We start from the raw sequence: 144179 nt of genomic DNA on the forward strand, positions 1-144179 counted from the left end.
ATTTTTGACTCCACAAGTGCTTCCCTGATGGTCCCACAGGCTAGCACAGGCGACACATGGAGCTGGTGAGGTGAGGAGGAGATTGCCAAGGGGACTCCCAGCTGCTGGTCGGTGCCCAAGCAGCCCCGGGGCTGCTGTGCCCTTCCATGCCACCGCTGCGGGCATCAGGAGGGACTAGCCATGGGTCACGATTTTTGCACATGATAAAGCAGCACTGCCAAGGGGCACTGGGGCCCCAGAGTGGGTCCCACCAATGGATGCCCAGCACAGCACGACACCAGAGCTGCTCCTGGGGCAGGCCCCGAAATGACGTTCCCCTCCCCAGCGATCTGGGGGTGAGTCCGTGCGTCCAAAAAAAAAAAAATCCCTTCTACTTAGGACTTTAAGTGCATTTTTCACACGGGAAAAAATCTTGCTGCTGGTGAAGGATCCAAGGAGAAAGCCAACATGTGCCGGGCAGAGGCTGCCAAGTGCTGGGAAGTGTTTGCTCTAACGAGGTGTATGAAATTCCTCTCGAAAACCAAAATGAAGCCGGCCTGCGGTAGCTGGTTTGGGTCTGAACCAGTCAAGTGGATGATGAGGCAAGGACGACTTACACGCCCAGGGGCTATGTAATAAAATAAAAGCTTTCAAATGCAGCCCAGTTCCTGCGAGCGCATCTTCCCTTTTTCTCCATACAGCCTCAATCCCTGTGCTCAGGTCAAGATTCGTACCTGGAAAAGCCTAAGTTTGAGCTGGCCTGGCCACAGCCGGTGGTCACAGGGGGATAAGAGACCATCTTCCCCAGGCACAGATGGGCAGCACGCTCTGGAACCAAACTCTTCACCTTCAAACCCTTCTTTTGCCGCCTCGGGTGAATGAATTTCTCATTCATTCTTCTTATTATTATTATTCTTTCTTATTCTTATGGTTTTTCTTATTTTCTTGTTCCTATTGCAATTCCAGTTCCTATTCTTATGGTTTTTCTTATTCCTATTCTCATTTCTAATCTTATTCTTTCTTATTCCTCTTCCTCTATCTCTGCCTTTGCCTCTACTATTGCTATTACTGTTCCCACTCCCATTCCTATTACATCACTATTGCAATTAGCGTCATTGTCACCATCACAGGCTGGAGCCACCCTTCGGACCGAAATCGGACTGTGCTGGGTGCTGCACAAACAGAGCATGTCCATGACCCCCATCCCGGAGCCTTCACAGTTTCCAGGAAAAGTTTCCAGGGAAAAGCAGAGCAGGATGCGGCAGGGACAACCATCTCCCACGCTGCTCCGCCACACGGGCAGACCCCTTGCTGCCGGCTGGCTTTGCCCACCAGTTGGCTCGTGGCCACCGGGGACCATCTCTGGGGACCTGTTGATGGTGGATGGGGACGGGGACGAGGGAAGCTGGTGGCACAGCCCCAGGCAGGGTCGGGTGAGGCTGCGGGGCCCCGCGGGCAGGAGAAGAGCCAGCGCGCACACAGCCATGTGGGGAACACGATAAGGAGCTCGGGGCATCCGAAAGGAAAGGCTCATCCAGCTAAAAAAAGCCCTGTGGAGGGGGAGAGGCGTGATTTAACGCCTAAGTGAAAGGGCTCTGACTTCTGCGCCAGCTTTAGGCTCGGGGAACTCGTACAACAACGTCATTTTAAACGCAGAGGCAAGTCGAGCTGGTGTGCAGATAATAATAATAATATAAAAATTATAAAATATTATTTACAGCTTGAGACGTGCTTTTGGGCCACCGCAAATGGCCCCAATGTGCAAGGCGCTGTACAAACATCTAAATGAGGGCAGCCCCTTCTCCTGGCTGTTCAATTGTAAAACTAAACAGGGAAATGTGGGGAAACGGTGGCACATGAGGACCTGGGCTTTCCCTGCCTGCTTCTGGCAGCGTTGGGTCAGAAAAAGATGTGGGAAGCAGCAGGATGAGAGGGAAGGAGGAGAGGCAGGGTGGGATGAGTGCTGCGAGGAGGAGCCTGCCAGCCCACGGCAGCAGCACGGGGGAGCAGAGTGGGGGACGAGGACACCTCCTGCGGAAGAGCAGGGCATGGATGGGGATGTGTCCCCGTGGAGAAGCAGGGCATGGATGGAGCGGTATCCCTGCAGATGAGCAGGGAACAGCTGGAGATGTGTCCCCACAGAGGAGCAGGGTGTGGATGAGGACATGTCCCTTTGGAGGAGGAGGGCATGGAGGGGGACAGCCCCCACAGCCCCCTCTGCTCACCCCTCTACCCACCGAGGGAGCAGACGGGTTCCCGCTGCCCCCAGCATCGTGCCCACCCACCCCAGACCTGGGTTTGTGCAGGCGGTGGCTTCAGCTTGCTAACCTGCTTCAGCCCCAAACCTGGCTGGGGCCAAAGCCATGGTCCATGGCTCCCTGCAGGCACGGGACGAGCGTGTCCATATGTCCTTCTCCATAGGGTCACCAGGGCCCACCACTGCTTTGATGGGCTTGGGGCATAAACAGCACCAGAACAAAGACATGGTGGCCACCCATCCCCCAGCAAGAGCAGAAACCCCCTGAATTTGGTGCCTGGCCTGCTTGTTTCTGGGTGTGCTATGAATTTGGGTGGAATTCATCCCCTGAGCAGCAATTTTTTTTTTTTTGCGCACCAAATTGCAATGAGTTTCCAAGAGCGAGCCTACTAGAAAGAGTCTTCTTAACAATACTCTGAACAACCGGGCCAAGGGAGGGGACCTCCGTCTCCCTGTGTCCCGTGACACCCTTTTCCCTCCTGGTGCTTCCTCCTGGTGGGATTTCTCCTGCCTGTGTTGATCAAGTCCCAAGCCGGGAACTGCTGGGGGGCTGTTGGCTGCCTCTGCGGTCCCGTGTCCTCGCCCCAAGCCCAGCTGTCCCACGGGAAGCTTCGCATGCCTGGAGGGTCACCGGCTGCCAGCCCCACTTCTGCAGGGGCCTGAGGGCGCTCACAGGGCACAAGGGCACCAGGAGGGCTGTGAGCAGGGAGTCCAGGCCACCAAACAGCCAGAGAAGCCACCACGATGGCCAGGCGTGGGTATGACCTCCTAGGAGAGGTGATGGCACTGCTGTCCCCCAGCTTTTAGCTTGCTGATAGCTCCATCGCCACCTCTCCCAGTGGGACCTGGGAAAACACAAGCTCCCGTCCAGCACTGAGCTTTGCCGCAGGTCCTCAGCCCCTCACAAGATGGGGGGTTGATGTGGACCTGGGTCTCATCTCTCATCGCTGCCCTGCTTCGTGTCAAAGCGGAGGGTGCTGGCAAAGGGCTGAGGTCTGGGCTGCGGCAGGGCCATGCAGGGTTACTCCGGAAAATATGCACGCTGATATTTTATTCATCTAAAGTTGAAGTGGTCGGTATGAAAGAAAATAGCTTGTGGTCTTTCATACCTCGAGTCAATGAATTCCTGGGCCTTTTATAGCTCAGGAATGCCAGGCGCTCTCGGTTGGTTTTACAAGGCTGCGAAGCTGCGGCTTAAGGTCTGGATGAGCATTAATCACGGCGAGGACGATGACAGCTGCTCCTGTTTTACCCGGCTTTCAGGGGGGTATCACACTTCTGCACATTGCGCCCTGTTTTCCCCGTTGGCTTCGGTCTGCAGAGAGGGGGGTTTATTACCTTCAGGCTTGTGGGCCCACCAGTTTCGGTGCTGGGATTCAAGGGGGGGTCCATGCCCAGCACACCGCTGCAGCACCAGCACTGGAGGCAGCTCAGCACCGACCTTGGGCTCGTCCCTGCGCTTCGCTTTTCCCCTCGGGCTGTCATTTGAACAGCACTCTGCATGGTGGGAGCAAGGAGGTGCGTTTCCCAAATTTCCATGATCTCTGTAATAAGAGCTACAGACCTGTAAGAAGACGGGGTTTGGGGTCCACGGGCAGTCGGTCTCTCCAGCCCCCACCCTTGCAGGCTGACGGCCGGGAAGTGCAGCCCGGGACGGACCCTACTGGGTACCACTGACCCACCAGGGCTCTCCCACCCTCACGCTGTGTGTTTTCTGGGTGAGATGCTCATCTGCCACAGGGTACCCAAAAACCTGGCTAAGGGTGGTCCAGGAACACGGCGGGATGCTCGGACCCAGCCTGGTTTGTTGGGTTCCATCCAGACCTCAGAGTGCGGGTTCCCAGTGGCAGCATCCTTCCTGCTGGCGAGGGACAGCTGCACTTTGCACGTGTTTCACTGCAGCGTGCCGTGAGTCCAGCTCCGAGAGGTATTCAGTGATGTGAGACGTCACAGCTTTTCCCCAAGAACGCACCCCGCCACTCTTTGTATGTTTGTTCCTACAACGTAGGGAAGAGAAAGCCCCGAATATGGCAACAAAGCAGAGCAGAAGAGACGTCAGGGCTGTATATAGTACACTGAATCCCTGTGCATCCTGAAAAGGTCTCACCATTTTGGGTGGGACTTGACTTTTGAATGCCTCTAGATGGCAATTTTGTTAATATTTTTAGCTCTTCTGAGCTCTCTCCGTGTATGTGGTAAGTAAGCAGACCACTGTCCAGTACTTACTTTTGGGAACATGCAGTAATCAGGGATTTTAACATTTAAACAGACTGACTCCGGAAGTTTGCTTCTTTGCATACTTTTTCCTGAGGTTAATACGCAAAATGTACTTAAGCTGGAGACCGCATTACAGTGATGTTCTTGCTTTTTGGCTGGAGCATCCATGCTGAAGACACAACCCAAAAATGGGATAAAACCCCTCCTTGTTATACTTGAACACAGCTGGCCATGAGGCTTTCCCCACCCGAATACTGGTTTTGCCTCTGTTAGTCTCTTTTCTTCCACGGCCTTGAAAAACCAAGCTGAGCCCCAAATCTGACTGTCAAATCTTGACTCAAGCAAGCCGAAAAGCCAGAATCTAAGCAATCACCAAATTTCTGCTCAGGGCATTAAAAACACTTCCAGCTGCCATGTCTCGAAGGTGGAGTAATCAGATGGGTCAGGCTGACCTGTGCTCGCGGGGGCAACACGAAGTGCCGGGAAGTGGGTGAAGAAAATCGCTGCTTGAGTTTCTGCAAAAGCTTCGGGTCTTTGCTGACACGGTCCTGCCCGGAGCAGGTTGTTTTTTCAGCGCACATGAGGATTTGGGAAGAGGAGGCTGGGACTGGCGGAGGGGAGCCCACAGGGGAGAGATGCCCTTAGTGGCTTTCATGCCTTTCATGCCTGCAGCTCCCTGGGACCTGATTCAGGAATTTTCTAACAGACACTTTCAAGAGCATGTGAGAGCCTGCTGAGCAAACCTCCCTTACTCAAGGCCAGACACTTGGGTAACTTTTGCTCCCCTCCCCCAGTTTATTTCAGTTGCATAAGCAATCATCCATGCAATACTTCCAGCGGGCCAGAGCATTCCCCTTGCCCGCACAACAGCTTGAAATGGGATATGATCTTTATGCCTTAACGAGGACGTTACAGTAATTCAAAAACACCTAGACCCACAAGGTATTTAGGTATCTCACTCACACTGATCCAACACCTCTCAAGTAAAGAAGGCCCAGACCCTCAAGAATAATAAAAAAATATCATTGGGAGTGCTATTCTTAATGGGAATGTAGGGCTAAAGATCTTGAGATCTTCACCAAAGCGTCCCATTAACTTTCCATCCTTGTTTCCTTCAGGTGAAGGAGATCTCGCTACGATCCTACTCTTCTTGCTTGGCAAAGCTCTTGGTTTGATCCTCTGCTTTGCAGACCCACTGATTTCGTGCCCACATCCACCTACCAATGGCACCTGCTGTGGGGCTTTTCATTAACAGCTATGAAAAACAGAGGAGACACAGCCTTCAAGTCCCCGAGTATCACTTAGTCCTAGCATGTTGTGTGCAAAGCTTAGAGAATGGTTTAAAAGTCCCTTCTTCTCGGGGACTGAATATATTCACACTGGAAAAGTGAGAAAAGAAACATGTTTATACATTTATTATATACAATATTAAGGCACGAGTTTAAACAGCAAAGAATAAGAAATCTTTGGCTGACCAACAATATCAATATTTGCTGTGGGTGACACATAACGCTCTTCATTTTCCCCCCTATGTACAAATAACACTCTGGCTGTACAACGCTGTACACCAACTTCTCTATACAACCAACGGCAATAAAAAATGACAGTATTTTACAACTACTTACCAACGTCACCTGGAATGGCTACAGCACAGTTTCCCAAAACACAAAAACAGTTCAAAGAGCTGGGAAAACCAGTACAAATGGAGTTGCGCCGCTCTGCTGAGAGGGGCTGATTTATGGCAGTAGTGCTCCATGCAAGTCCTGCTAGTGCTCGGGCTGGGGGGAGACCCGCTGGTCCCCCAGACCTTCCCTCCAGGAAAACTAACATCTCTTGAGTTCAACATAATTGAGAAGAATGAATCTTTGAGTTTCTTTGAGCTGAGACTTCAAAAGCAAACAAGAGTTGCCTACACTGTAGTCTCTAACAACGGTTTCCTATATGTGACCATGAATCTGGGGCAGCATCGATTGTAAATGCACCTTGGGATACCAGAACCTGGAGGGACTGTGGTCTCCACAAGGAGGAGGAGGAGGAGGAGTGCTGTGCTCTAGCTGACTTGGAGAAGCTGAGCTGAACCACGACCAAACATAACTGAAAGCCACATCACGCACGCAGATTCAACACTGTTTCTGCTGGACGCCTAGCTGTCTGCCTATACACAAATTATTAAATAGTTTCATTTAAAAAAAAAAAAAATACAGCTGGTAATAAAATGCTTAGGGACTTCCAAGCACCTGGGTATCCTTATTTCTTGGAGAAAAATGATGAAACGAAATATTCACCATGGTTTTACTTGTATTCCCTTGCTTTGTCTTCCTCCTGCCCCGCTCCAACCACAAACACTTGAGGAAAGGCCACGGAGGTGGGTCAGCGCCGCTGCCACGCACGGGGCCAGCTCTTATGCAAACACTTACAACCTTTAAATTAACTTTAGAGAAAAAAATAAAATTATTTGACAAGGCATATATTAAAGCTGCATAACATCTTCCAAGGGTTTTGCACATTTGGTTTCACAACGCAAAGCTGCTAATACTCGAAACACACAGATCGCTTGCCCGCACGACGTACTCACCGCTACTTTGTTTAACAAGTGCAAAAATCAGAAAGAGGGTGACATCGACATATGTCTAATTCTATGTACACGCAAAAATAAGTGCATAGATTTAACATAGCAATTTTGTTTTTTTTTAAGAAAAGGTATAAGCCAGGCAGTATTGAGCACAGGGCTCTGGCCCCTGAAGGCTTTGAGATTGCAAAGACTTCAGTTTTCAGTGAAAGCAGAGTTTAAAGTGCCTGATGTTTTCACAATCAAGGACTCCCAATTTGATACCTACAGGAAGGGGTGACCTTGAATCAGCTCTGGGCACACGATTACTTCCAGCACCCATCACTTTTCCACTCTAGGCAGCTTCACATAAAATCCCATCACCCTTTTTCCCCACAGCCAAGTTCTTCCTAATATCATTACAGCACACCACAAGGTTCAGAAACCGCAAAGCCTATACAAAAATACCTCAAAGAAGAAAATTTCCCAAACATCATGTGCAATGCACGAAGCAAGTAGTACGCCATGATTAACGCAGCTGGTGAGTTGGCTTTCTTACAGACAGCCACCACCTCTTACAGAAATCAGGGACTAAGCTGAAAATGAGAAATGTTCCACTCTGGGTAAAACCAGGTGCAAAGAAACTGCAGCTCAGCACAGAAAACAGATGATGCTCACGCTTTGCTTTGCAGTTAAACCCTTCCCGCCCTGATCCTACACCCCTTAATGCCCAGTCTCACCTGCTTGAACGGCAGGTTTGTACGCTCAAGGAAGGTAGGATTTGGCTGTAGGTATTGAAAATAAGGAGAAATCCTGTTCTTATCACAAACACACTGATTCTTCTACTACTACGAACCAGTAGGCAGTTAGAGGCATCTTCTGATCTCATATGCAGACCCAGCTTAACTCCACTGGAAAAGCCCCCACGCAACCCCCCTCTCAGTGAACTTCTGCACTGCACAGCCCTTCGGGGAGCTGCCGGAATCCTCCCTCAACCTTCCCTCCTGAAACCTTCCCATCCTTACAAAAGGGATTGCTTCAGCAGGGTCCTACTCCCCCCCCGCCCCGGCCCTCTACTTTCATCCTCCATGGGAATTACAGCCAACAACTGCTCCTACCAAAAAAACAAGTCTCGGCAAGGTCTGAGGTTGCGAGACACGAATATTTGCATTGTAAATCCAGCTCCAAGAGCAACACTTGTCCAGCCAGGAAAGAGGCACCTGACCTGCCTGCCCAGGAAAACCACACCACACCACTTCAAACAAATACTTACAAGAACCTGCCATGTACATCTATGGACCAATTGTTCACCGAAATTCAGCAGTGAATACTTTTGAGAAATGAATTGATACTGAGGAAGATGCAAGTTTTTCCTGGGTTATTCAGAAACTCCCTCTGGCCTCAAAAGAGCTGGGATTTTGCTCCGTGTCCCAGCTGCAGAAAGGCAGGAAAACAAAGCAGCACCGTGCACCCAGTCTGTAACTTTGCAACCTTCTCTTTAGACCAGAAAATGCAGTTTCCTTTCCCCTCAACGATCCCCTTCTCACTCCACCTTCTGTTTTCAACACCCTTTTCTGCTCAGAAAATCACAGACGTTCGTTTCATCGCTCCTCTTCAGCGCTCCTGGCTTCTTGCCTGGTCCAAAGTCGCAACATATCAGACTCAAGCTTCGGTTTGGGCACAAACTTTCTCTATCTTTCTTCAAACTCTCAGGGTTAGTTTTTAAGGTTGGCACACCGAGGACCGTCTTGGACCCGGCTGTACACAAAACCCCAGAGATGCTGTCCTCTGCTCAGATGAGGACTTCCATCATGTCCGTATCTGGAAACTCGGGCTTGTGGAACAAGCTGCTCACTCTGCCTTTGCTGTCAGGCAGCTTCCCATGGCTTGAGTTCTCTGCAATGAGGAGAAGGGAAAGTTGGTCTTCAGCTCAAATTCAACAGCAAATTGTTCCATGCAAATATAAAACAATTTTTTTGGGTAGTGATGGAGCACATCTTAACTGTATGTCCTACATACTGAAAGCCAGATTTGATCAGGAGGCTGAGAACGTGTAATGCTGAATTCCCTGCACTTTGACAGGTATGTTGGTATGCACAGACCCTAAGGGCAGGCACAAAGATGGTATTTAAGAGTCACGGACCAAAGTAACTCTTTTGCTGTGGCCCTAGAGAGAAACAGGCATTTGTGAAAGGTCTACATCACTTTACCAAGTTATTACTTGTCATCTGATCCAGATCCACGGTAGCTCCCTGCAGGCATACTCCTATTCTGCATCAGGTACAAAATTTAGTTTAAAACATCATGGAGGCAGCACAAAAATAATCAGGTAAGTGGTTTAATCTAAAATGTATTACTTTGCCAGTGGGATGGGCTAAGAGAATGTACATGGCCAATTACCACAATGTATGATAGATGTTGTTAGATGTTTATCTTCATCACCATAGTTCTCAACAGTCAAATTCAGGGAGAAGAAGGACTCTGATTTCTTACAAGCAGGAAAAGCTTAAAAAGCTAAATTTTAAGAGTACCTGGAAACAAATTCCAACCTGGCTTGCCCAAAACACAGTAATCCAGAGTTTCAAGAAGAATCAGTGATACTGAGCCCTACTAATGATACATGGCATGTTTTTAGAGAGAAGGCTTGCTTTTGAGACAAAATTAATGTGTAGGAAACTGGATTTTTCAAAATAATATATGTAAAATAAATGTCTCCCTTGCTAGTGTTGCGACCAGCAGTTTGCACCTTTCGAAAATAATTAAAATTGTATTTCTTTACACACACACATACACCCCAAATCTCCACTTTCTCCTTACTATTTCCCCCCAGATTTCCTTTAAAAATAAGGGAGAAAATGGTGCCTTTGCTAACCATGGTTTAAGTTGAAAAAAATGGAAGGGTCTGAGTATGTGAGCAGGTGTTAAGCGTTTTCAAGGTGTGCAACTCTGTAATTTTATCTTTGGTAGCATGAATAATTGCTTTTGTTGGAAACTCTGCCCACCGCAGGCAAGTGGAGCTTTACAGAAGCTGCGGAGGATCAAGCTCTGCAAAGCCAGACCAGGCAGTGCTGGAAAGTTCTCTCCCTATGACTTCAGTTTCCCTGAAGAAACCTCCCCATCACCTTACAAATTGTGAAGCCGTCACCCGGCTCCACCAATACTGGGGTGTCTCTGGGGAACTGCTGACATCCCTAGGGATGCCAGCGTTTCACACTCATGCGGGGATCCAGCAGAGCTCACCCAGTTTCTCACTGGCCACTCGTGTCCCTGGGGGCCGTGGGGCCGGGCTGTGTGACGGGGTGGTAGCCAGCCGTCCACGGCCAGGGAAGGAGGCAGTAGCAGGCCAGAAGAGCTCAGCGCTTTTGTCCGTCTGGGTGCTGCTGTCTTTGCTGCCTGTCTTCACGTGGGAGGCTGCTGGTGGCAGGACAGGCATGCAGGACAAGGAGGGCAGCGGAGGAGGCAGTGAGGGGCTCGATGGGTGGTCGTGGTGCTCCTTCCCCAAAAGCAGCCCTGAAACACATGAAGGTCAGTCACATCCCAGCTCGAAACTAAGTGCTGTCCCCCTCATGTCACCCCAGAGCTACAAGGTGCTGGTCTGGATATGTCTCCAGCCCTTTAGCTTAGCTTAGTTTTTCCCCTTGACACTGCCTGTTGCTCTTCTGACATCCGCATGGTACTTTCCAACCAAAACAGCCTTTTGGGAGCAGCTGCCCTTTCCTGCATCCCCTTCTGCACCCCCATCCCTGTGGTACCTACCCCTGGTGTGGACTCGCACACCTCTGCAGCCCTTGTCCTGTGCAGCCCCACACCACAGTCCTGCACTCATTTTCCCATTTAGCTGCCACATCGCATCATCCACTCCTATCCAAAGGGATGTTCACCCCCTTGTTTAACTTTAACCAGGATTTTTTTCTAACCCAAATTTGTTATTTACTCCCACAAAATTGCAAACATCATCTGCATGTGTCTGGGAGGATTTCCCCCAACTATGGCATTCTACAATCAGTACAGAACAATTAAGATGATTAAAAATATAAGTAAGATACAATGCAAGGTTAAAAAAATGACTAATTTTTGACTTCAGCACAAGGACTAATGTTATTCTCATGGAAAGTGCTCTGGAAACAAGCCATCGAGGCAACGTGCACCATGTCCAGGGCACTTTTGCGAAGCTCAAGCAGAAGGATTAGGACGAAGTGATGGATGAGCCAAAGCTTAACCAAAAAATGAGCCCACCTATGCTTCCCTTCCAGATCTTCTCTTCTTTCTTCTCCTCAGCTATCTGGTTGCTGGTGAGTGAGGTCTGGCGTGAATGCGTGCCCGTAGCAGCAGCAATGGAGGGGACGGACCGAGCTGGTCGCAGGCTGGCGCTGTCGGCTTTCCCAGGGTCCTTCCGTGACCGTTGCTGAAGCACCTTGATCATGGCATCCTTCTCAATTATTTTGGCATGGAGATTCTTTATTCTGCCAAAACATGAATGCTCTGCTTACAGGAATGGAAGAAGAGTTTATACAGGCAGCTCTCCCCGCCCTGAGACAGCAGGATGGGTCCCTGGGTACATGCCCTGCTGCTCTGTCCCCTCCGGTTTTGAGTGACTCAGACAAGGCAGCTCCACCAGTTCCTCTGAGGATAACCATGCACTTTGAAACAGCGAGCATTTCTGGCTATCAAGACAAAACTGGGAACTCTTTTCTGCAAGGTTAACTGAACCCATCTAGCGCTGCGGCTTTACCAACCCAGCAGGAGCAATGAGGGCAGTATCCTGACTGAGACGTGGATTGCTACCTTCACCAGAATGCCAACACACAGGCAATTTACACCCCTGTAATACATCGGGGCCAAATCTGGAAACCCTCCCTCAGTAGGCTGAATTAACCCCACAATTTGGGTCTGCTGTCAGCTGGAGCAAAGACCTGCTGAAGAGAGCAGAAAGGTTCCCTTTGGTTTCTCTAATGGCTGGGCTGGGCTCTTGCTTCTCCTCACCGCTGCAGAAACAACGAGCACGCAGTGTGCAGAGCCGAGCAAAGCTTGCTACTTCTCTCATACAGACCCCAAAGACTCTCAAATCACAAAAAAACAGGATAATCTGAGACTTTTCTCCAGGAATGATTAACACCAAATCATACCGAAAGACTACAAAACCACATTTGAATGAACCAAACTGTACATGTACAATGTAAGAGCCAGATGACTATAGCTTGAATATGATGTACAATATATAGTCCAATGCAGCTGCATTTTGTGAAACAATGAAAGCTAAAATGCTGCATCTGGAAAACCTATACGTACAAGGGAGAAAGCTAGTTACTTCTGTTGGCATTAGTTTTCATAATCAGATGTCTAATTTGCAACGAAAACACAAGATCCTAATCTATCTTTAATGAAGCCAAGGGCAAAACTCCACTGCTTCACTGGATGCAGGATTAGCTTGCATCTGTGAGTGGAAAACAAAAAACAAACCCAGCAAAACCAACCATTGATACTTTCCACAAGCAACAAATACACCTTTTTATAAAAGTGTCTGCAGACCGGTGTTTTTGTCAGGAAGCCAATACTGAAGAACAGATTTTAAATATTTTTTCAGTAAAAACCTAGAGGAATACACAAACTTTCTCAAGGGATTTTTACTCATCAAAAGGCCACTTTTCACCAGGAAAAAAAGCCTGGATTAAAACTACTGTTCAGATCTAATGCTTTTTGAACTAATGGGCCACATATCCACTTGCGTGCTGAAAATAGAGAAGTATCTGCAACAATGAACGTTACTCTTGCTGACTGTCTGTGTCCCAAAAAGTTTATTTTATATCTTCTACTACTTGTAAATGCCTCTTTTATAGCGGTGCTTGTGGCGCTAAGTTTTGCAGGTTTGTTCCTAAATGCCAGTGTGACCATCGCACAACTTGGATGTAGGAAACTTAGTGTGTCTAGAAAGCAGTAAGCAGGCAAGGAGCGAAGAGCGAGGCAAAGGCAAGCCCTTGCGTTGCTCATTATGTAGGAGTGGGATTACAACTTCAGCTTTTATGACCTTGTTTCCAGAGGGAGATTTTCACCGAGATTAAACAAGCATTCAGCTTCCTCGCATGGCAACCTACTTTTAACAATGGAACAGCCTCTGTTTTGTAAGAAGGTAGCTTTTAGCACAGAGACGGTTTAACAGGAAGGTAGGGAGGAAGTTATCTAACAACAGCAACTCTTTAATCCCTGTTTTACTCCTGAAGAGCAAAACTAAGTCAAAGTGAAGCTAAGCCCATCCTTTCTAGGCACGCGTGAAGGAACCGAAGAAGATCATTCTGGTTTATCTGAACCCAGCCCAAACACGACGGCCCCTTACGTGTACTCCATGTCCTGGCAGCGCCGGTTGGCTTGCACGATCTCCTCCTCCTCCTGCCAGCCCCGCACTTCTAGCGCGCTCTCGCTGTAGCTGCCGTTGCGTGAGTGGCTCGGGGCCGAGGTGTCCCTGGCAAAGCGGTTAGACATGGTCAGTCGGGCTCCTGAGACCACAAGGGTGGCTTTCGCAAGTGAGATTGGCACTTGCAAAGAAAACCCCAAACCCACATCTCAAGAGCAAGCTAGTGATGGTTGCCTGTCAAGTGGATGGCTATCTGGCATTGGGTCATCTTGCTGTGGGCTACTCTTGGCTTAGGTTTAGTCATCAACGCTATTAATTAACTGGCTGATACAACAGAGAGCTCATTGTAATCGTGGGTGACCCCCACAGGCCTAACAACCATCCTGAAGGACACGGTCCAACACCAGAGGGACTCACTCACTGGGAAAATGGTCCCAAGCCAACAAGACTACATCAGGGAGATAGTCCCAAGTCAACAAGACCATATCTCAAACAAGAAACGAAACTGTACACTTTGGAAGGTGAAAAACAGCACATGAATCACTGCCTAGACTGAAGTGCAAAAGAAAAGGACCGTCCTGAGTCATGCACTTCACCGCATTTCAAAGGGAAATTTCATTTTAGGATGTTTTCAGGGGATTTGGCTTCTAAAGAAACTGGGGCAAGAAGTTAATTAGCCCGTTCTCCTGATTGCTGGGAAGCCTCACTGCAGTGCCTTCTGTGCTTTTGGGCACCACGCTTTGACACAGACAAACTGGAGACAGTCCAGACAAATGCAACGGGAATGGGAAAGGGCTTATACTGGGACATGTAAGGAATGGCTGAAGGAAGGAAGTCAGTTCAGGACAGGGAAGATACAACAAGCGATATCTATCTTCCAATATTTACAAGGCTGTTACAACATTGAGAGTGATCTGCTGTTCATCAGGTACACCTGAGAAGGGCAAGAAGCCGTTGAGGTAATTTGCAGTAAAGAGGTTTAGCTTAGCTATCAGGAGAACCTTTTTGATTTGAAGCTTAATGAAGTGGTGAATCGGGGGACTTAGGCCACAAAATTTCCCTCGTTACAAGTTTTTAAAACTAGGTTAAAAACCACGTTGCAGAGCATGGGATGGATGCAGCCATATACCAATAGTCCCCGCTTGCTCGATCGGTGTGGTGGGGAGGAGTTGCCTTACCTAAGCTGTGCAATTTGGCAGCCCGAGACTTTGCCGTTGAGGCCATTGCTTGAGTCTGGTGCCTGGATTTGATAAACTTTTGGACCTGGTCAGAAGGGTAAATCCTGTCTGGACTGACTATTATATCTCACTGTCATGACACCATGGAGAAGTGCCTTAACCCTGGCGGCGCGACTCAGAAGGGAAAGGCAAGCAAAATCCAGCCTTAAGAAAATATCTATTCCTTATTATTCCCCCATGCTTTCCATGGTGGAGAGAGCTGCCTGCTTGCACCAGAGCCATCTTACCTCTCCGTTGCAGCTGTGGCCGCCGCATTCATGGCAAAGTGCCTGATTGTACTCTCCTCCAGGTACTTCTGCTCCCACTTGGTCATGTCAGCTTCCAGGGCCAGGATCCTCTCCTCCTTCTCCCGCACCAGCTCCATCAGGGCTGGGGCATTATGCTCCGGGAGGCTGCTCGCCTGGTAGCTGCCCTGCCTCTGTTGGTGCAAACAGTGACAGATATTCACCCTCTGCCAAGTAGGGGAGCTGCTGACCCTTTTTTCCCCACTTTCCTAAGCACGCAAAGACATCCCCATGTCTTTTGACAGGGGCAGGTGGAACCCCCAGGCTAAACCCCGTAGACTGCAGGAGGACAGGCAGGTTGACCGTGTATGCAACCCCACCACACTTCTCCGGACCATGTTGACAGAAGCAGGGATTCGGCTGTTCCCTGGATGTGCAGGGAATTCATGGGATACCCCAAGCCAAGGGAAAAGGCAGGAAAAAAAGCTGGTAGAGAAAAGAAGCAATGAAGCTTTAGAAGATATTGCTCTTGCTGGGACTTCATCACACAGCTGGGCAGTGCTCGGTATGGACAGGCCATTATTACCAGAGGGTTTACATAAAAAAGCAGAAAAAAAAGTGACATGTAGCCTAGCTAAATGTAACCTATTTAAAACAGCAGCTCGGAAAATACCCTGGATGTGGATTTCTGCCTGTCTCTTTTGGCACATTAGTTCTCATGTGCCTTCAGCAGATGCTTTCTGTGGCGCAGCAGGTAACTTTCTGACCGGAGGGGCAGAAGACGCCCAGGCACTGAGGGGTGGCTCCCAGGAGATGCTGACAAGCAGCAATGGGTGCATAACCCTCTGCATCTACACTGTGAGGAAAGCACTTACCCAGGCAGGATTTATCCCACCCAGTTACAGGCACTTAATTAAAGCACTTAAGCAGCACGGGTAGCTGCCTCGAGCTCCTTTCACTGCTGGTGGAAAGCGGAGGTGGATGGAGATCCAGCCCTTGGCTCAGGGGAGGTTGGGTGGGATGAGCCCACGCTGGGGAGAGAGGCACAAAGCTCTGGGAGAAGTCAGTAAAAGTAAATGAATTTTTTTTTCCAATTAAAAATGCAAGAGATTTGTCACACTCCACAGTGCACAGGACTGTGTTAAAGGGGAAACCATGTCTCCGGAGCACCGGCTTGTCATCCATGCTACACCATGAACTTCCACCAGCAAAGCGGTTCCCTGGCACAGTACCAGCACACCGGAGCAAGGGCTGCAGCAACCATTTCCATTTTCCAAACCACATTTCCTCCTTCTAGACACTTATCTCCTGCTTAGGAGAAACTAGAGATACCAGGAGAGGGCTGCAGCCTTTGCCTTTGGTGCGGTAATGACACGTTTGGAAGCTGCTTTCTGGAAATGCAATATGGAGCAGCCCTTAGGAGCAACAGCTGCGACTCTGTTCCTGCAATAATCAGCGCCTACACTTCAAATATTGTCAAACCACTGGCAGAAAGGTAATATTTTGGAAGGAAGGTCCTGGTCTGTAAATGGCATCTTGGGACGTCACAGATACCTGTCATCTTCTCAGTCAAAACCACTGACAGCCCTGCACGCTCAGCCTGCAGCGCTAAGTCAAAGGCAGGTTTTTTTGTCCAAGCTCGTGCATCAGTGATAATGAAGATCTGCCATTTGGACTTGGTTACCAAGAAGCCAGGAACAGAAGAGATTCTGGCTCGCTGCCTCCTTCTGCTGACTCTGGTAAAAAGGAGAAAAAAGCTCTTTTTTTCTCTGTGATGAGAAAATATTTCAGTAGACAACTCAGAGAGGACAGCTCTAAAGTAAAAAGTAAAAAGTAAAAAGTAAAAAGTAAAAAGTAAAGTAAAAAGTAAAAAGTAAAAAGGGTTGCATCTCATAAAACAAGAAGTATAAATAATAATAATAAAAAATACCCCAAAGTCTCCCCTCAAAGCTGAGAGGTGAGGTGTGAAGTCAGAGTATCTTTCTCCTTAAAACTTGACAGAGGGAACTGGTGCAGGCATTTGAGAATATGGCAACCCAAAATGCAGTTGCTGATTACAGTGACAAAAAAAAATATTAAAAATGAAGCAATCTGTAAGTTACAGAGGAATTTTCTGCTAAAACGAGCAGACGTAGCCTGAACTCCCAAGACAAGGACTTTGTCGACAGTCCATCCCATTTACTTAATATATTGATTTGTCCCTATTTTCCAGCCCAGAGAACAAAACCTTTTCTAGTTCTAGAATTCACTTGAATTTCAATTGTATTTTCTCAAATGTTCTCTCATTTACAGCAGCATTAGCATGCCATACCCCACGTAATTTCTTTTTTAAAGGAGAGCAGACTAAGGGGCAACTGAGAAGAGCTACTGGAAGAAGACAGGAACAGCAAGCCCATGGGGGACAGGGCAAGAAAGAAATAACGTGCTTATACAGCAGCAAGGAAGAGCGGAGACGGCTGGGAAGGGTCTCCAGGGAGCAGCAGTGACAGTGATGCTGTTGGAGGGGTGCTGGGGAACCTGCCCTGCCCTGCCCTAGGGGTGCTGGTGAGAAGATGCTCTCAGGTCTGGCCACCAAGCGGGGGTTTGATACACTTCGTACGTCTGCTCGCTCCCCTCTGAAGGCAATCCCTGCGTATTTGGCACTTGGTGCCAGCTGTAGCCTGGAAATCCTCCCTGCAACCTCCTCATGGTTTTTTTTTTTTTTTTTTCCCTTTTCACAGATGACTGGACTTTGAGACTTAGGGATGGAGGAGGAATAACAAAGGAACAACTGTGCATAAAATACGAGCATAACACTATCCCTCTAAGAACACAGGGCTGCCAAAAAACAAGGGGACGCACACAGAAATGCAAACCTACATTTCTAGACCATTATGGACTGGACTGATATTTAAATAATTTATTGTCTGAAGATGACACCATTTGTCTCCAGATCTGTCATGGATAGAGTTTTCTGTGAAACAACCGTACCAGCTTTGCCCAGAATAAATACGGCCCAACCTCTTTCTCCCACCAAATCCCACACCATCCACGTTGCTTTTTCAATGCAAGATCAGCCCAAGTCTGTGGGCTAAATCTCATGCCTACGCGTACCACACCTTTTCTCTCCTCCATCGGTGTGGAGCTGATCTTACACAATCTGTGATTGCTGGAGAGATGTGGAAGGATGTTCTCCCCTGGCAGGTGTGGGGCCACCTGGTGTGGGTGAGACTGGTGTGGGCAGGGGAGTCAGGACCTCCCAGCCCCGCAGCAGGCAGGGCTCGGCTGTGCCCAGCATCCCCACTGCAGAGCTCCCCCATCCTCCGCTGAAAATCAGGAGTTAGAATCATAGAGTGGTTTGGGTTGGAAGAGACCTTCAAAGATCATCTAAGTCCCACCCCCTTGTTGGGGGGAGGACATCTTCGGCCGAACCAGGTGGCTCAAAGCCCTGTCCAACCTCATCTTGAACACTTCTAACGATGGGGCATCTACAACCCCATCCAAGGGAAAGGCTTAGTTGGAAGGCCCAATGACTGAACCCAAAAGCAAGGTGGCACCTGGCAGGACTGCAAGCGACCGTCCCTCTTTAAAAGCAATGCCGAAGGCCCCGTGCTGCGGTCCTGCACAGACCGTCCCATTCTCACCTGCTGCATCCGCAGCGAGTCCAGCTCCCGTTCCAGGCGTGTGCGCAGCCGCCGCTCCATCTGCTCCCTCTTCTCGCAGGCCGCCTGCAGCTGGGTCAGCGCCTGCTGCAGCTTCTCCACCTTCTCCACGTAGGCCTGCTTCCTGCGCAGCTGTGGGGGACAGGGGGGTCAGCAGCACCAGGGGACACCTCACACCCACCCCAGGCTGCTGGGACCCCCGCGCACTTGCAGGTGATTGTTGGGCGCAAGCACGGCTTTGGCCGTTTGCTTCGCAGAGTTTCTCCGTGGGAAGGATGGCGCCCCTTTGATGGGCAGGGAAAGGGCACAGCAGGCGTCGCTGGGGCAGCTCTACCCCTTTCAGAGGGAACGCTGCCCAGATCTTCCACCCATTGGGGATCAACTAGCCACGAAACCCCCTGGCCATTTCTAAGCAACAGCCATCATGTTGGTGGATACTCTTTGGGCAAATACACAGACTGGCCTCAGCTAAGAGGAATCCCAGTGAGTTTTATCGACTGGTGACACTCAGCACAGAGTCTGCACCCAAACAGAGTCTCTTTTTTTCAGCCCTGCATATCTGCTCAATGCAGGTGGAGCAAGCGGAATGCCAGCAGATAGAAGCGCTCCACCTGCTCTATCCTGTTCACTGGCATGACCATGCCGACGTACAGATGTGCTGGCAGCTAAAGCCAGGCCTCCTTATGTATATAATGCGATTATTGAAGGGCTTAACATGACACAAGGATTTTGCAATACAGGGTTTTACAGCCAGAGATTGCTCGAGCAGCATACCCCAAAAGAAATTTGCAAGTGGACTGCAGATGTTCAGGGTGCTTAGCGGCTATCCCCACTTCTGGCTTCCTACCAGGCCACCGGGCACTCAGTGACACCGCAGGGTGTCGTGATCGGCAGCAGCTGGCACACTTGAGAGCCCTTGGGGAGAGGAGGCTGCAGAGGCCAGACACGCTGGGCATCAGCTGTGCTGGGCACTGGCATGGGCAGCAAAGCCTGTGCTGGAACCTGACTCCCAGCCAAAATCTGGTACCAAGAAGGGGCGAGCTCACTCACAGAGGCCAGGCTGACCAAAAACCTCGCCCACGGGGCTGCGGCAGTGGGGTCTGCTTGCTCACCCCACAGGCTGCAGTCCCGGCCTCGGGAAACCCAGTTCCCCTCTTCTCCCCCAGCCTTTTGTCATGAATTTTCTCTTCACAAGCATGAATAAATTTACTTTTCTAAAGACATCTGCTTTGTAGTACAAAAAGCAACAGCGCACACAAACTGAAGCTGTGAACCGCAAAAGACTTCGATGAACCTCAAAAGACCCTAAAACACTCTTGACTTAACTCCCTGCCTCAGAAAGGGAGGGTGAATTGGTTTGAATGCTGAGCCTCTGTGAAGCCCCAGCTGGACCCCATCTGCGGCCTGGGGGTTAATGGGGGATGCTCAAGGTCATTGCTATGATCACTAAGATCCTCTTCAGGACTTCTAGTCTCCCTCACTTATTTGTACACTCATTTGAGACCTGAAGTTTTTCAGAAGCAAAACAGGAGGCAGAAAACCGCATTAACTCCAGTCAACACTGGGGAACTAGACAAATAAGAGAGGCTGGAGAGGTGCTGTGAGCTGGCAAGGCCAGGGCCGAAACCATATCCTAGTGCCTACCTCTTTTTTAAGTTGAAATTAACTGTTGTAATTAACTGCAATGTGGGTTATGATATAGAAGCTACAGCCACAAAATATCCGTGTCTAAATATCTAGGGGATGTAGCGAGAAGTTTGCTGCCTTGTTCCTGGGCATGTGGAGCAAATAAACCCCAGCGCTGGGTCCCCCTGGCTCTGTGAGGTTCCCCTTCACCCAGCGTCCTCTGCTTAGCCCAGGACTCCCATCCTGCAAACAAGTTTTTTTTTTAATTGTGTGATGCTGGATTCACCTAGGTCCCCTCCCACTGTTTACAATGACAATAAAATCACTTTTTCTTGAAATTCCTCTTCCGGCACCCTAAATCCATTCATGTCACAGGTGAAGTGAAATACAGGCTTGTTCACAGCAAAAGCAAAGCTTGGCCTAAACAAACCTCCCCAGCCAGGGCCAACAACTGGCAGTGTGACCTCCCTAGCCCTGCTGTAATCCAGGCTAACGCTTATGGCTCCCGGGGCTTTCCATGAAAATTAATGAGATTATAATCCCCACTAGTCTCTGGCAGCAGCACGAAGATTGCATTCCTCGGGAGCTCATGACTTGCCAAGACAGACACAGCAGTGGCTTTTTGCTGAACGTGCTATTTTGGCAGCAGGAAGGTGCCTGTGCCACCTCCCAGCCACACCAGTGTGGATCGGAGAGGGGAAGGGGGCTTCCCCGGGGTCCCTCAACAGCCAAGCTCATTTGCTCCCCCATGTCCTGCCGGATGCTGGAGGGTCCATCTGTATCACAGCAGCCAGAATTTGGCTTTGCAGCAGCCCTTGAAGCACTGGGTTCACATACTCGTGCACCTCTGCCTGCGTGGGTGAGGCGATGCACACACATCCACCGCCTTAGAAATCAATCTTGTTGGAGATATGCAACAAGACAGTTCCCCCCTTCACAAATTTATAGGGAGTTTCTTGAGCCAATTTTGACTTTTCTATCCTGCCTGTAGGTTCATAAGCAAAAAAATTCACCCACGCATTTAAAAAATGAAGTACAACATGTTGTCATTTAAATTAATGGGCTTGTCAGTGCAGTATGCATCTGTAAGAGGGGGACTGCAATCAGAAATACATGGTACTAAGCTCCAATACCTCACAGAAACACAGACTCAAATGAAAAAAAGCTGGATGGCACCTGGAGAGGTACCAGTCCATCCTTGTGCTGCAAGGTAGGATCGACTCTATCTAAAACCTGGCACATGTCTGTATAATCTGTTTACAAAACTCTCCAGGGGTAGGGACTCCACAGCCTCCCCCTGCAAACTATTTCACGGCTTATTTTCCTTTACTGCCAGAAAACTTTTACCCTAATGCCTAATCTGGCTTTCTCTTATGCAATTTAAACAAATTACTTCTTGTTCTGTTTCCAAACTGTGATCTACTAGAGCAAGAAGCATTTAATGAAACAATTCACATATTCACAAGATCAGCAAACTTGCCTGAACACTGCCCTGGGACAAGGGATTAGGAAAATAAAGATAAAGAAGAGCTAAGGCTAAAAGGGGATGATCCAAGCAAATAAATCTGAGTAAAGGCAAGTGGGTCTTGGAAAAGCATCTGCACTAGGAACGTAATTCCAATTTGAGCTACAGGATGTCTACCCTATAGATATAAGTTTTGAGCTGAAGACGGTAAGAGACGGAGAATCCGCTATCACCCTAAGTGGGTTGTTTCAGTGGTAATTACTCTAACTCTTTATTTCCAGTCTGATTTCCTCAGCTTTAGCCCCCAAACACTGCATCTCATTATTTCTTCTTATGTTAAAGAGCAACATTTAATCTGGCTGACAGCAATCCCTTCTTCATGTTCATGTGCATGGACTGGAGCTCAGCCACCTCTTCACTTTAATTGTTCACAGCAAAGAACAGCTTCTGGGCCCCAAATAAATTCTACAGCTGTTTTCTGAAGCCTCTCCAAGAATTCAGTCTTCTATCCAAAGCGTGGACCAGACACACGATTCCAGCAGCAGTCTCCTAAATGACATGTGGTGATAATACCACCTACATATTTTTGAATTAAATCCTTCTACTAACAGGCACTCAGGATAATGTAGATTTACACAGTATGCTATCTTATGTTAATTCAACTTAGTAGCTACTGCTTATTTCTCAAGCCTTGACTTAAAAAGCGTTTAAACTTAATTACATTCTGGTGGCAGAAGAAATCTGTGTGGATTTACAAACCAGAGCCTGAGGTAGAGCTCTGTTAATACTAATAGTCATTTTCATTTGAGTGATTTTATGTTTCCTTCAATATATTCCAAATTAGAGTCAAAACCCCTGGTTTAAGATGAAGGGTCAAAACTTCAACAATATCTGCTGCATATGTTTCAAATTGAGCTCCAGAAACTGTTAAAAAGGTGCTCTGATTTAGTGATGAAACAGGGCAAAAGCAAGGGAAAGGGAGCACAGGAGCGTGGGCACACAAGCCAGATTAACCGCACTTCACCCGAGCTGCATGACACTGCCTTCAACAATTAAAACACGTCAGCTGGGATAAAATTCATTTGAACTCCCCTAGAATGAAAAAGGCAGTTAAACGCTACACTAGGTCAATGTGCGTTTGCTCAGGCTGAGGGCTCTGACAGACAAACTCTGGTAAATACTGTTGCATCACCTTCACATGTTGTCACCCCTGAGATCTACCATGCCCTATGCAAGAGGTTACCACCTCCATAACATATACCATGCCCTGGTCAGGAGGTTTCCACCTCTCTAACATCCACCATCAGGAAGTTACCACTTCTGTAATATCTACCATGAACATACCTGAACCTGAACATGCATAAGTCTACAGGACCCGACAAGATGCATCCCAGAGTCCTGAGGGAACTGGCTGACGTAGTTGCCAAGTCACTCTCCATGATATTTGAAAAGTCATGGCAGTCAGGTGAAGTCCCCAGTGACTAGAAAAAGGGAAGCATTACACCCATGTTTAAAAAGGGTAAAACAGAGGACCCTGGGAATTACCGACCTCTCAACCTCACCTCTGTGTCTGGGAAGATCATGGAACAGATCCTCCTAGAAGCTCTGTTAAGGCACATGGAGCACAGGGAGGTGATTTGAGACATCCAACATGGCTTCAACAAGGGCAAGTCCTGCCTGACCAACCTCATGGCCCTCTATGATGGAGTGACTACAACAGTGGGCAAGTGAAGAACTATGGATGCCATCTATCTGGACTTCTGCAAGGCCTTCGACATGATTCCCCACAACATCCTTCTCTTTAAATTGGAGAGGCATGCATTTGATGGGTGGATTTTTTGGTGGATGAGGAATTGGTTGGATGGTCGCATCCAGAGGGTAGTGGTCAACAGCTCAATGTCCAGATGGAGATCAATGACAAGTGGTGTCCCTCAGGGGTCCATAGTGGAACAAGTACTCTACAATATCTTCATCAATGACATTGACAGTGTGATTGAGTGCACCCTCAAGTTTGCTGACAACACCAAGCTGAGTGGTGCGGTTGACATGCCTGAGGGATGGGATGCCGTCCAGAGGGACCTGGACAAGCTCAAAAAGTGGGCCTGTGGGAACCTCGTGAGATTCAACAAGGCCAAGTGTAGGGTCCTGCACATGGGTTGGGGCAACTCCCTGTATCAATACAGGCTGGGGCAAGGGACTGAGAGCAGACCTACTGAGAAGGACTTGGGGGCACTGGTGGATGAAAAGCTGGACATGGGCCGACAATGTGCGCTCACAGCCCAGAAGGCCAACCATGTCCTGGGCTGCATCAAAAGAAATGTGGCCAGAAGGTGGAGGGAGGTGATTCTGCCCCTCTACTCCACTCTGGTGAGACCCCACCTGGAGTACCGCATCCAGCTCTGGAGCCCTCAGCACAGGACAGACATGGACCTGTTGGAGCAGGTCCAGAGGAGGCCACAAAAATGATCAGAGGGATGGAGCACCTCTCCTATAAAGACAGGCTGAGAGCTGGGGTTGTTCAGCCTGGAGAAGAGAAGGCTGCAGGGAGACCTTATTGTGGCCTTTCAGTGCTTAAAAGGGGCCTATAGGAAAAATGGGAACAAACCTTTTACCAGGGTCTGTTGCGGTGGGACAAGAAGTAATGGTTTTAAACTAAAAGAGGGGAGATTCAGACTAGATATAAGAAAGAAATTTTTTATACTGAGGGTGGTGAAACACTGGCACACGTTGCCCACAGAGCTGGTAGATGCCCCATCCCTGGAAATACTCAAGGCCAGGCTGGACGGGGCTCTGAGCAACCTGATCTAGTTGAAGACGTCCCTGTTTATGGCAGGGCGGTTGGACTAGGTGGTCTTTAAAGGTCCCTTCCAACCCAAACTATTCTATGATCCTACCATATGCCGGGCAGGTGGTTACCACCTTCATAATGTCTTCCTTGCCCCAGACAGGAGGTTACCACCTCTGTAACTTCTACCATGCCCTAGGCAGGAGGTAACCATCTCCTCAACATCTACAATGCCCTGGGTGGGAGGTTAGCAGCTCTCTAGAGGGGAACATTTGCCCTCTCCTCAGCTTCACCAATCCACAATCCAGGATCCTAGCTCCAGTTCCCACCAGAGGCACATTTCTGTTGGATGCCTAGATGAGGAACCAGCAACTGCAAAGCTCTTAGAGACAGAGCCCTAAGGCTACAAACGTATTTACTACAACCCGGCAGGCATAGGGCAGCTTCTCACACTACCTGCCTGGAAATCTGCGTTTATGCTTCTGCTGCCTTCACCAGTGTGTATTCAGCAAGTCAGTGTTACGTGCCAATAACACAGTGACAGTGTGTGAAGCAGCCAGGGAGCTAAACACATTTCTTCCCGCCCCCCACCCCCCCCCACCCCTCCCCCCGTGTGATGCTGCAACTGCACTAGCAGGTGTTGCCACCTAAAAAACGTTCCTTTATTCAGCCGCTTTGTAATGAAATGCAAATAGAAAACCTCGGGTTACCTTTAAGGCAAACAGTGTCAAGTGAATTACGTACAGATTAAAGGTACGCTAGCTCCTGCAGCTACCCCAAAGGGACTGCCCCAGATACACTGGGACGGTGAACGGGCTTTAGACCAACTAACAGAGGAGCAGTTAAACTTAATGTGATCCTCTTCTTGCTGCTAAGTGCATCCACCAGAGGCAATGGAGGTTTTAAAATGTTCCTAAATAGGAAGTCAGAATGGTCTAATGGTCAGGAACAAAACAGCAATGCCTTCAGCACCTACATATAGTACCTTAAATCTTCTAGACTCTAAGTAACCATTAGGTAGCCTAAGAGGGGGTCTGTCATCCTGGATACCCTGACAAAAAACATTCAAGTATCAATGAGGTCAATTCACCTTTCATCTTTTCAAGACAACGAACTGCACTCAAGTTACTTGCAGGTATTTGAAAAATGATTCTATGAAAAGATCCTCCCTGCTCCTCTCAAAATGCCTTGCATCCACGCACCCAGCAGGCTCCTGTGGATTTTCCCCCAGGCCAGCCCTGGGGAGGGTGCAGCTGGGAAATGCAGCACCAAAACGGAACAGACCCGCCCAAATTCATGCCAGCAGCCTGTGCCAGAGCATGAACCTCTACCCAAGCCTGCTAGATGAGTATCCTTGCCCTCACCAATGGCCCGCCTGCTCGGATAGTAAAGATTATGTTTCTTTTATTCCCCGTAAAACATTTTCCCTCTTTGTTGGTCACAGGGCTAGAGATTTTAGGGCCAAAAAGGCCTGTTTTGACAGTCTTGCCTGATCTGCCAGAGTGCACAGACTTTCAGTTAGTTATTAAATCCACACCTTTTCACTGAAGGTCTTAAGGAACAAAATAAATTGAGACTCAGAGACCTCCAATAATGGAGAACTGACATCACTCTTAGCTATAGCTAAAACTGAGCATCATTTCCACTTTAAATTTGTATAACTCTAGCTTCCAGCTACCAGATGTTGTTCTGTACTTGTCCGTCAGTTGGAAGAGCCCTCTCTTCCTGGGATTTCTCTTCCCATCTGAATATCTATTTTCACTATCAGGCTTACAGGAGCATTGCTTGAGCAAGACCTCTTGGGGGTTTTGTGCAGACTTCTTGGGTCTCATGGTATGACAGGTTTTTTCAAGCTCTCAAATAAAACCTGTGGCTCTTTGTAGCGCCTGGAAGGTCTGCCTCCAGCCAGCTCTGTCAGTTCTTCTAAGACCGCTGTTCAGATATGAAGTTATCAAGCCCTGCACTGCTGTGCTGCTGTGCACATCTCAAAAGCCTCCTGGCATTCTTTGGGGAGAAATGGCATGTACCAACATCACGTTTGTACTGCAGTCCCAACTCAGTGAGTAGTCAGCTCTTTATTTGGTATTTCTGTGAAGTCCTACCATGACCCAAGCCACCTGCTAGCTGCGTTTGGTGTTGCCCCTGGTTACATGTTGAAGACTCTGCTCTGAAAACATCTATGGTTGTGGTCTCCTTTGCTTGTTTGCTTGGCTCAGTATTGTATAACTATGCATAGTTATACATATAAGTACGCAGTGCAAGGGGAGCAGGAAGACCTGCCACACCATGGCTAGAAGAGATTCAGGACTCAGACGGAAAAAGCCCTAACCATGAGCCACGCTAGCCTCAGAGTAGAGAAATGCTGCCCATGCCTCACCTCCTCTTCCAGTTTGATGACCTTGGCTTGCGCATTGTTTAGGGCCTGGTCAAGGATTTCGATGTGCCTCCGCTGGTCCTCATTGGCAGAACGCACAGCTGCCAGCTCCATCTCCAACTTCTCCTTCTCCTTCAAGTGCTCTTTGTCTGAAAGAAAGACAAGAACAAGGGCCGCTCCATCAGGACAGCTCGTAGGCCCTGGGCCACATCCTTAGAAAAGCAAAAATCACGTGAAGCGGCAGCGAGCAGGGCCATTACAACACAGTGCTGAGACACAGCGGGCAAGGAGTTTCTACTGCCAAGGCTCATCTCCTCAATGCCCAGCTTTACGCGAGCACCAGCAGCAGAAACGAGCGGCAGCTTGGGCTGCATCTGCACTAGCAGAGCTTGTGGACCCGGGCACCGCCTCATAATTGTCCATTCTGCTGAACTACTAGCACGCTCCCCAGCAAAATTTTGGCTTGTACCAGCTACTCGTTTCCCACGAGGATTGCCTATGTCAAGGACTGTTTATAGCTGCCAGCTTGGATGCTGCTGCCCTTCTCTAAGGGATGAGAAACCTCAGCCATGTGGATGCTGGCTCTGCCATGCCCAGTCCGTTTTATTTGCAAGGATGGAGATTATGAGATACAGAACACGTGAAGAAGCCAAATAATAAACACAGATCTGTGCTGGACAGCTTGAAAACAGAAAGAGGGGAAAGCAATAATGAAGAATAAGATAGGAGGCACCTGAACAGGCTTTCTCTGGACATACAGACAAAGGGGAACTGTGGGAGGCATTCCAACACTGTGGGGTCCCTGGGAGACTTTCCAGTCCTCCTTAAAGGGTCCAGCAGTTGGTGCTTCTCCCTCATTAAGTGCCTTAAAGCACCAGGAGTGAAACTAAAACATGTAGATAACCTCCGTGCTGGAAAATCATCCCTTTTTTGGATAAGACATTAAAAAAACCACAACTGGCTAAATTCAGTCAGCTTTGCTCACATCTTTCTCTTTGGCAACAAACTGCAGTCCCACCATTGACTTCACTGGCAAGCTGCCTCAGGAAAGGCTCGGCTCCATCTACCTCTGCCCTGACACTGCTGAGAAGCCATTTCAGGGAACATGAGCATCACGGGCCAATCACTGGATCCCTGACATCGGACCCCAAACAGTTAATGATTGGAGGGAGCAGGGGACGGAGGTTTCATTCAGTGAAATCTGAGATTTTAAAATCCGGCCTTCGTTCTTAATGACGCCAAAAATAAAGCACTTGGCAAGACCCCAGGACAGAAAATTTCTTCCAAAAATTAATTTGGCATCAATTAAACATTGTTTTGATTTTTGACTTTTTAAACACAGCATTACAGAATTTGTTATTTTTTAGATGAAGTGGAAAGTTGCTCCAAAACCATCAAAACATGGAAAATCTGCCCCTAATATCCAGCCTGTCCGACCCAGGTGTGACCAGTCAAGCTGCAAGCCCCACCACTATCCACCTCCCACCAAGGAGGGTCAGGAACCTTCACATGGCCAAAGCCAGGCCATTTCAGACCTGAACTACCCCCCCAAGGGCCTTATTCTTCCTTAATCACAGACGGGATGAGAACAGGCTTAATTTACACACTACCAGTAGGCACCTGCAGCAAGGTGAGATGCGTAGGAGCTGAGCCATGAGGAACAGAGCACAAATAGCAAAGGTGAGCCCAAACCCACCTGTCCGTCTTCCCATTTATCCTAAAAGGAGGAATTCGGCACCTCACAGAAACATTCTCTGGCAGGAACACTGGCACATTGGCCTCTGCAAAGCCCACGAGCAAAGCCCAGCGAGTGCTGTGCGCACCGCGCCACCGACTGCCACCACAATCCATCTTGGTATGACATGCCTTAACCTTCCCACATCAGCAAGAAATTTTATATTGGACACGCAGGTCTCCTCCTTCAACGCAAAGACATTTACTTCAATCAGATTCACAAGAAACGTTATTATCTACTATACAAAAGTGTAAATCTGGGCAAATTATCAAGCAGCTAATTTCATTAGAGGGTGAAGAAGCCGGAAGATGAATGCTATTTCAGCCCTGTGGCACTCCACTGTCTCATGCTGGGACAACATTTGCTGTGCTCCAGATTTGAAACCAATATTATAGGAGGACAGCACATAGGAAAACAGGACTCAGGACCTTCACTTTCAACTTTCATACGAGGAACTTGAAGCACTCAGCTTGCTCTGCTGCATTACACTTTCTATCCCCCCCTTAAAGGAGGACAAGGTTACACTGTACACAAAATGACCACTGAACCCACGAGAAAGCTGACAAGAAAAAAATCACTTCACAGCTCTCAACACTTCTCCACGTCACCTTCTCCCTGCAAAAAGCTGGAGGTACATTTTATAAGTACTTTCCTATATTACATTAATTGTTAGCAAAGAAGGTCTTTGTTGAATGTACCTTAAATTCTCTTCAAGTACATACAGGTATCCTTAAAGTCTAAAATTACCATTTTACTGTGCTACACTGGCACGTACCTTCTGCCCAGGCATGTGCTTTTTACCTAACAGACTCCATCTAACACCTGTTTCTATTTTCTGGTGGGTCACTGCTACATCCCATTACTGAACATTCCCCAAAAGTCTTCTCAGCTGTTTGTTGTAGCTGACAGTTGTAATCTCACAGCTTTCCACCCAATGCCTCTGACTGTTGTACCTCAACAGACCGAGGACATTACATCAATATTCCGTGGCTGGGTAGAAGAAAAAGGAGATAAAGCCAAAAGCCTGCTTCGCTGCCTCGCAACCAGGCTTTCTGAGTTGCCAAGCTGGGTAGGTACACCAAGAGCAGACCAGTCTTGACCCTGCTTTGAAGCAGGAACATTAGACGGAAAGATACACTCAATCGCTGCCACCCCTTCACTACACTAGGATGCGACCACCAGCTTTTCACACAGACCTCAAACGTAACAGAAGGTTTTGATCTGATCAGTCTTGAAAGAAAAACAAGAAATATGTTTTTAACGTACCATTTACCAATATCAGTTGAATGTGTGCCCTCAAACCCACTCATAAATAACACTACATTATAGATAGCACAGGTCCACCCCGCACGCTTCACAAGGAGTGGCTGTGTTAACCAGCTCATTGCAACCTTCTCCTGCAGTTTCACTCACAAATGGCAGGTCCCAAGACCCCTCTGGAGTTTGGACCGTGCCAGCACCAAGAAAATGCTGAGAAGCTGCAGGAGGTTGTGCTCGAGGTCCCTGAGTCCGTTTTCGCAGGTGGTGATTAACAGTAATAATTATGATCGATTGTAATATACTTAATAAATGGTTCAGTGCATGGTTACTTGTGGTCACTGACCTAAGCAGGGATGCAGAAAGGTTTGATGCTCTGTTGTCAGAGGAAGCCGCTGAATGTCCACTGAAACTCGTGATGGCTTTCCTTACCCTACAAAGTATCGCAGGCATCTTAAGCACAGTCTGATTTACAGTTAGGATGTTTCCATTTGCATGTCATGAAGTACAAGTCAGGGGAGAATTTGACCTTCACGTGTTGAAAACTGAAATCAGATTTCCCACTCCCCTTCGAAGGGCCGGGGAAGTCACGCAGAACAGATGCATTTTTGTATTTGACACCATTTCTTCAGGATGCTGCTCCCTGTGCAGGTGCCCTTGGCTGTGAAATGAGAGGGCAAGGAGCTCCCTTTCACTTGCCCCTGAAGATTCTGCCTCTGCCCTGACTATTTCCTGTCTTAATACCTCCATACGCCTTCATCGGTCACTGCTTCATGTCTTTCCTTAAAGGAACCTTTTTCACTGACAAAACACCACATAATTATCATGAAACTAATAGGCTGCGAGTTCTCTCCTACCCCTAATACAACAGTACCATTTTTCTCCGGCACAAATGCCTACCACTTAATACTTTGAGGCATGCAGACTGGCTTTGCCTATTATTATTACAAAGAATAAGAGGTTTTGTCACCTCCGGTCTCCATCTCACAGCGCATGACCACTCTGCACTGTTGCACTGAGAGAAACTGAGAAATGATCCCTGAACATCCTGCCTTGCCAGACTTCTTTTTCAGGGAGTTCTTCCTATTACTGGAGTTTTACCACAGTGTTCATTCTGCATTTGCATTATTACCAAGGATGAGCATTAAAAAAACCTCATGAGTTTTATCTCTCCTTCTTCATAAAATCATCAGGCTGGCTTCAAAATGATAACTTTTAGGAACTTGCTGATGTTGGAGTCTTTTTATATGACCTGGGTCAGGGATGTTAAGGGATCATGTTTTCAGGCTGTTTTCTATAAACATAGGGACTTGAGTACTGCTTTTGCTTTCCTTAAGAAAATAAAGATTTGTATTTCCTAATATGACTTAACAAGCTACTACCCTTAGGAAAAATCCAAACACGAGTTTCACGACAAAATTGCGACAGTTAATGGGAGCACATGTAGGCACCATTTTTTCTCTTCTAAAACCAACTGTTTCAGTCTCAGTATACAAGTGTACACAGAGCAGATAAAACAAGATGCACCCCTTCTCCTCTCAGTTTTCTGCCTGAGTATTCCATCAAAAGAGCTGAGGAGGGTACAAACCACGCTTGGAAAACCTCCAGGTTAGCAGTGGGGTGCAACCCTGGTCACGGTCTGCCTCTGGGGAAGATAAAAGCATCAGGGTATAAATGCAATCAGCAACAGAGGATTTCCAAGCAAAACCTTTTATGGGCTCTCAGAGGGGTGCTTTAGGCTGATACCCTGATATCGAGGTCATTACTGTGCGTGCCCCAGCAGCCCAAAGAACCTGACTGAAGAGGACTTGCTTTACATGTGCCCATTTTTCTATTCTTGGAAGCACTCTGCATTGCATTGGTAACATTGAGCTCTCTGGCCTAGCCAGGAGACACTCAAAGCATCCAGCCCGTCTTGTGTGATAGGATCTGAAAAGCTATATTTGTTCGTAAGCTGTGAATTGATAGCAGTAATGTGCTGAGTGCACAGCGCAAAGTTTTATTGCTAGATATTTATCAGCAGAACCATAGAGCATGTTTATGTGCTGGAAAATGACTCAAATTCAGCCCATCCTGGGGCTTTAACTCCCCCTTGTAGCTGCCAGTATATGGGAACGCTGCCAGGCTGTCTACACGAAGACAGCAGACCCCAGTCTGCAATTTGCACTGTGCAACTTACCCTGCTTGAACTCTTCCCAAGGATGACAAGACTTACACAGCAATGTGATTTTCTTAACAGATCATCCCCTTGGATTCGCAGCAGTATCTACATGCCCTTGTGGCATCTGCTAATAGGGCAAGCTAACACAGTCATGGAAAAGACCATTAGATTGTCTTCTGGTTTGTGCACACACGCACATCAGCAAAGTGGCCATGCTGGCATTGTCACTGCTGGTGGGAGCTAGGAGAAAGCTCTCCTGCGTTTGGAGCAGCTGGTGGGCACGGCAGGGCTGGCAGCAAGGCACGCTGAGTGGTACCAAACACTGCTAATAGAGGTGGCCAGTTCTCCACCTCAGGATTTGCAGTTGCAGCTCATCTTTCAAGGAAGCTCTTGGTGCAATAAATAAAACAGAAGGTTCCGTTGTACACAGCATTTAGCTTCAATGGGATTTAAGCCTGCAAGGTACTGCACAGCTCCCGGGTGGTCAAGCCCTTCTGGAAGCATGCTGAAGATACTCAGGATACACGAGAAGACACACGCTGTCATGCAGCATCCAGCTGCTCAGGTTTTGGTTTGGCTGGTCACACGGAGCCATCAGCACATGGCAGGGAAACGCTGCAGCACTTTGCTCAGTCGTTACAGGAGCCTAAAAATTGTTGGGAATGGATGTTTTCCATAGCAGTAGAAGTTGTAAAATCTTTGTCTTTTCCATCCTTTGTGAAAAGGAGGGTCCAGCTCTGCTCTCCCTCCCCTTAGTCAGCCCCTGGCACTGACAAGAAGTCAGGAGAGGTTGCTCTGGGCTTTTCCCAGCCAAGAGAAGGATCTGGCTTCTCTATAAAGCACGCATCCCTAGGGATGATCGCCGCAAGCAACACTTCACAATTTCAGATAAATATTTATCAAAAATAAGCTAAGTTGTATTACCATTAACTCCCACTGCCTGGTTCTGGTGCTCAGAGAGGAAAAAAAAAAACAGCCTGAACAATCCAGTCTGCAGCTTAAATAACAGTATGTGACGAATTAGCTGAGTAAAACCAAGCCCTAAGGGCAATAACAATTAATAGCAAAGTATTCACCTCTACTCCAGCACCTATATGTGTGCATATATATATATACATGCACCTTCAAGATAGATTAGCACAGTACTCACTCTGAGTGACATAAAGGCCCTCTGTTGACTTATCCTCATGCCCATCGAAGTCTCTGCTGGCTAGCTGCCTATTGGCCGTCTCCAGTCGTTCTGCAAAAAACAGGAAATACTTTAAGTATAAATATATGTATATAAAATTGTAGGCCAACCAAGAAAATAAGATGCATGCCAGCAGAGCAGTATAAATAGACTCTCTGAAGGAGGACATTAAAATGGAGGCTGACACATACATAAAAGATGAGGCCTTTGACCTCTTCCATGAAGCTGTGTCGTTCAGATTTACAGAAACTGGGGGAAAAGCCTCTGCCATCCACGGCTGACGTGCCCGAGCACTTCATCTCTCATGCTGTCCAAAACGCACAAGGCATTTGTCATCTGAATCACCCAGCTTTGCCAGGGGATGGGTGCCTTCCCGCAGTGGTGTGTGGCCCCTGGTGCAGTGAGACACCCTGGGGGATGGTAGCCCCCAGCCTGGTGACACCAATCCTTGGGGATACCCTGGGAAAGGAGCGGTTTTCTGCAGCAGAGGACAGATTCCTCTGGGAAGGGCCTGCCTGCAGGTGCCCCCCTCCTCCAAAAAGACAACCCAGCCCCCTTGCACTGTTGCAAAAAAGCACGAGCCAGCTTGCAGGCATCTCGCTGCCCAAAGACATATCAAAGGACTCCCATCAGGCACCTAGACAGGTAATAGCTCAAAGTCAAAGTCATAGTCAAAGGCACCCTCTGAAGCTGACTCTCATATTTTGCCACAGAGTTTCTTTGCAACTGGAGGGAGTGACAGCAGTTTTATCCCATGCCAATGTGCAGGGCCTGATTTCTCAAGAAGTTTATCTAAAACATGTGTAAAACCATTCCTTTAAAGCCTGCTACTCTGTAAGAAGTGGAACACCATGTCAACTGGGGGGAAAAAAAACCACACAAGCAAGCATAACGTACCACGGAGATCCCTGTTGAAGTCATGAAGTCTCCTAATTTCTCCTTCAAGTTTGTTTCTCATTGCTTTGTCCAGAGACTCCCTCTTCGTGGTGGTCTTGACCAGGCCCTCATAAGCTTCTGAAATCCTCTGAATCTCTATTTCAAACTGAAAGGAGAGAGAGCTCCCGGTAAAGCCCAGCAGGAATGCGTCCCATCCCAGCATTTGCCCAGGGCATTTTGATGGGGCGTAGGGGTCGGGGCAATGCCCATGCTGAGCGCCACACCAGCCACCAGCTCTGCAATGACCAATCTCCCCGGCGGAGGATGGTGCAAAGTCCCAGTGTTCTGGAGGCTCCTGCAGCAGGGAGCGATTGCTGGACCCCTGGAAATGCCCCATGGGGCGGCCCGCCATGACACAGCACCCTGTAGCACCCCACGGGCAGCTCCCAAATGAGCTCAGGAGGGGCTGGGCCTGACGTAAACACCCGGTTGCCTTCACTCTATGACCGAGGCTGCTGCTTTAACACCATCCAAGAGGAAAAGCAAAGGAAAGAGTATTTGTGTGTACTGTATTCTTTCCTATAAAGAGTTTTAGGAGGTAAGATTTATTGTTCTGACAGATCCTTAACCCAAAATCAAGCTCTGCACGCCACCAGAAATGCTTCAGGCTTGTGTCTGACCTCATGTCTTAAACTATTGTGGTCCACTCCTTTCCATCCTTGACCAAAGACTGCTCTATAGAAAAAGAAACTAGAACAGACCAAACCAAGTGATTTGGATTTTCAGTCTTCTTAACTTCATCTCCTTGAAATCTGCCAAACTGTAGGCAAAGCATGCAGAGGAAGCCCTTAGCGGTAAACTTGCATCTTAAGACCTGAACCCAAAAAACTGACAGGAGGATAGTCCCAGGCAGAGTTTTGCTGTCCAGGTCAATCCCATCCAGCTCTTTTAATAAGCTAATGTCTTGTTAAGTGCTTTGCTGAAATCACTGCTGCAGGAATGATCAACACTGATGTGGCAATCTGCTCCTGCATGCCTAGCCCTCGTGTTTGTGGAGAAAAGTTTGATAATGTGCACAGGCTGGAAAACCAAGAGATATATATAGCCTCCAACATACCTTTCTAAATCTGGCACTTTTTTAGCCTCTTGCATCATGGGTGGGATGGATTCGTGATTTGTGAAGCCAGGGTGCGAGCCCACCTCCACCTGTCGTGGAGGTAGGTACCTCTCCAGGGCTCGTTAAGCTTTAGGTGTAATTTGCCAGTTGCAGCACTTGCAGAATAAAAGCTCCAGGGACACTGGAGCTGTCACCCTGCTGCCTGCATAAGAACCAGCAGCCAGACTCCAGATGCCTGGAGCTGTGCTTCCCATGACCCCAGGGACACTCTGACTGGATACAGCCCATGGACATATGGCACCTCCGAAACACACAATGAGGAAAGACCAGCAGAGCCATGATGGGGAACCTCAGTTACCTTCCCCAATTTCTGCTTTCAGCTCACTCAGGCACAAAAGCTGAAACAACTGGTGATGTGCAAAGCCCACATGTGGCCCCCATGGCACCAGCAGCTTTGGATTAGTATCTTGCTGGGTATCACAACACCTATCTCACACCAGTGGTGATTTAACAGCTCGCAGGTATTTCACACACGTACAAGCGACTCTCCTACACGCATGATGTTAAACGGTACCATACACAGATTAGTTCTCAGCTGACAATTCTCCACAGGTCCAAGAAGAGGATGACCTGTTGAACTTGCTGTGAAACTCCTTCTTGGGTGAACTACAAATTTAGTTAGATTATTCTGGCTTTCCATTTTGTTTTCTTTTAAAGCAGGAGCTCCAGAAAGCCCCATTACATTTTCCCTAACAACCTCTAGAAAAGCATGTTTTTCCCCACTCTGCTGATGCACGGCCAGACACCAAGCATGTTCCCACCACGAGGATAGCATGCTTGGAGGAATGCTGCATAAATCCAAACTCATTGGAAATTCAGTCTGAACCTTACTGTGGTTTAAAAGAAGTCAATGAGTTTTATTTTTCCTCGTATGCACGGCAACACAAACTTGTACAAAACCTCACCAAAAAGTCTGAACGCTTTTGAGAAAAGCTGTTTCATGTGAATTTTCAAGAATCAAAACAACATGTCGATTAGTTACTCATTAGTTACTCCAATAACAGCATAGCTTCAGCTACTTGATTCTGTTACAGCTTTTTCTTTAGAACAGCGTGACATCTGCTGAAAAGTAACATTACTGAAAAGAAAATAAGTTCTGTTTTACCTCAAACCAAGACATTATACATAGTTAGAGGCTATATTCAAGCTACCTTGCATTGCTCTCCTTGACTATTTTAGCAGATGGAGCTTCTCTCTCCTTGAAAGGAAGGTTTGGCTTAGCAAAAGTAATTTTTGCTTTCCTGAATTCTTAACTACATGATCCCAACCAGACACTGTGTTCAGTTGAGTGCCCTGACACCCGCTGGTTCCTGCACCTCCCCTCTCCTGGGTGAGACGCTATCTCAGGAGAAGATGCCTGCTCCAGAGAGCTCCTACCACAGCAAAGCAGATCTGCCACCACGGCAGGGGGTTTCCACAGCCCAACAGTCCTGCCCAACACTGCTGTTTACCGCAAGGGCTCTGCTCTGCCTGTTATCTGCCATTATTTCCCAAAACACATCACCACACAAACCTCCTGCAGCCCTGGAAGCAATGACTTGCTGCAGGAAAAGAAAGAACCTCCATCAGCACAGAACAAAATTAAAGGAGAGCAGAAGAACAGCCATAAATTGTGTCGGCGTGTCTCAGGAGCTCTGGGATTTCCTTCCCCTTCTTCTACGGAGGGGAAAAAACAGTTCAGCCTCTTCTCTGCCTGGTAGCTCCTAGAACCGACCCACTCAAACAGCCCACACACATGGTACAGGGAAGAGCCAGCCCAGCCTGGCAATTAAACTTCAGCGAGGTAACACCATCCAACAAAAAACAACAGAAAAAAAAAAAGTACTGCTTTGCTTTTGCAAAAAAAGCTCAAAGTCAAATGTGTGCGACCCCTCTTCCTCCCCAGCTCTTTTTAGGTAAGAAAACCAGACAGCTCGTCAAACAGCACAGGGATTAATCACCACCTTGTACCTCTCTGTAAAAAGTCTGTTCAGACACGATTGAGAATTTGACAGCCCTCAGGGCTGATCTGTTCGTATGAATGCCCAGGGAGCCCTCCGCGTCAAGCCAATTTTCTCTAATTTCTTCTCTTATTCTGCAATGAATAAAAGTGATGGGAGGGTGGCTCTTTGTAGAAAAAATCTGTTACACACAGACAAACCAGAAGTACTCCTCGTGACCCTGCCGCTTCCAACAAGAGGGAAGAGTTTTCACACCCAAAGTATGTAGTTTAACTCACTGTCACATTTTCAGAGGTGACGTGCAGCTGAAACTGTGGGAACAGAGGAGGACCTGCCCTGTCCTTGTGTTCAAACACAGAAATAACAGCATGGGAGGGATACTGCGTGTTAAAGCTTTGGTTCAGGACGTTTTCCTGAAGAAAGAATGCACTTGAGCATGTGTTTCGCTTTAATACTCCGCTTACATTCCCCCAAAGTCAATGGGACTCAAGTCCATGCTTTGTTGACTGAAGTGAGACTTCAGCCCATGCTTAAATACCTTTCTGTTAGTGTCTGATGCAATCGACTTGCGGAGCATCCAAGATAAAGAGAGAGCCGTTTCCAAGAGTGTAAAAGGAAATCGGAATATTTTTAGGGCATCGCATTCAAATACCTTCTACTGAACAACGCAGCTTTTTTAAAATTAATAGCTGTAATATTTCTTTTTGCCCACGAAGGCCACAGGGAAGTCAGCGTTAAAATCTTTGCAGACATCTTCACAAATAATCAATGTTGCTGCAAAAATTTCTCAACTAACTTTAGGAAATTCTGTGAATAAACTCAACTCATCTGGTTGCAGAGGAGGAGGCTGAAAAGACGGTAACAGCTAAAAAACAACAGGTCTTTTTTCTAACCTGTTTGAACAGATTGTCAGGGACTTTTCCCAAAGCTGAGGCTAAGACATGGTCTCTCAGAGGTGCCTCTTCTCCCGCGAAGGGTGTCTCCAAGAACACCCTGATCCCACACAGCGCAGAAGAAACTGAGCTCCTCTTTAGACTCCTGAATTCAGAGAGAAAAGATCTGCAGCCTAAGCCCGTTTGTGTTTAAGCGGTGGGAAGACATAAATGAAAGAGCAGTGCAGGATCCTAAATAACTCATTTGGTCTGGGCCCTTGGGACCCAAAGCCAGCAGATCTGGGGAGCACCTCTGCATTGCCTTCAATGAGCTCTCATTTTTAAGCAACTTCTACTTTGTTTGATTTCACTCGTCATCTTGTCACCCCAGGCAGTGCACAAGACACTGCCCTTCTTCACGGACAATGCCAGCCTGCATACAGAAAAGAGGGTGAAGGATCTCTTCGCAACAGGGTTTTTGAGCAAAATCTTTACCAAATCGTCCTTCCAGATAACGGGGCATTGCTTTTTGAACCAACATGGTCAAAGGTGGGAGTCTAACCCCAAGTCTTAGAAACCCATAGAGCAGTCACTGAAAACCTCTGAGACAACCAAGTTAATGCATTTCCAAATAAAGGGCAACCTCACCGACGGCTGTTAAACTTCCAAAGAGCATGGAGTATCGTGTGAGCATATTGTGGTGGACAAGACTGCTCCAGAGAGATGTGGCCATGCTCTTCAAATGCTTCTCACCGGTATCTCTACTGCCCATGCAGATGGTGCAGGACCCAGCTGCACCAGAAGCAGACTCTGCCCATAGGAGACTTCCAGGGAAAGCTCCAGTGAGGCCGGCATGGAGGGATGGAAGGGGCAAATCCTCAACTGAGGAACATGTAATGAGCTGCCCTATTTCGCCCTAGAGGACAGGGAGCCCATGGGCCTTGGAGCACAAGATTACACTTCTTTCAGACCACCATGGAGAGGCAATGGTTAGAGATGGCCACTGGTGCATCCCCACTGCAGTGACATGACTACGAAGAACAGCTTGGAGGACTCAAATGCAGAAACATCAAGAAGGTTGCCCTGCCCAGGCCCCATCCACCCTTCCACTTACCTTCTGCAGCTTGTCCGCCTTCTCATAGTACCCCTCCAGCTCCTGACGCAGCACGTGGTTCTCCTCGGATAGCATCTCCACCATCTGCTGTGCCCTCTCCACGATGGCGAAGGCATCGGGTGTCAGCTGCTGGCCCAATGGCATCGGCGGCTGGGCAGCAGCAGGGGCTGGCAGCGGTGGCAAGGCGCCCGGGAGCAGAGGGCCGGTGGCGGCAGTGGCCTGCGAGGACATGGGGCTGTGCTGCTGGGCCGGCGGCGGTGGGAAGGGCGGCTGGCATTGTCGGCTGCAGGGAAGCACAGGGGAGGAGGTGTTAGAGCCGCGCGCCCTCGAAATGCGTGCAGGAGCTTTCGTCTAATGACTGCACGATTTATTAATAGGGTTACAACTGTACGGTCATGATTCCAGTCCTTCATCACTCTAAATACCAACAATCACAGCAGGGACCGGGTAAATTGTCTCCTCGCCTGCTCCTGACAGTGATGTATACATCTGGCATGAACGGATAAAGGAAGCATTGACTCGAAAACGGCATTTTTGCCTAGGTGCGCAGCTAATATTTCAGCAGCCAGCCAGCCTCTCCCTGCCCCCCCTTGCCACAAACCCCACCGCTGAGAAGCACGAGCCAGCGGGCTTGAAGGAAACACAAGGGATGCATTACTCACCCTTCGGACACCGCTCCCTGCCTGGAGCGAGACTGGCTGATCAGCCGAATTGGGAGGCGAAAGGAAGTGATGTGAATGAAGCAGCGTTCCCGAGCAGCTTTAGCAAGCAGCAAAGGGAAGGGCTGCTGCGGAGCTGCTGGAGGCACAGCCCCAGTCAATCACGGCAAGCCACGAAAGCCATCTTCCAGCGCGAGACCTCATTGTGTCACCCCCGGACTAACAGCATCCATCACCCACCAGGCTCATATTGGGGAAGGATAGGAAGCGAGCTGGCGGTGGACCTGCCTGTGGGCTAGGCTTTCTGACAGAGGGCGGCTCTTTAATCCACCCGAGCCACAATTTGCAATGGCTGGAGGATAACCCAGGAGGATGTCTTAGCAGTGAGGGCATCCCCGTGGCTGGTGGCCAGGCAGGACCAGAGTCCCTCACTTCTACTCTGCGTTGCAGTCCTGTGAGCTTGAGAAGGGAGGAAAGGGGGAAATTCAGGCAGGGAGCAGCTCAAAGCTTGTGTGCACCACATCCATCTCCATCCCTCCACCTACCGCGCTGGCAGCCTCAGGGCCTCAGCCAGGGTGAGCAGCCCCACGCAGAGCATCGCTGTGCACAGGCTGAGCCACTCCTCAGCCCAGATGCCAAACTTGTGAAACTTCTACCCCGCGCTTGTCTGAGAGACTCAACCCAGACCACGCGGGACATCTATGTCAGAGCCCAGTTTGGCTGGAAAATAAGCTGGCTGCTGGACCCCACCTGAAGTCTGCAATCAAGTGCCTTCTGAAAGTTGTATTTTAGCCTAAGCACAAGCTACTATGCTTGCTGTAGCTATCATTGCCTTTATTTCTGTACCCTGCATGAGGCAGGAGACCTAACAAACAGATGTATTCACACCATTTGGCCTCAAAGATTCATGAATGCTATTTTTTAGACAGACGATTTTGTGTTATATAAATACATAATAAATATGATTACCATTGCCTTCAGTACCTACATGGTTTCTCAAAGCGGGGTTTTCAAAAGCTATCAGCATTGGCCTAATTCTACCGATAATAACCTGCCACTGCCTTCAATTGCAGCAGAATAAGATGAAAAGTGAAGGCAATTTTAAAGCCCTGCCCTAAAAGCAAACAGTGCTTCTCTAACAAGCGTGTCCCCACCAGGCCACACAACAGTGAGGAGAGCCAGCAGTTCACTAGTATCTTCTGTCCAAACTAGGGGAAAGCAAACGGGGCTCTGCAGTCCTCCAGACGCAGTGCGCACACAGCCCCACACTCCCATCCCAGCTCTCGCGTTTTGCCTGATGCATCCACCGTGGCACAGAAAGGTGTTGAAACAGAGAGAAGACCAGCGATGAGCCCGTTCCCAAATGCAAGCACACTGCTCACCTGCCTGACAGCACAGACCCTGGACCAGGGTCAACATCTTCGGGAGGAAGATCCCAGCCAAGCTTTGTGCAGGCAGCATTGGGAAAACCAGTGCTGAGCTCACCCTGGTCTCGAGACGGCTTTTACCTGCACAGCATAGGCTGTGTATCCTCTGGTAAGTTAAACATCTATGGAGGAAGCTCAGGAGCGCAGGAACGGGGCTTTCCGCATGGCCAGCTCCAAGGAGGGCCAGAAGGGTCTCTCAACCCCAGGCATGTTACTTCTCTGGCAGAGGAGCAGCCTAATGACTTAGGAGCTAAACTTCTACTGAAAGTGGATAAAACTTTCCAAAGGACCGTAAGGTAGGGAAGCGCTGTATGACACATTACGTATGGCCAACAAAACATACGGTAATTCACAGAATCATAGACTGGTTTGGTTGGAAGGGATCTTTAAAGATCATCTAGTCCAACCCCCCTGCCCTGGGCAGGGACATCTTTCACTAGATCAGGTTGCTCAAAGCTCCACCCAGCCTGACTTTGAACGCTTCCCATGATGGGGAATCCACAACCTGGGCAACCTGTTCCAGCATTTCACCACTCTCAACCCCAACTCTCTCAGCCTGTCCTCAGAGGAGAGGTGCTCCAGCCCTCTGATAATTTTTGTGGCCCTCCTCTGGACCTGCTCTAGCAGGTGGAAGCAGTACTCCAGGTGTGGGCCTCACGAAAGTGGAGTAGAGGGGCAGAATCCCCTCCCTTGATCTGTTAGCCACGCTTCTTTTGATGCAGCACAGATATGCTTGGCTTTCTGGGCTGCAGCACACATTGATGGCTCATGTCCAATTTTTTGTCCATCAGCATCCCCAAGTCCTTCTCGGCAGAGCTGCTCTCAACCAGTTCATCCCCCTGTGTGTACTGGGGACTGCCCTGACGCAGATGCAGGACTTGCCTTCTGGATGTGGGGAAGGCTGTGGACTTTGTCTATCTGGACTTTGGTAAGGCCTTTGCCACCGTCCCCCACAGCATTCTCCCGGAGAAGCTGGCGAATCATGGCATAGACAAGTGTACTCTTTGCTGGGTAAAAAAACGGCTGGATGGCCATGACCAGAGAGTTGTGATGAATGGGGTGAAATCCTCTTGGTGGCCGGTCACCAGTGGCGTCCCTCAGGGCTCAGTTTTGGGGCCAGTTTTGTTTAATATCTTTATCAATGATCTGGATGAGGGGATTGAGTGCACCCTCAGTAAGTTCGCAGATGACACCAAACTAGGTGGGAGTGTTCATCTGCTTGAGGGTAGGAAGGCTCTACAGAGGGACCTGGACAGGCTGGATCGAAGGGCCAAGGCCAACTGTATGAGGTTTAATAAGGCCAAGGGCCGGGTCCTGCATTTCGGTCACAACAACCCCAAGCAACGCTACAGGCTTGGGGAAGAGTGGTTGGAAAGCTGCCCGGCAGAAAAGGACCTGGGGGTGCTGGTGGATGGCCAGCAGTGTGCCCAGGTGGCCAAGAGGGCCAACAGCATTTTGGCTTGTATGAGGAATAGCGTGGCCAGCAGGAGCAGGGAAGTGATCGTGCCTCTGTACTCGGCACTGATGAGACCTCACCTCCAGTGCTGTGTTCAGTTCTGGGCCCCTCTCTACAAGAGGGACATGGAAGTGCTGGAGTGTGTCCAGAGGAGAGCTACCAGGCTGGTGAGGGGTCTGGAGACCAGGTCATCTGAGGAGAGGCTGAGGGAGCTGGGCATGTTTAGCTTGGAGAAGAGGAGGCTGAGGGGAGACCTCATTGCCCTCTACAGCTACCTGAAAGGAGGTTGGAGAGAGGTGGGTGTTGGCCTCTTCTCCCAGGTGAATAATGACAGGACCAGAGGAAATGGTCTGAAGTTGCGGCAGGGGAGGTTTAGATTAGATATTAGGAAGAATTACTTTACTGAAAGAGTGGTCAGGCACTGGAACAGCCTGCCCAGGGAGGTGGCTGAGTCACCATCCCTAAGGTATTTAAGAAACATCTAGATGTGGCGCTTCAGGGCATGCTCTAGTGGCAGAGATTGTAGGTTGTTTGGTTGGACTCGATCTTAAGGGTCCTTTCCAACCATGAAGATTCTGTGATTCTGTGACTTTGCACTTGGCCTTTTTGAACTTCATGAGGTTCGCACAGGCCTGCCTCTCTCAACATGTCACGGTCCCGCTGGACGGCATCCTTTCCCTCTAGCAAATCATCTGCACCACTCAGCTTGGTGCGATCTGCAAACTTGCTGAGGGTGCACTCAGTCCCACAGCCTATGTAATTGATGGAGATATTAAACAGTATTGGTCCCAGTACAGACCCTTGAGGGATACCACTCGTCACTGGTTTCCACGTAGACATTGAGCCATTGACACTAACTCTTTGGATGCAGCCATCCCACCAGTTCCTTATCCATCTAACAGTCTATCCATCAAACCGTATCTCTCCAATGTAGAGGTAAGAATGTTGTGGGGGACCACATCAAAGGCCTTACAGATATCTAGGTAGATGACATCAGTAGCTCTTCCCTTGCCCAGTGATGCAGTCACTCCATTGTAGAAGGCCACTAGATTAGACAGGCATGATTTGCCCTTGTTGAAGCCATGTTGGCTGTCTCTAGTCAACTCCCTGTCTTCCATATGTTTTGACATATCTTCCAGGAGGATCTGTTCCACGATCTTACTGTTTCTTAAGAAATATTGCAAAGTTTTATCTGCCATTGCTGGTGAGAGCTCTGTCTGTGCTGGCCCTGCTCACTCATCTCATGTTCCAGCACACACCACAGAGGCATTGCAACCGCACAGAGAAGCCAGAGAAAGGAAACTGCAGCAGTTTTGCTACGCAAAAACACCCTTCATCAAACGCCATGCTAACTGGAGCTGAAAACCATCCCACCTAACCAGAGGAGAGGATGCTACCACAGCTCTTTCTCCTGGACTGACTGCAGTGACTTGCAGCGGTGCTTGACATTGCTTTCGTAGGAAGGAGGGACATCGCAGCTGGGGGTGTATCATTTTAATTTGGGGTGTTAGGCTGCCTTGCTCTCTTGCATCTCTCATCAGCTGTGTGGCCAGAAAGGAGAGCAGCATGGATCCCCACCCCTAAACTGACGTGGCTGGTGTATCTGCATGACCTTTGGATGGTGGTCAGCAAACGCTGGGGATGCAAAAGGAAGCACATCATGACTTCCCCTGAAATCCCCTCAAAGCGGTAGGGCCAAGGTGGCCCCAGAGCTCCCAGACACTGGCGCTGGGTTAAGATGCTGCTCCCTGTTCACCTGCCTTTGGCATTTACTGCCTCTCCAGCCTCATCACTTCTGGCTGCTGCTGGGACCTCACAGCAGGATGCCCTGGGTGAGGGGTCACACCGACCTGGGGGGCGTGTTTTACCTTCCTGAGACCAAAACCACATCTAGCAGTGCCCGGCAATCCAAGGCCACGCGAGCCGTAAGCCCAGCAAGCCCTGTGCCAAGCTGCTAAGTCTCAGGAAAGTAAATCACAAGGACAGCTCGCCATGGGCACAGTTCTCACACCATCCCCACGGTTCCCCCTTCCTTCTGGTGCCCCCGCATGTAAAACGCAGCAAGGGACCACACACCCATCACGGGACTGGAATATTTTTTTGCTCAGAAATCTGAACAATAAAGAACATCATGAGCGAGGGGTGTCACTCGTGATGCAGAAGATGCTCCCCAAGTGTGTGCAAACACAGCCAAGCATGCAGCACTTCCTTAGCACTGCTGACATTAATTGTTGCACTTGCAATTAATTCAACCAAGTGTGAGTTTGTTAGTCTTTACCAAAAAAAAAGGTCATAGCTGATTTTATGCAAGAAAAACCCCAGCTATACCCAGAAAGTAAAAGCCCAGTTATACCACTACAAAGACACCAATTTGCTACAGCTACAGATCTTCTCACTTCTTTATGGGAATAGCTTAGAGCAATATATTTAAATTGAATCTAAATCAGTGGAGATATAGCAGTTTTTCTTTTTCATAACGAAGCAGTACAATCTTTGGTCATAGATACACCTTTTAAACACTTGGAGGAACTCTTGACGCTGTACTTCTGGGAAATCTCAACCTCCCATCAATTTAACCTTTTCCCATGCACTTTGGTCTATCTAGCTTTACACTACAGAGGGAGAAGGGATCCCCGGGATCTCCATTTTCTTGACTTACAACCCACTTGTTGAGCTACTAAAGATTTACACCCTGTAGCAGCTGCCAGGCATCAGAGTCTCAATAGCCAGGGCCGCAGGAGATATTCTCCAAAGTTTTTTCTAGCTTGGAAACTAAACCGGCAAAATTGACATTACATCTCTTGAAGCGTGTCTGTTCAACATAACGAGTGTGTTTCTGACTTTCCTTTTACTTGCTTAATCTGTCCCAACGTAATTCTGACTAAGCCTACTGCAAAATCTCTAAGTGTATATGCAGTAAAATCAACAGAGCGATTCATACTAACAAATCAACATTTGTAGAAACAGGAGAATTATAACATCAGCTTAGTTCATATCCAACCTCTCACCTAAAGCTCCAAAGAAACAAAGCAATCAGGATTATCCTGAGCTCCTTCAGACTTAGTAAAGAATGACATTCTCAAAATGCTTCTACTGTATTTTAAATTTTGATCTTACTCCGCATTAAAGTAGGTTAAAATCTTCCAGCCAAACACCTTTTCATCAAAAATTGTCCTTCTTAAAAGCATGAAACTGTGGAACATTATGAGTTTTGGTTCTCTCTGCAACACTTCGGCTACATTTCTATTGAAAACATATTTTTTGGTTGACGTTATTGTAGAAGGGCTCCTATATACTTCTGCAAGGCAATGCAAAGAAGGAAAAAAAGAAAAAAACTAAGGAAACCAACTTTTAGAACAGCAGGAGCCACGCAGACAGCGAGCCTTTCAAGGGCTACCATGCTTGCGTCACCAGACTGCACTCTCTCTTTTAAGTGATGTATAACTTGCGATATATATAATAGCTTGCTATACATAGCTTGCAATACAGTGTCTTCGGCAAAATACTTGACCATGGGCTTAACTTTCAGAATGCATCAAGGCCACCCAAGCCCCCAGATTTAGGCATGGTCTTAATCCACCTCTTATACTGTAAGGAGAGCAGAGGAATTCGGGGGGGGCGGAATTTGTATGTAGGAATAAGAAGCCCTGAGAGGACACTTAATGATAAATTCCAGTTGCTGTTGACCACCAGGAAATGGTAAATACAGAGGAGCTATTGCTCAATAAAGCAGGGCAGTATTAGGAAGTACTGACATGAAAATGCCTGTGAATGTTCTGGAAAGTTCACCACTGCCCTGCTACAGGTACAACGCAGCTCTCCTCTACGTAAGGATGAAGAATGGCCAGTGGAAGAAGGACTTCATTTCTAACATGCTATGGCATTTACATTCATAATTAAAATGCCTTCCTCTAATCTATTTAGCTCATCTTTCTCTGAATGCTTCGCCTTTCTTTGCCTCTAGGACAGACTGGTCTGCTTCATCTCTCGAAGACTCTCCCAAGGGACTTCATCTCACAACTTCACACATCTACTGTGGATACTCCAGCTGAGTCAGGGAAGAGAAAGAGGTGTTTCTGGGGTGCGTATCTTTGAAGCTGCCTTAGGCTTTTAACTTAAAATGAGAGTAAAAAGTTCATGAAACGTGCTTATTTCTGCCCATTGACTGGGAGCCTTGAGTCTGGATACTAACCTCAGACCCAGGTGTCTACCAGACTTCAACTATGATTTCTGCAGTCATGAAGCAGATTTCAAATGCTGTTCTATGCAGCTGTGGATAACACCAGTGTTGCCACTGTGTGGGGAAAAAGACAGGATCCCAGAGAAGTCAGTAAGCCCAGTCTGATGGACATGGTGTAATGAGACACAGTTATATACCCATTATTAAATACTGATAAAGCTAGAAATGGGAGAAGACTTTCCATAGCCAAGACATAGCCCTTGTGATATCTGCTAGCTTACAAAATCAGCAACAGTTGCAGCACCTTGTAAACACAAAGGTTTATTTAAAAACCATTTTGGAGACTTGTACTCACATCTCCTGAAATCGCTGTTTTATTGGGGATGTTTGTAAGACCTGGCCTTGTTTCTTCAGGGAATGATTACACCAAGATTTGCAGGGCAAAATTATCATCTGAAAAGACACACGTCATATTAAACGTACCCTCTGTAGTTAAGAGAGGGACAGGATATTGTATTTCTTCACAGGGATCCACACTCAGAATAGATACTCTTTCTAAAGCCCAGTTGATTTTCAGCAAAGGAAAAGGTGCCTTCCTCAACCTCTGCGCTCCTAGAGGAGCCAACCTGGACAATTATACAGACGGTAAAGAGAAACGACATGGGCATCACCCAAGCCATGGGAATGGCTTCATTTCTCTCTCATTTCTTTTAATGACAGGCAGATTAGACCAGAAGGAGAGGATACAAAGCTCTTCTGCAGGGCTGCCAGCATCCATGTCAGCTGGAAGCGCAGCCTTCGACCCACACTCACGCTTGGGCTATCCTTGCACAGAAACGCCAGCAGAAGTCGGCTTGGGTGTGACATCCCTCGGCTTGGCCACACTGCCAGCACGCCTGCCTTCCTGAAGTGTCTCAGGGAGGAAAACGAGCTCCTTGTAGTCCCCACAGCAGCCACAGACATGTGGTTGAATGAGTAAATATCAACAGGTTGTCTGAAAACAGCAGTAATGTGTATGGGGGGGGTTAATACACAAATAACCAGAGAAGCCACAGACTATTCCAGCAGTTAAATATAGGCTTTTACATCCAGGCAGGGTGGAATTTTATAAAGCACATAAAAAAAAAAAGGAATACCTTTAAAAACAGCCCAGATTTATTCTTCAGTTGCATGCCACCTTTTAAAATGCATGGAGTAAATCAGAATTAAAAGGTGGCTGCACGACTGACTTCTGCACATATCCACGACTGAAGTCCCCTCGCCAGGCAGCAGTGTTTCCAGTTCAAGGCTTCATTTGCATTATACACGCTTTTTATTAACAGTGCGGAGAAAGAAATCATTCTGGATAAAAGACACCAGGATCTGACAAGGGCCACTGGGAGCAATGAAGAGGATTCATTGCACTGAGTGATCTGGATCACTGCTTAAGCAGGGCACGGAGAAACAATACGGACTTGAGCAAGTCCAAGTTCTTTCCCCCAGGAATAAATAACTGCAAGCTACAGTGAAAGGGTGGGAAATCCTATCCTGGGCTGTGACTACCCTTCACATGCCTGACTGCATAACAAGCTGGATGGGGGGGGTCCCGGAGTGCCAACGTCTGAAACGGCAAGTGTTAATGAGCTACGTAAACGAGGAACATTGAGTCGCATTGCGAAGGTGATATTATTATATCTGATTAGCCTCTGGTTGAGCTGGTATTGCAACGGTGTCCAGGTTGGCTTTCCACAGTGAAAAAGAGTTTTTGACAACACTGAAATAATTAAAGGGCTCCAGGTTCCATCTGTTTAAAGCATTAAAGGACCGATAGCACAGGGCTCCTCACTGTATCTGATAAAGATATTGCAAAATCCCAACTGGTAACTAGAAAATACAGGCTAAAACTAAGATGCAGATCTGTGCCAGAGATGGCAATTAGCTAGTGGAACAAGTCTGTAAAGGCCGTGATGGATTCTCCAGACGGAGAGTGTTATAATCACCAGGACTGAACGTTTCACAAACTGGAATTAATTCACAGCATAGTGCAAAAGACCAAATTTTATTATTTCAAAGCCCTTTTACTTGACAAGCTGCGATTCTCTCAACACGCACCTAAGGAAAGTTAGCAAAGACACCATTCAGGAATAGCTGCACATCTAGGAAAGGAAAGGTTTTCTAAAGATTATTATACTTGGCCAACTTAAAGCATTCAGAAGTTGTGAGTCAGGGCCCCAAGCATCATGTATCTGGCTTAAAAATACTGATATTTTAAAACAGGAAAAAATATCGGTTCCTTTTTATTTGCCTTCTGATTTTTTTGCCTTTTAAGCTTCGGAGTTCAAGCTCTGTTCCGCAATCATGATGCTCATAAAGCAGAGGCCACTAAGTCTAATTTATAGTTATAATTATTATTTATAAATGCTGAGATTACCGCATCATATGACCCTAGGCAGTCTTTAGGATAATACCAAATATCTTGAGATTTACAGTAAAGTTGTGAGATTTCACCATGGTGATTATAAAGGCGACGTTCCCTTTAAAACCAGCCACATGCAAAAAAAAAGCCAAACCAAAAAAGCAAGTTAAGCAGCAGCTGCAGTTATCCCATCTCCTTCAACAGCTCCCTGCCAGCATTTGTGGCTTTCCAGCCACATTTCCATCACCACACATGGACTGGGGGGGAGGGGAGGATTGGTGACCCTACAGGTCTTTTCTACCCCTGGTATCTGCGGGTGCTTCTTCCAGACCAATGCAGCTCTACGCTTCTCTCTTTTCTGGAAGGTAGAAGCCTTTTGCACACTCCCTGTCTGGAGGATACCAGGATGGATGTGCTGGGGAACAGATACTGGCCAGGGAAAAGGAGATGCCAGGGTATATGAGATTCCCATCTGACCACAGGCAAAGCTCTGTTTCCATTAGCTTCTTTCCCAGGCCCTCCCAATGAGATGAAAGCTGGAATTTCTCACCTCGCTTCCTCCTCTAACAGAAAAAACAGCCTCTCCAAACTCCACTCTCCCCCCAACCTTATGAAACCAGGTAGTCCCCCACCCTGACCTCTCTTAGGGAGGCCCTCTGTCCCAGCCAAACATCCAGCTGTGAGCCTCCCCAGCGCCCAGGTGGTGGGGAAAGCGGTGAGCGATAGCAGAGGCACGGGAAGGTTTGTGCTTGGGAGCAGCCCGGCAGCATAACACAGCCCCCGGCTCTCCTCCAGAGGTGCTCAGGGGCTGCCTCCCAGCTGAATCCTCTAGCAGAGATGGGGTGATGTCCCCGGACAGGTAACCTGCCTTAACCCACTCCATAGAGAGGAATATTTGGGGTAGAGGCAATTTTGTGAAATCACTTTTTTGCCATGCTCATTCCGGACTTGGGCAAGCCCACACCGTGACGCAGTCCGAGATGCACACAGGAACGCGCCAGAGCGCGGCTGCTGCTGCTGAACTTGCCCTCACACAGATGGAGCAATGGCAAGTGATGAGCACACTGGGATTACTGCCGCTTCCCAAAAGCTTTTGTCACCCAAATCTTCCCAGGTAACAGGGCCGTAAGGGGACCCTGCAGTCTGTGAGGCCAGTTATAAACTGGCATACAGCACAGGAGAAGAAAACAAACCAGTTCTCACCAACTAAGAACAAGTCCAGGTAATGCCAGCAGTATTTCAGAGCTTCCAAGCAAAATGAAAAATCAACATCCCTGTATCAAAAAATACCATAGATAAAAGCCCGAGATGAGGATGAAGACCACTGTTTCACCGAGACAAAGAGTCTCACTGTCTGACATCTCCTGTGCAGCCAAACATCCCCCTGGCCGCTAGCACTGTGCAAAGCAATGGCACAAAATAGTCTACAAGCGAGCAACTGTCCTGTGAGTGCTAATTACAGCCTCACATGTAGCCAGCAGGAACACAGGTAGGAAACATCCCCCAAAATCCAGGTACCATGTGAAAGGACCTAAAAGGGACCTGAAAATCCCCATCTGTGCACTAGGACCTAGAGCTGCCTTATAGAAAGCACAAGAGAGACCATACGCCTTAGACCAAACCTAGCTTTGGTGAAACACCCGCCGGCTACGCCAGCCTCCTAACCTACCTCTGGAAATGCATGCTGGAGTAGCCAGCAGGGATATATGCAGAGCGAGAGGTATTCAGGCCCTTGCTGAGCTGCAAGAAAGACACCACACGAGATTTTTTGCTCAGTCTGCAAACCACAGCGGCTCGGCTCTGCCGCGCTGCCAGTTCTCTGCTGCACAACACATCCCCCCTGTGCCCCTGCACCTGCCATTTCTCCACCATCATGTAAAGAAAATGGCAAGCAGGGGTAGCAGGCATCCCCTCTGCAGTGTGATCTGGGGGTTAAACTGTGCTGCCTTACCGGGAATGGGCAGTAAGCACCATCACGAGCCAGGGGTTTCTGCTGGGGTGATCCAGCAGCGCCTTGGGGTAAGGCTGGGGACCAGCCCACCTTGCTGATAAGGCACCCAGGAATGGTTTTGGAAGTGGCCCCAAAGGGTTTCCCACTCAACACCAGTGCCATTCCCAGTTAGCTGCGGCCGTGCATGCAGCAACCGGGTCTGCTCGTTTACACGGACTCAGCAAAATAGATTCTGTGGGTATTGAATCAGCATTTTCCAAGAGTGATAAAAAACCCCAAACCAGCTCCTTTTCTGCAGAGACAAATCTGCTTGTTTCCAGAGATGTCTCTTAGCCCCGCAAATGGCTGCGGGAGAGCACGGCCCCAGCTCGACCCTGTTGCCCTCGAGTTCGTATAGCTGTTTCATAGCACAAACAGAGATTTTTCGCTGAGCTCTTAAAAATATCATCTTGCTCTGAGAAAAATTGCACGAACTCTGCACAGTGGTAGGCAGGTAATCAAAACACACGTGTAGCTGGAGGAAGGCCAGGGGAGCTCAGCGCAAGCCCTCCACTTGTCCCAACCGCTTTGCAACGTGCACCAAAGCGACGCTCCGAGTTTCTCCCCGTCTCGACACGAAACTCGTCACTTTTGCAAACACTGAAAGGCAGAGCGTTTACTCACTCATTTCACGCCTTACAAATTTCAGAAAGAAAGAGATGGGTCAGCTGTGCCACCTTTTCTCCATGCCTGTGCTGTGCCAAAATAAACGCGCGCAACTTAAGTCGACGCTGACAAAACCTTTGGGCATCTTGGGGTCTGAAAAGACCTAATGAGGCAGCTTGCAACATGAAAGCCACTCACACCACACAACTCCAGCCTTCCAAACCCAGCAAAATACTGTCTGGGTGGTCAAAAAGACAGGGCTGAGACAGGGAAACACTTGTTTTTAGCTACAGTAAGAAAAGGGAAGCCCTCGACGCAAGGCAGCCATCCTGCCTGGGCGCTGGTCGGGACCCGCGCCGCTCGCAGGGATCAGCTCGCAGAGTGTAAATGCTCGGGATTATTTTTAATGTGCTTGGAATAAACCCGTGCTCGTGGGGAGGCCTGGCATGAGGGGCCTAGCACTGAGAAAGCCCCACATGAGCTCTGTTGGGAAGATTTAAGTAGGGCATAAGCGGCATATATGCTTTATATAGCCCTCTCGGAGACAGGGGGTGCCACGCTGTGCGGGGTGTGATGTCCCCACCGCCTGCCTGCGGCTGAAACCCGCAGGGGCCATGTCTACCTGAGGCCCCAGCCTCACAGATGGTTCCCCCATCGAGGGCAGAATCAGGCCCCTCCAGCAGACCCACCCCCAGCCTTGACGGCCATTACCTGCTGACCCCGTACTCCGGGGGTGGCTGGTAGCGGACGAGGGCCACCTCGGCCCGGGCGGGCTGGGGGCCGGTGGCGTAGGAGGCCTTGAGGACATCTTGCGCCGGCTGCTCACCGTAGAAGAGTCCGTGCTCCTGCGCCTTGCTGCCGGGCGCCGCCGCCTTGCCTTTGTAGGGGTACTCCGGCGGCGGGCCCCGCGGGTCCGTGGCCTTGCCGGGCGGTGGGGCCGCCTTGAAGCCCTTCCCGCCCGCCGGGGCCGGGGGGTGCTGCTTGGCCCCGTTCCTCTCCAGGGAGAGCTGCATGATCCTCTCGCTCAGCGAGCGGACGTGGCCCTGCTTCAGCTCCTTCAGCGCCTCGTCCTTATGCGCCTGCCCGCTGTTGGCCCGGTTCACCGTCGGCCTCCCCTCCGTCCTGGACTTCGGGCCGGACCCGCCATAAAATCCCGGCGCGGCGGCAGCGGCGGTGGCCGGTGGCGGCGGCTGGCCTCGGAAAAACTGGGACTGGGCCTTGGCCTCCTCGTAGGTGGGGAGCTCCTCGGTGCCGTGCGGGGGCTGCGGGGCGCGGGGCTGCTTCTCCATGGCAGCACCGTCCCCCTGGTGCTCCTGCCCCTGCGGTTCCTGCCGCCCCGACGGCTGGACCATTGGCGGCTCTTCGGGCGCGAGGTTTTCTGCGGAAGAGAGAGTGCTGGCAGTGCTGTTGGAGGGGCCGGCGCTGCCCGTCGCCTGGTGCTGTATGGCCAGCAGGTTCATGTTCTCGCTGGGGTTGCCATACCTCAGCCGCTCCTGGATCAGGCGCTGCAGGACGGTGCCGGCTGCCACCTCCTCCGCCCCTCGCATCTCCGCCTCTGGCACCCGGCGGAAGCTGGGTGGGCGCAGGGTGCAGAGGGCCTCCTCAGCTGGGCAGGGAGAGAGAGAGGTGGCCGTTAGCTCTGCTGCCCGGGAGGTCTAATCCTCTCCCCATTTTTCCCCCTCCTCCACCCTGTGGCTGTGACCGTGGGGCAGTGCACTGGCAGGGTCCCCCTGGGAGCAGGCAAAGCAGGCAGGGCACTGCTCACTGCTCGTCCCCCCACCCCAGATCATCCCTAATTCTGTTTGTAGTGACCCCTAACAACATAATCCTGTCCCCTCACTGGCCCTCTCCTCCATAATACTCCATGCACACCATACTCACAGCTCTGAACCCCCTCCCAAGTCAATGGAGGGACAGGCAACATCAAAGGGAAATCTGGTCTTTTCTAAAATTAGGATACGATAGGATGGGATGGGATGGGATGGGATAGCATATAGAATAGAATAGAATAGAATAGAACAGAACAGAACAGAATAGAATAGAATATTTCAGTTGGAAGGGACCTAAAACGATCATCTAGTCCAACCGCCTGACCTCTTCAGGGCTGACCAAAAGTTAAAGCACGTTATTAAGGGCATTGGCCAAATGCCTCCTAAACACTGACAGGCTTGGGGCATCGACCACCCCTCTAGGACGCCTGTTCCAGTGTTTGACCTCCCTCCTGGAGATGCCTTGCATGGCTTACAGAGGCAGCCTGCGCAGCAATGCTAAATGATATGCTGCGTTTTTGATGGCCGAAGTCAGATGAGTCAAATCCCCTCCTAAGTGCACTGCCTGCCACGACAAAATAAAATGCAGAATGTGTCACAGAAAACCTGTGAAATGACAGTGAAAATAGAAGTGTCCTAAAAGTGTAATTAAAGAATAGTCTGTGCTCTGGCATCTTCCCGTAAAACTGCAATTTCCCTTCTGACCAATAATGCTATTTCTAAGAGAGGCAATACTAACCATTGTAGTTTTTCTGGGTGAGTACAAGGAAGGCATTACAGCCACAGATGTAATGCCAGCATTTTAAAAAGAGCACAGATGGATCAGCTACACAACCCTAACACAGAATATCGAAGTCATTCAGAGGCAATGGTACCATTTTTGTACCATACGCGCAGCGGAGCTTGCCCGGTGCTAAGCATCTAATGGCCTATAACCACAGCTGGGAGGCTGGGATCCCTCCCTCCTGGAGCCGTCCTCCCGTACCCATCCCAAAAGTGGTGTACATCTGCCTGAACAGTGCCTGAGCCCGGAGTGGCGCTCCTGAAAGACCCCCGTGCGGATAAAAACGAGAATAAGCCTGCAGCTCTGGACAGAGTCCTCCCATGTCCCCAGAAAAGACAGAGGTGCTGTTTTCAGCTCAGTTTTTTGAGGTCATTCTTGGCAACTTTCTTTCTCTCTCCCGCTGTTTCCAATTCTCAGAGGAGTTCATCAGAAGTACTTACATTTGTTTTTTGGCATTTGAAAGTAGTTAAAAAGCAAACTTTCTCTTGAGGTCTGGTATTTCCCTGAGGTTTCATCAGTTACTGCACATGCTGTGGGATAAGTTACATACGACCCAGAGGAAAAAAAGCCTTTGCCTCTCGACTATGAAAATAGGTCATTTCCACTAACATTTTTGTGGCAAAGCCTTAAGATGATTGTGGGGCTTGAGGGGGAGAGACGTTTCCCAGGCTGTTTCACTCCACACCTGCCCTACAAAATACTCTTCTCCTCCTTCCCGTGAGACATTACCTGCCTGTCGGCCTGACTTGTTGGTGTTCCAGCCTGGCCACCAGCCTTCAGGTGGTCTGTCAGCTCCACAGGCCAGTGTTTAAGCCAACAAGATGCACAGACACACACATCTCCATCTACCTGTCTGCACAACAGCCACATGCCCGTCAACTTTATAGAATCATAGAATGTGTTCGGTTGGAAGCGACCTCTAAAGGTCATCTAGTCCAACCCCCCTGCCATGGGCAAGGACATCTTCAACTAGATCAGGTTGCTCTGAGCCTCATCAAGCCTGGCCTTGAATGTCTCCAGGGATGGGGCATCTACCACCTCTCTGGGCAACCTGTTCCAGTGTCTCACCACCATCATTGTAAAGAACTTCTTCCTAATGTCTAATCTAAACCCACCCTGCTCTAGTTTAAAACCACTGCCCTCGTCCTGTCGCTGCCCCTGCAGCTCCTACTGCTTTATTCATGTTATTGCAGTGCACAGAAGCCTCATCAGACCGGACATTTTTGCAGATGTGAAATAAAAATCTCTCTAACATACCAGAAAGCTCACCCTAACGTACCAGAAAGCTCACAGCCCAGGTTGTTAGACTACACCTGAGATAAGGCTGATGCAAGTGGAAAAAGACAACTCCACGTGGTCAAGGCAGCTCTTTATCATACACCAGAAGGATTTTCACCCCTGCACTAGTCATCTGTTACCATCCTTGGATTTGGGAGATGTACTTTAGTTGCCAATTTTTGAGGTCCAAAAGGACCGACCACGGTGCACCTTCCACACGCCACCTGCAGTCCTGCTCCACCAGCTAAAACCTATGGATCTCAGTCCAGCTGTGCCGTGAAGAGTAACCAAGCAGAAACGTTGCATCCTCCACAAGAATAAATGACAAACGTAATTGACTCAAGTCAAAGGCATCTCCCATTAGACTCTACGGAGGATGAGGAGCTGGCCTTCAACTCTGTAAATATTATTTGTAAGTGGTCTAAACTGCTCATTTTTGCTTCAGAAAAAAACCTGGAAGTAAATGTGGTGGGTTCGTATGGAAGTGTGGCCACCCACTTACCAGCTTTTTCTTTAGCACTGATCGCTTCAGCTGTTAGCGGAGGAACCTCATGCCTGCCAGCAAACAACTGGTGATCCTGGTAAAGAAATCCAGTGTCTTCCAGTACCTGGACTGGGCTGGTAGGCTTGTAACAAACAGATGTGGAGCCTGCGAGAAAGAAGAACAGGATGTCAGTAAATAAAACACTTGAATGACAAAATATGAAGCCATGACTTATGACAGAAGTCCAAAAAAATTTTCTCAAGTGTGGCTAGGTGCCCGAGAAGACCTGACAAGGCCACCGAGCAAATCACCTCTCCTCTTTTCAACACCCAAATAACACATTAGCTCTGAGGAAGAAGAGGCAGCCATCGAGTCATGTTCCATGCACTGACCCAGCCTGGCCTTCAAGGCTGGCACAGCTCAGCTTATAAGAGCTGACAGTGACAAGCTCACAAATCGAGGCACAGCCCTGGGACATGAAGCCAACAGAGCCAGCGTAAAACTGAAACAGGGAGTGGGTAAAAAGAAGGAAAGGATAGGTGAGGATCCAGCCACACATTCAATAGGGCTAAAGTCTGGGAAAGGCTTTGCCACAAAATCCGCTCATGAATAATAGTTCAGCAATACAGAAAATTGCTGAGACATAAAATACAGCCAATGCTATCAAGGGAGGGAGTTTATAAATCACTTTGTCCAGATGTTCTTAATATGGTAAGCAGAGGATGTAGCTGGAAGGCCACGGGAATGTGTCTGGCAGACTGACTGCACAGGAGCTGCACGCCTGAACTCCAGCATCCCACAGACATTGATGGCTGGACGAGGCCCCCAGCCCCTTTCACAACCAGTGAGCAGGAACAAGCTCACCTGGCAAGCAACAAGGCTCGTCCTAGATCTGCTCTCAAGGGTGCCTTTCTCCAGCAGTGCTTGTTTTAACAAGCTCATACAAAATGCATCACAGCAGTGTTAAGACAGGAATGACATTGGCTTGACCCCACAATTCAAGACAGGAGTGACATTGGCATGACCCCACAATTAGAGAAATACACAGACAGTCTGGAGAGGGTCCAATGAGGGCCACAAAGATGATCAAAGGGCTGTAGCTACATGGAGAAGACAAGGGGCAATGGGCACAAGTTGCACTAAGGTTTTATCTTAACATAAGTAAGAAAATTTTTACAGTGAGAACAATCATTCACCGGAACAACCTCCTCAGTGACATGGTAGAGTCCCCATCACTGGGATTTTTCCAGACACGACTAGACAAGGTGCTAGATGATCTCATCTAGGCTCCCCTTCCCACAAAAGCTTAGACCAGATGATCTTTTCAGATGATCTTTGTCCCTTCCAATCTCGGCTGTTCTATGATTTTATGATTTCCCACTTCCTACTTATTTTTCTGAGCACTACCTCATTTCTGTAAAGAGAAGGCTCTTTGAAGTCCAAACCTTGCGGGTGAGCACCTCCTGGCCCCAAGTACCCTGGTGGAGTGGGGACACAGCAGAATCACTCTCCACTTACACCACTGGCTGCCATGAATTTTAGAGTAAGGGAATAGCCATTAACCTCCAGCACTGGACACTGCCGAGGGACTTGCCCGAGCAGAAGGTGAAGGGCTCAAAGTGGCACTAGTGGGGCATCCATCCATCCCATCGGAGCATCCATCCATCCCAGTGGGGCACGAAGACCACGAGCACAGGGACCACAAGCACCCTGCTCTGCAGGAAAAACCATTGTCCACAGATGACCTGGACTTATTAATCCAGACTGCTTGGTTTGTGGTCGGCTAACTACATGCTCGCTGGCATGTATCACATGGGGAGCTGCTTTTCTCTCTGCCTCACATACAGGTCATCGTCGACCCCACGTCCCTGCGTGGAGCAGGGCAGCAGGGGGGCAGCAGGGAGCAGGATCCAGCCCATCTTCTCTACAGCCACGAAGATACTATTTTCTTCTGTGGCCAGAGGAGAGGAAATAGGCATTTCTGCAAAATGTTAATGAATTCATCACTTTACCATTCATATTATGCATGAATGCGTATGGCAGTTTTCTATATTTAGAGAGCAAGAGAGAAAGATTGCTCACTTGAGTAGGATATGTTTGTGAAAACAAGCATGGTAGACTGGTCTGGAATTTGTGCCGATGCTGATACAGACCCAAGAAAAATCTCAAGAACCCTAATTTTCAACATATTACCCTATTCTGGCACAGAACAGCATTAAAGACACCCTTCACGTGGTCCTGCCTTGGAATTGGGAATCCTGTGCGAAACAGGGGAGTCTGGAGACCAGGCTTGTTTTATGAATAAAAGGTAGATTGGGGTGAAACAAAGAAAATCTGCACACCCAAGGAAGATGGTTTCAAGCATTATAGGAAACATGAACAGCCAGCAACTGCCAGCTCAGCCTCACCACTCACCAAACAGAATTTAAAAGAAATAAACGGTTACTAAAATTGTACGCTTGCATTCTGCATTTTGAGTCTGTAGGCATCCTTGGGTCATGGTTTCAAATTTTCTGAGAATAAAGACTTGTTTTTTCTGTAGGAAGGGCAGAAATTCTCACCTATCCACTTGACTTTGGGGGCTGTGGCCACGGCAAAGCAATATTGTACTAAAATCAGGACCAGTAAATGCTGGCATCTGCCAAACTGCTCAGTTTCCGATCTCTGCTATACCGGAGTCAAATCCAAGTAGTTCCAACCCAGACAGAAACCATTGCACTTTACTGTACCCATGTTAATGTTTTATCATCGTAAAATGATGTAACGATGTTGTATGATGTTAAAAACGATGTCACGGTGGTTTATGTTCATTCACAGTAGGTTTTAATAAAACGTCATGTCTAACTGGCACAGAAAGACAGTTTATGTGTAGAACAGATAACAGCTGATGAAAGATCAGTTCTTGGCACGTGGCCACAATCCAGATCATGGGCAATAACACAACACTTGAAAGCTTAGTGAAGCCTCATGAGCCACTTGGAGCAAGGCACGAGCCTTTTCTGTTTCACACCCTTGGTGTCACTGGAGTCTCCCAAATCCCATGTTCCCTCTCTGGACAGGAAGGTTTTGCTACACCCAGCTCTGCAGGGGTGCAAGGTGCCCATCCAATGCTCAGGCACCTGCTCCTTCCCCAGACCTCCATGTTCTTCTATGATGTTCATCAAAAAGGCAATTTCCATCCCTATAATTGAATCCTGGTGCCAGGGCAGCAGTGCCCAAGGGTCATGGGTAAGCAGCTCATTGAGGGCAACCTAGGATGGAGACCATCACTGCTCCAAGGAGGTGTCCTCAGGAAAGGGCTTTCTACCCACATCAAGCCCAAACCTCCCGAGCCACAAACCACGGTTGCTGCCCCGTGTTTTGTCACTGCTGCTGCCAAGAAGAGCTGACCCCACCACCTCCATAGGTGCCCCCTCCCAAAAGCAGCTCAGTCCATAGCCATCACCTCTTCAATCGCCATCACCTCTTCAATCGCCATATATTTGGTGTCTCTTATAAACAACCCACAACCACATTTCTGGCCTGGTTCAGGCCTTGCTGAATTGAGCAGCTGCTCCAGGCCTTCATTTCTACATCTCTACCAGCTCTCCCACATCTAAGTGACTGCCTGACACCAATTCATTTGTTTTCCTTTTTCTTTTTTGTTTTTATTTTATTTTTTTAAGCTAAACATGCATTACGCCGTACAGAAGCAGACATATTATCCTGGAGGGTTACTACACAGCAGTACAGTTCATTTGAAGATTCACAACTATTTCAATGTATCATTTGCAAAGATTAACACCAGACAGTCAGCAAGGACCCAGAGACAGAGGAGCAGCGCTTAAATAGTTCCTGTTTCTGATGTGGTTTCAGTCTGGTTTTGAAAAGGATCTAAACCAAAACCTCATAGGAAGCTCATTGCTGTGACTTTACAGGAAAGCCACAGTTTCAGAGCAATAACAGCATCCCCAAGAAGCAGATTTCCTCCTCAAAAAAAAAAAAAAATACTGGGAGAAGATGGTTTTCTCACAGCCGAGCTGCACTACTACTCTCGCCTTCAGTAAAACACCAAAAAAATGCCCGTTATGCAAAGACGGTTTGCTGCTATTTAGAGGCAACACCTCGAGGCAATGCCTGGGTGATGAGTTTCTGCATCGCACCCCGCCACTTGCCCGGGTACCGCTCTGCGGCACAGCCCGTGCTGCCAGCACGTACGGCTCCTCCTCCGCCACCCAGAAGCCACCCAGCCAAAAGAAAACACAGAGCTGTCCTCCAAAAAAATCCTCCTCCAGTTTGTACCCTACTGACCGAGCGATTCAAAAAGAGACCAAGGCGTTTCAAATACCATCCAAAGCAATCATCTGAAATGAAAAAGTAAGTAAGGCGGCTTTACACTTTCCTATAAACTCTGCCGTGGTTTGTAAGGGAGGTCCAAAAAAGACAGAACAAAAATGACATAGTTTCCAAGCCCCAGTCTGTCCTTCTGCCTCACAGCCAACCCAGAAAGGAGTATAAATACCTTATTCCACATTTAAAATATTTTCTTTGCCCTGTCGCTGCATAAAAATCTCATGTCAACAAGAAAGGAAAACAATTATTTAAAGGAAATAACGAAAGGATGCTCAAAGCGCTCTAGGTTCCCATGAATTGCCGAGGGTGGACCCATCAGTCCCTCCAATGGGTCACAGGGACCCTCCATCGAGGCTGGACACCCCTCCATGCGTATCCTCACCTGTGAACTTTAGTTTCTCTAAAACTAGTTTTGAGAGGGGGGATCGCCGTACCCCAGCCACACAGCTGTACTGCTCTCCCAAAGCTGGGAAGCAGATTTTGAGTTTCCTTCAGCTCAGAAAAAATTAACTCACGTGTCCCGTTTCTTGGTTTACCTACAAAAAGGAGAAACCACTTCCAACAGCGTTGCAAAGGATGCTCTTGGTACCACCAGCAGCTCTTCTCCGACAGCTCTGGGACTCTATTGCAGCCGCAGCTCCAACAAAGAGCAGGGGCTCAGACACACGTTGGTGATCGTTTCCCATCAGCAGCTGCCTGGCCGATGTGCAGGTTTTTTAGGTCACTTCTGGGGTGGCTGATTCACTCCTGCACCCCGTAATTCTGCTTGGGAAGCTCACATCTGCTGCCAGGGCTCGCGAGCCCTGCGAGGACTGAACAAGCATCACTAGTATTATTTTCACGGGTGCAGAGCAACATCTTGCAGGACAGAAATCCAACCCACGCAACGCACACCAGATGTGAGTGAGCAGCACCTCTCCTTTCCCACATGAAAGGTGGGAATCTACCACATCTGAGCCGGGAGAAGCCTCACCCCTGCGCCTGGCAGGATTCACCAGACCAAGCTCCCTCTCCAGAGCTCCCTGCTCTGGGGAAAGAAATCCTCAGCCCAGCATTAGCTCTGGGATCCACGTTGTGCCATTCCCTCACTCAAGAAAAGCTCCTGGAGTCTCCCATCCTGAGTAACTGTCATTTCACTCTCCAAAAAAGTGCCTCGTCCAAGAAAGCACTAGCAAGACTACTGAGAAAAGGCGATGGAGGCAGCCAAGCCCCATTCCTCCCAAGGAGCCGTGCTAACGCATCCAAATTTAACTGCCTACAAGGATGAACGCTTTCTGTGGAACTCCAGCCTCATGCGCTTATTTTCATATACGCTTCCTCTCAGCAAAAAACAAAGCGGACGAGCAAAAAAGCTACAAGTGAAGCAAAGCAAAGGCGCCTTGAAAGCGGCTCCCGAACCTGGCAGGAGATCAGATGGATCCTGGAAAGAGCGGAGCCAAGTCTGCCTGCCCGGGAGATCCCCCACGGATGCCCGCGCCTTCCCGATGGAAATTAGGTGCGCGGGCGTGTGGGGGCAAACGGTGCCCATCACGGCTCTTTCATCTCGGATGGTTACAGGTTTTATAACGTTAGAATAATTTGCTGGTTTTTTCCCCCGTCCCAGGCTCACCCCAGAGGATGCAGGATGCAGGCAGAGTATTTTCATCGCAGCTCCAGGTGCCGAGCTGGGCATCAATCTGATGGAGGAAGGGACGCACATTCCTTAGGTGGCTGAGTTAGGCTTTGCACAAATACGTGCATTTTTAAGGCCTCTATATAAGTTATGAATTTGCCGCTGCAGCTATAACATTGAGTCTACATCATGCAGCCAGCCCAAATTTATTCAAAGAATTGAATCAATAATTGAAATGTCTACTTTCATCAAAGTGCCAGTGGCACAATGACGACTCACGTCAGCGTTGCTGCTCTGAGATAAAAGAGTAAGTATTATTCAGAGCTGAAAGTAAGGGAAGAAACTCTCGGTAAAAGAGTGAAACACAAAGGCTGACATGGAGCTCGCGAGTGAGACAACGCTTCTGCTACAGCCGCGCCGCTTGTCAGCACAGCGAAGAGTCTGCGGACATTTTCACTACGCCATAAATTCTGATTTCCAAGCCATAAAAAAAAAAAAACCTCCAAGATAAAAATTCATCATGCAAATTCATAAGGAAGGATTTTTTTTTCCACTGAGGGAAAAAAAAAAAAAATCATAAATCAACCAGCTACAACATATAGACAAGACACTCACAAAGCAGGACTTTAAGCTATGATTAACTTTGCTGTACTTACAGCCTCTAAAAACGATCACGTTACAGAAAAGCACTGGCATGATCTGTGTCACTGGGATATTTAAGCCCTTCCATTAATTAACCAGAAGTGAAATAGGACCTAGGACTGTGCATCATTCAGTCTAGTTCCTCATTACTTCGAGCAACCATATTATAAAACTCCCTCCTTGAACTGAATAAACAGCATCCGAAGATTTTTTTTTCCCCATTTGGAGGAGGTTTCAGGATCCTCTTCCCCCAATCCACACAAATATTCTTCTCGGTTCCCGCTCGCAGTCACTGACATTGCTCTTTATCCATCTATTTTTTTTGCCAGTGGTGTCCTTTAGGTTAAATAGCTTTCTCCCTGAGTCATTCCCACAAACTTGCAGCATACAAAGGAGCCTGGGATAAGGACAGAACAAAAATAGTACAAAGAGTGTACAGTACTCTGTAACTGAAAATGCAGGCATTGAATTCTATCGTATGGATCTTCAGATTTCTAGAGCTTTTCCGTTTTTTTTTAAATACAGGCAACAAACCATAGGCAAAGGATCCACAGGGATTCATTTGATCCATGTGAAGAACCGCTCGCGATAACCCTACACTGAGCAGAGCTTTGGCATTATTTTTATCTTAAGTGTCATGTCTAAAGGAAAAAGAAATTAAACCTTCTTCCCACCAGAATATATATTAAAATTATGAGCCTTCCATTATTAAATCATTACCCACAATTTATATTCAGCCACTTTTTAAATGCAGAAATTTAATAAACGGTATTACACACAGAAGTGCTAACAAGATAATTGCCTTTAGTTCCTGCTCCCAGATGGCTGAGCTCAGATTTAGAACAGGGAAAATCACGGTAACGGCCGACGGTGTGGAGCCATCGCCTCGAAAACGGCCCCAAAACGATGCACACCGCAGGCAGGGGGATGCGTCACTGGCAGGAACCCCCTGCCCACACCAGGGAGCCACCCCAGGGCGATGTGCCTCCCCGTCTCTGCGGGACGGAGGAGCCCAGACCAGGTCCCTGGGGTGGGGATCCGGGTCCCTCCTGCCCTCCTGGCACCTCAGGGGAGCCGCGCGCCGTCCCTCAGCCCAGCAGCGACTTCACTGAAATATCTGCGCACAACACCCACATCGAGGGGAGCGGGGCAGAGGAAGAACAGTTTTTTTAATGACTTCAATTGGTTTAGGTCTTAAATGGAGACCGAATTGTCACTAAAAGCATTTTAATTCATTATTCATGAAATTATTCATTAAATTAAATTAATAAAATAACATTATTATTTTCCAGCCTGAGCCTTGACCTTTGGAGCTACTGTTGTCTAAAGCACATTCATATTCGTGCTAACCAATATGGTCGGAGCAGACAATCCCAAGTATTGCTCAATGATTTAATCCCACACTAGGTTTTCCCGAGACGTGGGATCCTCCTAAGGATCACCCTGCTCCTCGAAAGGCGCTGCCTGGACGCGTGCCGGCCACCGTCGCCCGGCTCAGGCAAGAAGGACCCGCCACAACTTCAAGATGTGGCAGAGACGTGCGTGGGGAAAGGTGCGGCACCACATCACACCGTGGGACACGCCGAGGCTGTGGCAAGGCCACCGAGAAGCGGTGACAAGCAGGCACGCCAGCAAATGCCGCAGGACCTGCTGCTGCACCGAGGATAGATTTACTGCAAGGCAAAGCTCTGCTCTCACACGCGCTGGTCCAAATCCGGAGTGATTTCACCAGCTTCTACAGATTTCCTCCAAATTTACAGCCACGGCAGCATCCCACCTACTGAAAAAGTCACTTAAAGGACCAAAAAAGAACAGATGCACTTCCTAAACGCACCATTTCACTAGAAAAGTTGCCCTAACAATTTTTTACAGAGGTGATATTGTTCTCCTTGTTATTACTATTATTTTCTATTTACTTCCATCTATTTCTACTCCTGCCCTGAGCTGAAGGCAGGCTGTTCCATTTAAAAATTCAGCACACAAATGGGAACCAGATTACATCTATCCCAAAGCTGCCAAAAAGCAATTGCTGTACGAAACCAAAAATCCTCCTGGGATTTTTCCCAAATCCGCAAAATATTCCCGAGCACTAAAGTTTCCACTGGGACTATTACATTAGCAGATAGTCTCTGTGCGAAAACCCGAGTATGCAGCCGTCCGCCTAATAGTTTCCAGGACAAGGAGGCTGCATGAGGCACGTATTCCCACCTTAGCACCGAAAAACATTTATACCAGATCTGGCCTTTAAAGCCAGTTATATGCCTGTCAGTGTTAAAAAACAAATGGCACTGAGGACCATCAGGCTTCCATTTCCTGAAGAAAAGCTGCAATGGTCAGTAGTAACATCTCCACGTCATCCTGAAACCTCCACGTGCATCCCCAGAGCCCGGCTGAGCCGGATCCCATGGGAAGCTCCACACACATCCCGCCCGGGGCTGCTCCTGGGATGCCTACGAACCCCCTTCGTTGTCTCCGCGCTGGAGAAATGCAATGCCTTTAACCCTGTGCCGGTGGTTCCTCACAGAGGAGCTCTTGCGAGGGGCGCCGGAGCCGTCTCCAGGCATCAGTCCCTCCATCCGGGATGCTGATGTGCAGAGGGTTTGGTCCAGATCGCCGTGGGGGGCCAGGATGCTGCGAACTGCCCCCGCACCCATCCACGATGCCGCAGATGCATGGAAATGAAAAATAAGTGAGAGCACCCACCGATCCTGCAGGAATCAGGGCTTCGGAGGGGCAGCACATGCTTGTGTCGGTGGAAGCTGCCCTCCTCCAGCAGCCCAGCGCTTTCCAAAAGAACAGGGAAAGCAAAGCTCCCCCTGCCAAACGCTGGCAGAGAGCAAAGGGGAGCGAGGGACGTCAGGACAGAGGAGGAGGGACACGCAGGTGACGGGGGGACCCCCACCAGCCCTATTTAACAACTTAAAACCAGCCCCCCGACTTCATCCCCTCAACCCCACTGCTCCGGTCAGGGTTGGGGATGAGGAAGGCTGGGGCGGGAGGCGGCCCATCCATGTGGGGCCACGGCGCGCACCCCGCGCAGCCCCAGAGAGGGCTTTATGATGGGAATATCACCCACCCCATATTCCCTGCCCGCACCCCTCGGGCATTTCTTGATAAGGTATTTATAGGACCCTTTTAAGAGCTTTTTACATCCCTAGCAATGACTAAATACATATATTATATATACACACACATATAAAAATACACAAATATGTAGTATACTTCATATTCATATAGCTATAGTATATGAGTAGTCATATATAGCTACATATATTTTTATATCTCTCTACCTTTATGTAAATATATATAAAACATATGTCTACATATATTTATATATAGTACTCTACATAGATGTAAAAAAATATATATGAAAATATATATCTTCATGCACACCTGTGAGCCGCAACGGCACTGCCAGCTCGCTGTGCACAGGAAAAATCAGGGGACTCCTCATCTTCACGGCTGCCCCTCTCTCAGAAGGCTTTTTAGGTTTATTTTTATGGAAAAAAGACAAGCCCTCAGCTCAGCGGATGCCCGGTAAGGGCCTTGCAGATGCCTCAGCAGAGAGACCTCGGTCTCTGGCGGGCGGGCGGCAGCTCAGCGCTCCCGGGACGCTCACACAGCACCAGGAAAGAGAAAAAAAACAAAACAAAAACAAACCTCCTCTTTCCATCGAAAGAGGAAAAAGACCAAGCAGCGACCTTCCTGTATTTTAAAACTATGAATCACAAAACCTGGCAGGAGGATTCGACTTAAATTGGTTGGATTTTTTTTTTCCCTCCACTTTCAATGATGGGTTGTGGTTTTTTGTTTTTTGGTTTTTTTTTTCTCCCCTTTAAGCAGGAGTTTATCTTTGTTCTCCCTGCAGGGGTAGGAAGGTTAAATATAAAAGTTCCCTCTCACCATCCCCCTACAACAACAACAACAACAACGTGAGAAATCGCTCTCCCGGCGGGGGCGGCCCTTCCTGCGGGTCACCCCGCCGCCACCGCCGCCCGCCCCGGCCTGGGACCCGCCGACACCCCCGGGCGCGGGGGGAACGCCCACCACCACCCCGAGCCCTCCCGCCCCAGCGGGTGGCGGGGCCGGGACCGGCGGGGGGACGCTGCCATCGCCACTTGCGGAAACACCAGCGGGTCCATCGGGAAATATCGCCCCTGCGCTGCCGGCCCGGGAAAAGCCGGAGGCGGCTCCCCCCTCACCGCCCGCCGCCTTCCTCCCTCAGAAGGCACCGCAAACGGCCCGCTGTCACCGGTGGCCGCTCCGCTGCCCGCCCCGGGCTAGCACACCCGGCGGGTTTTGCCTTTCCGGAGGGGGGAAAGAAAATCGCAGGAGTGCTCGGGGAGGAGGGTTCAGGGTGGAGAAACATGGAGTATCCCGCGGCCGGGCTGCTCGGCCCTAACGGTGCAGCGAAGCGGGGGGGGGGGGGGTTGGGGGAGAAGGATGAACTCGCCCCCGCTCCCACCCCCCGCCTGGGGTTTCCGCGCAGCCCGGGGGCAGCCGGGTGTGCGCGGTCCGGGAGCTGGCGGGGGGCTGCCCGCCCCCCCCCCCGCATCCTCCCCGGGGAGCAGAGGGTCGGCTCTCAGGGTAGCGGCGGGTCGAGTCCCAGGGGAGCGGCGGGACAGGTCCCAGGGGTGCAGCGGGTCAGCTCCCCCGCAGCGCGGCACGGCACGGCACGCCCCGGGGGAGCGGCGGGGAACACCCCCGCGGAGCAGCGGGTCTGCTCCGGGAGAAGCGGCGGGGCACGTCCCCGGGGAGCAGCGAGCCCAGCCCAGGCCGGCCCCCCCCCTCCACCGGCACTACCGCACCCCCCGGTACACACGTGGACAAAGGCACCCGCGCTCCCACGCACACGGGTACAGGCAGACACGCGTGTGCACCCCCGTGTGTGCACAGACACACCGCCCCCCGCCATCTGCCGCCGTTACCTCCGGCTCCGCGCCCCGCCGCCCCCGGCAGCACCTTGGCCATCCGCGCCGCTCCCCGCCGCCCCCGGGCGCGCTCCGCCGGGCGGGGCGGGGCGAACAGATGGGCGGGGCAGAGGGTGTGGCCGGGGGTGTGGCCGGGGGCGGGGCGGGGCGGGGCCGGGCACCTCCCGAAGGGGGTGTCACGGCCGCAAGTGACTCGCCCGCCCCCCGCCCCGCTCAGGGCTGCGGGCCCGCAGGGGGAGACCGACCGTCCCCGGGCTGTGCCGGAGCTTTGCTGCCCCAAACGGAGCCACCCGAGACGCCTGGATGCGCCCGGGGGGGAGCGCGGCCTCCCCAGCTCCACCTTAGGGATGCTTGGGACATAAATCCCACCCTGGACGCCAACACAGGCTCCCCAGATCCCACGCCGCGCCTCGCAGGCGGCGCGCAGTTGACAGGAGTTACCCCGAATCCAAGCCCGTGCGTTAACCCCCCCATCTCCCGGGGTTCCGGCCACTTTCCCTGCGCCCGGAGGAGCGGGTGGCTATCTGGGGAGCGACTGGGCTGTAGCTTGCCGGTGCAGAGCTGGGGCAGCCCCCCGGTCTTAAATGCAGCCCTCCATTCTCAAATGCAGCCCTTCTCTCCCGCTGCCCACGCCTGCCCCATCCCTGGAAGTGTTCAAGGCCAGGCTGGATGGGGCTTTGGGCAACCTGGTCTAGTGGGAGGTGTCCCTGCCCGTGGCAGGGAGCTTGGAACTAGATGATCTTTAAGTTCCCTTCCAACCCAAACCATTCTATGATTCTAGGATTCCTTGCGCATGTTCACGTGAGCAGTGGATGCACATATCCCTTGATGTAAAGAGACTTATGGCCAATGCTGGACATGAGTGCCGCAGTAACAGGAACACAGGACATTTGTCGGCTTGGGGTTTCTTTGCAGTTCAGCACACCAGCTCCATGGAATGTGTTCTCATCAGGACTGGAGCCACTGCTTCACCTCCCCTCCCCACCCCTGCCTGACACAGGGGACAGACAGCATAGGAGACCTCCTTGGGTGTCTGCACCATGCTTTCTTCCCCTCCTTGGGGCCATTTGGGCAGAAACTGGGTTCAGGACTCCCTCTGCGATCCTCTTCCCAGCACTGCCCCACAGGGCAGACCTCTTTTCTGGCGCTGCCGGCACGCTGCTTGGGTTTCCCCATCTCATTGTCCAGCAGGCTGCCTGGTGATGCCAGGATTATCCTCTCCACTCATTTCCCCTGGCTCTTAACACACAGACAAGATTTTCAGGCCCCAAAGGTGCGTCTGCCTCCTGAAATACTGCTCCAAAGGGGTAAAAGCAGGTGGAAATGCAGCAACAGGCTGAAGAGGAATGCGCCCGGTGCCACCGCAGCCCTGTAAAGGGGCACAGCAAGATGGGAGCTGGCCTGGTGCCATCGCCACAGGGCTGGATGGATGCAGCGGGGACTCCCGGCAGCTCCAGGTGCTGGAACCATGCTGTGAATCACAGCAGTCTGAGGCATTGCTATTTCAAATCGCAAACCCCATCTTTGCTCAATGTTGCTTAGGTGTAGGCAAGACAAAGGGAAAGAATAGTGTATGGGAAAGAGGAAAAGGAGGAAAAAATATTGATGGTGAAATCGAGTTCCTTGGTTCCCGCATCCACATGTCTCCCACGGCAGCAGTTGCAGAACTGCATTTCCCGTGTGAGCTGAGCATCCTCAGAGGTGCCCTTCCCTCCGTGTCGGCGTGCAAGGCGAGGTGACAGTCGGGTGCTGTCCCTGCGGGTGTCTCTCTGAAGCTCTGAACCTGAGGCATCTATTAGCTGTCTCCCTGAGGTCACCTAACACAGCCTGAGGTTGCTCTCAGGTGAGAAAGCAGAGAATTGCAAATACGCTGCTGTTCCAGGGAACCATCGCATCCTTGGCCTCCTCAGGGGAAAAACCAGAGGCCTAGGGTGCCAAACTTGGACAAGAGAGGGATGTTCATTTCCCTTGTCTCCTGCAGGTGCCCTGAGTATCTTGGAGCAAGTTACGCCCAAATTCAGGTTTTCAAATGCCTAAATCCTTTGCAAAATCATGAGGAACCGTGACGGCAGGTAGAGTTAGATACCTCAGTCTCCTGGAGGAACTGGCTTTTGGTTTTTCAGATTGTGTATTTGCACTCTGCTACCTCCCCTGGAGATAAATGTTGGCTTTGCTCATAGACACAGGCAAACCATGGACCTGCTCAGCTGTAAATGAAGGTGAAATTTTGCCCTCAGCTTCTCAGGTGCCTGTTCACAGCGGTGGATGAAGTTGGTTGAGGGCACTGCTCCCTGAGCCCAGTTCAAAATGGCAATTCAAGAGCTCGTTACTGTCGTGCTTCAACTTCATCATTTGGTTGGGCAAAATGGAACAGGTTATTATGTTGGTTATTCTGCGTCACAGTCTGTGTCATGGGGACAGGGTGATTCCAGTGCAATCTGGCTCTTCTACCCACAGCCAAGCAGATCCAGCCTGTCCGAGGGCTCATTCTGGCCCCGCAGTCTATGCTTCCCTTTTACCTACTGCTGCCTGATGATATGTGATGATTTCGGTACTAGAAGAAAAAATATATCAAGAAAAAGGATTATCTGCTGTCTTGTCTTTCAGTAGCATCGCAAGGACTTCATGAACCATGCTGTTACGCTTCCAAGGAAAACAGCCTTTTTTTCTGCCTGCGTAAAAGTGTCATTTCTCTTTTCCCCCACATCATTCATTTTCTGGTGCACGTTTCCAAGTCATTTTCAAAGTCTTTTTTCTGTTTAACTCTATTTTGATTTGACGAACTAAGGCTGGCAGATTGGAGAGGGACTTCTCTAATCCCTCTGTGGTTTGATATACCTGATAACCGCTGGGGAGCCGTGTCTGCCCAGGAGGGCAAGGCAACCACCGCTCCAGCTTCTCCACATTGCAGCGGCGGTAATTACATATGTATAGGTATTTAACATATATATATAAAATAAAATATTAAATATGTTGTTCCCCCAATGAATTTTGGAGTAGCTCCACTATTTGTGTGTATATATATATATTTAATATATATGTTTTTATACATTGTTTTCTTTAATGTTATTCCCCCACTGAATTTGGAGAAGGAAAGAAGTTCATCCTTCCAACCCTTTTGGTCCTAACCTGCTCAGCTGGAGCCAAGTGCCACCGCAGCTCCAGTTGTCAGGTCAGCAGAGCGGAGCTGACGGTGCCATCTCGCTTCACTATCTCCCTTCGGCTTCTACCTGGTAACTATGGATCCAGGAGACACACACGATCCACGGGCTGGAAGCACATGTCTGTTATACCCTGCCATGGAAAATAAACACCCCTCATGGATTCCCCATGCATTGCGGTGAGCTGTGTGGGAAAGGAGAGGCTTTTCCAGGTGCCTTCCTTGCTCAGCCATTAGCAGCTCCTTGGATCACTCAGCATCCCTGTGCCATCCCGAATCCCCCATGGCTGGGGAGCTTTGAGCAGTTGCTACTGCCAGGCCCGGGGCTGGACCACCGAGGCCCTGCGGACCAGACACGGCCATCCCAACCCGCAAGCGCACCCGGGTATTGGCGCTCGTTACATTTGCACCCACCCATGCGTGTAATCCCACAGATTCCGAATGCTGCAAGCAAACAAATAATTGTCCCGCTCCGCCTGACACCGCGGCAACCTCAAATGCCTGCACACAGTTTCACTTCTTGCTGTCGCTGCTGCTTTTAACGATGGCCGATGGGCAGCCGGAGAGTTACAGCCCCGTTAATGCCACCGCTGGGGACAGCACGAATAACCGCCGTGTGGTGTTGGCACCACAGCAAGAGCTGAGTCAAGAAATCAGAATACAGTGTGTAGAAAGCTTCAGACGGGTAAGTTTAGTAAATAAAAGCCACATTGCCTTTGACATCAAAGATGCCCTTACCGTTATCTCAGGTGGAGGTAATCCTACCTCTTCTTGACAGCCACAGGCTTCAGCTGCCCCTCAGAGACCCTTCCACCCATCCTCAGCATCCCCGCAGCATCTCTAACTACCGAGCAGAGGCGAATCCTCTCGCAGCGCTGGAGCAGCACTTTCAAACCCACATCTGCGGAAGGTTTTTAAGCAATCTTGCTACCAGGCAGCCAGTGAGCTCAGCAGTTCAGGGAGCCCTGAAGAAACCTACCCTGATAAATTAACAGCCACTGTTGAGATTTTCACAGTGACAACTGTGCATATTTATCAGTTCCCCTCTGATATGCACTTAACAGGCAACAGCGTATTTGGAGGCAGCAGAATTATCTCTGCACATCTGTTTTTCCAGTTCTGCCAAAGAGCTTTCATTTTTCTCTAATAACTTGACCTGTTTGGTTTCTGGCAGAAGACGGCTGAGCAGAGCACTCACTCTCTGGATTCGCTCCAGTACGAGATGAGGTCAGGACAACAAAGAAAAAGAAACAGCTGGATGGCTGCAGAGCAGTGGGAACAAACAGGGCAGGGACCAGGGCTTTTTCTTTCCTTCCCTTTTTATTTGTCCAATGGGATTTCATTCCTGGGCGTATTTATTCCCCCCGGCAGACGGTATCACAAAAGCAGTGTTTCCTGCAAGCTGCCGTTGTGGGGAGCCTCCTCCAGGAGACCGACGGGACCCAGGGCGCAGGTATAAATAGCACAGCCAGCTAATCCCTCCTCTGCTCAGCTGTCGGGAAATGTGAGGCACGGGTCCTGAGGGTTTCCACTGAGATACTGCATCTCCCACACAAGAATTTTCATCTTGGTTTTGGCAGGGTGGGGGCTCGTACCCCCCCACACTCCCACTTTCTTTTTCCATTTCATCCCATTCCCATCAGTCTACCCAAGGCTTCCCAGGATGGGGGCTTTCACCTTGCATTTTTCAATCCGTCTTCTTTCTTTTTTTCTGATATTCAGCTAAATCATCTTAAAGCAGCAAGCGGAAAAACTGCCAGTGGGGCGGAGAGGAGGTGGAAAAGAGGGGAGGGATGAGGGCATGGAAGACAGGGAGAAGACATGCAAGCACAGGAGAGAGACAGCGAAGCAGTCTGCACATGTTCCCTCTTTGGAGATTTTCTCTCTCCCTGACATCACTTTCTCCACGGCCAGAAATTCCACCTCCGGACTTGCCAAGGAGACAATGCAGCATTCCTCTGCTGGGCCACAAAGCAAGTGTGAAATGTTCTGTTTTAATAATTTACAGAACAAAAGGAACACAACAGTCACCGTCTGATTCATATCTGCTGAAATCCAGCAGCCAAAGCTGTGGGAGAGGAGAGACAGATGAAGAAAAGAAAGGAAGAGGAGGTGTGGGTTTGGTTTGTTTTTTTTTTTCTTCTGGTTAGTCACTGTGGTCCTAAGGAAAGACAAGAAGGACCACATTGGATTATACCAAAGTTCAAGAGCCCCTGTTGTTCTCTCTCTGAAGTGGCTGCTGGTAGATGAATGCAGAGAAAATACAAGGAACGGTATAAATACAAATGCCATTTCCTCTAGCACTTGATCCCATTTCCCCTCCTGAGCCGGAGGTTGTGGCTGCATCATCAGCATCACTTTTTGAGCCCATTCATACTTTTGGCACCCTGGACATTTTGTGGCAGCAAGTTGCACAATGGAATTGTGTGCTGTGTGAAGACATTCTTCCTTTGGGATGTTTTAGTCCTTTCCTTGTTTCACAGAACCTCAGAGTGGTCAAGGGCAGAAGGGGCCTCTGGAGGGTATCTGGTCCAACATCCCTGCTCAAGCAGGGACACCTAGAGATGCCTTTTGAATATATCCAAGGAAGAAGAATCCACAACCTCCCTGGGGAACCTGTGCCAGTGCTCAGTGACCCTCACAGTAAAAAAGTGTTTCCCGATGTTCAGAGGGAACCTCCTGTGTTTCAGTTTGTGCCTATCACCTCTAGTCCTGGCACTGGGCACCACTGGAAAGAGCCTGATTCCGAGTTCTTTACAACCTCCCTACATTTATTTATAGACATTGTTGAGATCCCCAAGTCTTCTCTTCTCCAGGCTGATGGGACCCAGCTCTCTCAGCCTTTCCTCACAGGAGAGATGCTCCAGTCCCCTCATCATCCTTGTCGCCCTTCACTGGACTATCTCCAGTATGTCCATGTCTCTCTTGCACTTATTTACTTCTATGCCATTCATAATTCTTGTATTTCTACCGTATCCGCCTTCAAGCATCTCTTCCACATCATCGAGTTGTAGTTTACTCGCTGTCTGCTTCCATAGAAGCTGGTCTGTCCCTGGATCACCTTTACCTCCCTTTGCCTAGTACTTCTCCAGGGAACCTCAGAAATGTGCTCACTGCTCAAGGTACAGGTGAGCCATGCACCGACTTACACAGCAGCAGACCACAGGGAGGTTTCCAAAGGTTGGGCATGGCAAGCAGAGCACCAATCTTTAAGAGGAGGAGAGAAAGAAGAGTTAGGGAGTGATTTCATTGGTAATTCCATCCTTGGAAGCACTGGAATGACCAAAGGCTTTGCAAACATGTAGAAAAGGAGGATATGAGTAATAGTCAGCCCAGATTCAGCAAGAACAGAGCTCGTCAGACTCATCTAATCTTCTGCGATGAGGTAATATACCTTCCAGATTCGCAGATGAGGGGGGAGGTGCAGGTGCCATATATGTTGGCATATAAGTAAGGCTTGTGATACTGTGTTATATGGTATCGCTATAAGCAAGAGAGAGGCACCTGGACTAGAAGAAAATAAGAAAAGATGGATGCAAGACTGGTCAAAACCTTTCTTGGAGGCTAGTTACTCATGGCATGAGGCGACACAAAAAAACCCTCTTGTAAATCTGGTGCTGATCAGCATTTCCATGAATGACCCAAAATCCAAGCACAGTTTTTTATGTTTGCCATTGACAGCAGGCTGGGACAAGCTGCCAGAAAGCTGGATGCAGGACTAGAGGTCAAGGCAGACTTGATGAGCAGGAAAAAAAGGATGCAATCCAGTGATCCTCCATTGGGATCCTCCTCCAGCCCCAGAAGAGAGGACAAGAAACTCTCCATCTGACCCGTGGAGGCCTTTTCCCTGCTTATGCCTGCCTTTGGCAGCTCAATGCATAATTGGCTTAAATTGCAGAAATTTAATTAGACACCGAGAAAACGTTTCCAGTGCAGTGAAGCACTGGGTTGGACTGCTGTGAAAGCTGCTAGGACAGGTTGGTCCTCCATGTGGGGTGGTGGGTGAGCAGAAGGCCCTAGCCCTGCCTTCAGGCAGGACGGAGGTGTAGATGACCTCTTGAAGGCCTGCTCAGACCTGCCTTTCTGTGATTTTTATGGTGATGATGCTTTGTTATGATATTGACGTTTTGTTGCTATTATAATGCTGCTTTATTCCCTGCTCCTCTTCTAATAACTCCTGCTGTTCAGGTAGCTGGTTTGACCAGGCCTGAGTATCTTTGACCACATGTTCTCAGGCCCTGGTTACATGATTCCTTCAACACAGGATAAATCTGAGCTGCTACTGGGATGGTCTCATCCTGTCCCCTTCCAATACGTGCTTGCTCTTACCCCCTCGCTTGCCTGGCACCGTGGACCACACAGCTGTGCATGACTCAGGTCAGGACACTGACCCAGCCAAAAACCCACCAGCCAGGAGGGAAGCAGGAGGAGAGATCAGTTTTCCGTTACTTGTTCTGCTATCTCACATCCTTTGTCTGTCTTGTCTACCTTGGATGGAGCAATCACGTCTTGTGCTGTGTTTGGAAGGCAGAGTGGAAATGTAAGGTGATACAAGCACTGGTTTGAATAATCGTTTCCAGGCTGAGGGATGTCTAATATTGTTGTGCAGAGGAAAGCAGTGTCCGAGCAGCTCCTGCTGCCTCTCGGCTGGGAGCGGGGCGGTGCAGAAGCCCTGGGAGATGCCAGCCACAACCTCAGGAGGCACTGGATCACAGTGTGGCACAGACTCTTTCCCCAATAACATAACGAGGGTGCCAGGAAGCCGATTGTCCCATGTTACAGCTCTAATCCCTGCCCTTCCAAGGTCCTGCCCCTTGACTTGAGGTCACCACAAGCCTCATTTTGCACATCCAAAACATCTGTCTAATGCATTTCTTTGCTACTCAACTAAAACCAGCCAAATCTTGTTATCTGGGAGAGGGAGAGTGTTCTTTGTCACTGAAGAAGTTTGCCAAGACTTGGAGGGTTTGCCCAATTTAGGAGAAATGGGCATGTGTCACCGAGGGAAGGCACCGGTCAAGGGATAAGATGAGGAAGATCAAGAAGAAAAGGAGCTGGTGGAAGCAGTGTCCCAGAAAACGCATTTTAAAATTACTTGACTTGTTTTAACAGCAATCGGGTAATGAATGAGGCAGCCAAGGGAAGAGTCTTGGCTTTAGTCCCGTTCCCTGTTAGACACTCCTCCGGGTGAACACATGTCAAAGCAGTCTCTATCCTGACACCAAGTGGAGAGAGCTCACAAGTACTCCTTTAAAATATGACCCAGGGTAGGGGACTGCCAGTGAGGACAGCGGCTGGCCCAGCCACCCTTCTAGCGCCACCCAGGCGTCACACAGTTTACAGGCATTTTTGTATTTATAGGAATTTTTTCAAGATCCTGGCCCCTAGCAGCAGAGGTTTACAGCAGAGAATCGTAGAGTCGTAGAGTCATGGAATGGTTAGAGTTGGGAGGGACCTTAAAGACCATCTAGTTCCAACCCCCTGCCATGGGCAGGGACACCTCCCACTAGACCAGGCTGCTCAAAGCCCCATCCAGCCTGGCCTTGAACACTTCCAGGGATGGGGCATCCACAGCTTCTCTGGGCACCTTGTGCCAGTGTCTCACCACCACCACCCTCACAGTAAAGAATTTCTTCCTAATATCTCATCTAAATCTCCCCTCTTTCAGTTTAAAACTTTACCCCTCGTTCTATAGCTACAAACCCTGATAAAGAGTTCCTCTCTGTCAATGATGGTGATAAAAATCACCATTCTGGGCTCCTGCAGTTTTTACCCTCCTATCCCAAGTTTCCACCGATGTGGTGAGCAGCCCGGTGTGTGCGCACAGAGCACCTCTACTGGGGACAAGGTGGGTTTCCAGAGTGGCGGGGAAGCCACAGAATCACAGACTGGTGGAGGTTGACAGGGACATCTGGAGGTCATCTGGTCCAACCCCTCTGCTCAAGCAGGGCCACCTAGAGCTGGTCACTGAGAACCATATTCAGGCAGCTTTTGAATATCTCTAAGGATGGAGAATTCTTTGCCCTGAAAGTGAAGAGGAAGGTGCCTTTCCTTGAGAGGAAAGGCTGGTGCTTGGTCATGTAAGGTGATGGGCATTGCAGTGTGTGGGGTCGTCCCACCATGCTGCTGAAGAGAAAGGCACAGACCTGAGCCCGACATCTCTCCCAACACATGTAATTCACACTTTCCCCATGCTCCATCTCCAGCCTTCCGCTATTTTCTCAGAAGGGGCCAGGGACCTGATTTCCCCCTTCCCTGCACATCCGACCTCCTGCAGAACCTTCTCAGCGTGCAGGTCAGGTCCTCACCCCCACCTTACCCTGAGCACATCTAACTCCTCCTGAGCAACACATCTTTTTTGACCTTGGTGCTGGGATTGAGGGGAGATCACTGCCAGATGGGGCTCCCCCACGGATTCAGCCTCTGAAGCCTTCAGCTTCCCATACCCATTTGAGGTCGTTTTCTCCCTGGGCGTCTTACTCTTCACTCTCACTTTACACACCTCTACTTCTGCCTCCCGGGGGGAAAAAAGCCCTCATCATGTTGCAAGGTACCAGAAAGTCACAGGAGCTCCAGTGCCAGCCGTGGGCTAAACCTCAAACCCCCAGCTGAGAAGCAGCAGCATCTGGGAGTGCTCTGCACCAGAAAAGTGACAGCTTCTCTCCCAGGGGAAAAAAATCCGCATCAATTTAATACAGAAAGGTACAAAACACATCTAACGCCAAGCTGTCCCAGCCCTCTGATGGATGGCATTCAAAAGCAACATAGAAAGGAGGCTCCGGTGATGATGAATTTATGCAGTGGAAAGCATTCGGCGGCTGCCCTGTGTCTTAAGTCATCTCCTAATTACTCTACATAGGAAAAAAAGGAAGAGGAAAATGTATCATGCATGGACTTACCCAGCTGATCCAGAGCAAAGAGGGCTGGGGCACCTTCGGAGAGCTCATTGTCTGGGGGAAGAAGAACAAATGCTCGGAAAGGTCAGCTGGAGAGGGAGGTGTGGAGACCTGGGGTGACAACGCTGTTTTAATCACACTGCAGATAAGACCCTGCTTCCGCTTCACCCCCGACAGCTTTCATATGTGTGTTGTGGGTTGTTTTTTTTAATCCGGCTCTTACTGAAAAACCTCGGAGTCAGCTCAAGACAGAGACTTGGCGGGATGAACCCTTATCCCCCTCCCAGCATTGCTGAAGAGCAAGAGCTCTGCTGCCCTGTCTCTGCCCGCGCTGGGATGCGGGGCCGTGCTCCCCTTTTCGGCTGCGCCGTGGCTCTTCGACCCCTTTCCTCAGTGCTCGGGGCACAGTCAGGAGTGTCCTGCCCACAGCAAAACTTTCCTGAGAACTACAGCCTTCTCCAACAAAGGCAACTGGGATAGTTTTAACCAGCGGGAGCGGGAAAATGTTCTGGCCAGGATTTTTCAGAGGCTGAGCAAACCCTTGAGTCATCTGATAATAATATTGCTGTAACTCAGCGCCTGTGGCAGGTTAGATCACAGGCTCCGGAAACCCCTCAGCTGGTGGCATCTCTCATCAAAAGCTCGTGGGAGCCTATTTTGGATCCCAAACCCAACCCCCCCAGAAGCCCACCCCTCCTTGCCCGCTCCCGGCAGAGCGCACAGCGGTCCCTCGCTGCCTGAAGGACCCGCGGCCGCATGGGAGCACGTGGCCCAGCGTTAAATGCCATTTGTGCCTTGGAGTTGGTGGGGATTTCTTTATTTTCAAACATTTCTTTCAATGTCAAAATGCTGCTAAGTTGCAGAAACTCAATGCATTTTAAAAAGTAAATAAATAAATAAATTTTGCAGAGAGTGGGTTTTCTCCTGTTGGTTTTGAGTGTTGTTTTTTTTCCTTTCACGTTCATGGCGCTTGTTCGATGCATGGGCTAGACTTAAAAAACCTGTGGACTGTTCCTAGGGGGTTCGAGGAGGGTGTTTAAGAAGGGCAGGTGCATGACACCATGTAGTAATCCATATCTGGGACATTTCTAAGAGAACTCACCCCCCTCATTATAAAATGCTGTTAGGCCCCTCAGCTAGAAAAGGCTGCGAGCCGCTAATTTAGGATAGCAACGGGCTGCGTACAAAACCAGAGGCCAATGTACATCCACATTTCACTGTTTCAGATTTTTATAAGCTCCTGGCGGCAGCAACTCTGCCCTCCTCTGCTTTATAGACCCAAGCACAGTGGGATCCCAAACCCAGCCTATACAGTATAACCCAGCCTATAAACAGTAACAGGGACCACGCGCACGGCAAAGATTTTAGGGAAAAAAAACCCACACAACAGAAGCAGAGATTGTCCTAATGGGCAAAAGGCTGGACTGCAGCACGCATCCCTGCGCCGTCCCCTGGAGCCACCCTGGGCTGGGTACCTGCAGAAGCAGCAGATGTGCTGTCATAAGGATGCCACCCAGTGGTGCTTGGCTGGGGCGATGGAACCCAGGGCTGCTGGGTTCAAAAGCATAAACCTCCTTATCTCATTCAGCTCTCACGGAAAAGGGGGCGATGCCACATCTCCGACTGTCCCCTTCCCCAGGCATCTGGGCTATCAGCAGGAAGCCGAGGGAAACAGATGGAGATAAGCGGAGCATTTTACCACAGCAAAATGTTTCCGCTCCCAAGGTGCCGTCATCTGGAAGGCTGTGGGTTTATTTTGGTTTTAGTCTGGTGCACGGCATGTTCCAGCCGAAGAAGGAGCTTTGCCCAAGGAGGGACAGCTTGTGCTGGCCCTGGGGACAGGGACCTCTGGTGACAAGGGTGAGTTGGGGGAGAGCAGGGAGCACATGTAGCTGCTTCTGCCAAACGTTCGAATGGGGATTATAAAGCAAATTACAGCAGCTAGCTGGAAATTAGGTAGAGATGAATCGATACAAGAAATAGCTCTGCTGGCTATTTCCCATTGCATTTGTCCTGAGTGCTTTCCTGAGACTGACCATTTCTGGAGAGCAATGGACCCCAGCCTTGGGCTTGGAGGTCTTCTCTCATGCCAAAGGGGGCTGAAACCTTGAATAGTCCTGGGGCACGGAGAGCCCCAGCTCTTGGCTCTCCTGTCACTGCTGGCACAGTGTCTCCCAGGAGTCACCCTGAATTGTCCCATGCAAATATAGAGTCATAGAATCATACAGTGGTTTGTCTGGGAAGCGACCTTAAAGACACCTCCCACCAGACCAGGCTGCTCAAAGCCCCATCCAGCCTGGCCTCGAATACTTCCAAGGATGGGGCATCCACAGCTTCTTTGGGCAACCTGTTCCAGTGTCTCACCACCCTCACAAGTAAAGAATTTCTTCCTAATATCTCATCTAAATCTCCCCTCTTTCACTTTAAAACTATTACCTCTCGTCCTATCGCTACAGCCCCTGATAGAGTCCCTGCCCACCCTTCCCGTAGGCCCCAGTATGATTGAAGAGAGGAGGGGGTATTTTACCAGCTTTCCTCCTTGCTCCTCCTCAACCACTGGCATCTGCAGATTCCTGCTTCTGGAGAATGAGAGTGATCGCATCTAGCACAAGTGGCACATTAACTTGCCAAAAGGTGTGTTTTTTTGGCAAAAGGCCACTCCGGAGAAAGAAGACAAACCACAGATCGAGTGCCTGTGTCAGTCTGCCAGCTCCTGGATCAGACCTTTCCCACCTTCATACTGAGCACTGCCTTGCTCTGGACATAGCCCAGCAAAACCCCTGGGACCACTGCAAGCACAGCGAAGGGCAGCAGCACATCGGGAAGACTCTCAGCGTGTTCCCTGGGCATATTCAAAACCAGCAATCATGTCCTACCTCCTTTCACACTGGCAAAGGGATGGATCCCACCATGAGACAACCAGTTGGTTTCATCCAGCTTCCAGTTTTCACCAGGGTCCATCTCTGATCTGCAGCATCAAAGATCTGTTTGCAATGTCTCCTGCCGCTCTCTCTGGGGAATAACCAGAAGATACTCTGAGTGGTTGTCGTGGTCCGCACCGTGGCCAGTTGCTGAGAGGCTTCCCTCAGCAAAGGAAAATGTCTTTTCAATATTTCCAGAAAAAAAGGAAAAGAAAAAAATCGCATGGCTCACAGGGGCCTATTGGGCCAAGGAGCAGCTGACTCTGCCAAGCCTTGACTTATAACATCGACAAGTCTCCCGGCTGTGTCAAAAGGCCACCGATGTTTGGGACCTCTTCCATTTTCTGTTGTCAGTCTGACTAATGCTGAGAAACTCCTAATCCCTCACAATATTTGCAGGGATGGGGTTTTATTTCTGAGCAGGGTGATGTGCCACGAGGGCGTCCGTCAGGGATGTGTGTCTCAGCTCTACGTGCCCAGCCCGACCGCTATGGGGTCCCATCTGGTGAGAAGAGCGGGCAGGAGTTCTGGCCCTTGCTCCTGTGTCCCAGCCCTCCATGGACAGGAGTTACAGGCTGGGAGTTATCAGTTACACGTTACAAGACGATGCTACCACTGGCCACTTGGCTCTCGCAACTGCCCTGGCTCTGGACCGATGGCTGTGAGCCACCAGGCAAGGATGGAGATTGTTGAGCAGTTAAAGCTAGAGTTCCTAAACCCAAAATGTCCCTTTCTGGTGTAGACACCGAGTTATTTTCCTGATTATTGGCCATTCGGTGCTACCTATAGGTTTCCTGCAGCTGGGAGTCCATGGAGATACGTGGAGGTATTTTCCCTCCTTGACCTGCAGTAGGCACACAGGGGCTTTTCATCCACCCCTAAATTTTCAGGATTACGTGGATATGGGAAGGAGTAGAGTCCTTCCAGTGTCAACAACCTCTAATTTGTCAAGGAAGCACGTAACAGTCTTGGGATGCAACGAAAAGTTACTGCAGAGCTTTTTTGCCTCTGTGGGAAGATGCTGAAGAGGAGGTGACAACAGGGACTTTCCCTAAGGCTGTCTGAGGCAAACACGGACCCCAGATGGCAAGAATGGAGCTGTTTTCATGGAGAGGTGAGTCCCCTGAGACACACCACACCGGCAGCTGTGCATCTCCACTCAGCCCCTGATTTTCATCAGCACCATTTGTAGGAATTTGTTGTAATTTAATGCCGACAGGACCCTGAATTCAGGGCGCTCCTGGGAGGGATGGGCAGGTAGTGATGGAGGGACACCATGACACTGGCACCGTTTCCTTAGGAAACCAGGCAAAGAAAGAGACGGATGAGCCCTGTACCCACAGGGAAGCGAAGCATGGCTGAGCCACACACCATTGCATTTCCCAAGCACTGGTACCTCCCAGCCACCATCCCATGGAGGGGAGATGCCAGGAGCCGGGGGGGCTGCGGGAAGAGGCAACAGTCCCACATCGGTGTGCCACCCCAGTGGCTCCCAACATGGCACAGCCCGAGTCCCTGTCCCGGCACGCTGCCGGATCTCACCAGGGTGAATCATGGCTGTGCCGATGCTTCCCTGGCCAGCCAGACCTGCGAGAGGTCATTTCACATGGTCTCTTGCTCAACACCTTCATTAAGTAGAATTAAATACTTGTGCATATGCGTTTGCTGAGCAGCAAACAGGACAGGTCACAGCTGCGTGCAGGTGGAGCTCCACTGGGTTTTTTTGATGTAGCAAATTCACCCAAAGTGCAATTAAGAGGTACCGAGACTCTGGGTGGATTTGACTTGAATACGTAATTAAGTTTAGCTGAAAGTGAAGGAAAAAAGTTCTGAGGAAAGCTGCAAGGCTCCATTTTCACATTTGAAAAATGAAACTTTTTTGTTGTTCTTTCAAATGACGTTTTTGGTTTGAAAGTGACCTAGTTCGCTTTTTCTTTTCTTTTTTCTTGTTTTCTTTTAAGTTATGAAAAGCACTAAATAATCTCAAACCAGAATGTCTCGTGCGATGCTTACAAAAAGGAATCAAAGAAAAGAAACGTTCTCCTTTAGGGGGTGACCCAAAACAAAAAGTATTTTCAATTTTTCTGTTCAGCCACAGAAATGAAAAACCTATTATTTGTACAGCTCCACTGCTGAAAGGCATCTCGCCAATGTGTACTGCTGGCAATTTATTCTTTCCACCTGCCAAGGGAGAGGTTTGTCTGCGAGTTCGATAAAAAGCATAAGAGAAAAAGAACGAAAGGGCAATTTATCAGCGCAGCGTAGAAGATAAAATGGTTTTTTCCATATTCACGCGTTTCTCTGAAAGACGGAAAAAGCAAACCTCCGGACCTCAGCTCTTTGCCCACTGTCCCCCGCTGTTCAGAACCATATACATGAGAACATACAGACACAGGCCCTGGGCTCCCGTCACAGAAATTTAATTGCAAACGTAAAACTTCCGACTTTACCAGTCCATAAGCTCTAACCAGTGTCAGAAAAATCAAAAGCCACAATTTATTATGGACAATAATACCAGCAATGCGAAACACCTAAAAGATCGTAAACCTCAGTCGTTGCTGTAGCTTTGCTGCATCCATCCCTTCTTGTGACAGCACAGCAGACCTTGCTGCCAGCGGAGGTCCTACCGTCCTTGTGGCCAGCATCACAGGATCAGGGATGGGTTTGTGGTCCCTGTCTCACTGCAGAGCACCCGCCGTGTCCACCCTCCTCCGTGGCTGCTGAGGAGGCTGGGATGGGAGGGAAAGGGATGGGTACGAACACGGATCAGGGCGCACTAGCTGCATTAATGCTCATGCAATAAACTTCTCGCTACAAGGCAAGGCTGGAGAAAGGTGCATTGCGACTCGGCCTGGTGCCTTGTGAGAGCTGGGATTTAGACTCTAGCTGCTCGAAGTAGTCAGCCTTCTTGCAGTCAATAGCCAATGCCTGTTACCTCCATCTTTTAAGAAAAAGACAAATCAAATGTCTGATTTTCCAAAGTGCCTGCACTCAGACCCTGTATTCAGTCCTCACTTAGGGCAGGGGGAGCTCCTTTTACACACCTACGGCTTCCACCAGTCCTCTGAGAAAAACAAGATGAGAAAAGACTTGGCATTCCTGCTATATGTCATGTACTGATACAATATAAAAAATAATGGGAGTGGAGCGTGAGTTAAGACCCCTTTCACTTCACAGCTTTGGTTATACCTCAGCAGCACCCACATGGATCACAAACCACTGTCCATTTTCATCCTAACCTGCAAATCTCTTCCAAACTGCAGGTTAACACAGCGTAACATTGGAATGACCATTTCAGCCATATTTTACAACCCCTCTAATCTGTAAGAAGTGGCTGTCAGAGGACAAGCCCCCATTAAGCTCCTCTTCTGTAACATTTCCAGTTTAAGACAATCTGCCACACAGCCTCTCTGGGCACTCAGCAGCTGCACAGGGATTTTTTTTTTTTAGTACCATAAACTGCAGAATTCACACAGCCAGAACAGCAGGAAAATAAAAGTTAATGACCTGAGACTAACCCAGACAGACAAGAGATTAAAGCGTCAAACCCTAAGCACTCCAGCACGCAGGGGCTTGATCTGGAGGACAAGAAGAAGCTGGCAGCATTTGCTCAAGCACTGCCCTCAAAATTGGCTCCATCCACGTGGCTCACCAAAACCAGGCACTCCTGAGCGGAGGTGCAGATGCTGTACGAAGGACCTCCCATTTCTCCGAGCTATCACATCTCCTTGCATCCAGTTCAACTCCAGAGCTCTAGCTGCACCCACCTACATGACTGGGATAAAAATCAGTGGCCTCTTCCAGAACATGCAGACTTGGCTACCTCTTCTGTCCTCCACAAGGAGTGAAGGAGGGCACAGTTTGGTGAGATGCTCGGTCCAGTTTGAGCCAGGGATTGCTAGGGCTGGTGAGCACCTAGGGCTGGTGAGCACTTAGGGCTGGTGATATCCACACACCACCTTGCTGGTCTGAGCCCCCAAAGCAGCACACAGGAGCACTTTGCTCTTAATGATTTGTTTGCTTAGATAAAGAGTGTTTTCAACCCCTTGTAGCACCTAAGAAGAGCTCACGTGTGAACCCTTCTGAGCAGGATCTGGCGCGGGGGAGTTGGGCGGTGTGGGGTGCACACAGTTGGTTCCTGAGTACCAGAGCAGCCCCAAGTCATGCCATCACAGGACTTGGTGACCAGACCAGCGTGGGTGACTGTAGAGCCACCACCAGCACGTCTCAGCCTGGTCTAAAGGGAGGGTGAGCATCAGCAGGGACTGGGACAAGAGACAGCGGTTCCCAACAGCTGAGGTGGCCACCAGCTACAGTAAGTCTGGTAGATGGAGCAGCAGGGAGGACACTGAGGAGAGTGGGGTTGGGTATCAGTTTGGCGAGGGAAGGTGGGGCAGGGAGAGAAATCTCTGTTTCTGCTCATGTTGCAAACCCTACACTGGGGGCTGGCCCAGCAAGAGAGGGCACTGACCCTAATGTGTGTCTCCGAGCAATTTGTAGGGTTTGGGATGGCCATTTGCTGTGCCAAAAGGGTGAGGTGGACAGCCAAGGCAGGACTGAGGCTGAGGGAAGAAGCAGGGACTGAAGAAGGGAGCTCGGTCCAGCTGGAGGAGAGGGAGAAAGCTCGGGAAGACTCTGGGAGAAGGTCTTGGGCATCAGTCTTGCAGCAGCCATGCATGGGATTAAATGCTACAAGACAGATCCCTTTCCCTGAGATGTTTCCCATCACCCTGTAAAAACACCGGGACAGTGATACAGCTTTCCTCTCACCAGGCAGGGGATGGAAATGTCCATCCCAGTGCTCACCAAAATGGTAGATACATCTTTATGGTGCCTGTTCCAGCCCAGTGCTCACCAAAAGGGTATACACATCCTTACGGTGCCTCCACGGTAACCCAGATTCTTCCCATTCCCAGTGAGTCCAGAGAAGTTAAAGCATCGCCTAACCCTCGGAGCAAAACTTTTGTGTGTCAAAAAGGCCACGGATGCAAAATCCGGGAGCAGTGCCAAGGTGAAGTCACATCGCTTGGGCAAGGAGCAGCTGCCCTTGGGCAGGTATCGCTGCCCTGCGAAGGTGTCGCCTTTCTGCAGCCGCCTCTCTGCAGCGATTCATCTACCCAAGGGGAACAGGAGCGGGAATGAGAAGGTCTGACCGAGCCTTACGGAGCTGAGCAGGTCAGGATCAGGCCTCGGAGGGGGACATCACAAACCCATGTGAATGGGAGCGCGATGGCCACAGTGAAGGGCACAACGGGCCTCCCCCGTTCCTCAGAGCTCAGCCTGACGGCGGCATTTAATCACCCACTGCTGTTCTTTACTGCCTTGGATGTGCTCTCCTTTAATTAGCCCAAAAGGTGACTAATGAGCTATTTGTTAATGCCATCATTCAAAAAGCTCTGTTTGTAGCTGGTCTGAAAGAGGTTTTTTTAAAAGCAGTGAGTTTCAGCCAACTGGCACAGAGCGCAATCACAAGTTAATTACATGATCTCATGGCAGTTATCTCGAACTAATACATCATTAATCTGATCTTACGACATGTAAAGGAGAAGCCCAGAGCCAAGAAGCACTTGAAGGCTCCACAGTCCCCAGGACAGGAGCTCTTTTTATAAAAGCTGCAGGTTTACACACAGCAGACACATGTCAGGACAAGCTGCAAGTCGTATTGCTCCCCTCGCCCCAGCGAAAAAAAATATTCAGGAGCCAGGAAGCATGCGATCCCCTCCGACGGGAGCCTTCCTCAAAGAGCAGCCACCATCCCTCCCCCTGCCTCCGTTCAGGGCTATGAGGATGGCCGGAGAGGGAAGGGGCTTGGGGGCAGGCTCCCGGCATCGCTGGGGGACCCCAAGGCATTTCTGATAAGCCCTTTGTATTTTGAAGCCCTTTTGGAGGACCTGTCCCAATCTGGTCTCAGAGGACCTATTGGCAGGTGAGTAGTTTCAAGTCATCTGCACTGATGGGGACAGGAGCTAGAAGCTCCTCTATATCCTCTGTATCCCTTTATATCTAAAGGTAGAAGGCAAATCAATAAATACATCCCTGCTTACATGTCATGATTTCATTTCAATAGCTCATCTCTCTCTAGGGACACACATTGACACAGATAGCCAGGAGCCAGAACAAAAACTTGAAAAGCTTTAAAAATACTGTAAATGCAATAAAGCTTTAATTGCAGCCAAGCTCTCACTCACGCCTGAGCAAAAGCGTTCCCCGAAAAGGTCCCGGAGGAGCAGCCATCCCGCAGGCACAGCAGGAAACCAGGAGCCACCTCGCAGTGCTGCTGCCACTGTCCACCGCGCTGATGGCACGGTACAGGAGACGCTGGGTGCACGGGTCGACCCTGATTTGGGGTGGTTTTAAGATCCATAGGGTCCTCCAAGGTACCCCATGGAATAAAATTTCTCTTTCTTACTTCTCTGGTTTTCTTCCAAAATCAGCATATTGAACAGTAACTCGACGATTCAAACGTTAAAGCACTTGAAGCAAAGGCTGTGTCTCTCTCTGTGTCTTTTGCAGAGCAATCTGTGCTAAACCAGCGATACCAGACACCACCGCACCTCATTTTTGCCAGTTATCTTCACAGGCAATTAGCTGCCAGGTTATTTTACCCATAATAATCACTTATCTATTTAAGAGATGATAATTTCTCTGTGCCATTCCCATGACCTCTCAGAAAGCAGATGACTGCCTCTTTTCTTTTTTTCTTTTGCATTCATAGTAGAAACCCTTCCCGCTCCAGCCTCAGTTTGGATGAGGTCTTCCAAAAACCAGTAAAATAGCAATGGTAAATCTTACCTGACAAAACACCTGTGAATTTTCTGGCGACAAAAAGCCTCCGTGCCTCGTGCCTCGCTGCTGCAACACCAAAGCTTTCTCTGGAAGACGTTTGTCCTCCGTTGGGTAAGGGCTCCACGAAAACTATGCAGCCATTGCCTGGACTTGCTTTGGTTTGGGTAGGTAAGTCACGGGAATTCAGCTGCTCTTGTGTGTTCAAAGAGCTTCAAAATGCTCTACACCACCTATCGGCATTATGGTTCCCACAAGTATGCGAGGTATGCGGTTGTCTTCCTGAGTCATATAATTATCTTTGGGAAAGTAACCCGCGGAAGCACAGCAGAGGGAAAAAAACAACCCAACTGGCCGTGTAAATCCCTTGACAGTCGGCAGTAGCAAGGAGATGACCTTGAACAGAGGGCTTGCTAATTCATGTATCCCAAATGTCAGAGCTAGTGGAGATGCAGGGCTGTCCGCGTTTGTCCCTGCCGCCCTCGGCAGTCTGCAGCAGCATGTGCGGGGAGTGCTGTGGAGAAGGAGAGACGCGGTCTCGAAAGCATCCCCAGTGCTGGAAGAGCTGATCTGAAGCTGGGAGGGTTGCACAGGTTATGGGCTGGCCTCTGGCCAGGAGGAAAGGTAGGGTGAAATAGTCCCTGATGACTGCTGTTAATGGAGGCTGAGTCATCGGTGATATGGACTGAAAAAATGATGTGATGCGGTGGTGTCTGGGCTAGTTACATCTTGATAAGGATGGCGGTGTCTTCCTGGGTTTTCCGTTGAATCAGAAGCACCTGGGGAAAGGTGACACCAGGAAGGGGATTTCTGCCATGATCAAATGCCACCTCAGGCAGTCTCAGAAGAAGAACAGACACCACGAGAGAATGGGATACCGCGGCGGTGAGCTTTCCAGAAAAGTCCCTTGTGCCAAGCGTAGAGGAGGAGAAAAAGTTGAGAATGGAGAGCAAACAGTGAAGGGGGCCTTGATTACACCATCTTCTTGCATGGAAGAATATGGGCTTACCATGGAGTGAATGGCTCCAGCAGACGTTCACGCTCTGCAATGTTTTGTCAGAGCTGCCAGTTTGCCCAGATGTTTTATGACAAGGACATGTCAGAAATGAAGCTCCAGTTCGTGCATGACGGCAGCGAGCTCACTTGAGCACACATGGTCCACGCACCTGAGGCAGATGTGGATGGATCTTGTCTCTCAAAAGGCCAGCTCCATCCATCATCTCTCTTGACAGCTTACGGTACTCAGGAGGTGATTTCAAAATTATGAGCTCAGCGGTGAAGGACTCTCAGACACTAGATTAGACAGAAACCCTCATGCCTAAGAGGCAAACAGTTCCCATTCCTGGGACCAGGAGGGCTTCAAGCACCCGTGTGCACTGAATGATGAAATGTGCTCTGCAGCCTTTAAGCCGTCTCTGATTGGTGGCCTTTGCTCTTTCCAGCTGGAGCTCTGTTTTATCACCCCATCCCAGCATTAGCCAGCATTTCCTAATGCCTCTGACAGGATCTGGCTGTGCTTGGCACCTTCGTGTGGCGTGAGCAGGTTGGGACACTGCCAGGCGTGAGATGGGTCACAGGCTACCTGTGCATTTAGGAAGCCAGCAGGTCCAGAAGCAGCAGACATCAATCGGGGAGGAAAGACCCTCAAAGACCCTGCATTTCCACTCCAGGGGCACATGTGAGCTCTGACCACAAAGGAAAAAGCATCTGTGCTCTTACCAAGAGGTGTTTTGGGGACTACCAGCGAGGTGCCAACTAGTGCCAGCTGCAGTGGCAGACAGTGTGTGGGGTGGTGAAAAATTCGGGCTGTGCCACCGCCTGTGCGCAGGTGAGGAGCAAGAGGATCCCTGGCTCTGCTGGGGTGTCCCAAGGCCATCCTCACATCCAGGCTCACCCACCACCACTAGAAAGCAGCAGGATCAGCTCTGGCAGCATCAAAGCTCTGCCACCAAGCCTCCGGGATGCTAGTGCCCCAGGATGCATCCTGAGGATGGGGATGTCCCAAGGCTTTGACTCTGTAGTGGGATGCACTTGGAGAAACCACTCCATTTAGAAGTCAACCAATGGACGTATGTGCAATGGAGGGTTTGGATTAAGTTTGTTTTTTTAAAAAATCCTACATAGCAGGCTTGTAATGACAGCAACACTGAGTGTTGATGGCTTTTCCAAGCCTGATGACATGGGGCACGCTCTTACCCTCCTCCCGGCATGTCTGTGCGGGGCTGTGGTCGCCCCACCAGGGCACAGGCTCGTTCTCTCCTGCACAAACATCCAGGGGAGCCAAAAACGCCTTCAGAAAGGTGAGCAGCCGGCGCCGCGTGATCCACGGCGCTCCACGGCTCTTACACCGTGAGTCATGAGCTCCCCGGCAGATTTACAGCCGGCGGCGCCCATCCACCTCGCAGCCAAATGGAGAGGACGGTTGCAGCCCAAGCCAAGCTCCCGGGTGAGACAGGGCGAGGCGGCCACGAGCAGTCACTGCACAGCATTGCATCCTCTGCAGAAGGGTTTACCCACAAAGGGGGTGTCTCTCCTCTCTTCCCAACCTGTGCTGGGGACACGGGGTGGTGCTGGGTGTCACCAGCCTCCTGTCCCTTCTCCATCTACATCACCTGAGCCTTGCCCCTGGGTGCCCGTGTGAAAATTCCCACCCCTCCCAGCCCATCCTGCTCACCAGTTCTTCTGAACTAGTGAGGGAAAGGTCTTCACACCGCAGCCTGTCTTCTGCTAAACATCTGCCCAGCGGCAAGCACTATGCTCCCCCAAAAGAGTGGGGTGAATAGAGAGAGAGGGTCACACCAGGCGACGGGAGGAGAAAGGCCATCCCACCATGGTTGGCCAATTCTGTTTGAAAACAGACACTTTTTCCTAGGAAAGCCTTTCAAACACAAACGCCGGTGGGGTGCTGTACTGCTGCATCTCGAGCAGCAGCGGAGCCTCGTGGCTGAGAGCTGGTTTGTCCCCCGTTCCCATGCCCTGGGCACTGCCCCGTGCACATCACACTCTCCCATTCAATAACGCTGCTGGGTTACCTCCACCGAGCGAGGGAGAGGAGGGATGGGTGGCTGGTGGGAGGAAGGAGATAAGTCCCAGGCCAACGACAGGCAGCAGGGAGTCTCAGGTAACTCGGTGTTGTGAGAGTCAGAGCAGAGCTCTGTCTCACCGAGACCCTGATGGACACCACAGCCATAATCTTCATAATTTTCTCCCTGGTGAAGGACAAGAGCAGGCTGAGGAAGCTTCTTTACTCAGAAGCCCAAGTGCACCATTCAATGCAGTTGAGGCTCAGGCAGGATCTCTGCTGGCAGATGAAAAACACTTTATCTTTATGTTTAAGCTGCAGTATTTTTCAGAGGAATGTGTTAGACATAAAATATTTACAGCTCTCTCTTCAGAGGAAGCTGCTTTTGGGGATGTCATCCTGTGCTAAACAAAGTCAGACCTCTGCAGGGAAAAATAAAGAGGGAATCCATCAAGTCTCTCATCAAATGCCTTCCCCAGGATCAGACAAGCTCAGAAAAGGGGTTGGTAAGGCGGTGGTGGCGTTGGTGACTATGGGAGGAGTTAACATGGCAAAACCAGACCTCAGTGGTCCATGTAAAGGATGCCTTGTCCCTCCCTACTTGGCTCCCCTCTATGTCCTTCCCTATTTGGCTGCATATACAGGATATGGCATCCCACACCTGGTCTGGCTTCTAATCCATCCTCCTTCAGGGTTAACCCAGCACCTTTTCTCCCTGTGGCTCACCCATGCATGGCTCTGACCCCCCCAGTCCCATATGTCACCATCCAAGGGCAAGCCAGCGTGCCAGGGTGCAGGAATGGGGCTGCTGGGTGTCCCAGCCCCAGCTCCGCCAGGGAAAGACACCAGCGCTCGGGAGGTGCTGGTCCGGGGCCCCCGTGTCCCTAAGAGCACTTAGGTAGCTTTGTGGCATGCATGTTGGACAGACGCACAGGCGGATGGATGCTCATCAACGGTTTCACATGGGTGGAAGAGGGAGGACTCAAGTCTCGCTTGGGTAGGCTGGGATATTTATAAAGCAAACCAAGCGAGACCTCGAGACAACAGTAAGCCACAAGCTTGCTCGTACCTACCGCATAAAAGGGAGAGTGGAAGCCCTGCTGTGGTGGTGGGGAGAAGAGAAACAAATCTCCTTCCTACTTTCTACGAGAGAAATAGGTCTCCGTACCTCTGGGAGTCCAGTGCCACTTTATGAGGATGTGATCTCTGCCCCCAGGGTCAGTCAAGGCACAGACACCTAATGTCTTGCCACTGGGATGAAAGAAATGCATCCATCAGCCACTTTCTCCTGATTTTCTCCTGGCTGCCCACCCCTCCCTGTGAACTGTGCAGTGGGATGCTGCGGTCACCTCCTGCCCTGCATCCTCGGCAGGTCCCTCCTCTAATCGCAGGAGGACCCGGGTACATTCGGGTCTCAGCCCCGCTTGATGCAGGGTCCCCTCTGCCCCCTGGCGCGGGAGGAGCCGAGGCTGCTCACTGCGCACGAGGGTGGCACAATTATAAGCGCACACCACTAATTACACTGAGCAAGGGCTTGGCCACCTGTCTCAGGTGTTGCACGGTGGGAGGTGAATCCCTGTCACCAAGCCCCAGCCTCACTCTCTTCAGTTCTTGTAAAAAACTAGAGAAGACCTTGGTTTTACTCCACATGAGAAGAAAACCAAAAGCTGAAACTTCTAAATATCTCACCAAAGAGAAATACCATTTTCCTGACAGGCCTACTTGCTGCTTAAGAAAACAAAACTTTCTCCACCATAAAAATACCAGCATTGCAGTGGCATTTGTTCCAGCTGAAACATGAAGCATGCCAGCTCCTCTTCTCCTTTCACATTACTGCTTGAGTATTCTCTCGACTTGCGTTTTGCAGCAATAAGGGTCTTTTGATTTGTGCATGTTATTTAAACTCTCAGCGAGGAACCAAAGTAACAATTATCCACCCCTCGGTCTGGTGATTCACGGGAGACTCTGACGAACACACTGTTGCCGTGTCACTGGTGTGAGCTATCGGTGAGGAACAACCATAAAGAAAGTCTGCTCAGGTCAATTACGGAGGAACAGCATCTAACAGGATGTGTCCAACTGCATCCTGGAGACTGAGACACTGGGTGATTTAATCATCCCTTGAGGTGACACACAGCCAATTATTACTTCCACGTGGAAAAAATTCATTCACATTACTGAAAAATTCACCAGCAATCATAGAATCATAGAATCATAGAATTGCTGAGGTTGAAAGGGACCTTTAAGATCATCAAGTCCAACCTTTAGCCTACCCTGACAAGAGCCACTTCTAAACCATGTCCCTAAGTGCCCCATCTACCCTTTTTTTAAACACCTCCAGAGATGGTGAATCCACCACCTCCCTGGGCAGCCTATTCCAATGTTTAATAACCCTTTCAGTGAAAAAATGTTTCCTAATATCCAATCTGAACCTCCCCTGACGTAACTTGAACCCGTTTCCCCTCGTCCTATCACTTGTCACCAGGGAGAAGAGGTCAGCCCCCATCTCTCTACAACCTCCTTTCAGGGAGTTGTAGAGGGTGACAAGGTCTCCCCTCAGCCTCCTCTTCTCCAGGCTAAACGACCCCAGCTCCCTCAGTCATTCTTCATAAGGTTTGTAATCCAACAGCAGTGGGTGGCACTTCTGAAACGGAAACAGCTCCAAATGTGGTGCAGGGAGAGACCTCCTCAGATCAGCAATGTTCTCCATGTTGGCTTCAAGAGATAATGGACCAGACCCCCGACTTGCAACAGAATAAGTGTATGGGTATAGCTCTATCTTTTTACTGTATGATACATAATAACTGTCCTACACTTCTTAACAGCTGAGAAGACACCTCCTTTAACACCAACTTTGTGGTGCTGCCAACAAACCAACTTTCCTTTACCAGGCTTTGCCAGGCAGCTCACCTCAACCGTCAGTCCTACCCGCTTGGGTCACTGCAATTCTCTAATCAGAGACAACTTGGACGTGAACTCTTTTCAGAGTTTTGTGTTTTGTTTTTTTTTTTCCCTACCACTCATAAATGAAGGATAAGCTTGAAATTCTATTAAATACATTAAATTTCGCCTGACTCCCTCTCCCCCAAAGAAAACAACTGCTCTCAAGCCTTTTTCTGTTCTTTCCACAAGCCACACGCAGGAAGCGTGCCCGGTGGGTCTGAGCAAATTGGAGGCACCTTCTTCCATAGCATGGAGCAATCCCATGGCGTTTCCTCAAAGGATGGTGTGACAGAGGCTGCCCTTTCCCTTTGCGCTCCTCCCAGTAACCACTTACCCCAAGCTCACCATCACTACAGCTCAAAAAAACCCACTGGTGCTCCTTGGTTCCCTCCATATCTCAGTTCCTTCCCTCCCCACCAAGCAGGCAGGGTCCTCTGCAAAGCCACCTTCTGCCCTCCTATGGGGACAGTGAACCACATCAGATGTACAGCTTGGGTTATCTGAAAAGCCAAGAATTAAGCTTTTCCTCCAAGATTTTTTTCTTCATGAAGGATGAAACATTGCATGTGTGCCCTGGATGGGAACTGAAGGAGACTAAATCTGCCTCTCTTCCCCCATGAGCAAGCTGTAACAGCTCATTCTTGGCTGTTTGCAGCTTGGGCTGTGCTGGTGGGGTTTCCACCGCTGTTTCTTTCCCAGGCACTGGAGCCTCCACAGTGGCTGGGAAAAGGCATTTCTGAAGGGGTTTCATTTCTTTCAGCGGCATCCAGGACACGCAGAGGCCCCAGGGCGGCTCCCTGCCCATGGAAGAGCCTCGTCCACCCAACATTGCACACAAGGGGGTCAGTTGTGGCTCCCACAGACCTTGCGCCCACCCTACTGCCCTCCAATTGCCAGGGAAATGGGTATTTCCATGGAAAATATCAATTAATCCTTTTTTCCCCTCTCATTTCAGGAATGTACCATTTTTAACAAAACTTCTGCCAGGAAAGGTTTCTCAGGCTGGAGTTTTTAGCCCCCGTGTGGAAAAGCCACCTGGGAGGCACCAGCAGCTAGCGGTGAGGGCAGGGTGATGACACGACCTCAGATGGCCTGTTTCAAATGTGGAGCTCAGACCTGAGCTTCCCACACACTTAACACCTTGTTTACGATCTCGGGCTCTAACTCTTTTCCCAACAAAATCAATAAATCAAAAAATATAAAGGTGAGATTTGGTCCTCCTCAGAAGTTGGGGCAAAAGGATAAAGCTAGAAAAGTATTTCTTCCCAGCCATAGCTCAGGCTGTTTTACTCCCAGGGAATGTTCTCCACACTTTTTCCATGCTGTCTGCGTGTCCTGAGCCAAGATTGCACCATCCACGCTCTGGTTTCTCTCTGCCACTTGGCTCTGGCAGACAAGGAGGGCTACAGGTTTTCAGCGTGTTTTTAACAGCCTGTGGCCAGACAGAAACGCAGAGGTGATGGTTGTCCTGTGCTAACTCAGCTCAAGCCTTCTGCCCACCCACATCCTGCCCAGGCAGCAAAACACCACGCACGGCTGTCACTGCTTTTCCCTAATAGCACCAAACGAGTCCATCCTCACAAACAACAGCCCCCCCACCCAAACACCTTCATGACAAAACTCCCATTCCTTTCAGCCCATCCTGCTCACCAATTCTTCTGAACTGATGGGGGAAAGGTCTTCACACCGCGGCCTGTCTTCTGCTAAACATCTGCCCAGCGGCAAGCACTGTGCTCCCCCAAAAGAGTGGGGCGAATGGAGAGAGAGGGTCACACCAGGCGACGGGAGGAGAAAGGCCATCCCACCATGGTTGGCCAATTCTGTTTGAAAACAGACACTTTTTCCTAGGAAAGCCTTTCTGGGCAGCACCTCTCAGGTCAGCTCAGGGATGTGGTTGGGTGGGAGCTTGTCCATGTCCCGAACACGGGTGGTGTGATGCACTGCTGCATCTCGGAGGCGGGAAGGGAAGGAGGGGGTGGATGGGAACCTGGCTGGGGGGGCTGCCACCCTCCCAGCAATTTTGTGAAATGAGCCCTTTGTTTCCCTTGTTTTCCTTTACCAGAACCCAAAGTAGAAACAGTCATCTCCAGCCCCATCCAACATTTTGGTTTGAACACAACTTTCTCTTCTTTCTTTTACAATTTTAATGACAAAAACAACAACAACAAAAAAAGTAACATCCATTTAAATCCACACCAGAGTAGTTTTCTTCCCTCCTCCAATTTATCAGTTCAGCAGCCAAACCAAACACAGCCGTCCCCACGCCTGCTCTCCGGGCACTGCTGGATTAATAAATAGCACCACTCCATTTCCAGCTTACCTTGAGAGGTCTCTCCTTACCCTGTTGGCCGTATCCAGTTCTTCTGCCATGTGTTTGCCCAGCCCCAGTGTCTCCTTCCCCACCAGCTCTGGTGCTGCTCCACCTGCCCAGCGATGGCTCAGGGGTCTGTGTTATGAAAATGGGCATCGGGCGGCATTGCTTGGGACGGAATTCAAGTCTACATGGTGGTGGAGTTATTCCTGGCTCACGTCAGCGTGTGTGGGCGCAGGACTCGGCGCAGGGAGCTAACATGAGCCTTTGACATCACTGGTTAAATTTAGGGGATTAGCACAGTCCTAAAATGGTTTGGAGGAAAGCTGCTGCCAGGCTGGCAGGAGAGAGGCAGCATCCTACAACCACCTCCCATCCCAAGCACAAGGCAGGGGATGGAGCCAGGAGTTTCTGCACCAGTCCCACTGCTACACCACATCACCCCTTCAGAAATAACCCCCCAGCAAGGGGGGCCGTGCCCTACTGCGGCGCAAAAGTAAAGGATCTCCCTGGGCTTGCCTGTGGTGGGGCCGTGGGGACCCCTCCTGGAATCACATGGCCCCATGGAACCCATGGTCTTGCTGCACTGGTCGGGGTGGAAGGTTGCAGGGTGATGGAGATGCCCCCCCCCACAGCAGTGATGTGGGAGGAGAGGTGACTCTGAGCAGCTCCCAGCCACAGACTCCCCCAAGAGCCTCCTGCAGCCACCACGTCGCCTCTTCAGGGCATGCTGAAGCTCCCATCCACCAGCCCAGCCCCAAGAGGAGCATACCTCCAAAGAAAAGAAATAAGAAACAGTCACAAAAGAGGCAGCTCCCCCCCAAACATGAAGAGGAAACTCTAAAATCCAAGAAGAGTCTCTGAATACCAAGTCTGTCTACCGTTTGTAGAGGTGGGTGGCAGCTGTAGCTGTGCAATTGCAATTCAGGTTGGTTTTGGCAGCCTCAGTACTGACAGAAGATGGCTTCTACAGTTTGTGGTGTCTTTCATGGACACTTTACTTTTTTCTCTAGATTCTTTGTTGATCCTTGCAAAGCCCCCTCTAATCTTTGTGTAAAGAACATCCCAGAAAGCTATTGCAATAATAGCTTTGAATGTTCACATACCTTCAGTATGGAGATACTGGGACACCCGTGTTCCACACAACCAGAAGCAGCAGCTCTCTTGTTTCTGAGCATACCATCTAGCACCAGCGGCTGCCTGCCTTGTTTTGCTGCGGTGGTGTGGCACCTGAATAATAGAGCCTGGAGCATTTCGGGTGCAAGGAAAGAGCCATCTGTTTGCTTTCCTGAAGGAGTAGCTCTGCAGCCACCAAACAGCCGGTGAAACAGCAGCCACGGGAAGCAACTAATTCCAAGCCAGACCGTGAGAAACAAGATAACCCTTAATTGCTTTCTCAGTACTTGTCCCTAGCCCATGCTAATACCAAAAGGCGCTGGAGCCAAGCAGGCTGATGGCCCTCAAGTCCAGCCTCTTGTTTCTGACATTAACGATGCCTAAGAGTACTCTAATGTAATCCGACCAACAAGTTGTAGAGCTTATTATTAGCATAATGAAATATTCTTCAGATATTAATCAAATTTATTTGGTACATGGAAGGACCACTGACAGCATTTCCAAATTTCTCTGTCTCAAGGAAAGTCATCACCATTCAGCCTGCGAAGCTCCTCCGTGCCCACAGGTTGTGGGAGGCTCAAGTTCAGGGTATTCCCCAGCCAGCCGAGATCAGACGGGCCCTCATCAGCACCGCACAGGGGAATAATATGCTCACTACATCAGGGGCATGATGTATTTTTCAAAAATCTGGAATAGTTTTCATTGTAGAATTCAAATACTTTATACAGAAAAGTCCACATTCCAGTCTTGGGGCACAAATAGCTGACATCTTCAAGGATCAGGTACCATCACATTAATTTTTGTTGGAACTTGCGCATCTAGACATTAATTTATCTATTTCACAACCACCTTTCGCTGCGCATCATCTCCCAGGTTTTCACAGTCTGTGACCACTGAGGACGTTTGCTGCAATTTGACTCTCCAGCTAACGAGCAAGACACGGTGTTGTTCTCAGATCGCTCTTCTGCCCTCTTTTGCTCCTCCTTTGATTAATGCGTTCTCTTTGATGCCACTCACGCTCAGGGACACAGTTCAAGGACCTTCATCTTCCCACCTCCTGCTGCAGTCACTGGAGGTCCTCAGTCCTTTCCACCGGACCAATTACCTCTGCAGACAAGGACCTGATTCTGCCTCAACAGCTTTCATGTTGAAGTGTTTGAACATAATGAGCTCGATGGTGATTAGCATGGATCCAAGCACTCGTTGTGAAGAACTGTGGAGGTTATTTACATGGAAAGCACTCATTACATTATACTAGAACCAGAAGATGGCTGGAGCAGAGCTCCTGGGTCATCATACTCCATTGCTGCCCTGCCACAAGGAGTCACATCAGGAGATTGTGCTAAACCAACCAAGGAATATCTCACAGCCAGTTTCATCCGCTATAGCCATTTTTCCTGTTGTTAGGACGTTCCCACCTTCTGATGGCTAAAGACATTCTTCTCATTTCCAATCTAAATACATTCATGGCCAGTTTATGTTCTTAAGCCTATCTTCTCTTTTAATTTAAATAGTTCAGTCCCATCCCCTTTTCTAACCCAGGAATCTATTTTCAAAAGAGCCGTCATAACCCGTACATACAGCACTGAGCTGTATTATACGTTTTGGCTGGTATATACTGGCCCCCTAAGGCTGTGACATGCAAACATTAATCTCCTTTATTTTATTCTAACATATAGGCCTATTAAAAGTAAAGGGACTACTCAGAAAGAAATGAAGCATAACTTTGCAGGAAAATCGGCTGTGTAATTAACTGCATCTACATGTATTCTGCATCTAGAAAGTCTACGCTGCTTTTCAAAAGGATTATAAGTATTTTCTATCGTTAGAAACAAATATCCTTTAATTTGTCTTCTTTCATTATGAAATTACGGAGCTTTATGACAAATTAATACAATTACTTAAGTTGAAAAGATGTTACAAGCATATCTAAAGGTTTAGAGTTGTCTCGATAACCTTGTGTTAAGAGTTATACAAAAGCGAACCCAAAGCCCTTCATCCAGCAAGATGTAGAAGAGGGAAAAGGACACGTGGCTTTAACGATGACAGTTCCTTATTGCTCAGTGTGCAGCGCTCTCTCATTTCTGGTTGCTAAATATGCATTTTGCATGTAATTCAATAATAAAAAGCTAGGAAAACTTTGGCCAGGTTAACACCATATCCTCCATAAAAGTAGAGCATGGACCACTTTAACCTTCACACAGGTTAGGGTGTAGCTAACAAAAAGGCGTTTATTGAGTGACAGGGCAACCGACACCTCCCACCAGCTTCATCTACACACGACCTGGCCACAAAACTAAGTGGTTGTGCCACACGCCAATTAACTTCTGATACAGAAATACCTGTTCCAGGTAAAACGGCTTTGCTTTTTTTACCAACATAAATTCCTGAGTGCACAAGCACAGCCTCGGCCCATGGTAACTGGCAATGGGAATTACACGTGGCGCAGCACGGCGGCTTCTCCTCCCATCGACCAACCCAGCGCTTTCAGTGGAGAAAAGTGGTCTGTCTCGTGCAACCATCCTGAGCTCTTTGCTCTTTGAACCTGTATGCTGGAGCATAAAGCGAGCTTCAGCAGCTCCTCCCGTGTCAGTCCATTTGAATTCTCTCTCTCTCTGTGTATATATATACAGATATGTAGATATATATATATATAGGTATATAGATATATATATGGAGGGCTGGACGGGCGGCTCCCAGGTATCATAGAATCATAGAATCATAAAATAGTTTGGGTTGGAAGGGAACTTAAAGACCATCCAGTCTCACCACCTGCCCTGGGCAGGGACACCTCCCACTAGACCAGGTTGCTCAAAGCCCCATCCAACCTGGCCTTGAACACCTCCAGGGATGGGGCATCCACAACTTCTCTGGGCAACCTGTTCCAGTGCCTCACCACCCTCACAGTAAAGAATTTCTTCCTGATATCTCATCTAAATCTCCCCTCTTTCAGTTTAAAACCGTTACACCTCATCCTATCGCTCCACTCCCTGATAAAGAGTCCCTCCCCATCTCTCCTGTAGGCCCCTTTAGGTACTGGTAGTCTCCTATAAGGTCTCCCGGGAGCCTTCTCTTCCCCATGCTGAACAACCCCAACTTTCTCAGCCTGTCGTCACAGGACAGGACAGGTAGACAAGGTAGACACTTTGGCTCAGGTATCAGCCCTGTGAAGCTGCATGCAACACTATGCAAACAGCCGGATCAAACGGTATTTGAAGTCCCATCCTCAGAGGCTACTCTGGGAGTCTCACTCCTTATTTTGTCTGAGATCAGAGAACTTGTGGGTTTTTATTTGTTTGGCGCACGTGTAAGTCAGCTTTGGGCTAACCTGCCCTGCACTTCTGTCCACGGCTTCCAGCAGTGCATCTGCAACTACCCAGCTACCGAATCAGTCCCAGGTTCCCCACTTGCTAGCAACCCCCTGTATTTCTAGCTCATAAAATATTTTCTGTATTCCCAAAAGGCCTTTTTTCTTATTTTTAAGCAGTTTTTGTTAACAGTGACCTGCCTTAACAGAAGGCAGTGAGCCTTTGCAGAGGATGATCCAGCCAACCAGCCTACCAGCTCCCATAAAACAGATGAATCTCCCTCCAGAGATGCCCATTCTGATGACAAAAATAGCCTAAAGCAACTATTTCAGACTTGGATATTTGATTTCTGAATGTCCTAAAGAGAGGAGTTGATCCCCAACCAAAATGAATCCACAACTGCAGTCTATTTTCAAAGCTTTCTGATCTGGAAGGGATACATGGATGGGATTAGCTTCACCTGATTTAAGACCTGAAATGCATCCCACATGAACGGAGCTGCCTGCTTTCAGGATGAGATGAATCACACCAAATTCCTGACTTGGGATGGGCTGATTCACCCTCAAAAGCTTTCTCTCTCTCTCTCTCCCTTCACTAACGCCATCACCAGATGACCAGTTCAGATGAGCCATAGCTGGTAGGAGGAGGCCACCCCTGCAGTCCCTGTGCTCCAGGCGTTACGGGGCTGGAGCTGGGGCACCCACAGGCAGCTTTGGTTTGTATTTCTTGTGTTTGAAAGTCGGGATCTTCTATATTCTTTCAGTTTCTTAACCTTCAGGTAGATTTCCATCCCGTGCCCACTAACATATTTGCAAAGCTAAATTAGGTACGTGTGTGCCCCTCCCACGCCTGGAAGGTGGAGCGAGCGGATGAGGGGTGAGGGTTTTCCCAGGAAAAGATGGTGATTGGCAAACTTTGTGTTCTCCTGGCTTTTTAGATGCTCTGTGTTTTCCCTTTGGGAATTTCCCCAGTCTGTTTTTACTGCTGGTGTGTTCAGGCAGGCGGATGTGTCTGTCAGCGTGGCAGAGGGATGCTCCATGCGGTAGCTGCATCTGCACAAGGCAGCAGCCGGCTCCAGAGAGAAATGCTTCCCTACTGACTGGTGTGATAGAAAAATGATGTTTCTTTGCCTGCCATTGAACGAAAATATCACATTTCGGTTGTGTCATCCGCAAACCTCTCAAGAAGCAAGTAGAAGACTGTGGCTATTCTCTGGAATGCAATTAGCAGAAGGCGGTTTTAATAAACCTGAAGCAATCTCTTGCTCACAGATAGGGTGGAAAATGGTATTTCTTTCTGTAGCATAGCTGTGTCTCTGACTTACACACACACACACACACACACGTGCATTTTACCCTCTTTCTCCATTCTCCAGTTCCTTTCCTTGCATTATCATGTAAATCACTTGACAGTGATTTCAGTTTCATAGAATCATAGAATGTGTTGGGTTGGAAGGGCCTTTAAAGGTCACCTAGTCCAACCCCCCTGCCCTGGGCAAGGACATCTTCAACTAGATCAGGTTGCTCTGAGCCTCATCCAGCCTGGCCTTGAATGTCTCCAGGGATGGGGCCTCCACCACCTCCCTGGGCAACCTGTTCCAGTGTCTCACCACCCTCATTGTAAAGAACTTCATCCTAATGTCTAATCTAAACCCACCCTGCTCTAGTTTAAAACCATTGCCCCTCGTCCTATTGCTACAGCCCCTGATAGAGAGTCCCTCCCCATCCTTCCTGTAGGCCCCCTTTAGGTACTGGAAGGCTGCTATAAGGTCTCCCCAGAGCCTTCTCTTCTCCAGGCTGAACAACCCCAACTCTCTCAGCCTGTCTTCATAGGAGAGGTGCTCCAGCCCTGTAATCACCTTTGTGGCCTCCTCTGGACCCACTCCAACAGGTCCTTCTTGTGCTGAGGGCTCCAGAGCTGGACGCAGTACTCCAGGTGGGGTCTTGCCAGAGCAGAGGGGGAAGTTTCAGTTCAGAGACACTTTACAGTTTCTCAGCTGAAGCTGAGAAGTTGATTTTTTTTTTTCTTTACAGCTCCATCTCTGCAGGGACGGTACCGTTTTTTTCCTTCCACTTTACTTCGGAGCTTCCTGAAGGGCTGCTTCAAAGGCAGGAGCTGCAGCTTTGTAGCTCGGCCACAAGCAGATGGCCTCCTCCGGAGGGACAGCGTGGGAGAGCTTTGAGGAGCACAGCCTCCTGCATCTGCCGGCTGGGATCTGCGTGCAGATGTCCTCAGCCTGCTTGAACCAAACCACGTCAGATGATTGGCAAAGTTCTACTCTTTGACCCATCTAAATCTGAATAAACTAAAACTTGGTGCGGACCCTCAAGTTGTATTACAGCCGCTCTTGTCAGAGCAATGCACACCCAGGATTGTGCCAGTTTAATTAAACCAGTGCAATACTGCACATTTAGGCAGATAAATCTTTCTGTTTAGTGCTGAACCTTTGACGTGACATAGCTGGGTCCATACTTGGTTTAACAGAGTCAAAACCAAACCACTCTTGTAAAATTTAGAGTAAATGTCATGGGTCTCCCTCTCTTATGGCTTAGTCTGGTTGTTATAACGCAGGCATTTCTCCATTACTTTCAGTCATGCTTCTTCTAAAGCTGATGGGGAAGGGAGGAGGACTCAAACGCGCTTTGTTTCTTGTCTGGTGGAAGTTACAATTGCTAAAGCAAAACTGGTTTGTGTTTTGATTTCCCAGAACTCATAAAAACAACGCGGGCAGCTGAGATCGGCGTGCTGAGTTAGACAGGCAAATCATTTGGGAATGGTGTTGAACCTGAAAAATAATTTTGTATTATTATGATATTCATTGCACTCTGGAGAATCTGAGACAGAAACCTGAAGAAATCAGCCTGAATTCCTCTACCTCACTGCTTGGTAGAGAGAGGAAAAATTCCTACTGACCAGAAATAGTCATGATGAAAACATTTTTTTTAGTGTCTGTACACTTGCTGCTTTTGGAAGTAGAAAACATTTTACCTTAAGCGCTCATACGTGCAAAAAAAACACAAGCAGAAAGCCAACACAGCATGTTCTAATACAAAATGAAATATGACCTTTTAAGGAACCTTAAGCTTCTGAAGAGTAAATGTTAAATCTATATATAATTCAAAGTATATTGGCTAAATTAGACACTGCGTTCAAACCTGTCCTGAATGAAACCATCTTCCCATTCAGTTTTTTGGCTTTATTTATTCTCTGTGTTTAAAAAAAAAAAAAGGTTTTTGAAATTTTACTGTTATTAACCGATTTACTGCATGGGGAAGCCTGCTGTGGGAAGCAGAGTGGCTGCCGTGCCCGTGCCCACACGCAGCTCCAGCAGCCCGAGAGCTGGCTGTGGTGAAGGTCCCTGAAGCCAGATGCTGGTGGACCCAGCTCTTGCCCTGGGACTGCCAGGGCAGTGCCCAGAGCCACACGTGGGCCTTCAGGCCGTGGGTAAAAGCAAGGTTAGATACTGCAAGGTAAGACATTCATCTCCTGGTCCTTGCCACTCCTGCTGAGCGAGTTAGCCGTTTGCTGTAGAAGTAGGTTCTTTCAATAAAAATGTCAGTTATCGGATACTGATGCTTGAAGATCCCGTAGCTTTCCTTGATCTACCAATTATTATGCTGCAATGTTATCAGGGAATGAAAACATTGAGTCAAACCCGGTTTTATCCTGTTAAAACTCCCACTCACTCTTATTTTGAAAGGAATTTACTTATTTTGAAAGGAATTTACTTATTTTGAAAGGGATTTGAAAAGAAAGCATACAAGATGCAAGTATTGCTTTTGCATTAAGTATACGTGTTGATTCAAAGAGCTTCTGATCCAACTGGGCATGGCAAGATACTAAGAACTGAAATAAATTTGGATATTGAGAGATCTCTTATTGATATATTAATAAAGGCATTGGCCCCGACAGTTCTCCCCGCCCTCAAATAAATAAACTCCTGTGATCCTTTTCCCTTCTTGAAAATAATTTCCAGAAAGTTTTCTTACTGTTTAAGAGGATGTCGGCTGTTCATGTGCCGGTATTTAAACTCACAGTCACCTACAGCTCAGTGCTCCTACAACCACCTTGTGGATAAGAGCTGGGGAAAGAGCTTGGCCCAGCACGGGGATAAAACACTGGGAGATCGTCAAATACAGGAAGCGGCTACTGCAGAAACAGCAGGGGTGGGCAAATACTGGATGCCAGCATCAGCCAAACCATCTATAAATGAAATGACCGACTTGTTGGACTCTTAATATTTGAAATCTGAACAGGAAATCCACAAAATACTGCCATTTGAAATGCGTGGCCTGATCTTTTTAGCTCCTTGGACTCCTCACCTGAGTAGCAATGCTTATAGCACAGAAAATTCAAACCACAGTAGGAGCGTTACCTAGAGCCGTATTTGCACGGCCAAGCGCTGTGCTTTCCATGTGGAAACAGTTTGGACAGAAACTCACTGGTATCCAGCAAGGCTGGACTGGAAATGCGTAAAGTCCCTGCAGAAAAAAAAGGCTTCGTCCTAGTTCGTCATTACAAATTATGTCTTTCGGGAGCCAAATCTGCACTGCAGCCGCTGCCCGGGCACAGCGCTCCTCCAAGTAACCATGGCAGGGAGACAGCAAGAGTATAATGACCCTCTGGGGTTGTACAAGCTGAGCCCAGAGCAAGGCCTGGAGCATTTCCTCCATTTCTAGCCCATGTTTCGGTGCGTTTTAACGTCTTCATCCATTCCTATGCTGCACTATGCTGACATAAGTGTTCATTTTCCAAGCCACCCATGCCAATGCCTGTTTCCTTACTGTGATTATCTCGGTATCACGATTAACAACAGAATGAGCTCAGAAAAACGTTGAGTGTAATATAGTTTTAGTAATTCAACATTCATCTTATGTAGTAAAAGTACTCCCATGATGCAACGAAGCTTTATTTCTTAAAGAATCATTTAAAATCTCTTGTAAACAGCCAGCAAAAAAATTCTGTAAATGGAGAAGCGACCTTGAAAAGGAACCCAGAAGTTAAATCTGTGCGCCTGCAGATTAAGACATGGTTTGTTTATGCCCCATGTCTTAGGGCATTAGTGAGGGGGTTGCTCCTGGACACCAGAATGTGAATTTAAATATCGTTAATTCCTGATGCCGTGCTACCCAAGGCACAAAAAGCCCTCAGCTGTCCCAATTCAGAGACCAGATTATTCCTCTTTTTAAATACAAAACCAAATATTTTGCCCTCTCTAACTCAAGAGACAGTTTGAGAAAAACTGTATTGGCAGTCTTGAGATTCCAACAAGACTTCTGAAAATCATTTTTACGGTATGAATTTATTCCCTTCACTAAACAAAGAAAACGGTTGGGCAGGTCCATCCCTCCGGCTTGTGGGGATGGGGATGGGGATGGAGATGGGGATGGGGATGGGGATGGAGATGGGGATGGGGATGGGGATGGAGATGGGGTGCTCACAAGCCGAGCAGACCCTGTGAAAGAAGCATTTGAAGAAACTAAACGGTCACTTCTTATCTGCATCACTGCTGCTGCTTTTTCTTTTTTTTTTTTTCCTGAGAGAGGCAAGCCCCAGGGAAATACCATTGCTGCACACAGTGCTGTCGCAGGATTGCTCTCCCCATCGCTGCAGGACATGGACCACCCAAGGTCACGCTCCGCATATTCAGCCAGAGGCTCGATTTCCCTATGAAAACTGTATTTTTGGGGACATAGTATATATATATACACACTTGGTGAAAGGAAAGCCATTTTTTAACATTTTTGGACTAAACACGCATAAAGCTCCTTAAAAATCAGCTGGGGAGCAGGCATGACATCTTCAGGACTCATCGTTCCACCAACACAACAATTGGATACTCTCGGAGGCTGATGCTTCTCCTTCCCTGAGCCCTTCCTCGTCCCACTCAGGTTAACCTGGTGGGCAATCGGTTACCTGCTCTGCCTGCTTCTGCCCACGCAAGAGCCCTGCCTTCTTCATCCCTCTGCCCCCACCAGGCTCAAAACCAGGGCTGGCAGCAAAGCGCCACCCTGTTGGAGTTCCTGCTGTGATGTCCTGGTGAGATGATATGGAGTGATGTCCTGGTGAGATGATGTGGAGTGATGTCTGGTGAGATGCCCGCTCTCGTGCCTGCAGCGATGCACATTGAGACGCCATGCTGTGATGCCTGCTGCTACTGGGGTGACACCTGGTGGGATGTCTGCTGTGACGCGCATCGATACACCATGGTGGGATGCCTGCTGTGATGCCTTCTACTTTTAGTCATCTTTCAAGACAAGTGAGACCAAGCATTTAAATCTTTGTCATATTATTTTTTTTCTTTCACCAGAGCGCATGTGTGTACCGTGTGCCAATATGCAAATATATTTAAAGATTTGTTTTTACAGACTGTCTTGTTCCTGAAGGAATGGTCCCAGACAGCCCAGTGTCCAAAGCTGTGCTTCCAGCCAGCCCTCACCAAGCCTTTCAGTCTTTCCTGAACGCTAGTGCAGAAAGAGCAGCCGTTAGCTGGTAGTCCCTCTCCTACAACTACCAGAGATGCTCTTCACAGCACAGACCACAAGCATGTTCAGCAGTTTTTCAGCAGCCACAAGCTTTCTTGGAAGACAGAAAGTGCCTGGAAGTTCCAGTGTCTGGAAGTTCCAGTGCCTGGCAATGGCCCCCATGACCCTGAGGACACCCAGGCATCTCCAGCCAGGAAACGGCTTCCCTGTGCCCAATGCCAGCCCGGGGAGGAGCCTCGTGTCCCACACCCCAGATGAACCCTCCCATTCACTGGGAACTGCATGGAGAAAGCTGCGTCTTGCTCAGCTCCTCCGAGGCTCCCCTGGACCCCTTGGGCATCAGAGAGGAGGTTCTGTGCAGGCAGCGCTGCTCATGCTGCAGGAGGTGGAAGAGCATTTCGTGCACGTGAGCATCAAACCCTCTTTTTTTGTATTCTCGGGAAGTCTTTCTTGTCCAGGATGTCGTCAATTCTGATTTCAAATGTTATGAGATATTCAAATGCAGACTTCTTCCGTGTATGGTTTCAGAATATATTGTCTGTTGCAATACCTATTTAATATAGTTTCTTGGCCATTAAGGTTATTGCTACACTTCACTCCAGTGTAATGGCTCTAAAATTGCGTTGGCAACAACACAGAACTGCTGTAAAAAACTGGGGAATCGGATTTATGTGAGTTACTTTAAGAGAAATTCTACAGGTGTATTTTTCTCTTCCAGGAGGGACGGGTATTAGGAATTGCCCTTAAAAACTAAGACTACACCGGTGAAATTGATCTACATGTGGTCTTCTATTTTTAATGAACTGTGATCATCCTAAAGCAATAAAAAAGTTAACATGGATTGCTATGTATACTTTGCAATGTGACTAACGACTCTGTCAGCAAGTTCCATATTGGAATTTTAATATATATCTGTAATTTTAAAAATATGAGAATTTCTGTGATACAGTTAGGCAAGGCAAGTTTTATTAGCTGAAGAAAAGCTAAAAGTAGGCATACACTTCTTCGTTCCGTCCAGGTATATGGCCTGGTTTTTAATTTAATATTTTCTGAGAACGCTGGGTGATGGCAGACACCCTCTGAACAGCCTTGCTGCCCCCTCGCTTGGCGCTCTTCGCTGGGCTGTACACAGGTACCGAACGTTTGCTCAGCCCGACGTAAATCCCTCCTTGCCATCCAGGGTGCATTCGAGAAACCAAGGGATGCGTTTCTCCCAGGCCACTGCTGTGACACTTTGGGTCTTGAAACAACAGGGAAGACAAAAGAACACGTATCCAGGTACTTACATATATTATATTTCCTAAATAAAAGTGAATTTAAGCACAGATTTATCTCACCTAAGGATGCACTTGAAGCAGCTAAGTCCTACAATCCTGTCATAGAATCACAGAATCATAGAATGATGTGGGTTGGAAGGGACCTTAAAGATCATCTAGTTCCAACCCCCCTGTCATGGGCAGGGACACCTCCCACCAGACCAGGCTGCTCAAAGCCCCATCCAGCCTGGCCTTGAACACTTCCAGGGATGGCGCATCCACAACTTCTCTGGGCAACCTGGGCCAGTGTCTCACCACCTTCACAGTAAAGATTTCTTCCTAATGTCTTATCTATATCTACCCTCTTCCAGCTTGAAGCCATTACCCATTGTCCTATCACTACATGCCCTTGTAAAAAGTCCCTCTCCAGCTTTCCTGTAGGCCCCCTTCAGGTACTGGAAGGCTGCTAAAAGGTCTCCCTGGAGTCTTCTCTTCTCCAGGCTGAATGACCCCAACTATGTCAGCCTGTCTTCATAGCAGAGGTGCTCTAACCCGCTGATCACCTTCGTGGCCCTCCTCTGAACCAGTTCCAACAGGTCCATGTCCTTCTTATGTTGGGGTCCCCAGAGCTGGACGCAGTACTCCAGGTGGGGTCCCGCCCTAGGATCCCTATGCAGTCACTGCATGAGCTGAGCACCAACTGAGGATGGGCTTGGTCCCTGTAAGATCTGGTTACCTTCACGGAGCTGCATGGTCTTCTTCACTGTCTAACGGTGGAGCCTGCAGCAACCACACATCTCCTATAGGTATCCGAGCTAAGTGGCAGGGGACAGGGGAGGTGAACGTGGTGCTAACAGCAGAGACAGAGGCACTCAATGTCTGTGACACCGTGATCCATCACCGCAAATGCAGCCTCCGCATTTAAGCAATTTGATGGGCTCGGGAGGAGAAAGACGTCTGCTGATATAAAACCAGGCAGTGTCTCTCTATATCCAATTTCCTTACAGAAATAAGAAACACTAAAACTTTGAAGTTTTTGTATATATATTTTCTGGGGAAAAAAACCTCACAGAGGAGGTTAGCGCTGAACCTGCTCAGGGTCCTACAGTGCGAAAAGGAAAAGATGAAATCTCACATACCTGTCCTTGTGCTGAACCCTGTGGTGATGTTTAGCAACTGGGGAACTTCAACACCCACGGCCGTGTCTGGCTGATTTTACTATCAGGATAAAGGACAGAATGGGTGTATGATATACGCGAGATTATCCACTGTTACATATGACATTTAAGACACTCTCATTGTTTAAGGTTATGCCCTGCTCTCAGTTTACTAGAAATCACTTCTCTGTGCTCAGCAACAGTGAAGGGGGTTGCATGCAGACTAAAAGAGGAAAATATCTTCACATTTCTCCGTCAGCATCAAAGGCGGTGATACGTGACACACAGAGCGGGTGGCCTGGGAGGTCTGATTCCCGGTTAGGGCTCTATTCCTGCTCCCACCGCTTCCAGATGAGTCATCTCTCATGACTCTGCTTATCCATCTGTGCTTCTCAATACCCGTTCACACCTCAGCTGGCAGCACCCTGACGACTGTTAGCTGAAAATTATTGTAACGCTAACCAACGTTAGGCCAATTAAAATTTAAATACGCTTTTTAAAATAAAAAATGTCCTGAAAAGATGGTGCCCAGAGCTGCAGAAACCCATGTTAGCATCAGGAATTATGCTCAGGGTACTGCTGGTCCTCAGCACATGCTCATAAAATCAAACCATTACCTTACTATTGACCATCCTTCCCATAAAAATGATGGGCAGTCAGTTAGTTAACATTTAAATGTATGAAAACTTGATATGAAATGTATGAAAACTCTATAAAGCAAAGTACACTGTAAGTGCTGGTTAAATATGCAGAGAACAAAGCGTGTACGTTTTCTACTGTGAGCTCACATTAAGTTTGCATTATTTGAAGTACAGGTTAAGCCTGTGACCGTCAATTAGTTGCAACACAGTCATGTTCCTATGCGGCTTTCATCAAAACTGCTTCACATTTTGGGAATTGCAGAGAGATGAATAATGAAATGCTGCATTTTAGTGAGTCATTTTCCATATCCGACAGTTATAGGAAGTGAAGCACGGAAAGCTAAACTGTCCATGCGACCAAGTCATGGGAACTAAGTGCGATTTGAGCTGTTTTTTGATGACAGAAGTATTTACACTCTGACAGCAGGACCAAGTATTTTGCTGAATCTGTCCATGTGACTAAACAGAGCATCAGGGACAAAGCTGCAGTTTTGTGCCGGGCTCCCGAGCGCAGCTTTGTGTGCCTTCCCTGGGGATGAGGCCAGGACCAGCTGCTCAGGTTCACCCATTCCACCACCTCAGCTCGCGCCACGTGGGGCAAGGGATGCACCCGAACTCCTTCTCCTTTAAGGTAGATCCTATCCGCCAAATAAATATTCGATTTAAAGATGGTTCATAGTGGAGGACTGATCATCACTGATGGCAATTTTTTTCAAAAAAACCAAATATTTTATTAAAATTATTTATTAATTATTTTTAATGACCTCTCTCCTGAGTCCATCTAGCTTTGACTGCAGCCACTGGATTTTGCTGTGACTTTATCCGATACACTGGAAAGCCCATAATAAAATTTGTTACTCAAATAAACAGCTACAGGGATCAAAGCTGAGTCTCAATCTTCACTTCATTAAGCTAAGTAGATGAGCTCATTAAGAGTCTCAGGACAAAGGCACTTTTCCCAATACTTCATTAAATCTGACTCACCCCTAAACTGTCCCAGTGTTAAGTGGTTACCCAAACTGTCACAGCTCAAGAACTATCACAACACTGCCAAATGAGGAGGTACAATAACTCATCTACTCCTACTTGATATTTTCCTGACTGCCTGCATTTCCCCTGGTAGCATTAGGCTTTTCCGTAGGAGAGGAAAATTCAGGCTGGAAGGGATCTCAGGAGGTCGGCTCCAAGATCAGCCCCAACTACTCAGAGCTTCACTCAGTTGGGTCTCGAAAGCCTCCAAGAGTGGAGGCTGCAGAGCCTCTCTGGGTGGCATGTCCTCATGCGGAAAAAGCCTCTCCTTGCCCCCATCCAAACCTCTTCTATTTCAGCTTGTGCCCATTGCCTCTTGTCCTCCTGCCCTGCAATACTGTGCGGTGCCCAGCTCCTCTATGCCCTCCCCTCAGGCAATGGGTCTGCCCTTCAGTCCTCCCAAAGCCCCACGCTTTTGGGAGGGAGAGAAGCTCCACGCTGTATAACCACCAGACCAGTCACTACCTCCTGCTCTTCAGCAAGAATTTGGCCATGGCCAGAGGTAATTTGAGCCGCTCAGCATCCGCAGCCTGTCCTCCCTCCTCTTTCACCCATTTCCTGAAGTTTGGGTCAGCTGTGAGTGTTACCAGTAAGGATTTTTCAGTCTTCCAGTTCAGTGACGATCTGATTTGTCTGAGGCGGTCCAAGTAGAAATTAAACCTCAGACGGCCCTAATAAGGAAGGCAGACACGGCGATAATAGCAGCAGTGTTAGAAAAGCCTTACCTCATGGTGCTGGAATTAGGGTGGGCCACCAACCCCATTACCCAGCCTTCTGCGTTGACAGGGTCTTTATCAGCATCAATCACCAGGAGTGATGTGAGCTGTGAAATAAGGTATTTAAATTTGGAGTGTGTGCTGGTTTTGGCTGGGATAGAGTTAATTTTCTTTACAGTAGCTACTATGGGGCTGTGTTTTGGATTTGTGCTGAAAAGAGTGTTGATAATATAGAGGTGTTTTCGTTATTGCTGAGCGGTGCTTACACAGTGTCAAGGCCTTTTCTGCTCCTCACACCACCCCACCAGCGAGTGGGCTGGGGGGGGGCACAAGCAGCTGGGAGGGGACACAGCCGGGACAACTGACCCCAACTGGACAAGGATATTCCATACCATACCATCTCTGCTTAGCATATGAAGCTGGGGGAAGAAGAAGGAAGGGGGTGACGTTCGGAGTGATGGCCTTTTGTGTTCCCAAGTAGCCGTTACGCGTGATGGAGCCCTGCTTTCCTGTTTTGCATTGCTCGGGTGTGCAGCTTTTGCTCTACCTGTTAAACTGTCTTTATCTCAATCCACAAGTTTTCTCACTTTTGCCTTTCTGAGTCTCTCCCCCATCCTGCGGTGGGGGGAGTGAGCGAGCAGCTGGGTGGTGCTTAGTTGCTGGCTGGGGTTAAACCATGGCAGAGTGATTCAGTGATAAAGTGGTTTTGACGAGCTGCTAATGTAATATTACATTTTACACATTGTGATTTTATAATGCCTGATGCCACTTCCTGTACCTTGCACAATCCCTGTGTGCTGTTAGAGGGTCTGAAGAAAATAATTTGGTTTATGGCTATAACCAAGGTGGGCATCTGGAGTTGACCCCCGATGTCTCCATGCACAGAAGTCAAGCCAAACGGGCAGATTTCAACAATGAGGCCAATAATGAGTGATGGGTCACTTCAAATCAAATGGTGTGGCCGGATTATACTGTTGTTTGAAATTCTACAGTGCTGATGATCCTTTTTTTAGTAATTAAGAAGGGGACAAAAAGAGTAAGGAAAGCCAAATTTATTGTTGACATGTCAATAACATAGGGCCAAACTTTTCCTGTTACTAACACACTGAAAAAATGTACAATATTGGCTAAATAACTGCCCAATTGTCTAAGTAAGCATCTGCTTATTTTTGAAGGCCAAGAAACTTTTTAATGTATGGCTAATCCACCCTCAAATGACCAATTAGAAAAGGAGATAGAATTAATTTCTGATCTATCGATGAATGGAAAATGCTCATTAGTTTTACAGTATTGTCGTGTCAGCTGCTTCCCATGACCCGGGTGAAACACCCCACACCCGTTCCCTTCTGGGTTCAAGTTCTGCAGTGCCAAAGCAGCAGCAGGACATGCGGTGACCCTCAGGGGACAGCCACCTCGCGCTGGTTCTGCTACTGCACCAGGGTCAAGTCTACCTGCTAAATCCTCCTACGTCACTTGGTAGGTCACCACGTCTCTGGGGCCCACATGAAGAAAAGCCTAAAATATTTCCAGTGTCCATTTTGTAGGGGAAGAGGTTGTCTCTCACTTAGTCTTTCCGCTTGCACAGGAGGACGGTGTCCCTGGCCAGGTAGTCCTGGGGGTAACACTCTCCACTGTCTGCTCTGGCCCCTGGCACATGCTCCTTCCTAGGACATACTTCCCTTCACGTTGGTAGTCTCAGATGCCTTCAGTTTAATTATTCAAGCAACATTATAACCAGATCCACATATAAATTTTGCAGCTCCCACATCTGTCCCCAGAAGGCTTGTAGGTGGTGGAGCAGTCCTCCACTTCCACACACCTCCTCATGCTTGAGGGTTTTCCATGTTTTTAAACACGTACCCATTTTTTCCCATGTTAATGGGAAGAATTTATGAAGTCTAACTAACTTAGTTGTCCTGCAAGCTTCTTTTTCATAAAGATGACAGATGAAAAAACGAGATCTGTATAACAGGGCTGAAGATACCTGCCTAAATGGACCGTGCTGAATAAACCAGTGACTTGGCTCCATGCCAAATCCTGCCAATCTCAAATGAGCTGAAGAACTGCAGGGTGAGACCCCCATGACGGTAACGCTACCAGGCCACGGAGCAAATGCAGCATGTTTACTTTAGCCCCATTCTGAGAGGAAAAAAAAAAGCAAATATACTTCATTAAAAGATGCGCAGGACATGGCGTTCTCCAAACTACCACCCCTGCACCTACAGCACTTCCACCCTGCTCCCTCCGCAGCCTCTTCATGCCTACCCTAAAAAAAAAGATAAAGAAATTACTTCCCCTTGTACAAATATGCCTTATACAGCTTTCAACCAGCTCATCCAAATGCCAGTCACAGCCGAACTATGGGAGCAAAGCTTCCAGTGGAGGCTGCAGGGCAAACGCAGCCCCTCTCCCTCGCAGTCATGCTGGTACCAATATCCAAACTAACTGCTTTAAGGTTTCCAGTCTCTGAGCTGTCAAGACTTGATTCCTTCTCCGTCTCCCCTCCCCGGGGGCCAGAAGTCAGGCTGCATCTTCTTCAAATGCAGTGCAAACGGGTGTCCGAGTATATAAAAGGCAGTAACCCCAACTGTGCGTTAGAATTCACGTGCTGCTGCCTTGCCCACGGGAACGCCACCCGGAGCTCGGGCACTTGTGATCTGAACACGAACGCATGCGGTAAACACATCCAGCCGTGCACAAACTTTACAAATAACACTTTGCTGCTCATCTTCCGAGAAGAGCGGAGGATCAGCCACTAGTGTGATACCACATCTATCAAGTATAATACTCAAAGACCTCCCAGTTTGGGTTTGGTTTTTTTTTTTTCATAAAACCTGATTTTTTGCGGTAATTAGTTCTTAAAAGGCATAAATTCCTTCCAGAATGAGTGTATACAGGATGCTGCAGTAATGCTTGCACGTTGTAGTGTGCCCAACAGCAGCTTCTTGGGGTGACAGGAGCCACTTCGGCTGCTCTGACCCTGGAATCTGAGGCTCTGCGGACATAAACACCTTGTTCAAACATGGACCTGTTGGAGTGAGTCCAGAGGAGAGCCACGAAGGTGATCATAGGGCAGGAGCACCTATGCTGTGAGGACAGGCTGAGAGAGTTGGGTTGTTCAGCCTGGAGAAGGCTCCAGGGAGACCTTATAGTGACCTTCCAGTACCTAAAGGCGGCCTACAAGAAGGATGGGGACAGACTTTTTAGCAGGGCCTGTTGCAACAGGACAAGGGGTAATGGTTTTAAACTAAAAGAAGGGAGATTTAGAGTAGACATGAGGATAATGAGGGAGCTGAGACATTGGCACAGGTTGCCCAGAGAGGTGGTAGATGCCCCATCCCTGGAGACATTCAAGGCCAGGTTGGATGAGGCTCTGAGCAACCTGTTCTAGTTGAAGATGTCCCTGCTTATTGCAGGGGGATTGGACTAGATGACCTTTAAATGTCCCTTCCAACCCAAACCATTCTATGAATCTGCGATAACCCCGACCCCACATCTGGAATGAGGAAGGAGCTGACAGGTCTACAGAGGTTTGACCAAGGTGTCATGTTTACTAAGAGCTCAGGAACGCTTTTCCTATAGCTGTGTAAGTAATTAACATTAAATGGCAGAAAGGAAGATCCTTCTTCCAAAGGAAAGCTAAAATACATGGATAACATCTGGAAAAAGTAGGAAAAAGAGACATTTTGCACAGCAAGACGGGAGCGTGCCCTGGAGCAGGGCTGGGACATGTGAACAGGACTTTGGCAGCACAGGGGGTGCTCTGATTGCACCAACGTGGTGGCTTCCCACCTCATTCACCTCCTCTACCTGTGGTTTGGGACCACAACTGTATAACCTTAAATAGCAATACCCGATGTCCATTCAAAGACCATCTTTTTTTTTTTTTTTTTTTTTTAATAACTGAAACAAGGACATAGGTGGCATTTCTCCAGTAGCAGGCTTTTCTCCCCAGGGTCTGAAAGCCCAGATGTGTTACCACAATGACCACTTGACAGGCAGTTCCAGACGGCGGAGACACACAGAAATAGGCAATTTATGGTGAAAATTAGGCTTGTGAACTTACTCTCTGCTCTTTTATTAAGTTTTCTTTGCTGGGAGAGCTTGTCCACTCAAAGAAATTTGGCACGCAAGCTGCATGGCCAGATCTCCAATATAAACAAGCCTCCGTTTCTGCAGAAGCATTTAATTTGATATGAAAGACGAGAATTTAAGTGCACACTAACAGAATTGAGAAACAGCTATCAAATTAGCGAACTTGAGTTTTCAAAGAATCTCACTGTGTTTCACGCTATTACTCAAGAAAAACAACCCAATACTGGCTGATTAGGTTGGGTGGCAATTACCAACATGATGTGACCCCTGCAAAGAGAAGACATTCTTAGGATTATTGCCTGTTTTATCAGGCAGTCCCTTGAGAGTGCCGAACAAGCAATAAAGGGTTACCAAGAATTATAGCGCTATAACACCATCTAGGGGACTTAGTCACGACTGGGTTCATGAGAGGCACGTTCAGCTGGCAGCCCAGCACTAGGGGAGAAGGGCACCACTTTTAAAGAAAACAGCACTGTTCCAGGCCCGAACCCCCGCTTTCCCTGCCTTTTCCATACAACTGATTCACACACAGCTCTGAAACCCTCCTATTTTTATCTGCACTACATCGCTCTCACCCTTTCTTCAGTTTTCTTCTAGTTTTACCATGTACTATGCTACTCTAGTCTTCATTTTCCCTGCCTGTTGCCACCGGTAAGTACTGATTATATATAAACCTAAGTACGTGCTATACAAAATCAAATACTTTAAGAGGGATTAGACTGGCTGAACACAATTGAAACAAAAATTATTTTAAAAAGCTGGTAAACCCATGAACGCAGAACAATTTGCTACAACAAGAAAAAGTAAAATTAAACCTGACTTTGGAAAATGAATGTTCAGCTACTGTTCACATGAAGACTAGCACTGAGGAGCACAGACTTCACTGAGTGCAGTTGCAGCCAAAGTCCTCAGTTCACACGATGCGCGGGCACTCTGGGTCTCACTATTTCTGGAAACAGTAGAATCACAGAATGGTTAGAGTCGGAAGGGACCTTAAGGATCATCTACTTCCAAGCCTCCTGCCAGGGGCAGGGACACCTCCCACTGCATCAGGTTGCTCAAAGCCCCATCCAACCTGGCCTTGAACATTTCCAGGGATGGGGCATCCACAGCTGCTCTGGGCAACCTGTCCCAGCGCCTCACCACCCTCACAGTAAAGAATTTCTTCCTAATATCTCTCTAAATCTATCCTCTTTCATTTTAGTACCACTGCCTCTTGTCCTGTGACTACAGGCCTTGATAAAAAGTCTCTCTCCATCTTTCTTATAAGCTCCCTTTAAGCATTGAACAGGTCCCTGAAACTTCTCTTCTCCAGGCTGAACAACCCCAACTCTCTCAGCCTGTCCTGGAGCATAGGTGCTCCAGCTCTCTGATCATTTCCGTGGCCCTTCTCTGGACCCGCTCCAACAGGTCCATGTCTTTCCTGTACTGGGGACCCCAGAGCTGGATGCAGTACTCCAGGTGGGGTCTCATCAGGGCGGAGCAGAGGGGCAGAGTCACCTCCCTTGACCTGCTGGACATGCTTCTTTTGATGCAGCCCAGGATACTGTTGGCCTTCTGGGCTGCAAGTGCACGTTGACGGATCATGTCCAGCTTTTCATACACTAGTACCTCCAAGTCATTCTCAGCAGGGCTGCTCTCAATCCCTTCATCCCCCAGCCTGTATTGATAGCGGGGGTTGCCCTGACCCGGGTGCAGACCCCTGCATTGGCCTTGTTGAACCTCATGAGGTTCGTTTTAAGAAGTGTAATAGTTTGCATATAGAGTGCAGGTAATAGCTCACCTTCCTGCAATGAGAGTTTAAAGGTATCTTCTACGTTCTGAATCCCTAAGATAGGAGCCTATGCATCACTAGCATAAACGATGACAGCACCATGATCATAGATATTTAAGCAGCTCCATGGAAGAAGAGAATGTGACCGCCAAATTCTGATGATCAACCTGATGTGCACCAAACCCTTATGGGAATAACACCAGGGAATCCCAGAGGCACACGCTGAGAGTCATGTAGCAACTCTGCAGCCAATGCTTCTCTTCCTGAAATCCAGTATCATGTGCATACCAATTAATATGTATTATTACCATTTGAATGTCACCAACAAAAAATGGCTTTTGAAACATATCCTACAGAAAGACATCTCGATTTATACAACTGTTTCTCATTCGTGTAGAAGTTTGCGTTTTTAGACACCACGGCATGACTTTGGTCACGGACGGTTGGGCAGGAGCTGGGGTTTCCTGCCCTGCACCCGTCCCCTTGCAAAGCAGCTTCTTAGGGGTCGGCAGGCTGAAGCCCATCCATTTTATAGACCCCATAGCTGGAAGGGACCACTCTTTAGACCTCACAAATAACACAAAGCATTTATCTCTTGCTCTGACTCCAGTGTGTTTGCTGAGACTACGGCACTTGCATCCTCAGGAGAATTTTTATCGTGTAATCTATATCCTACTTCTTTTTCCGACACTCTTTATACATTTGTAGGAACATGGTCTTTTAGCACTGGGGAGGATAAGCCAGAGGAGATCTGAGTGCGCACAGAATTGCCTGCTGCATGTTGTCATGGCTTATGCAACAGGCATGCTAGTTTTGGAAACCTCATATGTTTAAGAGTCCAAATGTATGTATGACTGGGCAGTGCCACCTTCTGTTTTACCAAGGCCGGAGGAGTATCAACGCCGCTGCCTCATTAAGTTTTAGATAAAAAATTCACTCTTGCCTGTTAGAAAGAGGTGCAATATGATATCGCTAGGGACCAGAAGGGGATTTCCCCATGTTGTTACCAACTACGATTTCTGAACACTTGGCAGGCAGCTTTCTAGCTGTCGGCAGGTAACCATCCAGCAACTCTCAACAAGCAACCTGAAGGCAGAAAAAAAAAAATAATTTTTTTTTTCTGTATTTTACCCAGCTGCATTGGCGACGAGGCTGCACTTCCTCAGAAAAAGACCTGGCAGTTGGCAACAGCTGCTTAACAATTCCTATATTTAATTCCAAAGGATAGAGAATGACTCATTTCCGGGACGGTGAGCTGCCTTCTCTGTCGGCGTGCGCTTTCCCTCTGTTTAGAGGTACTTGTTAAACAAAAGTTCAATTCATCATCTCCTCAGGAAAGCTCATTATACAGACAAAAATCTTCACCGAAAATTCAGGTAAGTCTTTATTCCTGTTGGTATAACCGAATCTATTTTATTAGCCAGCTATACTTTATGTCCACGTGAGGAGCATCAGAGAACAGACTTCTGATCTGTTTTATCACTGTAAGTTAGGGGAGACTTCACTGAAATGAAAGGAACATTTCAGTACCAATAATAAACTGGGAAACACTGCGCTGATCTCCTTTTTCACCAGGGAAAATGTTTTTCTCTATTCTCTCAAAAATGTGATTAGAAACAAATGTCTGCTGTAAGAATAAATATTTGTCCATTCTTAAGCTTACCCACAAGCACAAAAATGGGTAAAAGTGACTTTTTAACTACTGTATGTTACCTGCACTTATCATGCTGGGATCAATGGTTTAAAAATAACTTACAATACATATTTAAATTTTTGTCCGTATTAGGACTGATGTCCTTTGAATCAAATTAAACATAAATTGAGATTGTTCCTAGAATGCTGTATAGAATATCTACATCGAGACAGAATACTTAGATACTTGAAACTACGTTCATTAGTAGAGGGTGAAATAGGTTGACTCAAACAAGGCGGATTTTATTTTTGCTACCTTAAAAATTGTATTGGCACACTGAAAGAATTGGTGTTGGGTTCACTTCCAAACATTGGGTCTAGAACTTACATCTAACAGAAAGAAAAGTCTTTATAATCGTAGAATGATTACTTTTTAAACTGCATTTGTTAAGTTGCGTAGGGTGTCTGAGGGCCAAAAATATCACCGATCAAGGTCATTGGTGAATGGCTTCCTTTAATTCCGTTTACTGAGCTACTCTGGCCGTGTCCTGAGGATGTGCGAGGAAGCGAAGTATCTCAGAAACCTCAGCGAGTCCACCTGCAAGCGTGAGGAGCAGCGGGCTGCTGGGAATGTGGAGCGTGACCAGTGCCTCCACAGCAGAAACCAGCCAGCGCTGGGTCGGGAAGCCTCGCAGCCCAGCTCCGGGGCAGCCGTCTTCTCCTGCGGAGGTGAGGACACCCAGGCAAAGTGCCAAAAACAACTACGTGCTGTAACAACATCAACGTGGCATGGTGGCATGATTTCAAGGTATGAGGCAGGGCTCTGATTTACCATACTCCTGCAGGGCTTTGGTTTTTTTTTATCCTTAAAAATATCCCGAGATAAGTTTAAGCGTATAAAAGCATAAGACAGGCGGTCCTGATAATTAAAGCTTATGTGCCTTCTAACACAAACAGGAAAAGAAGCTAATTCAATTAAGCAGAGTCAAAAATTGCCCATTTGTTATAAAAGCCAGCTCTGGAAAGGAGAAAAACAGTTGGGAAAAGCTGTCACATTATAAAATTCAGCAGGACAAGGAGATGGTGCACAGGGGCATTTTGGCCAAAGCATCATGACAAACTCAGGCCCAGAAAGGGTAATTTATAAGGCTCTCACAAAGCAGGTAAATCGTCATTTTTAAATTTTTATGCAAAACATGCATGCAAAATCACAGACCTATTTACCTGCCTCAGCAGGGTTAGAAGTTTCTAGCTTTTGTGACAGAAGAAGGGCAACTCCACCAAATGCTTCAGCTTTTTAATGAAATTCCTCAAGGTTGTAAAGCGAAGCAAGTAGCAGGCACCTTGAATCCAATTTTGAGACAAACTTTACGTGGTAATTGAGACAAACATTATGTACAGCTGCAGCATCCTTGGCAAATCTTAACTACAGAGGCTTGTGTCCACTTTCCCTGCAGTTCCGCTACTTTTTTAGTCAGTTTTAAGCGAAAAGTTTTGTTTTAAGACATTGTTGATACTAATATCCTAGTTCTTTTTGCCTTGTGCTGTTCATATCTTCTCTGGTGAAGAATAAGATGTAAGAAGCCTGAAGTGAGAACCAAAAACTAATTTTCCCCTATCAACATGTATTACCTTATGAAAATTATGAAGATGATAGTGGAAATAAGTGAAGAAATAGAAGAAGTTAACTCTAAAATGACAGGCAAATATGGGAAATGGACATCGAGGGGTCTATGGGCGATGGAAACAAGACTCAGAGTCAAAAGCCTGGGGAAGTCTTCACTAACTGCACTGAAAGCAAATCCAAAGAGCACTGCAAATCCCCGTCGCAGGAAGCAGATGCTGTAAAATGTTTATTGTCACATTCTTAAAATATATCGGAGAAATGGGGCTGAACTTCAGCAACACAAAAGTCAGATTCATTCACACTCACTGAGCAGAGTATCATTACGCTGCGCTGGTTTTTCATAGCCCCGAACCTAACGGCCCTGCTGAAACGTAACAGCATCTTCTGAGTCAAAATACTGCTTTGCGTTTCGGGTTCATCCTCCAGCAAATCCCTCACATAGCAGTGGATTACATCAGCCCATAGCCCTCACGAAGCGCCAGGCCATAATCCCCCGATGGGGATTAGGACAGGCGCAGAGGGACCATCCCACCAGCCGCAGCCAACAGCCTGATGGATCCCATTTCACCCTACAGGATCCCATTTCACCCTCCAGTGATTTTTAGAGATACCTTCCTGCAAGGATCAAAGCCACTATGTCCTCCAGCTAGCTGCCGGTGGTAACAACGGGCACTACAGCTTCATCCTGCACTACGCTGATATGAAGAAAAAAAAAAAAATCACAGTATTTCTAAAAATTACCAAATAATTTCAGCGGCTTTAAAACCTATTACAAAGGACGCAAACAAATGGATGTTTGTGGTGCTGAGGGGAAAAGGAAGGGGAAGTGAGTATCGGGGAGAGGGCGAACAGGTCGCTGTGCGTGCCAGCAACAGCGAAAAGGAACCTCATTTCTTCAGCGCTGCCTTCAGACCCTCTCTAAAGAGCTATTTCTCACCACCCTTCCCCGTGCTGCTGTAAAAGTAAAGAGGCAAACAGCAGCAGGCATCTGTTTTTAAGGAGGAAAAATGTTTCTGACAGGCTAACAGTATCCCAAGGAACTTGGGAGATGTTTGCCAGGGAGAGGTGGGATGATACCCAGGGGACCACCTCGATGCCGTGTGCCCAAACAATCCTGAGACCTCGTTCTTAATTTTGAGCAATGTTAGGAGGCAGCCGAGACGACATGCAGCTATGGGTTTGGGTTTTTTTTAAAAAAATTGTATTTAAATTTATATTTTAAATTTTTATTTTAAAAATACAAAGAATATTTTCTCCAAAAAATAGAAAGCCTTCTATACTATTTTTTTTTTTTTAGCAGAATTTCACCCTGGTTAGATTTACAAACCCCTTGGAAACAAAAAGATGGCAAATGCTTGACAGAACTGTCTCGTCAGGGAGCGAAGCCAAGGAGTTGAAGCACGCAAAGAGAGGTGCGATGTCAAAAACCAGACATCTCAAAATATTCTCTTGGCAGAGGGAAACTCCTACACATGTTCTGAGCAACCTCTCAGAGGTAATAACTGCCTAAACCCAGAGATGAGCACTTTGCACAAGGGAGTTTTTGTGTTTCCAAGTGCTGATTTCGAGCTTCAGCCTTATGAGCCGCTCGCAGCAAAACCAGCGCGCTCCCCTCCAGCCAGCACTCGGCCACAGCCCAAATCACACCCCAGAAAAGCAGGGTAATGCAATAAAAAAATTTAAATTCTACCTGGTTTATGATCTCTGATGTCCCATATTGTCTTTCTGGCATTTATTTCTCAACCCTGAACCTTACGGTGAGCATTCCTCCCCCTCTCTGGCATTATGACCTGTCCTGCAGACAAAGCGCACGGAGTAAAAAATGGAAATGTGGAGAAAAGCCTAAAATTATTAATTCTTAATAGGTTCAGTGGGATCGACATAGTTTAGATGCAGCTAGTATTGCAGTCTATTGTTTTTTCCTGGTTTTGCAAACTGAATAGCAAATCTGAAGGTTCGTTGTAGTTAATTGCTTTTCATTCGGCCAGAAGAGCGCACAGCATCAGGATGCAAAATTAATCTTATTAAACTTGTCCCAATCAGCTTAATGACTAGTATGGCATTACAACCCATTAATCCTTGTTTCAAAAATGTAAAAGATAAATTATCTTACAAAACAAAGATAAATTATTTTCCAAAATATTACAAAATAATTTGCAAAATTTTACAAAAGAATAAACAATAATACATTATTTTACGAAACAAAGATAAATTATTTTACAAAACAAAGAAAAACTATTTTGCAAGACAAAACCACCCCCTGAAACCCAAATGGCTCCAATCTGACAGCATCCGCAGCCCGCCGCCGCACTCATCTCCGCTGTTGGGCTTTTAAGGCTGGCTGAATAATCATAGAATCGTAGAATCTTCATGGCTGGAAAGGACCTTTGAGATCATTGAGTCCAACCAGACACACACACAAAACCCCCTACAATCTCTGCCACTAGAGCATGCCCTGAAGTGCCACATCTAGACGTTTCTTAAATACCTCTAGGGATGGTGATCAACCACCTCCCTGGGCAGGCTGTTCCAGTGCCTGACCACTCTGTCAGTAAAGTAATTCTTCCTAATATCTAATCTAAACCTCCCCTGCCGCAGCTTCAGACCATTTCCTCTGGTCCTGTCATTATTCACCTGGGAGAAGAGGCCAACCCCCACCTCTCTCCAACCTCCTGAATAAGCTGAGCTCGGTACTGAAAGGCTGCTGTTAGCACGGCATTTTTTTTCTTATTTCAGGTGTCAGGAAGCCTGGATGGATTCTTGTTTGATACGCGCAATCATTCTGTTGTTAACAGAGGTCAGACGCAGGCAGCCCTAGACGAGGCCTTTGTTCTTTTAATAACAACGCACATATAACATAAAGGGCTGCAAAATACAACATATCAGCTATACCGTTAGGGAACTAATAAGGAAATAAAGTGCATTTATTGGTACCCACAGAGAAAATGAGCCGTATTGTTTGGCTTTTAATAGAAACCATTCAGTTTTGAAGAGCACGCACATTCCAGCTGTCCTTACTGGTGTGACAGCCAGAAGAAAAGCAATTTTGCTGCTAGTCCACAAGCAAAATAAAGTGTTTTCCAAACAAAGGAAATCAGTATTTCTGTGTATCCATGGACATGCATCCTATTTAGAGTAAAACACTCACGCGGTTAACTGCGGGTATGGTTGTCTCCGTTTATTATTTACTTAGTGCTAAGCATTTAGGAGCTTGGCACTTTAATCACACCAAAAATATTGGAGGCTACATGAAGATTTGGCAGAAAAAAACAAAAAAACCCCAGTTGTTAAACCTTTTGATCTCAGCCTCCCTGAGCATGTTTTAAGGTAAACAGGTTGTCAGCGAACAGCAATCTGATTATTTGCTCCTTGTCTGACCCAAGGAAGGGCAGTGGAACAAAGGATTCAGTGTTCAGGTGAGCCCTGTCCTCGGGTGACAGCCACCTGGCAAAGCCCCCGGCGCGGCAAGGACTGAGTTAACCTACCTCGTTTCTGGAAAGCAACCAGAAAAAAAAGCGACAATTATATCCGTGTACCCGACTGATGGGACTCCGCTGCCACTTGTAATAGAAGTACTTAACAAACCAGAAGTATTAGGATTACCTGACCTGCTCCCGGAGACAGGGGAGTGTTCGGTGTACCGAGGCATTTTTCCAACTGTGCCTTTTTCCATGCAGGCTTTGTCCCAGTTTATCTGGGCTGATCTTACGCTGGGACTGGATCGCAGTAACAGAAGGTAATACATAGCTAGGCCAGAAAACTGCTCCCACATAAGGCAAACGGCACAAAAACCAGGTCAACTGAGATCTAGGGTGGTCCCCAAACTTTCCCCAAAGTGACCCCATGAGTCTGAATTTCACTTCTGCAATTTAATTTCCCCTGTGCCTTTGACCCTTCTGTTCTAGGAGACACTGATCGTTTCAAGTTATGGATAAAATCCAAGATGCTGATTTTAACTCAAAATGTCCAGAATGGTCTTTTGGGCCTGGTGTAGGCTACCAAAGAGCCTGTGCCTCTTCTTGCTCAGTGCTGTCTTATTTAAAATTGGTAGTAGCTTTTGAGCTAGAAGCCTACCCTTCCTATAAAAGAAGACGTTGCCAGCAGTGAGTTTCATTACCTAGGACATGCGTTACTCTTCAGGGCACTTTCATCTCCAAAGCTGGGCTAAGGATTAAGGAAAGTCACTCTTTACTTTGTAGGCCAAGTTTCTTCTGTTCACTTTAGCCCGTTATTTTGAAGTTTTACTCTGGATACCCATGCATGGGAGAGCAAATTAATACCTTATTAAATTTCAAAGAGAATAGGGAACACCATCTTCAGAGATGAAGAAAATCACTTCATTTCACCCAAAATATGTAGTAGCCTGGCCAAGGATGGGAGACAATGGCTGCCACCGCCACCGAGCAGCTCGCTGCATCGCTGTTTGCTCCGAGAGGCAAAGACCCGCTGTCCTGATCCAGCACCTCCTCTTCCCCACGGCCCCCGAGATCGTATGTGCTGTCCTGTGTGGAGGCACAAGCACGTTCTCCATTGCTAGAGTGTGTCCTGGGGCGGCAAATGAAATGTGGCAGAGGATGGGTAGAACATCAGGTCATTGAAAATGTTGGTGTTGCCCCTGAAAATATGAATATAATGAGATATGACAACCATTCACCTCTCCTTTATACAGGCCGTGTCTAAGTGGTGAAGAACAGAAACCTGTCTTCTACTCTGGGGCTGTGGGCTTCTCTGCCACTTTGAGCTTCTTTGCTTTATTGGTTTGAAGGAAAATTCCCTAGAATTTTTCTAAAAACCTATACGGGTATATATTGCTCTTGTTAAGAAGAGACAGCTTGAGATATTGAAGAAAAGCTGCCTCTCAAAGACAGGACAGAGCTTATTTTACAGCCCAGAATCTGAAAATATTGTATTTGTGATGCTAAGTACTTTGACTACATTTTTTATCTGATTCAAAGTTTACCTAAAATACCTTACCACATGTCCTTTGTAGGACATCCCCCCTGGAAAGAGCAGACCAAGTGGTTTTACTATTTTTATTCCATGGTACCAACTTCTTGACACAGCCAGCATTCTCGTACTGTAGACCCATCCAAAATGCAATGCAGGAGATCACGCTTGCTGCAAAATAAGGCACCCAACGCAGTATTATTTCCTGCAGGCCCTGTTGTGTTTGTGCTGTAATGTGTGCAACTGCAAAGATCAAAGAGATGCAAAGCATCGGGAGTACGTAAACATATTACCAAACTAATACAATATAATCAGTGAGCACGGAAAGAACAGTTTGACCTTATTTCACTTTCTGCTGGCTTTCAAAACAAACACGTCAGTCTGGTTAGTATTGGAGCAGCCCTGTTGCTGTGTCCCCCGCGGATAATTTCTGTGGCCTCGTAGGCAGATACAGCACTTACACGTAGGCTGGTACACCAAGGAAGCCTCTGGAGAGATTCCCCTTGTGCTTTGTGGAGTCTTGGGTGAATGAGATGCCTTTAACTCAACCACAACAAGCTCATGAGGAGGCACTGGTGCAAAGGAGATGTTCCCATCCCCGTTGTGCTGCAACCTTCCTCTCAAAGGCAAAGTGCAGGGGATGGGGATGGGGATGAGGATGGGGATGGAGATGGGGATGAGGATGGGGATGGGGATGAGGATGGGGATGGGGATGGGGATGAGGATGAGGATGGGGATGGGGATGGAGATAGAGACGAGGATGAGGATAGGGAAGAGGTAGGGATGAGGATGGGGATGGAGATGAGGATGGGGAAGAGGTAGGGATGAGGATGAGGATAAAGGTGGGGATAAGGATGGTTGTGTGCACTGCACTGTAAGGGTAGAAGTGACAACTCCTGCCAGAGCCTCAGCTTAGCAAAGATGCCCATGGCTTATCCCGGCAAAGATCACAGACCCAGGCTGCTTTAACACAGCCCTCCTTTCTTTTCTTTTGACTGCCATGCACTCTTGTAATCTCTAGCATCAGCTCCTTTGTACCACCATGGTTTAGCTTTTTCTTTGTAGATCTCAAAGCACTTAGAATCATAGAATCATAGAATTGTTTGGGTTGGAAAGGACCTCAAAGATCATCTAGTTCCAACCCCCCTGCCCTGGGCAGGGACACCTCCCACTAGACCAGGCTGCTCAGAGCCCCATCCAGCCTGGCCTTAAAAACTTCCAGGGATGGGGCATCCACCACCTCTCTGGGCAACCTGTTCCAGTGTCTCACCACCCTCATGGTGAAGAACTTCTTCCTAACATCCAGTCTGAATCGACCCATCTCTAGTTTTAATCCATTCCCTCTAGTCCTACCATTCCCCGACATCCTAAAAAGTCCCTCCCCAGCTTTCTTGTAGGTCCCCTTAAGATACTGGTAGGCCACTATAAGGTCTCCTCGGAGCCTTCTTTTCTCCAGACTGAACGACCCCAACTCCCTCAGTCTGTCCTCATAGGAGAGGTGCTCCAGCCCTCTGATCATCCTCGTGGCCCTTCTCTGGACACGCTCCAGCACGTCCATATCTTCCTTGTAGTAGGGGCTCCAGAATTGGACGCAGTACTCCAGGTGGGGTCTCACAAGAGTGGGCCACTTTATTAATGGGGAAAAATATCTCACAATCCCCCTAGGAAACAAGGTTAATATTAGGTCCATTTACAAACAGAGGGCTTCTTTGCAGCTTACTGTGATCAAAGTGAGGCGAGGAATAGCCTGTGAAGGTCCCATCTTACTCCACTGTGGTGTTCTTAGGGGGAAGGCACCAGATCTCCCAAACCCACCACCCCACCACCACTAATTACTACCATCTCTGCGCTCAGATAAAAACTGATCATGACCTACCTCTACCTATTTTGATTGTGGTTTTGTGTGAAGGATAGTTGTGAGCATGCAGATGGCTCTGCAGTGTCAGGCAGATGGGAGACCCTCCCCACCGCAACTCACACGCTGGGTCAGCCACTGAAGGAGGAGGTTGAGTGCAGGGAGGGTGTCTATCCTAGTGAATTAGCACTGCTATCACCAGGAAAATCAGACAAGAATGACTTCCAGCAAGTTAGAAATATGTAAGACTTCAGAAAAAGATGAAATCTACTTGTGCCTTCTGGACTATTCCTTACAGGAGACCCTCTCTACAGCTAGCTTGCCTTCTACGTTTCTTCTTCTATGCTTTTTGTGACTTGAACAAATATGCTGCCTTAATGTTTTAAAGGTTGCTTTAAATTAATAGGTACTTTACTTGCCTCAATCTGGGTTGGGATAAGAATGATTTCTAGGTTATTGGCTAATGCTGGGGCACTTCTCACACAAATCACGGTGAATCTGTATCCCAGAATAGCAGGACCCTTGAACAAAAGCCCTGGTTCCCCGCACTTTCTCCAGCAGAACAAAAGAACAAAAAAAAGGCTGTCATACAAATTGCAGTGACTAGCTTGAGAGCTGTTATCATAAGTCAAGAGCAGAAAAAATTGTGTTCCAGTGACTGGCATAGAGAGGGGATTACACCTGGATCCTGTGAGATCCCAAGGAACTTGTCACACCCAGGGAGGCAGCCAGCAGGTCCTCCCTGCTGCACTGGGAAGGGCAGAAGACACAGACGAAGCTCCTTCCACTCCATCGGGCAGTTGGAATAAGTCCAAGGATTAAATGAAATAGTTTTCAGAAGATGGTGTCCCTTTTTGCACCAGCTACGTAGCATGTCTGCATACCCTCATGGCTTGAATAAAATCAATTCTTGTTATTAACAATAACGAACACATAGCACAAGTTGCTTTTTGAGGAGACAATTAAATATCTTAAGTGTGGTCCTAAAAGTCAAGGCCAGGAAAGATGCCATGGCTGGTCACAGGACTTTGAAGCCCCACAGATATCTATACTCACGTTTTATACCAGACTTTGTGGAAGCTCAAGCAGAGATAAATTTCTGTGACATTTTCACTAAAGGCATAAATTCTTTTCGCTTAGTGCTAACGCTGAGTATTCATCATATAAACCAAGTAACCTGAGATATAATTGAACTTATTTTCTTTTAGGAGAACAGAGAAGTACCTGTGAAATCAGATGACTGACAGCCCTGGGAATTAAATAGAGTAGACTGCCTTGCTGATGTTTCTTATTCTGCTCTGGTAAAACAAGACAGGTGAGATGCCACTGAAATAAATGCATACTTTTCCTTTGATCCAGCAGTAGCATTTCAGAAGGATCGATATAGAAGGCTTTAATGTACTGCGAACACCATGAGAAACAAGATGAACCCAGGAGGCACAATGTGGTCAGACCCCTCAGTGAGAACATAGCCAGCGTTCCTTTGTGGTGAGGTCTTGGTCCAAATTCAGGCTCTGGACAACCAACCAACCAGATGCTCTTTGTTCTGTTACAGACCTGCCAGTCACCCAGGCCACATTTCTTGTGTGTTTACATGTTCATAGGTATATCTACATTGCAAGTCCAACTGAGGAGTTCAATCTTCCTAAGAACACCTTGGTGAACGTGGTAGGGCTGCATGGAGACAGCACTTGAAGCAGGTGCCTGCCCGGTGCCTGCCCTGGGTCCCTCCCCAGCAGCCGCCTCTTCCAAGCTCTGCCCCTGACAGAGCACCCAGGCTCTCCCAGGCTCCCAGGAGCTGGAAGCCCCTGCCCACAGGTGTTGCACCTCTTGCCAGCAAGCACAAGAAACAACTTCTAGATCCTGGTTGCATCCACTCAGACCCCTGCCTCCCTCATATTGACAATCCCAAGCACAAATGTAGGCTGGGCAGAGAATGGACTGAGAGCCGCCCTGAGGAGAAGGATTTGGGGGTGTTGGTGGACGAGAAGCTCAACATAAGCAGGCAATGTGCGCTTGCAGCCCAGAAAGCCAACTGCATTCTGGGCTGCATCAAAGGAAGCGTGGCCAGCAGGTCAAGGGAGGTGATTCTGCCCCTCTGCTCCACTCTGGTGAGACCCCACCTGGAGTACTGCGTCCAGCTCTGGGGTACCCAGCACAAGAAGGACATGGACCTGTTGGAACGGGTCCAGAGAAGGGCCACAAAGGTAACTAGAGGGCTGGAGCACCTCCCGTAGAAAGACAGGGTGAGAGAGTTGGGGTTGTTCAGCCTGGAGAAGAGAAGGTTCCAGGGAGACCTTATAGCCCCTTCCAGTACCTAAAGGGGGCCTATAGGAGAGATGGGGAGGGACTCTTTATCAGGGAGTGTAGTGATAGGATGAGGGATAACAGTTTTAAACTGAGAGAGGGGAAATTTGGATGAAATATTAGGAAGATCTTTACTGCGAGGGTGGTGGTGGTTAGACACTGGCACAAGGTGCCCAGAGAAGCTGTGGATGCCCCACCCCTGGAAGTGTTCAAGGCCAGGCTGGATGGGGCTTTGAGCCACCTGGTCTAGTGGGAGGTGTCCCTGCCCACAGCAAGGGGGTTGGAACTAGATGATCTCTACGGTCCGTTCCAACTCTAACCATTCGATGATTCTATGATATGCCCCACTGCTGGTTTTTTCCCACCGTTCATTAACCCTCTCGCTTGCCCTCACTACAGCCCCAACTACCAGCATGTCCTTCAGCTGGCACACCAGCAGCCTCACACAGACACTTCTTCAGCTCAAAAGGGGAAACGACATGTGTCAGTAAAAGCCAGTTTCTGTACTTTGACTTCCTGCAACAAATACAGATTCCTTCAGATGTGCAAATTGGGTTTAATTTCAATAGCAAGTGAAATGCCCAAGTCCTTCCAGGTCTAAGTCTTAATGGTAAAGCAGTCTCCCTTGACTGTAGGATCTTTGATGCTAAAGCATCTTGCAGCAAATTCACACATTCGTAAAATACAGAAATTTATCCGTGCTGCTCCTTCTTAACAAACCTCAAACTAAAGCCTTTAGGTAAGTTATAGGGAATCAACATACGCATCCATATGACACATTAAAGCCGTAAATACATAAGCACTGGTCAGGATTGCTGGTGTCACCTGAAAAACTGCAAAAATGAGTTTGCAAGTACAGAACTTCATAACTTCCACCTTGCCAGAGCTGGACCTGCCATCCAGCCTGAGAAGTGATGACCAGTAAAATGGGCAATCACAGGGTAGTGAGGAAATTCATCACCCACTTCTCACTTGTATTCTGTCAAGCAAGCCCTGCCTTAGCATACGGACTCTTCCCTGGTTTGTCTTGAAGTTGAAAGGGTCAAATTTAAACTTCTAACTGTGAGTGACAGTAGAACCACTTGAACACAAGACAGCAGGTTCCCGGTCCCAAGGGTGCCTTTTATTTATGTAATTTCAGATAAACCATTTGAAATTATCCTCTTCATTCTTAAGTTTTAGCTTAAGGGTTATAAAGGGACAGTTTCATCTGAACTGAGGAAATCTGTTCTATTTCTTTGCTCATTTGCACATACTTTTGTGGCAGCCTTAAAGCTGCTAGACCATGCCAGATATGCAAAAGCAGCAGAGCACGGTACACCAGTGCAGTAACTACGCTCTCCCAGCATGAGCTAAAACACTGAGCCCAATCTAGACCAAAAGAGATGGACATGACATAGAAAAGTTTATCTATTTTTAAAAGTCTTGCTCGAATTGCCGGCTTCCTAGCATATAGTGTTGTCTAGACTGATAATAATCAGGAATTTCCACAAGAGCTGATAACACTCTGTATACTCCAAAATCACTTGTGAAATCCATGGGATACGTGTGTGTTGACAGAACAACACAAGCCGCATGTGGCTGACCAACATCCCAAGCAGCCAGGTTTCTTTTTTGGCAGCCTGCACGTACTCTAGCTGTTAACATCAGGGCAAAGAAGCAAACTCCTTTCTCTCTGGAGGCTACTCCTTAAAAGGAGCCTTTGTAAAATAAATGAGGTCATTCATGAGCAAGCAAACAGGAGATGGCCTAAATGATAGAGCCTTTCTGAGGTCCATGAAAAGTGTATCTGGAGATATCTGTGCTAATTTGTGGGTTTGGCTTATGGGCTTGATTGAGGATGTGGGGCCAAGATATGATCTGCCGTTGAACTCGCTGCCCGCCCCTGCAGAGCCAGCCTACCCACGAGTAACACTGCTGGCGCATTTAGACAAGCTACGAGATGCGGGGGCACAGGGACACCTGGGAGGAGCTGGCATCTCACAGAGCTGACCCGCACGGTCAGTCTGCCTCTGCCCTCACCACAGTTACTCTAACAGGGCGGTCAAGCTGTATTTTTTCATTAATATACCTGATGGTGCTGAACCCAGCACAATTCTGCGCTAATTAACCTTCAACTGTTCTTTCACAGCACAGACCTACCAAATAAAGTCTTTGTGTTCATAGTCCACCTCTGTGATTCTGAGATAATACCGCAGTGGGAATCTTCAGGGGTACCTGACAAAATAATCTTCACCAATGAACAGAAAACTCCCAGCATAAAGTCTCAGCCTTAAAATCTGATGTTTCACTCCAGGCTGGAGTCTCGGATAAAACGCTACCATGAAAACACACTTCTCTATTTTGTCTTCGGCCTCTACCGCTTAGTTGGATTTATCCCAGGACTACTGCAAAACCTGACAAAAATTCTCAGCAAAAATCTGTATATTAACCTGTCTCTTCTCAGTTCTGCTTCTCCAAAGTAAGAGGCCATTCTCTCCAAAGGGAGAGGCCACCAGAGCCACAGGCCCGTGCACATTCAAGGAGCAACACATGAAGGACAGAGAAGGAAAACTAGCGTTAAGCCAAGCAAAATGTAGCTTTGGGACTGGAAGGGAAATAAGAATGTTCAGAGCTCTGCCCTAATCTCAGGAGGCCATTCCTATCCAGAAACAGCTGTAAGCATGAGCACAAGCACAAGTCTGGATCGATGTTCTCTGTTTTTAATTGGGGTGAGAGTCAGCTTTTCCAAGAAAATTCTCTGTGTTCAGAGTTAAGAAATTAAAACGTATATCCATGCTTTCCTGCAATTGCAAGCCATTCTTTTTTTTTGTAATTTCTGTATCATTTTTCCATTTAAAAATCCAACTTTGCCTCTGGGATAATTATTTTGTTGTATTTCATGTAGTCCCATTGTGCTTGCTTCAAATAAATCGATCACCTTTAATACTGCACAAAATTATTTGGCAGCATTATGAATTCACCAAAACGTATTGGCAATATGATAATCTACATGTCATGTTTGCAATCACGTGCCTGCCCCTTCTGCTCATAAACAAGATGGCCAAACTCCAGTCCCAGGCACTCTGGTGATCAGGATCTCAGAGCTGTGGGATGCCACAACTTGGGCATTGCTGGTGCTCTGTTTCTTCCTGCACTTAGCTTCCCATCATCCAAAATACCTAGAGCGTCTTTTATTCCAGTGGCAAATTTAAGGATGGAAAAGCAGAATTGTCTTCTGTAATACATATACTAACCAAGCCATGGGCTGATTAAGTTCCAAAGATCATAGAATCATAGAACGGTTTGGGTTAGAAGAGACCTTAAGGATCACCTAGTTCCAACCCCCTGCCCCGGGCAGGGACACCTTCCACTAGACCAAGCTGCTCAAAGCCCCATCCAGCCTGGCCTTGAACGCTTCCAGGGATGGGGCATCCACAGCTTCCCTGGGCAACCTGTTCCAGTGCCTCACCACCCTCACAGTAAAGAACTTCTTCCTAATATCTCATCTAAATCTTCTCTCTTTCAGTTTGAAACCGTTACGCCTCGTCCTATCGCTCTACTCCCTGATAAAGAGTCTCTCCCCAGGGACGGTTTGATAAATAAGGAGAAATGCAAGTCATGCTCTCGGTTTCAAATTTTGGACCATCTTTTGACAGCTATTGAAAGAATATTATTAAAATATTGAGTGTTACTGAAATAAAGTCCAACTTTAACTCCGTTTGCAAAATTTAAACCCATGCAATTATAATTCCAAGGACCTAAAATCACTGAAGGACTTTATGGGCTTAGAAAAGCCTTTACTCCTTAAGAGAAAAAATTCTAATTAAAAGGACTCATAGCTCCAGAATGATCCCTGAACACGCTGAGCATCTTACTGCCAGCGGTGCCAAATCCCTGCAGCTCTCAAAGCGCTCCTGAAGAACAGGCTTTGTCTTACTCCCCTCAGATATTCCTTGGATGGAGACCCTCAGGAAATAGCCATCACTGTGCCAAATTTAGGCTTGAGCAAGTAGCTCAAGACCATAAAGCAGAACATCTGCAGAATTTAGAGTAGACATCTTAATCTTAAATCCATGTTAAGTCATCGTGTTCTCATCAACAGACTTTAGATTGAGCCAGCTTTATGCTCCCTACAAAGGATTGTTTACACTCTTAAAACAAATACTGTTTTATTTGACTATTGGATAGAGAGCTGTGCAAGTGAGTTTAATCAGGCATAACTCACTTCGTAAAGTCACCAAACAAACTTGAATCCAACGTTTGGCAGAAAAATATTTCCACCAGTTTCCCCAACCCAGAGTTCAATCACATCTGGAAAACCAGCAAAAAAACACATTTCCCGCCTCAGGCCCAAGTAAACAAGCGGTCAGTTTAAGCTCTGCTTACAAAAGGTAAAGGTGATGGTGACACATGGGTCGCCTGAGGGATAGAGAAGTGAGGACTGTAGCACTTACCCCACCCTGGCTGGGCAGGACGTTTCAGAAACGCTGAAATTTCTCAATAGCACGCACCACGCAGTAGAGAAGCTGAGCAAAGAGAGAGGTGAGCAATCGCCTGTGCCACGCTCGGTGTCAACCAAAGCCGGGGGGAAAAGAGCTTCGGGCCCTTTGTCTTTTGCTGCTGAGTTGAAGAAAACGATGAACAAGCACGAAAAAAAGCCGCAGCTGTAGCACTACCTGCTGAAGATCACAATAAACACAATCTCCATTTCGTTTTGAAATTGAAGGGGAGAAAAAAAATCCAACCGCATTCAAATTCTCTGTCGGTCAAAAGAAAGTCTGTTTTTTGGTTTTGTTTGAAATGACATTTTTCCAGCAGACGTCCAACTTCAATAAATGCTCCTTTTCACAAGGAAAATAACCCTGTACAGCCTCTCCTATGAAAATATTTCTCTCCTGGCACAACCAGGTTTCATTCCTAGCCTCAGACGGTCTGACTACTTTGAGAACAATCAGCCACTTTTATTGATTAAACAATCATGAAAAGAAATAAATTTGTTTTAAAAAGAGGTTTTCTACAGATTTCATAACACACAAAGAAGATGGAATAAAAAAAAAAAAAGCGTCATTTTGTGCTACTTCCTTTAATTTTATTGAGTGTCAATCTAAATAATTAATACAAAGTTACTTCATTCTATGAAGGTTAAGAGACTTTACAGTATAAAATTCCCTGAGATACAATACGTAACTTAAAGGATCACATAATTCTCTGTTCCATTTGTACCATAATGAAAAAGTAATATTATTTCTTCTCCTTATAAAAACCAGAAGGAAATGGTCTTCCTTTCTCTCCCTCTACCCCAATATTCTAAGGCATGGAATAAAACACTTTATCGAACGACATTAAAATAGTTTTCTCTACTTAAAATAGAAAACACGTTTGCTTAATTTTTACAGATGGATTATATACATCACCTGCAATATCTTGTGGAGTCGGGTACCTGATCTACAATCCAATTTGCTCAGACTTTTTATTCGCATTTGAACTTGGGCTCTACAAAGTGAATTCCAAAAGCCAGTCCTGAGCTCCCGGTCCCACGCTAACAGCCTGCGGAGCGCGTGAGCCAAAAACCAAACTGGATTTATAGAGATGCTACTGACTTCAGCAGCTGTAGACCAGGGCTGAACTTCCTCCCAAATCTAAAGGGAAAAAGTGTGCAATGCTGACGCAAGGACTATGAAACTAGAAAAAGCTTCTTTTCTCTCCCAAAGCAAGAGCTCTGCAATAATTACAATAGTGCAGTTGTCATTACACAGTTCTTGAATATACTTAATGCATAACTTACAAATGCAGCACAACTGTGAACATCTTATTCAAACATGATGCTTTATTTATTGCATAGCTCTTCTGAATTTTACAAAACTCTTGTTCATCAAAGATTTCAACTGCTTTTCTTAGAGAGGCTGAGAATAAAATATTGGTGGCGATCTTTGGAAATTCTGATGCTCCTGTAGCCTGTGGATGATTACTAATGATTACGCAGAAGAATTGTATGTCTGGCAACTTTCAGAAAATGCTAAAAAAATTAGGAGGACTGAAAAAAATGCACTAGTTTCAGCACGCTAATAAAAAGTAGTGGAATCTTAAATACTAGTTCACCATTTTAAGATTGTGGTTTTGTATACATTTACATGAACCGTCATAAAAACTAAACAGAAAAAAAAGGGCAAGTCAAAGGGAGAGACAGATTTTATTATCCCGACACGTAGCTATTACTGTTAATGCTATATGTAAATTTAATTTTTTTAATTTAAAATTCAATTCTGAATGTAATTTATTTTTTAAATTTAATTTTTAAAGTTATCAAAACCCATTTTATGGGTAGCCATGGCAGAGAAACGCTTTTTCAGTAATCTTTAGCTCTATGCTTACCTATTCATAGGGAACATCTAAATAAAAAAAAAAATTACAATAGGATGTCTAGCTTATAGATCTAAAGAGCATCTACCCAACATCCCTTATTGCTCTTCAAAAATCTAATCCTTTTCTAACCACAAATGCCACTAAACTCACCTGTTCTGATCCCCGTCTTTTATTTGCAACTGACTTTCTTCTCCAGTTTCCTTCTGGATTTCACCAAGCAAGATTACACATAACCAGAAAGTAACCAAAAACTGACTACTAGGAAGACTCCAGCAAAATGGCAGAGCCTGGAAGGGAATAACTACTGTAAATGTTCCCGGTAGGCACTGAGTGAAGGAAGTTTTATCTTGGGAACCTATTTATTGATTAAAAAACTGAGCCGGAAAAAACCCTCAAAAATCAAAGGAAAAAACCAACCCAGTAAATCTTTCCCTTTTCATATTCTTTCCTCACGCAATCTGTATTTTACCAACAGTCTAGACCTTATTCTCTACAGTAATTTTCTTTTTGAAAGGCAGTGATTTAGGACTTGAGTTTTGGGTTGGGGCTGGGTTTTTTTGGTAATAAAAATTTTCACAAACAGCAAAGTGGCATTCTGACAAGTCTGTCACCTGCCAGAATTTTTAAAAACGCGTGCCATAAACCAAAACAATCGCTACACAACAGGGCAGTCTAATGATACTAGAGAAAATAGTTAGCCTTTCTGTATACCTGTCCAATACAGTAATACAAACCCTGTAGTTCTGAGCCTTTCCCTGCTTTTTTCCTATATGGCAGTAATTTTGCAGAGAAAAACATGCAGATTCCTGTAAACATTTTCTAATTCCTGAATAAAAGGAGGGTGGAAGTGTTCCAACTTTTTTTCTACAGTCTGTATTTTTCTGTACTTAAAGTTCTTCTCCACCTTCATACAGGATATGGTTTCGGTGGCCGGTGGAAGAAATACTCTACATCATCTGAGCTGTTTGTTCCACTCGGATCCAGCCCTCTCCGTACACTTTTTCCTAAATGGAATTATTATTTGGTTCAAAGCGTTATTGGTTGGTTGCTGCCATTTCAAGCATTGCTAAAAAGTGCTACTGTATTATTACATTCTTACATTCAACACTTGCGGCTCAGAATTTGTCTGCAAACAGCCTTCACGCGCCTAATAATCACTTAAATATATTCACTTTTGTCTTCGGAGTACAGAAAGCCAGCGCTGATCATGTACACCCTGTACGCAGAAGAAAGTTTCATGGTCCAGGAAGCTGTCACAGCTGGCAAAATTGGTTTCAGCTGTGCAGCTGAAGAACTTGGCATCAGTTATTTATGTCGAGCTGTGCACAACTGTGAAGGTTTCAGATCTGTACAGCTTCTGGAAATTTAACTTTGCTCTTTAAGAATCACCTTGCCTGATGTTTCTTTGTATTTCCACAATTTTGTACTTCAGTAAAAATCTTCCTTTTGTGGGCTTTTCACAGCTTGTTTACCTCTACGCTTCTCTCACTGATGACAGCCTCCTGCACACCTTCTTGGCTAACGATCTCGGTGAGACTCATCCTTCCCTATGCCTTGACGCAGTCCACTGAGGTTGGTGAACCTCAGCCGCCAGGAACATCAGCTTTCAAACCAGCCAGCCAGATTTCGTACAGTCTTGATTTGGTCCCCAGCTGCCCTCACGGCCTCGCAAACCTTACAGAAATGCTCGTCCCAGAAGGAGGTGACATGGACCTCGTACTTCTTCCTCCAGGCAAAATACCTCCTGTAGTTGGGTTTGCTTTTATCGAGGAATTTCAGGTAGGTGGCCAGCAGCCGGGGGCTGGGGAAGTCGTCGACGTGGATGAAGGAGTCGGGGGGGATGAAGCGCTCGTAGTTGGCCCTGCGGGGGCCAAGGACGACTGGCACAGCGCTGGCAGCGAAGGCGTTTCTCCAGAGCTTCTCGGTGATGTAGTCGGTGTGCTGGGAGTTCTCAAAGGCCAGGTAGAACTTGTAGGCTGAGACGGTCTCCACCAGGCCGCCCTTGGCCAGCGCCAGCCCCCGTGCCCCGTACACGTCGATGGCCAGGTGCTCCTTCAGCTGCCTGTAGTAGCGCACCCGCGCATGCTCCTCGTTCCAGTTACTGATGACCCAGGCCACCAGCCGCGTCTTGCGGGGCAGGACGAAGGGCCGGGGTGCCGGCGGGGCGTAGAGGTAGCCGTAAGGCACGAAGATATCCGAGTCCCGCCGGTAGGACATGGTCCAGTTGAAGAGGCCGGCCAGCCCCCGCAGCCCGGGGGAGTGTGAGGGCGACTCGAAGTTCATCCACACCCAGAGCTGCCGCGGGGGCCGCGGCGGGGGCCCGCGGGGCAGCCCCTGGGCGCCGTGCAGTGCCAGGTCGCGGTGGTGGAAGAGCACGGCCTGCGCCTCGCCGTAGCGGCTGCGGTCGGCGCTGAGGCGGCAGCCGGTGATGTTGTACCGCCGCAGGCAGTCTGCCGTGCGCCGCGGCCGGCCGAAGGGCTCCCACCACAGCAGCACGTTCACCTCGCCGCCCAGCCGGCCTCCCGCTGGGGCCGGCGGGGCCGCCGGCTCCGGCAGGCGGGCGTAGAGGGCGAGGGCGGCGGCGGCGCCCAGCAGCCCGGCCGCCAGCGCCCACCGCCGCCCGCGCAGCCGCCGGCGCCACCGCCGCGGGCAGACGAGCCGCCTGGCGGGGCGGCGGCGCGGGGCCGGCTCCATCCAGGCCGCCCGCTGCCGCCTCTCTGCCCTTGGCGGCCGCCGCGGGGCAGCCGCGGGGCCGGGGCCGGCCGGCGCATGCTGGGGCTGGGGCTGCGGCTGGGGCTGCTGCCGCCGCCGCCTCTCAGCCCCCACCCCCTGCCCCGCCGGCGGGGAGGTGCCACGGCCGGCGCCCCGCCCGGCCATGCCGACCCGTCCTCCCCGGGCGGCCGGCGGCCCCGCCGCCTCCCGGACCCGCGTCCGCCCGCCCACCGCCGCGGCCCGCCCTCGGGTGCCGCCCTGCCCCGCCCGCGCTTCGCCTGGGGCCTCCCGGCTGGGCCCCGGCGCCTCGTCTCCGCTCCCGGGAGGCGGGTGCCGCGATGGCAACTCCGGGCTCGCTGAGGTGGCTGCGGGCAGGTGCAGGCAGTGGCAGCCCCGGGGCTCGTTGACGTGGCTGCAGGCGGCGTGTGAGCAGTGGTAGCCCTGGGGCTCGCTGAGGTGGTCACAAGCATGTGCAAGTAATGGCAGCCCCGGGGCTGACTGAGGTGGCCATGGGCAGTGTGTTAGCAATGGCAGCCCTGGGGGTCGCTGAGATGCCCATGGGCAGGTGCCAACCATGGCAGCCCCAGGGCTCACTGAGGTGGCCACAGGCAGGTGCAGGCAATGGCAGCCCTGGGGCTCCCTGAGGTAGCTGTGGGCAGCGTGTGGGCAATGGCAGCTCTGTGACTCACTGAGGCAGGTGCCGGCAGTGGTAGCCCTATGGGTCACTGAGGTGGCCACAGGCAGGTACAGGCAGTGGCAGCCCCAGGTCTCACTGAGGTGGCCACAGGCAGGTGCAGGCAGTGGCAGCCCTTGCTCCCCATCCCGCTCGGTTGCTCATCCCCGACTCAGGGCTGCAGAGGGAATTTGTGTCCCCACACTCCTGATGGGTCCCCCTCGCCAGATCCCAGACCCCAGCAGGCACAGGAAGGGTCACAGGGGCGGCTCACGGGGGGCTTCGGGGCACCCATGGGCTCTGAGCCATGGGCAGAGCCCTGCCACCCAGGACACCAAGGCCGACACAGTCTCACATCTGCTCTGCTGCTTTCCACGTACCTTCCCACTTTCTTCTTCCAGTCCACCCCTGAACCAGAGTCAGAGATTTTGAACTCGGGCAAAAGGGGTTTCCCCCACCAGCTGACTACGGCTCACACACTGCATTCGGTGGCCTTGCAGAGGAGTACTTTGGAAGAGGCAGGGAGTTTTCTTTTGAAACAGTTGCAATTTAGAGAGTTGAAGTTGAGGGAAGGTTTGAATAAGTCACTCATTTAGCAATAAAAAAAAAAAAAGAAAAAAGAAGTGGCACCACTTCTTTGAATTCCTGTCAAATTCAAACAGTTTCAAGCACCTCTGAAAGGATTAACAATTTGGAAACTAAAAGAAAAGAAATTAAAGAACAGGATTTTTTTTTTTTGTCTTTTTAAAACTTTCTTAGAACCACATATGTTTACATTAAAAATTTTAAATGTCACAGCTATTTAAAAACTACAAAACCTCATGGTTACCAGATAATTACTTTTTCCAGCTGTTTTTTATAGAGCTGGTGTGAAAAAGTGTATCAGATAGGCTCAAAACTTTTTTCCCCAAGTCATTTGGTTCAGTGAACTAAGAGATCATTGATTCACACAGTTCAGAGACCGTGTGTACAGGACTGGAGAGTTTCCAGCTCTGACACTACGCGTTTTCATGTCCATCAGCTATACATCCAGGGTCCTCTCATACAGATCTACTGAAGGCAGCGGAGTTACTCCAGGCATAAATTCTCACTGATCATTTGCAGCATAGTTTTTACACATGACATAGGTCAACACCCTGTGACTTGTCTCTATATTAGTTAAAAAAAAGTGATTCAAGCCTGTTTACCCCCAAAAATAAAGAAGAGTTGTGTGTGAGGTTGGTGTTAGGTTAGTAACTAGGTTATGTGCATCCATAAAATTATTAATTGTACATAAAAGCGCTTGCAGACTTCTGTTGTCCGTGTTGTAAGCCCTCGTAAAACAGAAGAAATGCCAACAGCTGTGGTTATAGTCAGTATCTTACTGACTCTGCTCCAACGTACAGCGTTGGTTGGAAGGGATCTCCGGGGGTCACTCATCCACCCTCCCACGCAGAGGAGCACCATTGCCAGCACTAGCCAAGGTGCTCACCTCAGTGCTGGCTGGACTAGGACCAAGGTGTTGAAAACATTCAAGGAATGAGACATCACACCACCTCTGGCAGCCGGTCCCAGGGCTGTGCCACCCTCTCCATTCAGAATTTTTTCCTAAGCCCCCCAACCTGCAATTTGTGTCTGTGGTCTCTCGTTATATCCAAAGAGAGTCTGGCTCCATCATCTTCATAATTTACCTCCAGGTAGTTGCTGGCTCCCATTAAATCATCCCTTCACCTCTTCTTCACATGATTAAACAAGACCACCTCCCTCAGATTCTCCTTTTACCTTGTGTGCTGTAGGGTCCCTCATCATCTTGGTAGCCTTCCACTGGACTATGTTCTCAACACCCTTCTTGAACTGGGAGGCTGGAAACTGGAGACAGTATTCCAGGTGTTGCTTCACCAGTGGGGGATAATTACTTTCCTGTCTGCTGGAAGTGCTTCTCATATTGCCCAGCAGGCAAAGACTTGCTGTATTTTCAAGGAGAACTCACATTCAGCTTGATGTTCATGGAGTCCCCAGGTCCTTTCCAGCATGGTTGTTTATCACCCAGCCCGTACCAGTGCATGGGAGTTTTCTGCACCACATGCAGAACTCGCTCTTTCTCCTTGCTGAACTTCCCAAGGTTTTTGTTGGCTCACTCCAAGTTTATCCGGGCCTCTCTGAACTGAAGTTGTACAAACCAAGATGTCAGCCCTGCTTTCTAATTCAGTATTGTCTGCAAAATAGCGTGCTAGCCAATAGTAGCAAAATAAAAAAATCTCTTAGTGCAATAAATATAGGACCTAACTTGACAAATAACTTATTTTAGTCACAAAATGGGAATCTGGGAAGATTATTTTACCGCAGTAGAAAACTGCAACCAAATGTAGAAATACAATGCTAAGGGAGAGTCAAATCCTCTGAGGGCACGAGCTGTACCTGGAATCAATCCAGAACCCACCCAATACAATGAACACTACCTAAAACAAGCGCAAACCCTCGTCTGCTTTAATTAAGGATTCAAAGTGGCCCAAAAACTCTACTGTTAGTAATTTTACCCATTTCTACAGATAATGTGAGCAATTTAAGACCCATGAAAGTCATTGGGAGAGCTCAACTGACTTCTGTGGAATTCTGATTCACTCAATAAATTTGATCGTATCAGCTGCAATGGCAGTTCTTAGTTCCTTCAGGAATTTAAATTTCAGCATTGATATATGACTTAGGAGGAGTCTTTGTCTAGTCAAATTTTCATTTCTATCGCTTGAAGATTTGATGCTAAACCATTCCAATTCCAAAGCCTAGCCAAGTATATTGGCGATGCCAGGCCTGATCCTGCGAATGGTAAAGTCAACAAAAATGCTGGCATTAATTCAGGGTTTATGAAATGTTTCAAGATAACTCGACATGCAAATCTTTATAAGCCAAGTAGTGACAAATTAAAAAAAAAAAACAAAACACTTTTCTTGTGAAGATTAACAGCAAGAGTTGGCTAGTTGCTTTTGATTTTTTGCAGTCCCACAGTGAAACTTCAGCACGATTTTCGGCTATGCTGCAATGGCATCCGTTTTAAGACTATTGTCATATGGGAAAAAAATCTGTTGAATTATTTAGCATGAGATCAAAACAAGGTTTTTTGTATTCATCAGCTCACCTAGAGCTAAAGTTCTACACTGCATATTGAAGAAAGCTATTACTGAAATCCACAGTAAGTCTGATGGCATGTACAGCATGGAAATCCAGTATTATAACATTCCTAGCTGTCTTCTTATGGCAAATAAGAACTACATCAGTTCAGACAAGAGGCCTGTAGCCTAAAATGTTTCTGTGAGCAATATTGTTATCGTAAGTTCCTTTTCATGTTACACCCGCCTCTGTGGAGACTAAACACATGTTTACATTTACTTGTTGTGAGGAGTCCACTAGTTCAAAAGTCTTTGTAGAATTTGTATCTACAGCATGATGAAACCTATTTTCAAGGCATATTTTTGAATTTTTACAAATCACAGATCCAATTGCTTCACTATCGCTATGCGTTCTTGAAACTCCTCCCAATGTGGGAGATAGCACAGAAATATATTTTAGTCAGGTATTCATCACAGTCATTACCGAAAGTAATGATAGGTGTGTCTTCAACTAAGAGTTTAGCAGCCTCCTAGAAATTTTGGTGTGGTAAACTCACAAGCACAATGTGGTGTGTTGCTGTAGAGTGAGGGACACAGGGACTGACCTCGCTGTCAGGAACAGGGTTAGAAGTGAGGTGTCCTAGACCTGTGTGTAGGTCCTCTTCTCTTCTGGAGAATTGTCCTCTTCTGGAGAGGAAATACCAGGCTGGCAGTAACCCACGTCAGCTCCAGTTTGCCTCATTTCTGCCGTGAGACACAGCATGTCAGTGGCGCGATCGTGATCAGCTACTCTGCACTGGTAGGGTTTTGTCAAGCAGCTTTGTTCACTCCGACTTGGGAAAAACTCCACAGACGTCACTAGGAAGCACATGATGAAAGTTGAGGAGCATTACCAGATGCCTGCAGACCTTCCAGAGGAAACACACTTCGTTTTGTCTGCTTTGGAGGTAAACCATCCCAGGAGATAGCTCCCTGGACTGAGGACCACACAGACTTCTTGGTACTGTGTACACAAAATGGGGAAATGTGGTTTAACTGCCCTGTGGAAACCACAGTAAGCTCCACTGTTGCTGATAGTCAGGAATTTAAAATAAAATGCTGGCTGTTAGTAATGAAGCTGTTGCAAAATAAAAAATATTTTGCTTATTTGAAGGTTAAATGTTTGCTGTTTCTAACAGCAGTAAATGTTTTTGCCTAGAGCTTCCCAGCTGGCTTCCTCTTTCTACTCTGACTCACTCTGTTTTGTCACACTTGAGAAGTATCTAAGCCTAGAAAAGACTTTGAAGTTATTTGTCAGCTGTCTTGCAAACACAGTTTAAAAGGTACTGCAAGATGAGGCTGTGTTTTCAGCCACAGCTATCAAGCCAGACATTCTGTCAGCCAGGGAAACCTTGTGGAGTTTTTTATCCCAAGAAAACACAATCAGCTTCAAAGAGTAGCAGGATGCTATCTGGTACCAAAACGACACTAAGAATGACTTTGAAATCTCTTCTTCATAAACAGCCCCCATGGTTTCAATGCAAGTTTTTGCCAAGTAAGAACCTAAATCCTGTATGAAAGAGAATGATAAAAGTTCTGTTCTGTAAAAATTGCACACCGTATTTTAGCATAAAGTTTAAATGCCTGTAATTTAATTACCCGGTTTTTCATATTCAGGATTGTGATCTTTCTGCTTGGAAGTTTAAATTTCTGAAATATGACCAGAGATAAAAGATTCAATTGAAAGTTGATGCCTGTCTCGTTGGATGAACAGCTTCCGGACAGACAAGCCCACATTATTGCATATCCAGCAAACGTGATGTTAAAATATTCTGCC

The 144179-nt window shown here is 48.2% G+C and overlaps 2 protein-coding genes across 8 annotated transcripts; both read right to left on the reverse strand.

Moving 5' to 3' along the window:
* Positions 1-5840: 5840 nt before the first annotated feature.
* AMOTL1 (angiomotin like 1) lies at positions 5841-95835 on the reverse strand. Of its 7 annotated transcripts, XM_074571248.1 has the most exons (16): positions 95615-95804; positions 80502-80637; positions 77629-77679; positions 56071-56217; positions 53220-53343; positions 52449-53115; positions 39025-39307; positions 33943-34087; positions 33007-33096; positions 26707-26852; positions 18436-18585; positions 14816-15006; positions 13333-13458; positions 11238-11464; positions 10242-10511; positions 5841-8897 (listed from the first exon to the last, which is right to left on the reverse strand). In XM_074571248.1, the coding sequence occupies exons 6-16, from the start codon at positions 53087-53089 to the stop codon at positions 8794-8796; spliced, it is 2373 nt and encodes a 790-aa protein (XP_074427349.1). In that variant the 5' UTR covers positions 53090-53115; positions 53220-53343; positions 56071-56217; positions 77629-77679; positions 80502-80637; positions 95615-95804; the 3' UTR covers positions 5841-8793. The 7 variants fall into 7 exon arrangements, with proteins under 7 accessions (XP_074427349.1, XP_074427322.1, XP_074427323.1 ...); XM_074571221.1 differs by having other exon boundaries at positions 52449-53343; positions 95635-95835; XM_074571222.1 differs by having other exon boundaries at positions 52449-53343; positions 95615-95835.
* A 38054-nt stretch (positions 95836-133889) lies between these two features.
* FUT4 (fucosyltransferase 4) lies at positions 133890-138772 on the reverse strand. The gene has a single exon (XM_074571256.1). The coding sequence runs from the start codon at positions 138770-138772 to the stop codon at positions 137495-137497; it is 1278 nt and encodes a 425-aa protein (XP_074427357.1). The 3' UTR covers positions 133890-137494.
* Positions 138773-144179: the final 5407 nt, after the last annotated feature.

Source organism: Larus michahellis, chromosome 1 (assembly GCF_964199755.1).
Source record: "Larus michahellis chromosome 1, bLarMic1.1, whole genome shotgun sequence".
NCBI classification, from domain to species: Eukaryota; Metazoa; Chordata; class Aves; order Charadriiformes; family Laridae; genus Larus; species Larus michahellis.

What these genes read in the sequence shown, in the direction of transcription:
- AMOTL1 (XM_074571221.1), bottom strand. Translation starts at nt 80,586, where the DNA reads ATGGACCCTGGTGAAAACTGGAAGCTGGATGAAACCAACTGGTTGTCT. An exon ending in CTTTGCCAGTGTGAAAGGAG is followed by an intron (nt 77,680 to 80,501) that starts GTAGGACATGAT and finishes TTCTTCCCCCAG; the next exon opens with ACAATGAGCTCTCCGAAGGT. An exon ending in GCCACAGCTGCAACGGAGAG is followed by an intron (nt 13,459 to 14,815) that starts GTAAGATGGCTC and finishes CCGCTTTGCCAG; the next exon opens with GGACACCTCGGCCCCGAGCC.
- FUT4 (XM_074571256.1), bottom strand. Translation starts at nt 138,772, where the DNA reads ATGGCCGGGCGGGGCGCCGGCCGTGGCACCTCCCCGCCGGCGGGGCAG.